The 117,952-nt window shown below is 40.5% G+C and overlaps 1 protein-coding gene across 2 annotated transcripts; it reads left to right on the top strand.

Annotated features, from left to right (window-relative positions):
• The first annotated feature begins 5,246 nt into the window (after positions 1–5,246).
• Positions 5,247–109,855, top strand: PRR12 (proline rich 12). Of its 2 annotated transcripts, XM_063435774.1 has the most exons (15): positions 5,247–5,698; positions 68,579–68,691; positions 76,841–76,909; positions 77,583–77,744; positions 78,394–82,034; positions 82,359–82,884; positions 84,298–84,647; positions 92,069–92,185; positions 93,039–93,172; positions 93,740–95,370; positions 96,733–96,858; positions 100,504–100,601; positions 103,874–104,002; positions 108,887–108,982; positions 109,628–109,855. In XM_063435774.1, exons 1-15 carry the CDS (start codon positions 5,613–5,615, stop codon positions 109,766–109,768), a joined length of 7,419 nt encoding a protein of 2,472 aa, XP_063291844.1. In that variant the 5' UTR covers positions 5,247–5,612; the 3' UTR covers positions 109,769–109,855. The 2 variants fall into 2 exon arrangements, with proteins under 2 accessions (XP_063291844.1, XP_063291845.1); XM_063435775.1 differs by lacking the exon at positions 76,841–76,909.
• Positions 109,856–117,952: the final 8,097 nt, after the last annotated feature.

Genomic DNA, 117,952 nt, shown 5'->3' with positions numbered 1-117,952 from the left:
TGTTCTGCGCCAATCAGCATCAATGCATCTCTATTGGGAACATTCAGCGCCTCCATGCAGAGGCTGAAACTAAGCGTGAGTGACTGCCACAAGAGGCGTCCCAAGACAGCAATGTAAACACGGTCTTTTCTCTGAAAAGGTAGTCTTTACATTAAAAATCCTGCAAGGACATGCTACAGATACCAGAACAACTACATTAAGTTGCAGTGGTTCTGATGACTATAGCGTCCCCTTAAGAATTGTGTTTTTCATGTTCAAAATGAAGCTTTCTTCGTTTAAAAAAGACTGGCTCCTAACTTTTTAGTTGACTCCTAGATTCCAAACAAATTTATAAAGCCATGCATTACAGTAACTTTTGTTAGAAAAATATAAAATAAAAAAAATATAAAATCACCTATAACATTCACGGAGCACATATATATGAAACCTGGAATCTGCAGTCTCTTAAATGAGCTTACATTATGGGACACATTGACTTTGTGACAAGCTGATGCAGATGATCGTATACTGTAGCTACTGTAGCTAAAACAATTATATTTTTAAAAACTTTTAAGCTTCTGGGTGAGTGTACTGGATTTTGTATAGTTTATAGCAGGGGTGCCCAAAAGGTAGATACCCAGATGTTGTAGAACTATGCAATTGTCTTTGTTTGTGCATTTGTTATTTATTTTGCACAGTTTGGTTTTTGCATTCGTTAATTAAATGACACTTGTTTAGAACATATTGCACTTTTGTTCCTTGTGTCTAAAGATTGTGTGGCTGGAGGCGGGGCAAGGGTGGGGCTTGCGGCAACGTGGGTGGGGCATGTAAGGGGGCCCTTGATTTATTTTGCCCGGGGGCCCTGAGGGTTCTCAGTCCGCCCCTGGTGTCCTCAGTCAGTGCTAGAGCTTCCTAGTAGACAACTATACATTGGTAGCTTCACCAAACAGTGACGAGGCCCTTACTTCCTCTCCCTTTCACTGATTTAAAAATCTCAATAAAGTTTTAATTGGAAAAAAATGCTCAAACAGGGCTCCCTCTGTCATCATACTGATGTTCTGTGAATTTAAGTCACTGTCCAAAATGTCACTTAGGGTGCCATGAATTGTGACTGGAGGTGGCTTATTGGTAGCTTAACCCAATGTTATTCTCATTCGACAGCCATTTTTGTCCATGTCTCTATGCTTACTGTCCAGACTCCCCCACAATCAATATGGTAACTAATAGAATGTCTCTTAACATGTGCTCAGCAGGGGTTAATTCATACTGAAACATAATAACAGCAATTAATAATAATCGAGTATAAGACGAGTTTTTCGGCAAATTTTTTGTGCTGAAAAAACCCCACTTGTCTTATACTCGAGTCACTGTCTGTGTTATGGCAACTTACATTGCCATAATACAGACCAGGACCGCCGGACTCATTACAAACCCGGCGGTCCTGTTGGGGGCTGGCAGCGAGCTGTTACTTACCTTTCCTGCAGCTCCTGTCAGCTCCCTTCTCCTCCGTGCCTTTCAGCTCCACTGTAAGTCTCGTGAGAGCTGCGGCGTCAGAGCGTTGTCATGGGTTACCATGGCAAAGCTCCGCGCGGCACGCAAATCGCAAGACTTACAGTTGAGCTGAACGGCACGGAGGAGAAGGTAGCTGAACGAAGCTGCAGGAAAGGTTAATAAAAGCTTGCTCCCAGCCACCCTCCTGCACAGTCCATCCACTGGACCACCAGGGAAAAATATAGCCCCTCCCCTGGCCATGTATCAAGCAGGGAGGGGGGCTAACAAAATTAAATAAAAATGTAAATAATAACATAATAAAATAAAAAAATTAATAATATTAAAAATAAAAATAAAATGTAATATTAAAATAATAATTAAAAAAATAAATATTTAAAATGCCCACCCCCCACCAAGGTTACACACTCTGCATCACATACACAAACACACTCTGCATCACATACAGACACACACACACACACACTGCATTTATTCACACACTGCATTCACACACACACACTCTGCATTATATACACACACACTGCATTATATACACACACACACTGCAAAAAATTAAATAAAATTAAATAAAAATGTAAATAATAACATAATAAAATAAAAAAATAATAATATTAAAAATAAAAATAAAATGTAATATTAAAATAATAATTACAAAAATAAATATTTAAAATGCCCACCAGCCACCAAGGTTACACACTCTGCATCACATACACAAACACACGCTGCATCACATACAGACACACACACACACACACTGCATTTATTCACACACTGCATTCATACACACACACTCTGCATTATATACACACACACTGCATTATATACACACACACACTGCAAAAAATGCAATAAAATTAAATAAAAATGTAAATAATAACATAATAAAATAAAAAAAATTAATAATATTAAAAATAAAAATAAAATGTAATATTAAAATAATAATTAAAAAAAAAATATATTTAAAATGCCCACCCCCCACCAAGGTTACACACTCTGCATCACATACACAAACACACTCTGCATCACATACAGACACACACTGCATTTATTCACACACTGCATTCATACACACACACTCTGCATTATATACACACACACTGCATTATATATACACACACACACTGCATTATATATACACACACACACTGCATTCATTATATACACACACTGTAAATAAATATTCAATTAATATAATTTTTTGGGGATCTAATTTTATTTAGAAATTTACCAGTAGCTGCTGCATTTCCCACCCTAGTCTTATACTCGAGTCAATAAGTTTTCCCAGTTTTTTGGGGTAAAATTAGGGGCCTCGACTTATATTCGGGTCGACTTATACTCGAGTATACACGGTAATAAGGCACAGAAACATAATAATAAAAACAAAGATAATAAAAAGGCCATGGTCTTTTATTTAGTTTACAAATTATACAAGCATAACTTAACCAAACATCTCCGGTCTTTATGCCCCCAGAGATTTAACACATAACTCACCAGAGTTCCGCCCTATTAGCCAGAACTTAAACCAAATGATAACGAAACTCAGCTAGTCCAACCCCCCTTTAATTTAGGCAGGTGACCTCAACCCCAATAAAAGACCACGACAATTGAATATAGGGAGGGAGGGCGGGGAAAAACAGCTCCACAGTTGATTACTTATTTTTTCTTGGCGCAAAATATCACCTCAGGGCGCTGGATCCCTGTATGGACAGTTCACGAGGGCATTGCAACAGCCGTTGCTGAATGCCCTCTCGACTAAGGCTATGCACGCCGCAACTATGACCCCTGAATAACCCCGCGACGCACATGTGTACCTAGTCGATTGACTAGGTACATTCTCTTTACATCCAAAATAGCACCTGTTTTGTCTTGCTAAATTCCAATTTTTGGTCTACATTTTGCATATTCCTTGTTAATTCTCTACAACTCTTGGTTCAGTGAATAAACCCTACATTCTCTAAGAAGGGACTTAACGTAATAGCGATAGTTTTCTGTGGGCTAGTTCCTTAAAGCTGGGGTTTAGTTCACATTCCCTCCCACCCTCCCCCCCTTTTCCCCAAAGATGAGTGTACTATAGAAATATATGCCATTTTAGCAGACCTCCTAACTGTCCCAATTTAGGCAGGACAGTCAATATTCTAGGGTCCTGTTCTGCCATCACCACACCAGGGAACTGTTCCCATACAAGCATAACGTGAGCTCCTATTACACAATGTGACCACGCACAGAATTCTGAAACAGCACTCTCTATCAGGCGGACCTGCATAGTCTGTGGGTGGACCTGTCCCCTTACTGGGCAGATCTGCCCCCTTTGTGCTGTACCAGTGACACAATTCATGTCAGTGGCCTTCACCATTTTACCACTCCACTCCCACTAATGTCTTGTTTTTTTGGGATGCCAATGATGGTGGTATGTTTTAATGATTCCTTAAAGGACCACTAGACAGCCATAAAGCACTTCAGTTTTCCTTGAGAAATACACACTTTTATAAAACAATAAAGTAACATCTCCCTGGCTGTCAATCAGCAGTGGTAGAGTGCGCCTGACACTGACTCCTCCAGTCATAGTGAACCTGCGAGGGCTCAATATACCTGATGCTCAGTATACCTTTGGTCCCTGAGTCACCGGCTGCTACAGTTCGTCTGTCTCGCTTCTGGCCTCCTCATCTGGCTCTCCTCAATCACCACGCACTGTGATGTCTGAGAATCAGAGGCTTCTCCATGAGCTAGGGAAATAAGGGGAGGGCTTGCAAAGGCCGTGGGCATAACATCTGCAGTTTTTTCAAGCTCTTTTTAGATACAACCCCAGGGACCCTTTAATATTAGGGCAGCACTAGGACATACATACCCTCGCCTACCTGAGAGTTACAATACCTGACAGCAGATTGTCAGCTATTGTCATCTGTCACTGTTATTTCAGCTCCTCTACCCATAATGATATGTTGGAAGAGGAACTGGGGAGACAGGATTTTGCTGTCTGTCTCCTCTACTATACTCCTGCAGTATTATTATAGAAGACGACTGAATTAAAATGGTGGAAGCTGTTGCCTAAAGCGTAACTCTTTATAATCCCGGGCAGATCGGAACATGTATGTCCTGGTATTAACCTGTTATTAGGGGGTTTGTGTGACGCATGGTATTAGTCAAACCTTGCTCAATAAAGAATATATGAATGACGGAATATTATATATATACACACATATATATATTTATTTATATATATATAATATATTTTTTATTTAAATTTTTTTTTAAAATTGGGGTTTTTATATTATTTTCTTCTTTTAAAAACATCCCCCATAAAAAAAGAAAAATAGCATAATTGGTACTTGTATTTTCTCAAAATATATTTTAAATAATGACAATACAATAAATAAAGATAATACTGGTAATAATTTGTTGCCAAGATCACTCACAAACAAACCTAATGACACATTATCATGCTAGAAATCCCTTGTATTGTGTCTGTAGTAATTCACACTGTATCTTTGTGTGTGTGTTTTTTTTAAGCTAGTATGTGCAATCTCTGGTGGATGTCTCCTCTCCCCAGTCTCTGTGTAGTTTCTAGTCTGTCTCTGTTTCCCAGTGAGAATGTATTTGGTGGTGGTGGTGAAGTAGTGTAATTTTAGCCTGTCTCAGCCCCCTCCCACCCTCCTCCTCCTCCTCCACCTCCTTCCCCCTGGCTCTGTGTGTGATGGCATAAGGGGAGTCTCAGCCTCTCTGTCTGCCTCTTTCTCTCTCTCTCTCCCTCCCTCCCCCTTTGTACAGTTCACTGAAATGAATGCTGGGAAGCTGAAATAGACACATAGAGAGACTGCAAAAATGGCTGTACCATGAGAAAAAAAACCAAAATACATTTGCGATCCAGACACAGAGAGGCTGCTAGCAGAGCCTTGTAAAGGAGGGCTCACCAGCTCCTCACTGGGGGGTCTGCAAGGGAGAGAAACCCCCCACCAGAACAATCTGATTATTTGATTTTATATATCTGCTGGATCAGAGGAGAGAGAAGGGGGAAGAGCACAGAAAGGAAGGAGAGGGAGAGAGCTCCTGCAGTAGAGGTTGGAAAAAAACAAACAAAAAACTGCAACAAAATAAAGAAGATCTACAGTGCAACAAAGTAATTAATGGATAGAAATTATCCAAGCGCTGGGTTTGGAGATCCCTTGGGTGCTGGCACAGGATGGAGCTACGAGAGAACAGCAAAGGCAAGGTAAGTGGACGTGATGAGAGTCTGTAGGTGGGCATTTATTGGAATAAAAAGAGATCCATGCCAGCATTGGGGGTGATGGGGGGCTGGGTGCATGGCTCAGGGCTGCATATTGTGTATTGTGTTGGCTGATGGGAAATGCATGGGTTGCATGCTTATTGCAAACTGCACAGATTTGGCCCTGGGTCTGCCAGAGAGGGACAGAGGGGAAGGGGGTGGGGGGTGAGAGGAGCAGCAAGCTCAATTCCTGCTCTTATACACCCCCACCCCCTTTTTATTTTCCTATCCCCCCCTTTTACTCTGGTCCTTATTGGGGTTCAGGTAGACTGTAACCTCTCCACCCCCCCACCCCCCCCTCTTCCAGACAATCCAAGCACAAACAAGAGGCGCCCTCCCGCATCAAATTCCTTGATGGTTGCAAAAGAGAGAAGAGGGAGGGAGGGGAAAAAAAAGAATGAATCCAGCCCTGTCTACTTAAGGCCTGCAGTCTGCAGCAGGGAGCACGTTGCAAGCAAAAGGGATTTCCTTCCATTTTGCTATTCTTTAGCTGCTGGGGAAGAAAGGGGGTGGGGGGCAAAATTGTGAAAGCGAAAAAATGGGGTTGGGGGCAGGAGATATTTAAATGTGTTTTCTTACAGTGGTGTTGCTACTAATAACCTTCTATTGTTATTTAACGCCTCTCCTAAAACTTGCATTTTGATTATTTTTTTGTTGTTGCAATTTCTATGTAATATTATTATTCGTGCTATTATTATTATTATTATTATTTTTATTATTATTGTGTAATGCATGGTATGGGGATCTCCAGAATTAACAATGCTGGGTGTGGGGGGATGATAAATGTTTTGTCTGTCAGTGATAGGGGGTCTTAAAATGCCTGGCTAGGGGTGGGGAGATTTGCAGGACACAGGTTTGTTTATTTTTGCATATTCAATCTAAAGGCCAGGTGTTGAGGAGGTGGATCCAGACTAGCCAGACTCCCCCCACTATTCATAACTTAAATATTAATTGCATGGCTATGGGTTTGCATGCTGCTGGTTTGCCCATCAAGATAGGGGATCTAAAAAGAGCAGGCTCTCTCCTCCCTGTCCATTGCTAAAACTGCCTGGTTGCTGATCTGCAAGAGGGAAAATAAAAGATGGAAGTCAATAGTGGAGGGAGATTGCAGTGAGGGATCTTGGCATCTAGAAGCTGTGTGGCTTTTGTTTTTTTTTTTTGCAGTGACAATAGGCAGATACTACAGAGTTGCAACATGCCTACTGCTAGAATTTCTACAAAACATGCTTAGTGAATAGGAAATGTTTTAGGTCTCTTTAACTGACCATAGATTTCCCCTCTCTTCCTCTTTATCTAGATGCAAGGCTTATTCTTGCAAAGTGAGGCCTTATCTAAATGCAAAGCAATCAAGGAACAGTACATTGAACTACAAAATATGCAGATTGTGTACAACTATTAGTGGAGTGATTATGTAGATTTTAGAATTATTAAATGATTGCACCAGGATTCTGTAACGTAATTACCCTTCGTGCAAAAACATTTTTCCAATCAACCTGGCTTCTGGTCTAATATTGCAGAATATATTTATTTTTGGAGACTGCAAAAAAATACTATATTTCTTTTTCTGTCTGTAGAAATATTTTTTTTCTGTCAGCTGAATTTTTGCATGGATTAGTGTCTTCCCTCTTTCTTTTCGATTTATTATCTACGTTACCGTGGATAATCTAGAGCTACGATTAATTTAATTGAAAGAAGGCTGTTTTTTTTTTTTTCTTTCTCATATTTGTAAATTTCAGTAACCACTCAAAGTTTTTTTTTTTTTTGGGCTGATAAACCACTTCGCTTCTGAAAGGAAGTAGCTCCTGCCTGTCTCTTCCTATATTTAAATTGTGTTGTTGAGATTTGATTAGGCAAGGCAACAATTCGAAGCATGCTGGGTGATTTTTAAAGGTCCTTACAGCTTTCAGAATTAAATAAAATATCGTGCTGGTTGACTTATCCGAGCCATTATGTCACGATTTGAAATGGCGTGCGTGTTTGTGAACCTTCCAGGATAACCAAAATCTATTTTCAGGATAATTAATTTATTGGAGTATTGCAGTATGTGTTTTTATGCCTTGTATCCTTCCACACATATTGCTATACACCAAAGGAATTTATTTTATTATATACCGAATTGCAAATTTGAGGACAAAATAGCTAGACATAAAATATTCTACTTTGACTACTACATTGACCTAAAAATTTGCAATTCCCTTGTCACGTCTGTACACAGTTCCAAATTTAATGAATACCAAATATTCCCCCTGCCCCCCTCCGGTAAGGAGAGGGGATGCATATGTAAAATATATAATGCCAGGCTAGGATTTTTTTTTAAAATCTATTTATTAATTTTTAATTGCAATTTTTTTTTAATTAATATCTTTTAGCAATAAGTACCTGCAATTTAAATAGACCACTGATCGGCTTGGCTATGGCAGTAGTGGTTTAACCCCTTAACCCCTTAAGGACCAAACTTCTGGAATAAAAAGGAATCAGTCGGTCCTCTCACACCTCGCCCCTCTGCCAGTCCTTACATTGGCTCCCTGTATCCTATAGGAGTCAATTCAAAGTGCTAACCCATACATTTAAAGCACTGAACAATTCCAGCCCCTCTTATATCTCTTCACTGATCCAGAGGTATGCCCCTCCTCGTACCCTCCGCTCTGCCCGCGACCACCTCCTGACCGCTGCTCGCACCCGTACGGCCAACTCACGCTTGCAGGACTTCTCACGGGCGGCTCCTCTCCTATGGAATAACTTGCCTACTGCCATCAGACTCTCCCCTAGTCTTCAATCATTTAAGAAGGGCCTTAAATCCCATCTCTTCAGGAAAGCGTATGGCCTCCCAGAGTAATCTCTCCCTTACATACCTGTCCCTATGGGATAGTGCTTTGCTCTCTCCTCCAGCTCTGCTTCACTCCTACTTGATATTTCCTATCCTAATGTTTCTAATACCCCACCTCCTATAGACTGTAAGCTCATTTGAGCAGGGTCCTCTTCAACCTATTATTCCTGTAAGTTTTCTTGTAATTGTCTTATTTATTGTTACATCCCCCCCTCTCAAAATATTGTAAAGCGCTACGGAATCTGTTGGCGCTATATAAATGGCAATAATAATAATAATAATAATAATGACGTGTCACACACGTCATGTGTCCTTAAGGGGTTAAGGACACATGCCATGTGTGACATGTCATGATTCCCTTTTATTCCAGAAGTTTGGTCCTTAAGGGGTTAATACTTGCAAACGCACACATATTTATACAGAGCAGAATTCAATTTTTTTGTAATTATTTTTAACATGGCAGCATACATTTTAACCATCCCTCCTAAAGTGTAAGGTGTTTTTTTTATTTCGTATTATTTGTATTATTGTTACTTGACTGTTTTTTTCCATTAATTAGGCCTACATTTGGATGCAAATTGCGCTGGTCCAATATTTCTAATTCAGTGTTCTGAGCTTCATTTTAGATGTGTTTTTTTAGTTTCCAGACACTCATTACTCAGTAAGTGCGTTCCCCATATCTTACAAAAACCTCAATCGCGCATACGTCTAACGCACAGAACAATGACTTATATAATTTCCATTAACATCACCTACAAAATGAGTATGTTTTAAGTATATGTAACTTTTTTTTTTCTTCTTATGTTCAGTATGTAGAGTAATCCTCACTGAAGACGTAAAATAGTTTTACATCATGTGGTATGACCAGGAAATGAACTTACAAACCATAAACTAAACTAGTATGTATTGTGTGAGCTTTTGCATACATGTAGTTATAGTCACATGGTTTTTCAGTAAGCTCAGCATTATAGCAAATTAAATCTTTTTTGGCAAAATTCTGGATAACCTGACAAAGCTGTGACAATAGCGGACTTGGATAATTGTTTTTCAAACCAGCTCTTTTAAAAAAAAAATATATGTATATATTTTTTTATTTTTGAAAGCACTTCAGCACGGATGCAATGAATAAAGATCAAAGAGCCATAGGAACCACACAATTTGAAAAACACATCAAAAGTAAGAGACACCAGATTTGGGTATATAAGTAGACCGCATATATAGGGGCCTAAACTTATGCTAGACTCAAAGAAGTAAAATGAAGTCACACAGTGTAATATGTCCAAAATAGAGACAAAAATTAAAGCGCTTATAAAAGTAACACACAACATATGCATGAAAAAGAGGAGGGGGATGACAATCTGCATAAACAAGTCAGAATGAAAGCCTATAGAGTCAGGCTAACTAAGTTCTAAATAGAGATAGTTTTTAATGCAGGTTGGAAGCTTTTTTTTGGAACAAAGGGTACAATGTCAACTTTCCACCAGTGACGGCACGGAATCCGTTGAGAGTTCCACATAACTGAGAAAGGTGGGAGCATCTACTCTAGAAGAAAGAAAGTAGGTTTTACCATTGTGGTTTACCGACAGTCCTTGTAGGAGATCTCCTTCTCCCGTAGTAAGCGACTGGAGGGACTGTCACCAAGTTATTGTTTGCCTAAAAAAAATATCTATAAAAGGTAAGCTGTGACCCTTTAAATAATAAAGTGGGAGAGCTCCTAGGGGTACCCATAAGTACTGCTATGCCTGGGTCTTTCAGGAATATGGATAATACGTCCATGGAAGCCTCTTATGTGTCTTTAGTGTCTTGGGAATCCTAAAATAACACTCCAGCGAAAGCAACTTAGCCTGATTTAATGGCAAAACCGTGCCAAGAAAAGGCAACAGAGATTGTGTGAAAGCTCCTCATTGGGGATGCACTCTGGCTCTCCCCAGACATAATGAGCACGAGCCCTATCTTCCAGTGTTCCTGCACGTGTAGTTAATGCTGCATAATTGTTCTGCAAGGTGTGTATTGCAGAATCCGTTGCTATTTGTGACTCCAAGACTTTTGAGAGTGGCCACCTCCTCTCTGTCTACTGCCAAATCAGTTTGGAACATGGCCTGTAAATCTTTCAGCAGAACTTTAATGTCAGCTTTAGTAGTGCGGACATTATCCCACAGGACTGGAGGGTTAGATGTGCTGCCCCATAAGGTACTTAAAGCTGGTAAGTCATCTTCCAGGATATAGTCCTCTGAAAAGGCTGAGGTGTAGGCAACATCAGGCGGAGTAGGACTTTGAGTTTGATAGAACAACACTTCTGTATTGCGGGACATGAGCAAGGATCCAGACTGTTTCTTAGATTTACTCCCCATTGTCTATATTCAACTACTGACCATATTGTAGGTAATGACAAAATGTAATGGTTGCTGTAGAAAGGCATAAAGCACGTAACATACACTCTGTTTTGGACAGGAGCTGGCTCCACTCTTTTTGGTCTAAGTGTTGACATTCCAATTTAATTTGCTAAAATTCTGTGTTTAGTAAATAACCCTATTAGTGATTAAAACATATAACTTATTATTTATTGCAGGAATATATCCTCATGATGCTTTGCTAGCAAACATTTCTCACACTGTTTTACTCATTGTTAGCCAAGCATCACAGGAGATGTAGTTTCATAGCTGCTGTAGAGCTACCGGGTGTCCACCCTTGATTTTGTGTATTGTACTTAAATTTTATTTTTTTTAATGTTTGGATAAAATAAAAAGAGGATGAATACGAAAGGGGGAAAAAAGGTCTTGAAGGGGAGCAGTCTTGTGGGTAACAGCTTTAGAGATACAAAAACACAAGTGTATATGTGGTTATGTAAGAAAAGAAAGGAAGATGCTGTCAGAGTTTTGTGGTAGTTACAATGCGTGTTTTTTGTAGGTGTAGCTTGAAGCATTAAATCATCAAAATATAATCTGTTGCTACAAGCCAAGGGTTCAAATAGTAGGTTTCTTGCTTGAAGTAACTTTTCCCCCTTAGGTGTTCTTCAAAAAAGCAAGATATATCACTTGATAAATGTAGCTACTTATGGGGTTGCGCTAAGCACAACAACCACTTCATCTCCGCAAACTGGTCCTTGCAGCCTTTCTACTGAGAAAAGAAAAACATTTAATTCCGGAGATAATTGCCTTTTGTTCTTGTGTGTGTGTAGGGCCTCCACCCTGGGCTGTCAATCAAACTGCTGGAATACTCTCTTCCTGGTTGGGAATATCAGTTTTTGATACTTTAGCCTATGGTGTCAGCACACACATCATGCTTTCCCAAGATGCCTTGGAAAGGCTACCCAAGGTGGTGGGTGGAATTACACACACACACAGGGCTATCCATTAAATTGAGAATTCAAAGTTAATTTCACATTTAAAGCCACAGTAGCCAAACTGAAAGCATAGCTGTCTTAGAGAATGTGTCCAGTTCGCCTATTTCACCTTGAAATTGAAATTCACTTTGAATGCTCTCTTTAGTGAATAACCCTATACGTGTCAAGGCTCCTGTTGCCCAGTTCTTAGGCTATTTAGAACCACCTCCCTGACAAAGAAAAAAATTTGAATCTATTCTAGTTTGGACCTTTGCCATTCCTAGATACAGAGGTCAGTGAGGAGAACACAAGCCACTCAGTTAGCAATCTATATTCCAACATATCGAGGGCAAAGAGTTGCTTGCCTTTAGTGGACTGCAACTCCATTCATGCTCAGTGCGATTTTTGCAGAGGCTGGTGGATGTTGAAATATATATCTGATATAATCAGTTAGTGGGGCAAACACTTGGTAAATGGATTTAGTGAAATATAATAACACCAATTAACCTCATACAGGGGTTGGCTGACACTTCTAGGAACTAAGTCCATCTTAGCTTTTTATAGCAAGTCACAATTTCAATAAACTCGTCAAAACTAATACTTACAAATGACACTTTACTAATGTACCCCTAAAGCATAGATTATTTTATATGTTGCCCTAAATCTCAATAAAACCACCCTATGAGAATCTTAGAGGTTTGCCTCTAAACTTCAGATACATCAAAACAGGTAAGGGAAATCAAAAGACAAGGTCAGGCAAGGAGAAGGTCTGCCCAAACAGCATAGATTCAGAATCCGGAAACAGAATAAAGGCCAATACATAGAATGAGCAAACTTGCAATAAATACTTGCAGCCGTTTCGGAGCTCACAAAACCTCTGAGCAGTGAGCCTTGGGTAGACAGGGTTTAAATGTAGAAATGGGAGGGGTGATATTTTAATAAGGAGGAATTTTTAGGCCCATATAATTAGTGAGGTAGCCTCCATTGATCTGCTTACATCTACGCCCTCTTTCTGGGCAATGGTACCATGCTGGACTCCAAGCCCCAATCACTGCTACTCCTGTTCACCCACTACTCCCCCCGATGTCTAGTGTGAGCCCCAGAGGGCTCCGACTAACAGGAGAGGACCAAGCAGGGCGTCATGGGGAATGCCGTGCATGACGCCGCAAAGGTCTCCACATGGAGCATCAGCTAGTGAGGCGTGCCCCTTACTCACAGGGCACAATGACATAGTTTCCCCTCTAAGGCTCAGACTCCGTAGGTGCCTAGGGACTGGTCTGTTGGAGTGAGATCTATGGAAAGCTCTTACTAAAACAGGAGCATGGATGTTAGCAGCAGGTTCCCATGAGCATTCCGCCGGACCATATCCCTTTCAATGTATACAATATTCCAGTCTAACCTCTTCTTATTCTAGAGTCTAGGATCTTCTGAACTTCATTTCATCTTGACCATCAATAGTGATAGGTGAAGGGGGTGATTTTGTTTTGTGAAAAGGGTCTGGTAATCATGGGTTTAGTAAAGAAACCAGAAATACAGGATGTATTTGGTATTATGAAGGTAATTGTAATTTAACTGCAACCGGTTTATGATGGAAATGATAGGGAATAGACCAATATATAAGGGACCGAGTTTCTTGCGTGGATAGAACGGACGTAAATGTTTAGTCAAAAGCCAGACCTTCTCACCTATCTGAAATGTTGGAGCATTTATTCTTTGATAATCGGCTTTTCTTTTATATGTGCTTTGGATCTGTTAGTCTTTGAAAAATCCTTGTTGTACATGGTTTATATGGTTCTGAAGATCAGGGGCAGGACTGTCGTAGGTAATCAGTCCTGGTTAACATGAGGGGTGATACCCATAAATGAGGGAAAAAATTAGTTTCTTGTGCAAATTAATTTTTCCGTGAGTTGATTGCAATTTCAGCTGCATGGAGTAACTCTGACCAGTCTTCTTGTAGATATGTTGTGTAACATCTGATGTATTGTTCTAGTACCAGATTCATTTGGTCAGTTTGCCCATTGGTCTTTGGGCGGAACGCAGAAGGAAGTTAAGTTAACTTAGATATGTAGAATATGGCAAAAACTCTAAAAAAAACCACAAGGTGAATTGTGCTCCTCTATCAGAGGTTATGGCTCGGTAATTCAGTGAAGACAAAATATCTTCTGGTAAAATAGGGCAGCTATTTGTTGGGCAGTTGGTAGACTCTTTCTATTCGAGAAGGGATGCGTCACAAAGCATCTGCTTTACTACTTTTAGACCCATGCCGATAGGTTACATGGAAATGAAAACATTTGAAGAAGAAGGCCCATCGAGCTTGTCAAAGGTGTAGTCGTTTGGCAATATGTAAGTACTCTTGATCAGTATAAATAGCAATTGGATGTAATGCACCTTCCAGTAGATGTCACCACTCCCGAAAAGCACGTTTTATGGCGAGCAGTTCTTTGTCCCTGATGTCGTAGTTGACCTCTGCTGACGAAAGTATTTCGAGTAAAAGGCCACAGAGTGTAATTGATCGTTGTTTCCCCTCTGAAAAGATACTTCTTCCTAAGCATCAACTTCCACATGTTTTTTGGAGATCAGGAAGTCATAAGAGCAGAAAGGAAAATTTGCTTTAAAACATTAAAGTCTTCCTGTGTCTTTTGATTTCAGTTGAATTTGTCATTCTTTCTGGTGAGAGCAGTAAGGGGAGATATTTGGATGGAGAAGTTGCATATAAATTTTCTCTAGAAATTAGCAAATCCAACAAATTGCACATCATTTTTGTTTTTGGAAGTAGGCCAAGAGACAATAGCTTAAACCTTGCTAGTGTCCATCTCTACTCAGCCTGCTGTTAAGATGAAACCCAGGAACTCTACACGTTAAATACACATTTTTCCAATTTAACATACAGATGATATTTTCTCCGGCATTCCAGTACTGTCTTTATATGTTGTTCATGTTCCTTGATTGATGAGGATAAGATTAGAATATCAGCTACACTACAATGTGTAGATCTCTGAAGATGTCGTTTACCAGATGTTGGAACATAGCAGGTGCGTTGCATAACCCATAGGGCATTACAAAGTATTTGAAGTTCCCATATCTTGTGTGGAAGGCAGTCTTCCACTTGCCGCCTTCCCGATTCCATACAAGGTTGTACACTCCTTTCAGGTCCAGTTTTGTGTAAATAGAAGCATCTTTCATTTTCTCCAATATTTCTGAAATAAGTGATAGCAGATATTTGTTTGTGATTGTTATTTGATTAAGCTCATGATTATTTACACAGTGGCGTAGAACGCCATCTTTTTTTGCCTACGATGTAGATGGACGTATAATCATTTTTTTGTAATTCTTCATATATATGCCTTAAGGACTTCAAGTTCTGGCCTGGACAAAGGGTATATGCTTCCAAATGGAATAGCTGCACCAGGGAGTAAATTAGTTGGACAGTCATAACTACGCCTGGGAGGAAGTTCCTCTGTTTTTTTTATTTTTATTAAACAAGTCCTTGTATGAGTCATAGACTGTTGGTAAAATGACTTCTTTGTTGTGTTGCATATTGATTTCAAGGATAGTAAAGTGCCTTTAGAATCTTTATTGTTCAGGCAAATGAAAAGGACACGGAGGCTGACCCCCATCTGATTACAGGGTCATGAAGATGGAGCTAGGCTAAACCACAGGAAATAAAGTGGAGGAAGCCAGGTTATGTAATATTTCAGTATGTTCTTTTCCAAAGGATACTGTTAAAGTGTCTCTTTGATAACAGTTCCAGATTTTAAAAGACTACCACCCGCCATTTAAATGTGTATAGGTTTAATTTTATTACGTATGGCTATGGACAGGGAAATGGCTAAGATAATATCAATAAAACATTTGCTAGCACCAGAGACCACCTTGGCTGACAGTTCAATCTTCTGTTCTTCCCACTGTAAGAGAAAGGTAGAGATAAGCAAAGTGTTTGAGTGAGGTAGTGATTAGTGAAGCCAGGATGGATTTATTTTGCTTAGTTGCTGGTTTTTCAGGACATTTATGCACCATATGATTAGGTTTTCCACAATAGAGACACAGGCTGTTGGATTTTGATCTATTGATTTCTATGGTGGGAAGGCATTCTCTAACAAGGCCTGGTTGTATTGGTTCATCTGTGTGAGTAGAATTGGAGGTTGATGGAAGGCCAACAGTAGATGAAGTGTGGTAATTAATATTGGTGGCAGCACGTTCTAGTCTTCGCTCACGCAGACGTCTATCAATTTGTATCGATAACTGCAAGAGTTATTCTATGGTATCGGGTACCCCAACACAGGCTAGTTCATCTTTCAGGGATTCAGATAACCGAAGTCAGAATTGGTAGGTTAGTGCCCCATCATTCTAGGCAGTATTGACTGGAACATGGTGAAAGTCTGTGATGTATTCCTTTGCTGGTCTTCTTCCTTGTTTAAGGGCCTGCATCGCGTAGTAGATCGTGCAGTAGTAGTGTTATTGGGATCTTCACAGAGTAACTCCATAATTTGAAGGGAGCTCTAATTACAAAGAAGATGGTGGGCCCATTTCTCAGGTTCTCTCAAAAGGAGAGAGATGGCATTGTGGCCTTTTACAAAGTCACTATGATAAGTAGAAGGCTTGCAGCACTTTGGAAGGTCACAAAACATCTGAGCAGTGAGCTTTGGGGAGACCGTGTTTACATAGGGGATTGGGGCACTCCATTGGGGAGGAGTTTGGAGGCTTATAAAAATAGGGAGGTAACATCCCCCGATTTGCATATGTCTATAGCCTGCATCGCAAGCTCCCAATGAAGGTCTGGGACGAGCCCCCAAGGGCTTGGATGCATGGAAGAAGACACAACAGAGCTCCGTGGGGGATGCCGCACGGGTCCCCATGTGGAGCTTTGACCACAGAGGAGGCTGTCTGTCCGGTAAGTAGTCACGTTGCAGATCTTGCTCCCGGTGCCCCGTGACATAGAGATTTCATCCTCAGCATTTGATTGGACAATATCCAGCACTAACAAGGAAGTACATGCTAAACAGAAAAGGCATGTATCGTCACTGCCTTGTCGGGTTCTGTAGCTAATCGAAGTTTTTTTTAGGAATTAGGAAATATTTGTAATTTTAGTAAATGCCAATTTTTTGCAATTGTAAAATTGTATATGCATTTATAAATCTTTATTATACATACTCCTATTTAACCTGTGACACAATTGTGGAAAATGAAAATTACAGATTTAAGACCAAACTAGCTATGTTTAAAAATAAACAAACCTGCTCTATTATCGTGTATTTCCCCATGCTAATTCTCCACAATTTAGTTAGTAACCGTGACAATAGTACCATGCATAATATGCACATGATTATTCACTAAATTGTGATTTGTCAAGGTAATTATACGTTTCGGCCAAAATTGATGAAACACTGTCCATCTCGTCTATTTTGTCCTACAAGGTGCTTTACCTTTGTGTTTTATTTTCTGTAGCACTTACACATTCAGCAGAATGGTATTAGATTGTTGTAACTGCAGCTATTTTGTCATACTCACTTTTACTGACGTTCAATTTCTAATTACCTATTCAAAATAAAGATTTCAGGGCTGTATATTGACCAGTCTGATCTTAAAGAATAGTCCACCCTTATTAAAATGTTGATACGGCAAACCTTACCTCTGAACGCCAGGGATATGTACCACCTCATTGCAAAGCAATGCTTTTATCTTCCCTCTAGACTTCAGACTTTCACAGGCCACAAACCATCATCTCTGAGTACGTGAATCAGTCATTTAGCCCACAATAAAGACAGAACATCCTAGCATGTGTACCCTTTTAGTATTTCTGAGGCTCTTATGGGTTTGTTTATTCAGCATGGAATTCATAACTGAGTTACAAGATTTAGACCATGAAATAGTGGATTTACAAAATCGGTTAGCAATTCGCCCCCAACTCTTTTTTACTTAATTGCACCGTTCCGTTGGCTACTTGCCACAATTTAGTGACTAAAGCCCTTTTCTCTGCCATGGTTATTCACACTATTGTGACTTGCCTAGGAATTCAACATGAATTTTAACTTTTAGGTCGAAATAACCAGAACATATTTGACTTGGAGAATTTTATCAGTTCAAGTTCTGGGGCATAAAACTGAAATTCATGTTGAATTCCAAATAAGTCCGTTCCCTCCCGCATCCTATGATTTTCAAGTCTTGGATGGCATGCTTTTCATACATGGCTCAACACTACAAGGACGACGTGTTGGGGTAAAATAAATGGGGGTGAATTCTGTGCCTCCTAATCACAGGCTACGGAACTTGTCAAACATTTTGTATTTTATGACCTTGAGCTAGAAGGATGCCTACCATTAAATGGTTATAGAAACATAGAATGTGACGGCAGATAAAAACCATTCGGCCCATTTAGTCTGCCCAATTTTCTAAATACTTTCATTAGTCCCTGGCCTTTTTGTATATCTGGGATGCCTTATGCCTATCCCACGCATTAAACTCCTTTACTGTGTTAACCTCTAGCACTTCAGCTGGAAGGCTATTCCATGCACCCACTACCCTCCATGCACCCACTACCCTTCCGGATATTATTTTTAAACCTTTGCTCCTCTAATTTAAGACTATGTCCTCTTGTTGTGGTAGTTTTTCTTTTTTTAAATATAGTCTCCTCCTTTACTGTGTTCCATCACTTTTATGTATTTAAATCTTTCTATCAATCCCCCCTGTCTCGTCTTTCCTCCAAGCTGGTTCATACTGGATATCCAACTCTCCAGCACAGAACATTATGCAGTATGTAGAATTCATATACTTCAAGGCAGTTCCTTTGGGATCTCTTTGATTGTTGCTTTTTTGCAGGGATGCCAAAATGGAAAATCCCCAGATGTTTTAAAACTACAGCATCCACAATGCTTTGTCTTTCTAAAGGCATACAAAGCATCATGGTAGTTGTAGTTTTACAATATCTGGAGATCTACATTTTGGGCACCCCCTGATGTAGAGTATACATGCTTTGTGGGAACCATTTTTAATGTACTGTTCAGAAGCATTATTAAGTCATTTGCGTTTTTACAATTTGGTTTGGAAGTGAATTTCCTATAAAACATGTATAGGCTAGTTTACTAAAGTGGGAATTGTTAGGAATTTAAAGTGAAATTTAAAGGGATCCTATAGTGCCAGGAAAACAAAGTAGTTTTCCTGGCACTATAGGGTTAATACGTCCCCCCCAACCCCCTCCCGCGGGGCTGAAAGGGTTAAAACCCCTTCAGCCACTTACCTGAATCCAGCGCCGATGTCAGTCAGACAGCCACAGAGGGCAGACTTAGAGCTGCAGTGTAAACATTGGAGTTACTAGGTGCAAAAAGGTCACAGCACCCAGACTACTTCAATTAGCTGAATTGGTCTGGGTGCCTACAGTGTCCTTTTAAATTTTAGGCCAAATTAGCCGCAACTGAAAATGCTGGCTCATTTCTTTTCAAAGTTCAGGTCAAAATAGCCGAATTGTAAAGATTCTCTAAATCGGCTATGGTTCCAGGTTGGTCAGCCAGTTTGGCCTTAGATATGAAATTCACTTTGAATAACTCTGACAGTTTGACAATCGATAACGAGCTCTATTTTTAGTTCCACAGATAGTGTTCCTTCTAATGTAAGAACCAGCACATATATCATTTAAAAATAAAAATAAATGTATGTTCCAATCAATCCTCATTGATTGTTGTGGGGCTGCTGTTGCCAGATCATTTATTTGGTTTTCGGAAAGCTTATGAAAAATGCCTTGTACAGCACTGCATTATTTACGTTTTAAGTTCTGAAGTGCATTATTATGGCCTACTCTAAATCAGCTGCTGATCTGGCAACCCTGAGGAGAACTTATGTTCCATTACGTCAGGAAGCATCGCGCCCTGTGTGGTGTGAGAAATAGACCTAATGTGTTTAGGAACACTTGAAGCACCAAAAGATCTACATCTAGCATGTCAAACTCAAAGTCTGGATAGAGCCACATAAACAAGGTTTAAGTTTATGTGGGCCGCAAAAAAAAAATACCGTAAATTTTCATAGAAACGTAGGTTTATTTTTAAAAGTGCAGTATAACCCCCCCCCCCCCAGCATCCCCCTCTACTAAACCACAGCACCCCCCTCTACTAAATACCAGCCTCCCCCTCTACTAAACCACAGCACCCCCCTCTAGCACCCTGTGCCAAATCTGATCCTCCCGCTGACACACACACACATATTCACTGACAGACACACACATACTCACTGACAGACACACACACACTGACAGACACACACATATTTGCTGACAGACACACACTCACTGACAGACAGACACATATACTCAGACACACACACATACTCACTGACAGACACACACACAAATACTCACTGACACACACATACTCATTGACAGAGACACACATACAGACAGACACACACACACACTCACTGACAGACACACACACTCACTGACAGACACACACACACTCACTGACAGACACACACACACTCACTGACAGACACACACACACATACTCACAGACAGACACATACATACAGACACACTGACAGACACATACATACAGACACACATACTCACAGACAGACACACACACATACTCACAGACACACACACATACTCACCGACAGACACATACATACAGACACACTGACAGACACATGCATACAGACACACATACTCACTGACAGACACACACACACATACTCACTGACAGACACACACATACAGACACACTGACAGACACACACACACACACACATACTCACTGACAGACACACACATACTCACTGACAGACACACACATACAGACACACTGACAGACACACACACACACACACACACACACACCCATTCTTGCACACGCATACTTTTCCTTATTGCTTCTCACTTTATGGAGCCAATGTGGGGCATCTCCCTGGGGTCCTTCCTGCTCCTCACTGCTCCCTCACGCGGTTTAGTGATGCCGGGTGCCGGAATATGACGTCATATTCCGACGCCCGGCTTCACTTCAGAGGGCGCACACGAGGGAGCAGTGAGGAGCAGGAACACTGTGCTTCCTTGCTGGCCGCCAGCATACTGCTTCCTCCCCAGCCGGGTAAATGAGCAGAGTAGGCACCTGCAATGAGGGGAGAGCAGGTGCCTACTCTGCTATAACACCATCATGTACTCGCGGCTCGGCGGGCTGCAAAGACAGTCCTTGAGGGCCACATGCGGCGAGTTTGACATGCTTGATTTACATCATAGTGAGGTGGTTTTAAAGTAGAGATTTTCAGGTTTTTCTGGAATGATATAAAACATTTCCGATTTCGCGAAATGCCAATGTTTACCTTTCACTTAAATCATGCCTCTAGTGGCGGTCAGACCAACAACCCCACTACAGATTCCACCTCCTTACATACTTCAAAGAACTTTATGTTTGGCGCCATCGCTCATAGCATGGCGATGGCGATTGTTGTTAATTGGTTAATGCTTTTCATGAAGTAGGCATGTAGAATTTGTCATTTTTCTTTCTTTTTTTTTTTTTTTTAAATCTACTTGTACAAGGGACACGTTGACTACACTACGAATTTTCACGAATTAAATCTGAGTGGAAAAGCTTAGACAAAAAATATATTTCAACTCAGTTATTCACAACTTTTTTTTTTCCTCTCGTTTTTCCATACGGATATAATTTTAAAGATTTCATGAATAATTTTGAGTGTTACACACTTTGTCCTCCTTATCCCCCATATAGTGTGTGTGTTAGTGAGTGTGTAGGCTGTCTGTAATGTGGAAGGTGGGCACCGGCTGGGTGTAATGTGCATGTTGTGCATACTTACTGTGTGAATGTATGTGGTGTGCACCACCTGTATGTAATTTGTGTGTGCTGGCTTTGTGTAGTGTGTGTATGATGTTTGCTGGCTGTGTGTGGTTTTTACTGGCAATATGTAATGTGTGTTGTTTGTATGGTGTGTAATGCGCATGATATGTGTGTGTGCCTGGCTCCATCCTCCGATATTGCATACTATTCTACATGAATGTGGTCAATGATTCCTGGTGGTCCTTTTTTTTTTTTTTTAAAAGCACACCTGATTTAAATAGGCAATATGGTCACATCACATCAATATTGCTCTTTGAGACCTTTTTGCCTAATGATCTCTGTAAACAATTTTAGGGCCTCAGAGAGGAGGATGGCTCAAACGGTTATCTGTGCTTTAAGTACATTAATTCCTGCCCATCATAGCTTTGTTATGTTTGTCCTTACTTAACTCAAAGCAGGGGAGGATTTTCCTAGTTCCACTTTGGCACCCTCGGGTGGAAAAAGTTTACTGTAATGTGTTCTCAAAACTATCAGGCTAATTAATGAAAACACTTCATATGCTAAACACATTGAAATTAAAGGTTTTCTGGAACAGAGCTGATAAAATCGATTCTATCAATAAGACACTGAATTTGTGCTTATATTCACCAAATCATAAATTGTTAGAAATTCTCCAGAGAATAAGACTAACAGGGTTGTTCGCGAGAATTTAAAGTTATTTCAAAAGAGATTTCAAATTTTAGGCCAAAATCTCCAAACTTGAAGCATAATTGATTTAAATTTTTTCCAATTTGACTATTTTGACCTTAAATTTTAAACTCACTTTGAATTCTCATTATAGGGAATAACCTTGTAAGACTAAAATATTGTTAAAGTGACCTTAAAGGGACACTGTAATCACCGGAACAACTCCGCACTGTAATCACCGGAACAACTCCGCACTGTAATCACCGGAACAACTTCGCACTGTAATCACCGGAATAACTCAGCACTATAATCACCGGAACAACTCCTCACTATACTCAGCGGAACAACGCTGCGTTATAATCAGCGGAACAACTCTGCGTTATAATAACTGGAACAACTCTGCGTTATAATCAGCGGAACAACTCTGCATTATAATCACTGGAACATCTCCTCACTATAATCACCAGAACAACTACGCACTGTAATCACCAAAACAACAACAGCTTACTGTGGTTGTTCTGGTGTCTATAGCCTGTCCCTCACTGTCCTATAGTGAAGTTTTAATGCATGTAAGGTTTTAACCCTTTTCATGCTACGAGGTCGGAGGAACCTATTATTTTGGGAACAGGGACACTATAGCGTTAGGAGAGATTCATTTAACAAAGGTCTACAGTAAAGCTAATTTAAAATTAAAGGTAAAATAGCCGAACTGGAAAAAGTCTATGCTTTTAACTTGACTACTCTGGCCTTAAATATGAAATTCATTGTGAATCCTCACTTTAGGAAATAACCCTGTGTTTAGGGACGTTTATCAACCATGTTAACGTCTCAGAATGACCGAAACACTTTGTTGTTATAGGCATAGACAGAATAATACACAATTGCTACATTGTGTTTGGCCATTGTGTGTATTGTAACTACAAATGCTTGCATACTAAAATCATCTGTGATGTAGTAGGTACTGGATAAACACACAGTATATGATAGACTATTGGATTCATTATGGGCAGAGTTAGCAGCTGTATGTTGGGATACGGAACTAGGTAAAGAGGTTCTTCAGCAGCTGGTACCTTTGCTTTCTGGGTAAGTGGCCTTACAAACACTCTCAGCTATGCTGTAGACTAAGTCTGCAAGGAATGATTGATTCCCCCCCCCTCCCCCCCCCCCCCACACCATTGTTGAACCAAATTCCCACCCACTAGATTGTAAGATTCTAAGTGGACAGTTTTGCTTTTAAGCCTTTGAGTAACTGGCTTTTACTAGTTCTAAATGGAAGCTATTTTCCTCGCAGATTATCAGGACTGGAGACATCATAGTTGTCAGACAGGGCACTCATCATATCCAATAGTTATTACTGGGTTTAGCTGATAATCATTTTATCTCTTGCTGGGATTTGAACACGACCTTCAAGTCAACCCGGGGGCAGCATTTGCTGTCACTGTCCTTCTGGAACCTTTTACTTTTCTATTTTGCCACAATGTATTGGAACTAAATGTTCATTCCAAGGCCCGACGGGTCATTTTGTTTGTGAGACCAATCTACACTTTCATATCCTCAATTTAAAGGTGAATCAATGAACAAAAAATAATTCATTGTCATTTTAAATCTGATATCCATTTATCCTGAGGTATTGACTGTATTTAGATGTGCCATATTGACTTCTGGGTTCCACATGCCAAGACATTTGGTAAGCCATGGGAACCTATTATCCATGAAAACCTGGCCAACTGTGTAAATGGACATGTCACCTTAAAGGGTTATCTGCTGGGCCGGACTGGTCCACTGGGATCCCAGGAAATTTCCCGGTGGGCCGCGACACTTGAGGGCTGCGCATGTAGGTGCCACCTGGTGGTCTGTCCGGTGGCACACTCTGAGGGGGCCGGCACACACACAGTGAGCTGTCAGCATAGGAGGACTGAAGGAAGGAGCATGTCTATCTATCATGCTTCCTCGCTTTTCCCACAATTCCCAGCAGCTGGGAATTTCGGGAACCGCGAGGGAGCATGATAGAGAGACATGCTTCCTCCTTTAGGCCACCTAGGCTGACAGCTCACTGCTGTCAGCATTAGTGAGTGTGCTGCCGGACCGGCTAGGCGGCCACACGGCCCGGCGGTACCAGCGTGGAACGCGGCCAGCCCCCTCTGACTTCTTTTGGTAAATGGGAGGAGGAAGAAAGAGACAGAAAGGGAATAGAGAGACACAAGGGAGTGGGGGAAAAAGATACAGGGGGAGGGTAAAAAGAGACAGAGGGGGGATAGAGAGACTGGGAAGGAGAGGGGAGACATGGACACAGAGGTGCAGTGAGGGGGAGAAAGAAACATACAGAGGGACTGGGGGGAGACAAAGAGGCACACAGAAGGGCTGGAGGTAGAGAAAGACACACAAAGGGGCTATATATATATATATATATATATATAAAATGACATGTTTATTAATGTGTGTATTAGTTATATATATAATTATGCGTATATTTACACATATCAATGTACATTTATATATGCATAATACACAGAGAAATGTCATTAATATGTACCATATGTAATGAGCAGATATTGGCCCAGTCTTGTTGCTAGGTGCATACTCCAGCACAATAAAACATATTTAAAGTGAAGAGTGCACCCACAGGACTTCAAAATAAACAAGATAACGTTATTTTTCACAGTTGTGCCCTACATTCATTAACCATTTCAGTCCCATTACCAAACTTTCCTTATTAATAATAATAATAATAATAATAATAATAATGTTGGACTGAAACATTGATTACATGCAAAGGCACATCTGCTTAAAATAAATCTGCACTTTTGTTTATTTTGAAGCCTGAGTGCTTTTTTTCACGTTGGAGTAATAATTTTTAATTTTAAGTTATGTTTTCTACTTCTATATCAGCACACTATGCTGGCGCGACGCATTATTGGGCTGATAAAGAATTTTTTTTCCTGGGCTGCTTTTAGTTCCCAGTCCGGCCCTTGGTTATCTGTAAAAAAAATAAATTAATGTATGCCGGACCCAAAACGCGATGGTGCAACTTTTTCTTTTTAAATGTTTTTTCAATACACACTAAAGAATTGTATATTGTTTGCCAAATGGCGTAAAGGGAAAAATTCACCACCTCTGCTGGATTCCTAATTTTATATATTGAATACTCCCCTCCCTAACTACTATTAAGGGTTAAACTACTAAAGTAATTCTAGATAATCGTTTATACACATGGTAAGAGAAGATAAGAATTATAAACAGACACATGAACTTTTCCCTGGCACACAAAATGCCTTTAGCATAACATTTCATGTTTACCTATCAATAGTTGACACCATTACATTTTAAGCCGTTTTAAACGCTATAGAAAGTAGTAAAAAAAATTTTTTTTCAAACTTTATAAATACTTAAATTTACTCCAAACACAATAACCACTACAGTGATTTGAAGTGGTCCTGGTGCCTGGAGTCTGTATGTGTAGCATTGCAGTACGAAATGCTGCACATACATAGCTTCATCAGTTTGGTTAGTGATTGGGGTGTCATTACCCAGCCCGGAACAAGCGTTCTGTGTTCGCCAATGTCAACTATGTACAAATTCTCATGCACAGTGTGCCATTCATTGATTAGAGATGTAATTTGACACTCTCAGTCAGTAAATGGTGACTGGATCGGTTTCTGTTCTTAGTAGAAGTCAGAAGTGTGTCACAAGGTGGGGAAGTAGCTTTGAAGCCCAGAGGGGGACCCAGGTAAGAGGGCAAACCGTTGCTAAAGTCTGTAGTGTTTATGGTTTGGAGTTACCTTTTGAATATCTCGATCAAAAGAAGATTAGAATATTAGCAAGGCTATTAAAATGAAGTGAAAATATAAGGGGAGTTCAAACTAAAAGCATAGATCACTTACACGATTGTTCAAAGTGAGAATTCAAAGAGAATTTCAAATTTAAAAGAACAAACGTGAATTCCTGACACTATAGTGTGTTAAAACACTATTTAGCTTATTGCCCGCCCCTCCCCCCCCCCCCCATGCCCCTCTTAAAAATTGTTAAATCTTACTTTTAGCACTGCGTGGGTCCTCTGCTTCTGGCTTTGCCCCCACTCCGCCTCCTTGACTGAGATTAACAAAATTGATGATCTCATCCAATCCAATCATTTTGCATAGGAAAGCATTGGGAGGCTATCGCGCATGTGCCAATCATCATCTCCTCATAGAGATGCATTGAATGAGGAACATTCTGTCAGGCAGTATTGACATTGAAAGGCCTGCAGGGGTAGGCTGTAGACACCAGAACCACTATGTTAAGCTGTACTTGTTCCGGTGATTATAGTGTCCCTTTTAAGGGAGAATGAACTGTGTGCGTAGCCATCCATTGGGTGGTAGCAAAATATGAGAAGGAAGAAGCAATTTTAGGGGTTACGAGTCACCAGCTGCCATGCATTCAATGTATAAAATGCTTGAAGGGGTAGTGTCACTTCCAGGATTTCTAATATATTGACGTTCCAATATATTTAACAGATATATTTTCATTTTGAACATCTCACAAATGTATATGTAGAAATCAGCACCTTTTTTCTGCCTCTGGGGGGCCTTCATTTTAGCTCCCTGTCAATCAATGTTCCAAGCTGACAGTCAATATAGAGAAAGCATACAGAGCAGAGGAGAACTGATACAATGTTTATATTTCTCCTCCTTATTTGCATTGTGTGCCCTGGCTGTGCCTGGACTGAACTGGATTGTGATAACATTTGTTAAATCTTTGATATCAAAACTGAACATCACAAAAAAAGACTTTTAACACAAGTTATAGGTGATTGTCAGTGTGATACTCAGTTGTGTAATTCACAGAGAAATTATGTTTACTTTCAATGCTATACCTTCTGAAAAGGTGACCTTGTCATTCACATGCTTTGTCACTGAGAGGTCCACTTTAAGTTCATGGAAAGTTTAGACTTATAGATTTGTGATTGTTACATGAAGATATTTCAAAATACATACATTGGAATGTTTCCCAACAATTGTTGCGTTCAAAGGTTTACTAAAGAGCAGAAATAAATGAAATAAAAGTGAGTTGTTTTACTGGAGGAATATAGAGCCCTGAGCAACAGTTATGGCTGTCTTTTTGACATTAACTAGACGCAGGTATAGGCAACCTTCGGCACTCCAGATGTTTTGGACTTCATCTCCCATAATGCTCTTACAGCCACAATGCTGGCAAAGCATCAAGGGAGACAGGGCCGGACTGGCCCACCGGGATACCGGGAAATTTCCCGGTGGGCCGTCGGCACCTGGGGCCGGGGTGACCTGCGGCCGCAGGGAGAAGTTTAATGGTGGCCGCAGGGGAAGCTCTTCTGGCAGCCGCTGGGGGAGCAGGCTGTTCTGTCTCTGCTCCCCCTCCCTCGCGCGCAGCTTAATGAGACCGGTGCCGGAATATGACGTCATATTCCGGCCCCGGTCTCTTTCTAGCGCACGAGGGAGGGGGAGCAGAGACAGAACAGCCTGCTCCCCCAGCGGCCGCCAGAAGAGCTTCCCCTGCGGCCGACATTATTACGAGGAGGAGACAGGGAGTGACATCCCCTCCTCTTTCTTCAGCATACTGTGTGCTCCCAGCACTAGGAGGAGCTGCTCGCAGGAGGAAACCCTGTGGGCAGGATTACTGCAGAGGCATGCTGCTCAGGGGCTGGTGGAGAGAAGAGACTCAAGTAATAGGTAAGTTAAAACAAATAAAAGTGGGGGCTTGAGAAGGAAGAGATTAATAAATGATTAATGGAGGCAGAGGTACAGCTGGGGGGGGGGGGGGGGTGTAGTGTAGTGAGAAAGTAAGTGGTGACAAAGACAGGTGTGGGGGATAAATACTCACAGATAGTACCACAGCAGCTCTCAGTTTCACATAGCCCAGTTCACTGTTTAGTGAACCAGGCTATGTTCAGTTTTAGGCAGAGCCACAGTCCAGGGCTCTCTCACCTGCTCCTAAGCCCACACTATTGCCACTTAGCATCCACTACAGCCCCTTACCCATCACTATTGCCACTACGCACCCACTACAGCCCCTAATCCCCTTTTATTGCCTATGATCCCCCACTACAAGTCCTGACCCCTGCACTACAGGTCCTGACCCTCATCACAGGTCCTGACCCCCTTACTACCCCTCACCTTTCACCACAGGTCCTGATCCCCCCCCTTTCCCCTCACCCTTCCTATTGATCCCCCTGCCCCCAATTTCAGCCTTTAAACCCACACTACAGGTCATGACCCCCCTACTACAGACCCAGACACACCGCACTACTGGCCCTAACCCCCCCCCACACTACAGTGAGCTTGTCTGTAAGTAAGCTTGTGTGTGTCTGTGAGTTTTTCTGTAGTGAGCATGTGTGTGTGTCTGTGAGTTTTTCTGTAGTGAGCATGTGTGTGTGTCAGTGAGTTTGTCTGTAGTGAACATGTGTGTCAGTGAGCGTTTCTGTAGTGAGCATGTATGTGTGTGTCAGTGAGCATGTATATGTGTGTTAGTGAGCTTTTCTGTAGTGAGCATGTGTGTCAGTGAGCTTGTCTATAATAAGCATGTGTATGTATGTCAGTGAGCTTGTCTGTAGTGAGCATGTGTGTGTCAGAGAGCATTTCTGTAGTGAGCATGTGTGACAGCGAGCTTTTCTGTAGTGAGCATGTCTGTAGTGAGCATTTGTGTGTGTGTGACAGTAGGCTTGTCTGTAGTAAGTTTGTGTTTGTATACCAATGAGTTTGTCTGTAGTAACCGTGTGAGTGTCAGAGTTTGTACTAAGTGTGTGTGTGTGTGTGTGTGTACCAGCAACCTTGTCTGTGTGTGTCAGTGAGATTGTCTGTCAGTGAGCCTATAAATGTGTATCAGTGAGCTTGTGTTTTTATGTCAATGAGCTTATATGTATCAATGAGATTGTCGGTCTGTGAAGCTGTGTATCAATGAGTCTGTGTGCTTGCGTCAGTGAGATTGTCTGTCTGCATGTGAGTATGCTTACTGTATAATTACATTTTTTACACTGACAGAACCAATGATTTGAATTAGAAAAATAAACATACCAATAATATCTATCAATCTATCAATATTATTTACATATATATATACACACACATATATTTATTTAAATATATATATATATATATATATATATGTATATATATATATATATGTATATCCATACACATACACATACACACACACAATACACTCACACTACATGTCACAATGACTTATGGGGCTGGCACACATTTTTTTCCAAGGCTGCTTTGTAACCCCAGTCCGGCCCTGAAGGGAGATATAGTCCACAACATCTGGGGTGCTGAAGATTGCCTATCTTTGCACTAAAGGGCGCCTCTCCTGTTCGTACCTAATCAGACTTGGTTCTCAATCAAATGCTGCTCATATAGAGCATTATATTGGCACAGTGTGGCAACTTGCTGCGCATGCACACTAGATTCACAATGAGGTCATCAAGACTGACGATTTTTGCCACTGAAGTTACCAGCAATGCGGAGACCTGCTTGAAAAGGGCTACAAGTTGATTAAATCTACTTTAGATTTAAAAAAAAAAAAAAAAAAAAAATTATTGGAAAGATGGTGGGGAGATGATACCTAAATAGTTAGTAGGTCACTATAGCATTAGGAATACAAACATATATTCCTAACACTGTAATGTGCCTTTAAGGGTATGTGATTAATAGTTAACTGGAAAGATAGCAGTGGTATTTTTGTGTGACATTATGCACAGTTGATCATGTGACACGCTCGACATATGATATGTATTGTCATTTATATTTTCCATACTCTTTCTTTTTTCTCTTTAATCTAGTCTTTTTTCATAGTCTCGCTTTCTCTCATCTCAATCACTACTAATATTTACACTTTAAAACGGGCGCACTTTTATCGCATTACCTTCTTTCCTTCAACCTCTATCACTTGCCTAAAACAAGTCTCTTTTCCTTGCTCTTATTTGGTAGGCCTTGTAGTAACATCAGTAATTGTTTTAGGCTTTTTAGCATTAACACTAATTTTACTTTGTTTATATCCTTTGTTTCCATGGCTAAGAGAGACACTGTATCTTTAAATGTCTTCATAGTTCTTAAGCTCGATCTTTGATGTCTGCTTTTGAGTATGACTAATGTCAATTTGTTCCAAATTACGTTTAGTCCTGTTAAACTGTTGGTTTTAAAACAGTCTATATATATATATTTTTTAATCATGAATTTGGGAAGGTGAAAAGTTCAGGCAGTGTGATAGGCCGAAGGGACAGATTTGTACCATAGCAATGCGATCCATGTGTTATAAAAAATGTTTGCAATCGAAAGCACTTCCTGATTCTCATAGGAAGAGGTATTCTCGCTTGTGTGAACAAGAGTTTCTAGCTCCAGGAAGTTTTAGCTGCGTGTAGATAAGTGGCCCGAAGTTTGTGGTCACTGTTTGCTGAAAATTCTGACAATACCCTGCCTGTCTATTTAGCACTGCAAGACGCACTGGGTTTTCAAAATGGAGGAAGAAAGGTAATAAAAGAAACAGTCTTTTTTTTATTTTTTTATTTTTAACTTTTTTTAAGTAAAACAAAAAATCATAATTAAAAGCTCTCTGTGCAAACACTTTTTAATTATCTTCTAGGTTCTGCGGAAAAGGCTATATTTGTTTTGTGGTACATAGACAGTTTGTAGAATTGAGATCTCTGTTTCATATCTTGCTTAGTAAATAAAGTATAAATATAAATAAAGTTCTGAAATGTATAGCTGACAAATTTGTGGAAGTTTGCAGACAGAGGCATTAAGTAGTTACTCCATAAGAGTTGGTTGGAATAACCCTTTCTGATATGGTCTCCTCCTCCCCTCCCCCCCTCAGTTTTTTTTTTTAAATAAAAAAATAAAAAAATAAAAACTCACCCCAAATCCATTGCAGAGTCCAAGTTCTCCCCGTAACCTGTACCAGTTTGAATGATGTCACTTCCCCATTGAGGAGTGGGAGAGAGGTCAGGTAGCATTAAGTATAGGACCGGAGCAGCAAAGGGACAGGTCCGTGCTCCGATTGGCTGTCTTGCGCCAGTATGCCAGTTTTGCATAGAATTGTTGTTTGTCAGCCTGGAACCTTGTTCTAAACTGGCTAATGATGCTACCAGAGGGGTTACATTCTGTATGTACAGCATTTCAAAGTGAAACGCAGCACATATAGACTCCAGGAACCATGACCACTTCAAATCAATGAAGTGGTAATGGTGGTTGGAGTAATCCTTTAAGGAACTAGGATTGAATAAATGCTTATAAACTTCTCAAGCAGTTACTGGTAGCTTTTGTTGCAATGTATGCTTAGTTCTGTGTGATGGGCCTAATAATATACACAGTGGGACACTTACAGATATGGTACCAGTGGTTTTTACTATACATCCAAGTCTTAGGCTCTGAATCCCCTTAGATGGTTTAATAATAGCAGCCGTCTCAGACTTCCCTTACACCATGAGAAGGCTCTGCTACTTTCAGTAGAGGTAATTCCAGGGATTTTAAGTGGTCATGGTGCCTGGAGTCTGTACGCGCAGCATTTTGCTATGAAAAGCTGCAGATACAGAGATTAAACCTTTTGCTGCCGGGAGTGTAACTCCAGCTCCGTCACCATCATTGGGATGTCATTAGCCAGCTCGGAACTCGAATTCCAGGAGGATCCATTTCAATTCTGTGTATAATAAAACTCTGACTTCAACCCGTACAGCCACCACCAGACAGCCACTAGAGGCGCTTCCTACAGCTTCACAAAGTTTGCTTTATGTTATAAGATGACTAAGAATGCAATCTTCAACAGAGGAGACAAGTTCAGGGATTGGCACAGAAACATAGTATAATGACTCAAAAAGTCTACTCTCCTCTTGGGATTGTATGAACAAGTCTAAAGCTCCCAAGAATGAGTCATTACTTTGTAAAGATCTGTGTTATTGTAGATGCCCCCTATGACCACATTTGGAATTGCAATAAACAAGAGCTATATTTTGAGTGAGGCTCACAAAAAGGCCGATTTCTGGAGTATTATGGGTTGTTATTTATTTATTTTTTAAATGCATTCCCCAACCAGCCACAACATTTATTTTTTGTTATTTTTTTACATTCTTTGTTTTTGCAGTGCTTTGTATAATAGACAGGTTTGCAGAGATATCCCATCAGAGTATACATGACAATAAGAGATTATATGGTAACATAAAATGTCAGGATTACGGTACTTTTTATAATTAATGTAAAGATGCACCAAATCCACAAAACAGAAAAAGAGATACTAAGGCTTTAACATAGAACTGTAGATAGATAGTTGCATGAGATGATACCACTGGGTGAGTAACATTAACCAATACCGATAATTCATTAGGATCCCCCAGTAGAGTGAGTATTAAGAACCTATAACCCAAACATGCATGACTTGCTCTTGCCCAGTACTGGCCCACAATGAGAAGAGATAGAAACAAATTAGAGAAAGTGCATAGGGCATTAACTACATAGGGAAATCTAACAAGATAAACACATGTGGAACTATGCTTGGGGAAACGGCTACACTGCCTTGATGTAGGCTGGAACTATGGTCCCTTCAGCCGACTCCGGTGGAGGGAGAGACTCTGCCACAGGAAGACTGCCAACTATCCACGTTGATGGGCCATCACCACCGACCCAAACTGCAAGATATGCCAGCAAAATGCTTCTCTGCGTCTAGCCGCGTCCGGCGGCTATAACTTGTGCTTGCAGACTCTCTGTGTTACTCACCCAGCGCCGCGAGATCCTTTGACTGGGTGTGCCGAGGTTGGGTATATGGTGCTTGGTACCTCGTAGCCTAGAGAAGCGGGACCTGGTGTGGAAATTATTTGCCAGCCGCCGACGTTTGCCTGTGTCTCCATCTCCGCTTATTCGCCAGCCGCGGCATTCGCCTGCGTCTCCGCGATGCCATATGGAGGCCCCATGAGGGAAAGTCCATTGGTCTTCAGCCCAGGCAGGCTAATGATCGTGAGACCTGACTCCTGAGCCCGTGATCGGGTATTGTAGCCCGCTGTGGAGCCAGGTTTGCGGTGTGCATGGGTCTTTCTCAGCACCCTTCGCCGCTTTTGTGCTGTAGGATTTGTGACGGGCTATAGCAGGCTGTGGGTCTGTCAAGCTATTGGAGATTTCAGCCTGTTCAGCCCACTGGCAGATCATGTGCTATAGATGTACAAATGCTTGGGCAATGTGTTCTTCACTAGAGGCCCCTGCTGTGTTTGGAGGCTTGGCTGTAGGCCTCCTCTCATAGGAACATGCGGAAGGATTACCGATCCGCGGGACCCTTCAGGACCAACAGCTGAGGATAGGTCAGTGCCCCTGTTGGGACTGGGATAACCCCCACTGTCCCACAGAGGGGAACAGGGGACGGATCTGCAGATACGATGCCGCAGGTGGTGCTCACCGTGTCGAGAGATCTGTCGAGAGATCTCTCCGGGAAGCGGAGAGATCGTCCGCTTCCCCCGGGTGCCGGGCACGCTAGGCTGCAGAGTCAGGTCCGGTTTAAAGCCATTATTTCTGCGACTGACCAGGCTTAGTATGATGCAGGTTTAGATAGAGGCTTAGAGCCGATGCAGTTAGATTACAAGATTGGTAATAAAGAGCTACAGGCAGACACGTCCGGCCATTTTAAGCGTCAGGCTCCGCCCCCAGCCAGAATCTTATTTAATGTGTTTATTGGTATTGAAAAGTTGAAAAGTTTCTTAAAAATATGTCACTGGAATTGGTTAGTTTTGTATTCTCTGTATGGGATTTGTACACATTTATGAAGCCGTTGTCTCTTACTTTCCCTTCTAAACAAATCAGCATAGTAAATGGTTATTTTAGTATATGTTTAAATTACCTTGAACTCTACAAGTGGAAATGTGTGGCTTTGTTAGTGTTTTGGGTTCTATTTGAAGCTAATCGCATTTAGCAGAATTCTGTGACATCTCAATGTACGGGTCATGTCCTCGTGTGTTCTCCTTCTGCTTCACAAGACTTGGGAATTGTAATGCAAAATGGGGAAGAATTGAATACACAGAGTTGAGGATCTGATTAGCAGCTCTTACCTTCGCCTGGTTTTGTATACAGACCTTCTTTAGCTGGATGCCCTCAAGCCAGCGATAAGAAATACACATAGCAAATATGCTGCACATGTCCTCCTTGAGAAACACTTAGTCCTGTACTGCTAATAATAACCAGCGTTACTAATGAAGCAGACACATGTAACAGTGTAACGTGACCTCAGAATACTCTCGGAGATGCACGGTAGAATTCTTTTCCCTTTGTTAATCCGTTCATTGATAGAAAAATAGCACTGCTTGAAAAAAAAAAAATACAAAGCTGATCTTTATCAAAATCCTTCTGAATTCTCAGCAGATAACCGCTGCAATGCATTCATCAGCACTTGCACTCGAAGGGTTAAAGAATGTAAAAACCATCTAATATCCCCCCTCCCCTTTCTCTTTTACCCCAATCTCTCAATTGGCTGTTGCACTGTCGTGGGTTATTTCACGAACTGCTACACCTACAAGACCACTTTTCCCCCCCCCCCTTTAATTCTTTATTTATAAGTGCAGAGTAAATTTGAAATCATACAGTATACATTAAGTTCAATTCGACAATAGATACATAGATATAGTTCTTTCCAGAAATACAATTTTCTGAATAGCCATGCTATTGTCCTCAAAACTGTCGTACATGCAGAGTAAAAAGTACAATGTAAAATTACGAAAAGAACGGGTTGGAATTTGGGGAAAGAGTTGGTATGAATATGGGATACCTAGGTGTACGGCAGGAAACAAAAGACTACTTTCTTATCTAAATCCTGGGATGTGAAAACATTTAATCACTGAACAGATCTTTGCTGTAGCGCTGTGTATGAGCCCTTCTGTCTCTGTTAAACCCTCCAGATAAAATTACGTAAGAGTGACCTATTTGATTAGTGTTCATGGACGGAAGGGTTCAAGGACTAAATTATCTATATGTTTAGTTAGAAGCGTCTAAAATGAATCAGAATTGCGTTTTTATTCGGCATAGAGTATTGCACTTTTTTTCCATGTTGAGATCACAAGTCGAAAGATGGGATTTACAACAGAAAATGTGTTATGTAATAGAAAACTGGATCGACCTGTGCAAAACACGTAGAACATATTTTCTTTGCTTTTATTTTTTAACTGCAAATCCATTAGGGATGACTCGTTTTATAGGGATAAGCAGAAAGGAAACAAAAATATGAATACTCACCAGCTGCTAAATACATACAGGATAACGTTTGCGCATGAAATTAAAAATGTAAATATGACATAGAATATGTGCTACTGGTGTTGTACAATCATGATATGTGTTACAATATCCTAGGTTAACGGGTTTCCTCACACTTACAGTAGCGCAGGATTCAGATGTTTATGTGCATGAAAACATGAAGAAAAAAAATTGTTGCATCCAGGTTACTGAAAGGAGAATTGTGCATGCTTTAAAAGGGAATTGTACATTTTAAGCTGAAATGTCTGAATTATGATTTTTTTTCTTAAAGGATCACTATAGGGTCAGGAACACAAACATGTATTCCTGACCCTATAGTGTTAAAACCACCATCTAGCCCCCCCCCCCCCCCCCCCCCCGGGACCCTCATGCCTCCATAAATATAGCAAAATCTTACTGTATTCAAGCCTGAAGCTGTAAATCTGCATGCTGTTTGCCTCGGAAAAACAAGCAGTCTGCTGACATCATCAGCAGTGGTGGCCTGATCCAATCACAATGCTTCCCCATAGGATTGGCTGAGACCGACAGGCAGAATAGGGGCAGAGCCAGCATGATTCAAACACAGCCCTGGCCAATCAGCATCTCCTCATAGAGATGAATTGAATCAATGAATCTCTATGAGGAAAGTTCAGTGTCTGCATGCAGAGGGTGGAGACACTGAATGTTTGGATGCATTTTAGGCAGCCATGACCCAGGAAGGATCTCAAACAGCCATCTAAAGAGTGGCCAGTGAAGTTATCACTAGGCTGTAATGTAAACACTGCATTTTTTCTGAAAAGATTGTGTTTACAGCAAAAAGCCTGAAGGTAATGATTCTACTCACCAGAACAAATTCAATAAGCTGTAGTTGTTCTGGTGACTATAGTGTCCCTTTAATATAATGGGCCACTACACTGCCCAAATAAAAATAAAAAATGTTTAGTAGATATACCTACAATGAAAACATGCGTGCATTTAATTATGCGTTTTTTTCCACTAGGGGTATATCTAAAACCCGTTTGCAAAAGCTTTTGTCTTCAGCCTTTGCAAGCCCTCCCCTTCTAACCCCGCCCACACTTTCTGTGGCTGTCCAATCACAGACTTTCCAATGCAGCTCAGTGAAAAGTATTTGCAAGGCAGGTGCTCTGGGCAATTGCTACATCTTGTGTTTAGTTCCACTGAGCTAACCAAGCCAGGAAGTAACAGGACCAGTTGTCTGATTGTAAGCTAGAGGGTGTGTGAAAAGAAATTTAGAAAAGTTACATTTTTTTTTATTGAAACCTACTTTTTTTTGTTACTAAATAAAGTAAATGGTCATCTTGTATTTTATGTAAATTTGCTGAACGGCCATCTGGAATTGTTTGTATATGTGATTAAGAATAGGAGATGGGATTTAAGGACCAAACCCACAATGTTGTACATGCATTCTCATACTGTGGACGTTAAAGGGACACTATAGTCACCAGAACAACTACAGCTTAATGTAGTTGTTATGGTGTCTATAGCCTGTCCTTTTAGTGTCTATAGGCTTTTCAGTGTAAACACTGCCTTTTCAGAGAAATTAGTACCAAAGGACACCTCGAGTGGCAGTTAATTCACCTTTTACACAGAAAAAGGGGCTGGGTACCTAAACAGTTTTTTTTAGAACTATAGTGTTTGCATTCCTGACACTATTGTGTTCCTTTGACTGCCAGACTATGCTCATACAAGCTACTTTTATAGATTGAAACTATATGTGTGTGTGTGTGTATGTATATATATATATAACTGTGCAGAACCCTCAAACTCCTAGGCCTCTGGTAGAAGGTCCAAGAATGAGGAATACACATACCACCCACGAGGGGTGAGAAAAAAAAAATATTTATATATATATATATATATATATATATATTTTTAATATATGTATATATTTATTGATACAAGGTATATAGAATATTAATTTGCATCCGATATGGCCGCTTTCTAATGAATGCTGGTGGTTAATAAAAAAAGTCCCTTACCCTAATATATTGATGGGAAAGATAATCTTACAAATACACACATTGTTAATCCTTTCTGTGGCATCCAGCCCCATTTTTGGCTTGTTGTGACATCACTTGTGCTGATATGGCCCATAGAACTCCTCTTACGCAGGTTTGCAATATCAAAGGTCCTATAAAAAGGAGCAGATTATAAACATTTGAAACGTGGAGTGTTTGCCATGGAAACCAATAGAATGTTTTTGCAATTGCAGCACTTTTAGGACTTTGCCCCCAATGACTTTGTTTAACTGCCAGTGTGTTAAACCGATACTTAATGCACTTTCATGATGAGTACATTTACTTTGTATGAGGCAGAGGAAGTAACATTTTGCTGGTTCCTCCCAGAGTCCATCTCTCATTGGTATAACTTGAATATAACATATTGTCTTTCACCTGATTGTTACATTTCCCTTCACGCCTCTCACAGCCAGGAAGGATTCACAGTTTCCATTGTACCCACAGTTGCTTAATGCCTATGTCACTGTTAATTGCTGAGGTATCCTGGCATACATCATTGTCGGGTCTGTCACCAATCACCGTTAGTTTATTTATGGCGACGGTACTATTAATCGTAGCTGAAAAACATTGCTCGCTTCAGGCAAAATGCTCAGCGAGTGCTCCTTTGTAAACCCCTGACATTACAATGCAGCATTGGTACAAAGTAAGACAAGATAAAAATTAATATGTTCTCAGATTTTTATTACTTTAGCAGAAACTTTACATTGGAGTATTTTCCTATACGGAAATGACAGAAAGAAACCTAACTTTGTAGTTAGTTAAGAACTGAGCTGACCTTTAAGTTGTGAAAAAGGAGATATATAGTTATAGATAGTTATACTTCTATATAGAGGCTGTAGTTAGTTGACTAATAGAAAAGTTAAAGGAACTGTATGGGCACCATAACAACTTAATTGACATTAAGTTTTTATGGTGCTTTGAGTTGCCTGGCGCTTTCTTACATGAGCGTTGCTCTCCAGAGCCGGATCCCCTGTCCCCGGTGCCATCCAGTTTCTCCAGTTTAGTTGAAGAAGCACGGAGTGCCGCCAGACAGATGCGCCGCTGATTGACTTACAGCGGCCAACTGACGCTCCAAGCCAATCAGTAGTTAATAAACAGTTTGTGAACGGTTTAACCCCTTCGGGCAAGGAGGCACCAGCAACATCATGGCACCATAACAACTTAATTTTGATGAAATTGTTATAGTGTCCGGAGGGCTCTTTTGAAGGACAACTCCAAGCACCATATCCACTACAATATGCTATAGTATTGTTACCTGGTGGGAGGAGCTTACTTTAGTATTGCGGACTATCTCCTGAGCTCTGTAAATTGCCCTGCCCTCTCCTTCCCTTTCATTTACTGTTTATTTCTTGTTATTAATATTATTTGTTCATTGTGGTCACAGCTGCAGGATAGTGTTCTGGCTGGTGCCGATTGGAATGTAAATAAAGTAAAAGGGGCATTCTAGGCTGGAGTTGACAAATCCTTTTATTAATGCATTTAATGTGGCCCTGTCAGCTTCTGAAACCTTTGCATACTTTGTAAACACACCCAGCGGTGTCATTGTCATTTTGGGACGGGGTGTTATTATGGAGCTTCCTCATTTTTCATGATGCTCACATCCTTTTTAATGGCTATTAGCTTGCATTCATGGGAGTGAAGCCCCCTCTTTTTCCTGCCTCTTTTTGGGAAATATACACATTTATTAGCAATTTTGCTAGCACAATGTATATAGTACATTTTAAAAGGACTACACTACAGGTTAGTAAAATGGGGGCATGTCTCGCAGGTTCAAATCCCGGCAGGGTTGACTCAGCCCTTCATCCTTCCGAAGTAGATAAAATGAGTACCATTAAATTGGGTAACTGTAACATCCCCTGGATGTTGGGCAAAAGTAACATCCCTAGGACATACTTGGAAACCAGAGTAATCTGCATGTACGTTTCCTGGTACATAATAATAATAATAATCACATTCCCTTTAAAATTAGCATGAGTTGTAGATACCATGACATATACCCTTTAAAAAGCAGAGTCTGGAAAAGATTCAGATTATCTAAGATGTTAACCCGTTGTGTCAGGTACGTACATATATTTCCTTTTAGATTGTAAGCTCATCTGAACAGGGCCCTTGTCCCTTCTTGTTTAATCGTTTGCACTCCCCCATTGTACAGCAATACAGTATTTGCTTGTTAAAGTAAAACTACCTCACATTGGGCACTCAAAAATATTTCCACAAAGGGGAAACTTTCGTTTTCAGAGCAGCGATGCCAACTGGCGTCGCACAGAAGTGGCACTCCATCTGTTGTCAGTTTATTTACGGGAGTGCATTATATGCTAGAGAGCTTTTGTGCGTGCTGGCCCCCACCGTTTCAGTCCTGGCTCACATGTTAACCTTCTGATGTGGTGAACTTTCAGGATATGTGAGGCTGCGCTCCACAAAGGTTCGAAGAACAGGAGGGGTTGGGGGAGGTGAGGAATGAAAGAAAAAAAAGTCTGACTCACTGGGTGAGGAGGTCTGTGGCTTGTTGCTGTATTAAAAATAAATAAATACACTTGCCATTATGCAACCGAAAAGGGGGGAGGTATATTCATTATGGTTTAATATGAATCCTTATTGTAGATGTGGATTCACGTAACACTTTCTAATCAGACATGGCCTGCAGATTTAATAATTTATTATTAAAAAACAGTTTATATCTAGTCTAAACGTACTGTTCTTTGAATAAATAAAACATTATTTCTGTGCACGAGAACCTAGTAAATAAAAATGCTTACATTTGAAAAAGTACTGGGCGCCACCGTATGTACATTTGTATTGCCTTTATAATAAAATAACGTACCCACTGTATTCTTGCACCCTCAATAATGTTATACGTGGGACCGAAAGAACTGCTAATAATTTTAATGGAATTATTCTTAAGTAGCTGACACCTCTATAAAATTTGCAAAGCCTATTGGCTAATTAAATGTAATTAATGAATTAATTAAATAGCATGTTCAGTTACAGGCCGTTCTGGCGTAGCCGCATAGCGCTGTGTGCTTGACGCTATCCGGGCACATGAGCATGTACAGCTCTGTAATCGGAATGCCTAGGTGTGTATATTCTGTATAGCATTTTCCAAGCAGATGTCTGAAGCTCGTATGAGCATATCCAGAACATTATGGACTGCTGACATTGCTTGAAAATGGCATGATTTATACTTGCCTTCATAAGCACTCTTCACCTCATTAAGTATAATGGCATGTACTGAGGTGAGTGAAGAACTGTCACTTTAAGAGAAGTCTCAGTTACTCTTCAATCTGCTGGTGGAATGTTAAGACCATGCAGTGTTCTTTAAGTTACTCCATGCTTTCTACCAATGTCAAACCCCCTTAACACCTTAAGGACCAAACTTCTGGAATAAAAGGGAATCATGACATGTCACACATGTCATGTGTCCTTAAGGGGTTAATGTCAGCATGTGTTTTTGTCTCACTGCTCCTTCAGTGAGATCCTGCCATCTTCCAAATTTGTACAGAACAGCGAACAATCTACAGGGTTATTTAATTAAGTGAGAATTCAGAGTCAATTTCAAATTTAAGGCCAGATTAGCTGAACTGCAAGTAATTTGATCCTTAACCCCTTAAGGACCAAACTTCTGGAATAAAAGGGAATCATGACATGTCACACATGTCATGTGTCCTTAAGGGGTTAAAGGGACACTGTAGTCACCAGAACAACTACAGCTTAATGTAATTGTTCTGGTGTGTATAGTCAGTCCCTAAAGGAATGGCGCAGAGTGGTGTTTTGCCGTGCATGCACGATATCCTCCCAATGGTTTACTATGGGAAAGCATTGGATTGGCTGAAATGAGCAATTCTGATGATTTCAGCCAAGGGGTTGGGGCAAGGGCGGAGCCAGTGCCAGCAGACCTGCACAGCGCTGGAATAAAGGTAACTATATTTAACTCTATTTAAGGGAGCAAGTAGGGTCCGGCCACCTTACATCTGTTTTTAACACTATAGGGTCAGGAATACATGTTTGTATTCCTGACCCTATAGGGTTCCTTTAAATTTGAAAATTACTTTGAATTCTTACTTTAGTGATTAACCCTGCTAGTCAGATAGCAGACCATGCTTGGGAATGGTGATTGGGAGTCTGCGAGTGTAGCATACATATAGTGACCCATAGTTTACGGCCCTTTGGAAAGACAAATTGCTTTGATTGTAATGACACTCTTAGCACCAACACAACTTTGTCTTAATGAAGTTGTTTTTGTGTGTAGATTATGACATTAAATTTAGGGGCTTTGACAGAGCCTTCTAGGCAACTAACCACAGCTGCTTGCAGTATTGGATATGTTGCTAATAGTGCCCCCTTTAAAGGGGTACTAACAACATTTTTTACAAACTGATGATACCATCTCTATAGCCTAACTGGTACAGGAATATCACATCGGAGATATCAACTAATTTATCTCACTTTTGGAAAAACTTACTTAAGTTAGTGGAGAATTTAATAATGTACTCATACATAGGTATCCGGGAGGTGCAGAAAACCCGTTTACTGTCTATTCACCGTCATTTGAGATCGCATTTCATCTTTTTCCCTTTAATGCTTTTGTGGGAATAAATGCTCAAACCGAACTAAAATCTACTCCCTCTCAAAATCATCCTTTTGCTGTACTGGGTTTTTTTGTCTATTTTTTAAATACATAAAAATGGTAACGAGCTGTTTCAACCTAACCCAATTTCTAGTATTTATTTCCTTGTAGTCCTGTAGTCCTGTGCAAATTCTCAGTGTGTGGGAATTGATCCAAAGAAGCTAGGTGAATGTTCATTATCCATGACTTTTGCTACACCCGTCTGGCTATTCATCCTATCAGTACAGTATGCGTTCATGTTTTTCCAGCAAAGGGCTGACTGCGCGATATCACGTTCTCTTTCCAGCCGAAAGTAGAACTGAAGCCTACAGTTCAAGCATTATCGTCTCCTTTGTTCCGTCAGTTATCACATTCCGAGACAGGCCTTAGAACATGTCTAGTAAGCCATAAACCTGTTTATTATAGATGTTTCCACCCTAATCATTGATAAAATGCTCTCTGATCTCCTTAGTGGAGACACTAAAGGTATTCTGTCTCTGAATAGGCTGTCCCCACTATAGTACTTCACAGGGACATTTTTATTTTACAATAAAGAAGACTCCAAAAAAAAAAATTAGGTATGACTACTTTATAAAACTGGTTGACACATTTTAAAAGCCAATGGGATCTATTTAGGAGATATTCTGATTTTTATTAAAAACAAAAAAAATGTTTTGTTACTAATTATTTTAATACGTTTGTAAATAATTAATATTTTTTTGTTTTGTTTTTGTTTTTCTGTGAATCCGCTTCCTCGGACGTAGAATTAATTGCCCTGACAATATTTCTCAGATTTGCTACATTTACCTGGCTGGGTGCTGTTTTGTGGCACATAAAAAAATAGCTGCCAAGCAATTTGATTAATTTAGCTTAAAATTAGAAATTTACTTTAATCCCCCAACTATGATTACCTTCTTGATTTGTTGGTTCTGTTTTATTGCATATATGTATGTATGTATGTGTGTGTGTGTCTGTCGGTGGGGACAAGGGGGGGAAGACGGAGGGGAGGGGCCCCATGGATTGTGTGTACGCCACTGCCTGTATTAATTAATATGTGGGTGGGGGGGGGGGAGGGGGGAGAGGGGGGCTGAAAAGCAGGATTTTTTTATAGTAATAGTCCACAGGCTATATTATAGTCTTTTGGGTGTCTGCTCACAACTGCTTAGGACCCAGGAGTAGGCAACCTTCGGCAGTCTAGATGTTTTGGACTAAATCACCCATAATGCTCTTGCATCCATTATGGTGGCAAGTCAGAGGGCATGTAGTCCACAATATCTGGAATAGTGAAAGCTGCCTACCCCTGGTACTAGGCCAATGAAAACTCACACTCAGACTCATTTGTTTTTGTGTTTTTGGCTTTTTTTGTGTGCAGACTGTATCCCTCATTTGTCAGTTTGCTATGTGAATTAATAACCAATACCTTTAAATGATGCTGTATTTTACATATATATCAGTAAACTGTAAAGGACATCAAAATTAGACTTTTATAATAGGTAATTTTATTTTATGGCACAGAAAGCCATAGAAGGCTATATACTTCTTGGAATTTTTAAAATCCTGGAAAGCCAACGGTGAACATTAACTCGCAATTGCTTTATTTTTGTTGAGAAAGAATTGATCAGAGGCTTTCACCAGAAAATCGAGACCGTCTAGCTCAGATCTACCAACAAATTGACGAAAGAAACCAGACCTACATGATTCAGAAAACAAAAGTAACCATTTCTCATTTTGTGGGTTTCTGGCAGATGACAAACATTAGTACACTCTGGGCACCAACACAACCTCCGCGCATTTGATAGTTTTATATTGCTTTATATGTTTCGGGCCGAATTTTCATGCTGTGTTTTCTTACTTGTTCAAATCTCTTTAATATTGAAAGCAATATTTAAAAAAAAAACACATTTTTTTAAAATAATGAATATTTCTGTCGCATAACCCTGCTTGACTGTGGATGCGCTTGGTAAGTTATCAAAAGTTATCAAATGGCTTGGCTATTTGCCCTGGGAGGGCACCAGGACACTCATGGCACCATAACCACTGCAGCAAGATATAGTGGTTATAGTGCTTGGAGTTTTTCTTTAAGAACTGTAAACCTAGCAAATGCTTTTTAATTTTTATTATTTTGCATATTATCTACATAATAAATTAAATCATCCAGCTTTGAGTGCCCGCCACCCTTCAGATCCGAATCTCATACGATTTTCTGATATTTTTGTGTATCTCCCTGTTTGTGGGAGGATCAATAAGGATTTTTTTTTTTTTTTACTGTCATAGTTTTGTTGTTGATGTGCTCCTTGGAGCCTTGCAGTCCCTTTAAATATACCATAGCATCAATCACACTGTTTTGCAATGTACACTAGTGCTCTTTAGCCTCGGAGGAATTCAAGCCAAATGACATTTTAGGAATAATCAATCAAACAGCATAATATTTGCTCTTCTCTTGAATATATGATTTGCTGTTTGTTCTGAAAACATGGCCCGCTTCGTGCAACACATGCAAAATAACAAGAGGTCTGACCAGTGGCAATATTTCTAAATGGCAAATGTTTCTCAAATTCTAAAAATGTCAGGGGGTCGTGTAGCATTGTGTGCAGCTATTTTATTCTTTTATTTTTTTTTTGCTATTGCTATTAACACACTTACGTATTATTTATGTGATCGAAGAAATGCACGTCTCTTTTTTTGATTGTAAACAATCACAATGATTCTGAAGAATGGGATGGGCAAATATCTTTACTTATGACTTGATTCCTGAATCTTTTGCGTGGGAGTGATTTAATATGAATCGCAGACATTACCGTGAGTCTTTTTTATTCATTTTCTAGTTACACAATCTTGTACACTGTGTGTGCATATTATTTTCTTAACAAATCGCTTGTTTTGTTTAGTATTTTTTTCCTTTATTATGACTACAGCAGTTGTATTCTTAAAAAAAAAAAAAAAAAAAAATATATATATATATATATATATATATATATATATATATATATATATATATATATATATATATATATATATATATATATATATATACATGGTATAGGCCTGGTGAGTCATTCGTCTACTGAGTTGGGAAACGCAGTCCAGTCAGTGGTACAATACCTGTGTTTTGTATACTGTTGCCTGGGGTTATTTAAAAAACACGGGGATACATTTGTTTTGGATCCCAGCCAGAGTTTAAGGACACATGTTAATACTTTAAGGAAACATAGATAAGGCAATAAAGGATACCCAACCACTAAAATTACAAAAAACATCAAACCTACTAAATAGTGTGCCCTCTAAAACACCAATACAATCGTACAACAAAAAGAAATAAGTAGGAATGCAGAGCAGGAGAGATAAACACTTCTAAGGTGTAAATAAAAAAATATATATACAACCTTATAATAGCGTGGTGGACGATATCTACAGAAAAATATATAAATCGCACATAGTGTACTAAAAATATGGATATAAAGACACGCAGGATGACTATATAAAACTCACAAAATATCAGTGAATATCAGGCCCATCATCCTTAGTCAGAAGGGGTCTTCAGAGTAGATAGGCAGAATCTTCTTTCACACTTGTAAGGTAAAGAAACCAAATGATAGTGCAGATAGAAATAAAACTTCAAAGAATTTATTATATAATGCATTTACAAAAAGGTCCAGGTAAAACAGCATATGATCCACTACAAGGTGGTATAAAAAGCATCAATAGCAAGTCCTCCAATGGTATCATCCAACGCGTTTCGTCCGCAGGACTTCTTCAGGGATTATGGTTTCACTATTTCAGGAGTCTTCATTTAAATATGCCGCCAGAAGAACGGAATATGATCCACCTGTGTTGAAATTCCGTCGTGTGCGTGTCAAGCTGGAACGCAATAATGACGTCCGACGTCACTTCCGGTTCCGGTTTGGCAGTAAAAATATTCTATGCGTTCCAAAAATATATATATAAAAAATATATATATAAACCCCAATCATCATGGGACACCTCTTCCACAGATGTTACATATGTAACATCTGTGGAAGAGGTGTCCCATGATGATTTTTAATATATATTTTTATTTTCATTTTTAGATTTATATTTATTTGTATTTTTATTTTTATATTTACATTTTTTATTATTCTTTTCATTTTTTCAGTTCTATGTATATATATATATTTATTACTATAGATTTCTTATACATATATATTTGTTTATATTTTTTCCATATTTAATCTACATTGTTGGATAGTAGTTTTATGCCCCTTTACTATGGGACATCTCGATGTAATTCTGTAGTGGTCTGGATTTTGTTCGGGAGCCTCTTTTGCTTTTGCGTTCCAGTATGGAACGCATAGAATATTTTTACTGCCGAACCGGAAGTGACGTTGGACGTCCGTATTGCGTTCCAGCTTGACACGCACACGATGGAATTTCAACACAGGTGGATCATATTCCGTTCTTCTGGCGGCATATTTAAATGAAGACTCCTGAAATAGTGAAACCATAATCCCTGAAAAAGTCCTGCGGACGAAACGCGTTGGATGATACCATTGGAGGACTTGCTATTGATGCTTTTTATACCACCTTGTAGTGGATCATATGCTGTTTTACCTGGACCTTTTTGTAAGTGCATTATATAATAAATTCTTTGAAGTTTTATTTCTATCTGCACTATCATTTGGTTTCTTTACCTTACAAGTGTGAAAGAAGATTCTGCCTATCTACTCTGAAGACCCCTTCTGACTAAGGATGATGGGCCTGATATTCACTGATATTTTGTGAGTTTTATATAGTCATCCTGCGTGTCTTTATATTCAGATTTTTAGTACACTATGTGTGATTTATATATTTTTCTGTAGATATCGTCCACCACGCTATTATAAGGTTGTATATATATTTTTTTATTTACACCTTAGAAGTGTTTATCTCTCCTGCTCTGCATTCCTACTTATTTCTTTTTGTTGTATTTAAGGAAACATGTTGACTGCATTGTTAAAATTAGAATTCAGGTTGTAGTAAAATATCTTAATGATGATGATTTAACAAAAAGAAAAAGCATTTAAAGGGTTACTCCATCCATCGCAACCACTGCCGCCCTGGCGCCGATCCCCGATAATGGGACAAACTATTTTACAATGGTTTGCTCTCTTACCTTGCCCTGCCGGGCAAAGAGAGTCCCAAGATGGCGGCTGAACCGTATCTGATCCTGCCACCCATTTGATGGCTGAGAGAGTCAGCTGATCGCTCTCAGCCAATGAATAACATGCGCTGGGGTTGCTATGTGTGGAGAGCACACCAAGGCATTGACTGACAGCTAGGAGAAAATCCTATTTTTTTTATTATTATTTTTTTTTTTTTACATCTTTATTTTTGCAGGGTATGAAACAACAATTATGCTGATGTGGCCAATTAAGCATATACAAATACAATGTTTTCCAAGAATAGCTGGTGGCCTAAACTTGGCATGTGATGAGATTGCACTTTTTAAAAAAAATTATAAACAAGAACAACAATAGCTTGTCAGTAAGCGAAAACAAATTAATTTCACAAGCACAAACATTTCACTGAGCATAAAGTGCGGACTGTAGTTCGGAACTTTGCAGTGGGGAAGGAGGCCTGTATGGCATGAGTGTGTCCAGGGAATCAGCAGAAACCTGTGTTGCACAGGCATGCTAGTGTTCTATCAAAATCCCCTAACTTGTGAAAATCCCCTACCCTCGTCCCTTCCGGTGAGGGGAATCAACTGGAGTCTGTGCTGCACATGTGTGCTAGCACTCCTGCTACTCCTCCACAGCAAGGTCCTGGAAGGTCCGGGTTACACAGAGATCATGTGCCATGCGGGTTAAATAAGCTGTACACAAAGAGGAGAGATGCCCCTAACCAAGGCGGGAAGGGAGGGTTAGATTAGTAGCGCACCAGTGCGTGCCAACTACTGGGACGTCTAAAGCGTTGACTAAAGTGTGTGAGTTGCGTCCCCATTGTATCATATGTTGTTTTTTGTCTAAATAACCTGGTACTAGGTAGCTTAAGAACTATAAAACATGAGTATATAACAAAACTTCAATAAAATTAAAAGTAAACTAGGTTTTTGTTTCGTGGGCAGGTAAAGTATTGCCTTCATTCCAGGTCCCGGAAGACCTAGGCAGGATGAAGGTTATGGTAGTCAGGTCATGTGAGTGATCGAAGTGCCAGCTCTCAGTGTAAACATCTCTACAGTGGCTGGATCCCAGGTTACTCCATGGGCTTGAGCAGGTTGCATTGGGGCAGATGTTGTGAGTCCATAGTGGTCAGCAGGGCAGGTGCTTCGTCTTTGGTTCAAAGTGTATGGACAGTCCCGTTCCATGTCACTTGTAGGATGCCTGAGGGTCCCCAGCAGTAAGAGATTCCTGCGGTTCGTAGTTCAAGTGTCATCTTCTTGGCTATTGCATGTGGTAAAATAGAGGCCAGCAGCCTTCGGGTGTAGTGAGGCAGTTCGTCCGAGGTGATCGTCGTGGGTATGCTGCGGATTTTTACATGATTACGGCGGTGGCGGTCTTCCAGTGTAGTTAATTGCATGAGTATGGAGTGCTGGGTAGCTTGAAGCTGAAGGGCCGAGTCGCCAGTCATGGAAACCTCAGTCTGCACATTCAGGGCGGTACTTTCTGTGGCCTGTACTCGGTCTGTGACCGCCTGGGTTTCTTTCTGAGCGAGAGCTCGGTCTGCAGCCATCATTTTGTGGAGGTCAGTGAGCAGGACTGTTGTAAGGTCATCTTTCGTTGCCGGTGCGACCCCCCGTGAGCTCCTGGGGAGGCTGTCTACCCACTTTTTTCCAAAAATCTAAATTTAATCACCCTATGTTTGTCCTGGTTGATTTAGATTTTGAAAGAAATGGCGAGGCTGAAAATGTGTATTTGTGTTATTTTAATTATTTATTAGTAAAAAAAATAATAAAAAATGCTTTAACATATGTAAGCTCAATCGAAGGCGTTAAAGGCATATTTTTTTTTAACTGCAAAAAATTAAAAATAAATATATAAATATGCTACTTTTCCATTGATGTACAGCAGGGCTAGGCAACCCTCCTGCACTGCAGATGTTGTGGACTACATCTCCCATAATGCTCTTTCAGCTATAATGCTGGCAATGCCTCAGTGCAAATCTAGTCGAGAACATCTGGCGAGCTGCATATCCCAGATGTATAGCATACGATTTTTCATATATTAATGATATTAAAAACATCTCTTAGCAATATTGGTTTGGCATCAATCAGTCCTCGCTAAAAGGTGCAAAAGGATGATGGGAGTTCTAGTCTTGTAATAGAGATCTGCAGTTATCAGTTACAGTATTTTTTCCATCTCATTCGTTACCTCTGCTGATTACCTCTGTGTTATCCCATCCAAGACCCCTTCCGCACTTAACCCAGCCTCCCGGAGCAATGCTGAACTGGCTATCGGCCTGAACAAGACAAAACCCCTTTGACAAGGAAAGGAATGTGATCCCTGGATAATTCTGGGAGGGCGGGCAGGGATTCCTCTACACTTTTCTGATGGGAATGGGAGGGGGATGAGCATGGAATAAGAATGTCTCTCCCTGACATCAACATGTGACTTGTGCAGCTCCTCAACTCAAGAGATGGCTTTGCTGCCATAGTTTTAGGAATTCGTTTTTGTATCAATTTGATGTTGTTTGAGTGGGGCCTTTTATCAACAGGCGTGCTGCTGGGACAAATTCCTTTTTTTCAAGGGCACTCCTATTTCTGGTCTTGCTAAAAAAGCCATTAAATCAGATTTGTAGGAAGAAAGAAGGCAGGTAACGGCCGAGGGTTCATAGGTAGTTAAACCATTGTCCATTAGCAAATCATTAATAAAATTGCAATAGCAAAAATAATTATTGAATATTAAGCAAATTTAGCAAGCTAAGCCCTATTAGGGGTTGGCCTAAAGCTATATCTCATATTGTACAGTATTTAAAGCAGTTCTGTCACCTTCTGGTGTTGTTGCAAGAATCCCCAAAGGTAAGAACCATGTGTGTAAGTGTGGTGGCCTCACGTGCAGCTGAAGGAAGTTCTACTTAACTGGAGCTCTCCCACGGTGGGTGATGCCATCTTCTTTCTTTAATTAATGGACCTTCATGTCCCAGGGTTCTGCGTCACTGCTGCACTCTTGCACACGCACAATAGTGCAACAGTGAGGTTACTGGAGGATCCTGCATAGAACAACTCTCGCGGTGTGTAAAAAGATGACCACAAGTGACAGCTGTGGGAACTGACAAAAATTGACAGTGTAAGTTCTGAATTGTGTCAACTTTTTGTCATTTTAGACTTTGCACATAAGACAGAGTAGCCCGTATTTTGTCCTATTTTGACATCTTTTGATTTGTGAGAATTTCATTGAAATTCCAATGCTGTTAACACATGAACATTTGTTTATTAAACACTGGAATAGTAACATAAAGTGGCAGAACCACTTAAACCATCATTATGTCCCATTTAGGTACCTCCTTCCATTTTGCCTTGTGCGTCAAAGACATTGTATTGAAGGGGGTGCAAAGGCTTGCTGTACAAGGGATGGTAAAGTAAACAAAAAATATTCAGAAGAACTTATGGCTACAACAGTATGGTGAAATGTCTGAGACACATATAGGACATGTCACATGTGGTGGAATGTTCCATATATTCACATTAAAGGGACTCTCCAGTGCCAGGAAAACAAACCGTTTTCCTGGCACTGCAGGTCTCATCTCCCTGCCACGGGGATCCCAAGTTGCTGAAAGGGTTAAAACCCCTTCAGTGACTTACCTGTATCCGGCGCCGATGTCCCTCGTTGCTGGTTCAGGGAACGCCCACACTCCTTCCCCGCTGATGTCATCCGACGGGGGAGACCTATTGAGCATGTGCGGCTGCCGGTGGGGAAGACCTAATGCGCATGCGCGGCAATGCTGCGCAAGCGCATTGGACCTCCCCATAGGGAAGCATTGAAAAATGCTTTCAATGCTTTCCTATTGGGATTTCAGCGACGCTGGAGGTCCTCACATAGCGTGAGGACGTCCAGCGTCGTTTACAAACACTTTTCGTGTGCTATAATGACGGAAGTGCCCTCTAGTTGCTGTCTAGTAGACAGCCACTAGAGGAGGAGTTAACCCTGCAAGGTAAATATTGCAGTTTATGAAAACTGCAATAATTACACTTGCAGGGTTAAAGGACCACTCTAGTGCCAGGAAAACATACTCGTTTTCCTGGCACTAGAGTGCCCTGAGGGTGCCCCCACCCTCAGGGACCCCCTCCCGCCCGGCTCTGGAAAGGGGAAAGGGGTTAAATTTTACCTTTTTCCAGCGCTGGGCGGAGAGCTCTCCTCCTGCTCTCCTCCTCCGATCCGCCTCTTCTCCTCCCCGTCGGCTGAATGCGCACGCGCGGCAAGAGCTGCGCGCGCATTCAGCCGGTCACATAGGAAAGCATTCATAATGCTTTCCTATGGACGCTGGCGTTCTCTCACTGTGAAAATCACAGTGAGAAGCACGCAAGCGCCTCTAGCGGCTGTCAATGAGACAGCCACTAGAGGACATAGGGGGAAGGCTTAACCCATTCATAAACATAGCAGTTTCTCTGAAACTGCTATGTTTATGAAAAAATGGGTTAACCCTAGAAGGACCTGGCACCCAGACCACTTCATTAAGCTGAAGTGGTCTGGGTGCCTAGAGTGGTCCTTTAACCCCTTAAGGACCAAACTTCTGGAATAAAAGGGAATCATGACATGTCAGACATGTCATGTGTCCTTAAGGGGTTAAGGATAGTAGGAGTTGGCACCCAGACCACTCCAATGGGCAGAAGTGGTCTGGGTGCCTGGAGTGTCCCTTTAAGAAATATACTCCTGATTTATTTTAACTTTTTTTTTTCTTAGATATTTTGTATTGCATTCATTTGTTTAGTTAATCAAAAAATGTTATCATGTAGCTTCAGGGATCTCCTTATTTAAGGACATTTTTACAGAATTTGGAAGTATGTGTTCTTTGCAAATATGTTTCCTGGTACTTTAACATATTTTAATTGCTCCTGTATTTATTCAGTAAAAGTCACTGCAAATATTATGTAATTAGTCAATTTAATATGAAGACAAATAAACTATGCTGTCTTACATAGCGCATATTTTCAAAGTACAGGTAATTTAGCAATTTGACAAGTTTGCCAAGTTAAGAGTAATGATCTAGCCTGTGCCTATAGCACAACAATATTTGGCACTCTAGATGTTACGGACTTCATCTCCCATAATGCAGTGCAGGCAAAGCATCAAGGGATATGTAGTCTACGACATCAGGAGTGCTGAAGATTGCCTACCCCTTAACTATAAGTTAACGTGTATCATCAATTTTCATGAGATGTTAAACTGTCCGTCTTTTCAGTGTCCATTTAGATTTTTACATTAAAAATGATGAACACAAGATCTCAGCTTAACCTGGGCTTGGTGGTTTGTGTTTGAGAACTGCGATGGGATTTCAAATGGCTGACTCCACTGTAAGAAAACAAAAAAAAACAAAAAAATGAAGCTGGTTATTCCAGTGAGATTTACTATACTTTTTTTTTTAATGTGAAAATATATGTAATCTGTGGAGACTTATGTTTCAAATCGATTTACGGTATGTACGTAGTGGTGGTGAATGGGTTAAGCCAAATGCTTGCGCATTTTGAGGTAAAAAAATATTTTGAATACTTTGCTTCAGGGGCTGCTATTTTTGGAGGGGAAATGCCATTAGGAAACTTGTTGGATTATAGTAAAAAAAAAAATATGTTTAAAACTCTAAAAGACATATTTTTAAGTAAATCAAGTCGCAATCTGTCTCTAGGAGGGATGGGAACGCCAATATACGTGATTTTATGGACTAAATCTTATTCTTCGAACGTGTCTGCAAGGACATGAAGCCACACAACATGAGATAATTACCTGCAAGTGCTCTAGGGCTTCTGTAAAAATGACAGAAACACTCCTTACCTGTGCTAAAGCAGGGATATCATGAAAATGTTGCCTATTATTGGGTTGTGTGGTTCCGGTTTTGACTCAGCGATTTAAAATGCCTACAAACTAAACCGTAATAAAAGTATGTCATAACATGAATCAATGTTATTTACTGAAGTGACAATGGAAGTAAAAGTTGTTGAGCGAAATAGCCAGAGTGGGATTCATTTTCTAGCTTATCTTTATTTTTTATTTATTTTTTCTCAGCTTGATTATTTTAACTTTAAATTATAATTTTCTTGCCAGTCATCAAGTATTCCCTGTTAGTGAATAGACCTGATAATGGTGTCTTATGGTAGTGTATCTCACAGGCCATAAAATTTTATTTCCCAGACACCACTAAATACTGTAGGTTCAAATGTAAGGAATTCCCTAGAGTGTTCATAAAGTGTCTATAATACTTTTTTGCTTATCTGAAATTATTCAGATTTATTGGTGAAAACGCCCACATAACAAGTGATTTTTTTTCCCACTGTTTTTCACAAATATGCAAACCTTTGAAGTATGTTTTCTGTTACTGTAGAATATTGTCATACACGTTCTATACCAATTAGAAAATGCCACAAATATCAAGGGTAAAGTTCAAGGTTGGGGGGAGTAGTCACAAATCAAGCTTTGCCGGGTTTATACAATGAGACTACTTAACTTGAGCACTTGGTTCAATAAAGTTCTAAAGGGTGTATGTTAAATATAGAGGGGGGTACTGTGGTTTAGAACCCAAGTTTTTATTTGAGTCAAATTGCCCATTGCTTGTACATTTCAGACTTTTACTAACCAGAATGAAATATTGTATCCCTCATTTTACTTCATCTGTCTTGAACCCAATGGGGTCACCAAACCACTTTACATTCAATGGCATCATAATATTGTTGTAGCTCAATATTTGGTAAAGTCCTAGGTCGGTGGCCAGAACTGAATTTGAACCGGTGTTAAACACAGACCCCTTCAGCAGATACACTTACATACAAGTTAGCAATGGACCCTTTTCATACGCTCGGCGCCGCGGATTAAAATGTTTTTTCGAAGCAACAGGTTCCTCTTTATACAATACTCATTAACCGATATAGCTGTACTTTTGGACCAAAAATCTGGCACTGGTTTAATTTTGGCATCAAGAGTGACTGTCTTTGCAAGGGGAATCCATTTATTAATCGTTCCTGAAAATGAACAGTAAACACAGAGAGACAGAACGTGTTATTGATCATTCTTTTTTAATTATAGGTGAGAATTCTGAATTGAGTTCCTATTCTTGGTTTGGATGTGAGTGATAACTGATTTACGGGATGTAAAATTTAGGGCCATATTTGCTAAAAAAAACAAAAACGTGATAACATTTTAGGATAAAATAGCAGGAATATACAGCATATTGTGTCATCATTAACTTACTTAAAATATTTTATGTATGCATTCAAGTCTCACTTGTTTTATTTATGGTAAACTCTGCTTGCATCCATTGCTCATTATTAGATTAGTAATTCTGAGGTCAATAAATAAATTGAATTCAATGTCTACAGGAAGCGACCTATTTGCATGGTAGTGTAAGATAATAAGTGTGCAAACAATTCAGCTACCTCGATACCCTTCTGTTCTGATCTGTCATAGAACAAATGCACAGGCCGCACACTGCTGTTGATCTAGCAAGCTGCTAGTTCTTGTTTTGCCACTAGGAGGCACAATGTATAGACGTATGAGTCAAACCATTTTCAACAATACCATTTTGTTACTGTAAACAATGGGTTCGTGTATATTATTGCCCGGTAAGCTCTTGTGTCATGACCGTATTTTCTCTGCATCCCCAATATGGTGTATACTAAAAGCCTTTTTCTTGTATGTAGTTTAAAAAAAAAAAAAAAAAAAGTAATAATACAACACAACTTATTTTATAAACATAAAGGGGTGGTGTTGTGTCCATTACAAACAAAATACAAAAAATATAATATATAAACTTGTCCTCAATTTTAGACAATTAAATCAACATGGTATATTCAGTGCAAAAGGGGAACATTTACTAAATAATAAATTTCTTTCAGTGTAAGTAAAGTCACTTCTCTCTTTTAGTTTTTATGCGTTCCTGTAAGGAGTGTTTGTACAAATGGATTGTATATCTGTGTTTCCGCTTTTAATACTGCTTTATAAGGCTTGTAATTCTTTATGGGTCACTTTTATTTTCTTTATATCAACACTGTTCCACTTGTTTAAAAAAAAAAAATGTTGATAGTAAAAATAATAACGTGAAATTCTTCTCATCCCTTCTTGATATCAGTGTTCGAATTTTTTGTTGACTTCATCCATTGTGTAAATTAATTGGTACGCGTGTTAGCTTTATTTTGCAATAATGCATAACCGTGCATCTAGCGCCACGCAATTAAAAAGCTGTTCCTTAGTTGCCTGGGCCATCCCTCCAAAAAAGAAAGTACCGTATATAACTTCTTTTCCTGTGGATTGCTACAATAACTACATTTCTCAGAAGAGATTGTGTGCAGTAATTGCTACTTTATAGCACGTTCTGTTATTTACTGGGCAATGAGAATAAAGACAATCCCAGCTGCCGTATTCCCCGTATCAGATAGCTCGCTGCTGAATTATGAAAAAGCCTTGCAGCGATGTGAAAGGCCAGCACAGCTTCACAGTCGTTTATGTAAACATTGTATTTTAATGTAGTTATTTTTTTTTTTTTTTTTTTTTTTTTTTTTAAATTCTTTATTTTTGAGTGCAGTGTTAAATGTACATTTCAACATTATCACATGGCTTTATAGAAAGAGTAACAACATGGCGGTTCGCATCATCATGGTATGCTGCACTTTTTTTTGTTTTTTTGAACACAAGTAATAGCAAATTATAAACAGGCGTATTAACAAACAAAACAATCAAAATAATCACGTCCAGTCTGAGCTGGGGTTGCGTGTCTAACTGTATAGACTTGCTAGGCATGTGATGAAATTGAAGGTGTAGCTTAGACTATATATGCACAAGCTTTGCGTTTGTAATTCAGTTTGAGTGAGTAGCGAGATGTTAGTGAGTAGCGTGCTGGTTTTCTGTTGATTTAGATATCCATATATTGTGTGATGGATAGAGCTATGCTGGGGTTTGGATAAGTTGAGTGCAGAAGGGTTGTGTGTCTTCTAGTAGGCGGTTAAGTGTGTCTGTTTAGTGTCAGTCATGTGGTTAACCCCTGAGCTGCCTAAGTGTGTGGAGTGTAGTCACCTGAACGCCTGCGTTCAGAAAAATGGACATTAATTGCTTATGTGCAAAAGCTACCTCTGCTTTGTTTAAGATGGGGACATCACGTTTCTTTGGCAGCATATCTAGCCTATAGAGGTGTGTGAGTGTCTGTGCTTGATATATGTTGTGGGTTATGTATACTATTGCGTAGGGTGGTGTATCGCCTCAGTCCCGGGAGATGACTCGAGCGAGTCTGTGTTTAGAGTGTCCGTCTGGGGATGCTCAGCCAATGCCTGTTAGCGGATGGCCAGTAGGTTTAAATGGCATAAGTCCACATTGGGATATGGGTTGGTTGGATAGGCCGGCCTCTGCTGCCCTCTGTGTCATGCTGGCGCTGGTGCTGGACCCGCCGTTAGGCGTTGTGAAGGCTGTAGGTGGTCTTGATCTTTGGGCGATGAACCGGTCTTTTTCAGTCGCTGGTGCTTTTTGGCGGTGGGTGTAGGAAAGTCCCTTGTGGTTCTCTGGGGCTGGGGGGTTGCGGGGCCTCCCGGTGCAGCGCTGTCTCTCCGATGGGGCAGGATGCTTGAGGGGGGAGTATTGCAGGGGTAGCCTCTGGATGAGTCCCTTTGGAGGGTTTCTGCGACTCACCCGTGGTCGAGCGTGGAAGTGTCGTAGCTTGTTTCGGGCATCCCGCCTCCTTCTCTCTGCTGCCCAGGTCCCTCTCGGGTTTCGTTTTGGCGTTGTGTGCATCTGTTTGGGGTCTCTTGGGGCTGATGCCGCTGGCACTTCCTCCGGAGTGACCCCGCGGCTCGTGATCTTGGCCCAGAAGCTTGCGAATAGTCGGTTTAGCCTTTCCGACAGTGGGAGCAGGCAGGTCTCGGATGTTGAGGCCCGCATGGCTGCCGCCATGTTGATTGTTGCTGGCTCTGCGGCGTTGGTAAGCCGAGGTTGGTGCCTTCGTCTAGAGTTACATGCTTTGGTTGCCGGGATATCCCTCACCGGCGGGGGGGGGAAGCGGTGTTCCAGGGAAACCTCCAGCAATGTGGGCTGCAGTTGGCTGGGGGATCGGCCGTCTCCCCTGTGCCTTCTGAGTAGGCCGCCATTAGGCCTCAGGTCTCTCTCCCGGTCACGGTTGCCTGTTTTGCACAGCGTCTTTTTTATCTTCGTCTCCATGTTGTACCCGTGTTGCTTAGGCTGAGTAGCAGTCTGTGTGGAGCTTTGTAGGGTTTTTTTTTGTTTTATTAACAGGTTTTGGGCCATTTTGCCAGGAGCTCATCCACAGTGCGGCCGCTCTGATCGGCTTTCAGGCTCCGCCCCCCTTTAATGTAGTTATCACAGAATGTGGCGAACTGCAAATCAACTAAAAAAAAAAAATACAGATGAGAAGTGGGAAGCAAAGAATAACTGTGTGATATTCTCTGCTTCTTTGTGTAAGCGGAATTCTAAAAATATATATCAGAACATGATGTGTGGGAAAGAGTTTGTAATTGATCTGATGCTCAGCAATGTGTACAAAAAAAATTTATTTTTTTCAAGGTGCAAGGATGTAGAGTAATAGTACACAATAATAGGACACAAATAAGGCCTTTAGCACCGTATGGCCTACAAACTCCATTCTCCAGCCTGGGGTTTAAAGGGACACTAACTTAAATTTTAGCTTTATTTACACACAGACACACTCGCAAATATTTATATAATTATTTTTATTTACTTTTTTCATGCTTGATTTTGCACATTTCCAATTTTACGTCAAATTAGCCAAATTGAAAGCATGGCCTAAAAACTTAAAAATTCACTTTAAATGTACTCCCATTATTCAATAGGCATATCTAAATGACCATCAAACTATCGCCATATACACACTTGGAGTGTGTATATGTATGTATATATATATATATATATATATATATATATATATATATATATAAAACGTCTGTGAATTAGTGCATTAACCAATAGGTAATTTCCAGCTTGGAGAGACCAATCGCCTTTTATCATGACTGTCCCGAGTTGCAACGAGCCCTTTTAGGATTTTTGATTCATTATAATAGTTTAGATCATAATTCGTATTAGTAAAGCAAAATTTTGCCTCTTGAAAGTTTTGCCTACTATTTTCCTGTGCGTTTAGTAGCATATGTCATATATTTATTTATTCACATGCTCTGATTTTATTCCATTCGTCCTTGCTGCCAGGATATTCGTCCTAGCTGCCAGGATATATCAATTTCCGTCAAATGAGTAGAGGAAATGAATGGTGATAAATAATCAATCAACTCCAGTCACAATGAAAGATCCCACAGGGATAGGCACGTGACCAGCTCCATTCCAATGAAACTGCAGAGTGAATTTACCAGCAGTTTTTGAAAGAGATGAAACAAATGCAAAAAACAGAAAAATTCAGTAGATTTTGATCACGGTTGTGAAATTTGTTTTGTTCTTCCTCGGCACTGAATGCCATTTTAGAACATGTTTTTTTGTGGGTTGTTGTTCACCATTTCTTAAAGGAAGTCCAGAATGTTGAGGATTTACACGAAGATATGATTCCATTAAATAAAAATCCACATTCAATACCAAATAGAAGATAATCCACTAGGTTGTTCATACATTCTACTTGTTTTTATTTGTATGTGACGCATGCTGTTACTTCCCCTTTAAATAGTAGTTTTTTGCCTTTTTGAAACTAATATCCAATATAATGATTACTCAAGAATGTTATTATTTTAAACTGTCTTTGGGGGGAGGCATATAATGCTTATCCGTTTAAATAACCTACTGGCACAATGTGGGATTGGATGATTAAATGGAGATTTAAGAAACTGTCAAACTAAACACCCCCATGTGCCCACCTTGCACACTAGGATCTTATTGAGCCAGAGGGTACTGATACCTTACGAGGCCCAGCTACAGTTTCACTTGTCATGTCCGTAAACAAAGTATTTGTGGACCGCAATTAAAACCACTTGTGAAGTATTATTGTGCCTTTTGAGGGTCCGAGTTCAATGTTAGAAATTACCCTCAACACACAATGTCAGTCCTCACTCGTCCTCTTAAAAATATAGTAGGGTGTTATTCAATAAACTGCAAATTGTGGAGAACTGACAAGGAATTCTCAATGTTGTAAATCAAATCAGCTGAGCTGGACAAATCGTTGAGTAGGATATTATTTTCTGATTCAACTTTTATGGCCTACAATCTACAACTCCATTGTAACACTTCAAAGCTATTCCATCCACAGTATCGGAAACGTCAGTGGGAAAGGTTAAAGGGTGTGGGCCAAAGGGGTGGAATTCAGCCTGGAGTCATTGTATGCTAAGCTGTCTGTCCATCATTCAGGCCGGCTTGCTGAGAGCAGACCCCGCAGTGCTCTAGGCAGGGACCTAGTGCCCTGAACATAGTGTTTTGGCGTGTCAGGATTCACGTGTGCTGTGCTTGTTAGGGACACCAGGGAACCAAGTCGGGATGGCGGGACAGGATACGACAATTGTGACGATTTGGAGGCCTTCATTGTTAGTTCTCCATAAGTTCCATTTTTATTATTTTTTCATATATATATATATATATATATATATTTGTTTAATTAAAACCTTGTGTTTTAGCCGTCTAAAATTTTATTACTGTACCATAACATTGAACAGTGGATGACTGTGTGTGGTTTTGTTACTGGCAAGACTTCTGACTGGTGTGACCTTGCTACACAGATATCTTCTAACTTAGTAGCATTTTCATTTATTTTGTGACAATTTAACAGTCAGAAAAACAAAGCATGATCCACATTCTTTTTATCCAGGTTTATCACAACATCAGAACCCCGCTGTGCCCTTTCTGTCCTTTTCCCTGTACATACATTATTAGCACAGCTTAGATATAAAGGTGACATTTTCTAATAATATGCAACTCAGGGCTGTTCCAATATTAATAATGGCAAGTCCTGCAGTCTTAGCAAACCATGCACATTATAAGACACTACTAAAATTAGAAAAGTGGAGATAAACATTTGGTGAACTTGATCGTAGCGCCATTGGAGATTTGGAGTCAACTTGTATCGGAGTGGCAAAACTAGGGCTAAAATAGCCCAGATGGCACTATAGCTAAGATGGAGAATATTGTCTTAGTGTGTCCCTTTCACTCACAGTTTACCAGTTAGGAATGAAAAATAAAGCATTACTAGTTGGATTTCTTGCAAAATTAAAAAGTAAATAAAATAAAAACATTTACAAAAAAAAAATAAAGTGTTGTATGTTCTGGAGGCACGGAACTAAAGTATGCTTTACATCCTTATTTTACTCTCCATTCTATTTCTCTAAGATGTAGTGTCTACAACCATTTACAAGCTCTACAGTACCAATGGTAGATCTCCATTGCTTTAATGCCCTCCTTCTCAGAATTCCGAGTAACAGTAATTTGTTAGTTAATGAATGCTATGCGGTATATTTCATTTCTTAATATAACAATACTTCTTCTTTAAAAATGTCAAGGGTGTTTCTTCTTAAACAGTAGAGACCCCCCATGGAGATTGCTTTTGTTCCTCAACTGTAATATATGAGTCAGGGGGGAGTGCTTTTATGACATAGTACCATATTAAACCCCATGTAGATTGCTGGCTTTGAGAAATTTCCGCGGCTGACGACGGCACCATAGGGGTAGTTTAGAACCGTCATAATAGATTTTATGAACATTTACCAAGAGACAATGTAATGGGGTGATTTATCAAGAAGCGTAATGCTATGTTTAAAGTGAACCTGTCACCTTAACTGTATTTTGATGAAATGCGTGTAGCATAAATAAAACATTTTCGATTCATTGTACGAGCAGAAATCCTAGCATACCTATAATAATCGAAAGAGTTTAAAATATGATAAATCCTTCACAGTGCATTTATTTCCCTTGGCTCATTATCCTATTATGGACCAATAATATTTTACGCCGTCATTACAATCTGACCTGAAATGGACCTGTGCTAGGATGGAATATGCTACTTATTTAAAAAGTGCAGTTCTAGAAAGCCATTCTTTTTAAAGGTTTAGTGTCACCTCTCAGAACATTTTAATATTATGTGTTCTTATTCTCTATTTTTTAACAAATACGTGTTTGTGAGATCAGAAAAATGCAATTTAAATATAGAAATTCACCCTGCTGTATTTGGCTCTATCCAGGCTCTCTGTCTGTTACTGATATAAATTAGGTCCTTTGCTTCATGTCCGTCTGCATGGTAAGAGGAGGGGTAACGGAAAAAAATATTTCTTCTTCTCCTTTAAAGCAATGGCTGTTCCCAGACTGGCCTGGATTTTGTCATGAATTGCCAAGTCTTTAATATAAATTTAGGGAAAACAATGTGTCACGTGAAAAATGTCAACACGACATGTGATGGAAGTTCTAGAGAAGTGATGATTCCCCTTTAAATGAGTAGGACATTTCGTTTTGTTGTAGAATCTTTAAATCATTGATTGATATAATGGAATTATTTCATCATTGGTTCGTAAGTGATTAAAGTGGCCAATCTATCCTCCCCTAAAGAAGAGAGGCATTCGCTGGGAATGCATTGGAATACATAGTATGTCCCATCGAAATTTCACTACAGTAGGGCAGTTTGGGTTATTTCATTTATAATTCTTTATGAAGCGGCAGCAAAGTCTGTAACACTGCACTTGGTGAGTATAAGTTTTATCTAATGTGCCACAGTGAAGCTCTGTTATACCCCAAAAATCAGCAGTGTTGCCACAACTAAACTAAAAAGTATTTTCCAAATAAACGTGTATTTCTGACCCTCCATTGCCCCCCCCTTGCAAAAGGTATAAAAAGTACTTTTATTCCTGCGCCAGGTGGCACTGGTTCCGCCCCTGCTCTGCGTCCTTGGCTGAGATCATCAGAATTGACGACCTCAACCAATCCAATGCTTTCCCATGGGAAAGCATTGGGAGGCTATTGCTCATGCGCGGCAAAATGCGGCACAGTGCCGCAATCACCATCTCCTTATAGAGATGCATTGAATCAGCACCTCCATGCGCAGCACTGACCCAGGAAGCACCTCTAGTGGCCATCGAGTGACTATCACTGGAGGTGTTCCTATGCAGTAATGTAAACACTGCCTGTTTAAAGAAACACACAGTTTTTCCATTAAAATGCCTGAAGGTACAGGCAGTAGACACAGATCACCTACATCAAACTGTAGTTGTTCTGGTGACTATAGTGTCTCTTTAAGAGAAAGACACTTTGTGTGTATGATCATGATTACCTTGTTTCCAGATATTGGCTACATCACGCAGCAAATTATTTTCATGTATTGAGTTAATAAGATCGTTGTGGGTGAATTTGTCTATATGGTGCTTGAAAGTGTGTTTGAGTAATGAATCAAGTATTTATTGAACCTATTACTATTGGTATTTGGTAATGGAGTTATATTACTCATTAATATACCTGGGGACTTATCTATTCCTTACATCAATGTTTCGAATTCCTGGGTTATATATAAAGAGCCATAAACAGGAACAGTTCACCGGTTTCCATGGTAATTACAACTCTTTAAAATGTGGTCGCACTGATTGCTGTGTGTGCGTAACACCCAAACCTTGTGGTTGTTTTATTTAGTTGTTGTTTTCTTTATATCTTGAAGCTACATCAGATTTAGGTATAATTTCTGCTTCTTTACAAGTCTTGATCGTAGAAGTGCTTTTCACATTATATTAATGTACAGAAATTGTGTTCCTAGATAGCACTCGTCGTCCCAAAATTATCTGGATCAAACAGACGTGAAAGCTGCATCTATCCTCGTTCTCAGAGCACTTATGTTTAGTGGTGTCTCTTTAATTAAAGGTGTTACTAAATCCTCTTTGGAATTATTAATTGGTTAATTATCAGAGAAATTAGCTGTGCAACACATATTCACCTGTTTGGCTTGTGTGGCTGCCTGTTTGTTGTGTTTATGAATAAAAAATAAAAATCTGTTTTTGCAGAACTTAAATGTTTTGGCGTTCTGCACTAATGTTAAAAATGTTAGAGGATGCAATGTGTCCTTTATTGATGCTTCTTTTGGGTGTTTGTTCAACCTAAACATTAAAGGGACACCATAGTCAGCAGAACAACTACAAATCATTGTAGTTGTTCTGGTGTCTTTAGTCTATCTCTGCAGGCTTTTTAATGTAAGCACTGCCTTTTCAGACTTTTCAGTCACTCAGACGGCCACAACAGGTGCTTCCTGGGACTCCGCTGCACAACATGCAGCACTGACATTCAGTGTCTCCACACTCTGCATGGAGTAGATGAACTTTCCCCATAGAGATGCATTAATTCAATGCATGTCTATGAGGAGATACTGATTGGCCAGGGTGGCGATGGCTCTGCCCCCAGGCCTGCCTCCTGGGCTGAGATCATCAGAATTGACAATCTCCATTCTGATGATGTCAGCCAAGGAGGAAGTTTGGGGGCCGAGTCAGCCCCAGTAGACCTTTGCTGCTCTGGAAATAAGGTGAGTTTTTACTATATTTAAGGGTGGCGAGGGGGATTAAATAGTGTTTTTAGCACTATAGGGTCAGGAATACACTTTTGTGTATAAATAATATTGCATATAAAGAGGTATAATTCATTCTTTTAATAGCAAGAACACTTTTAAGGTGCACTGTAAGTAGTTAGTACAGCTCATTGTAGTGGTTATGGTGCTATGAGTCTCTAGGCAGCATTAGGGAGCGATTTGATAAAAAAAAAAACAAGGCTCTCCTCAGTACACATAGTCTACCCCAACACGTTTACTCATAATTTGGAAAAAAAAACTACACTTCAAAACTGTTGAACAGGGAAAAGGTAGCGCCCATACATGCGTAGCACCATAACAACAGCAATTACCTGAAGTGGTTGGGTACAGTCCTTAGAGTGCTTCAATCTGCATCTTTCTAAAAATGGACTTTTGTGATTATCAAACAATTCTCTGTGTTTATTTCTAAAAACTGTGCACTTTACGTAGCCCAAACTAAACCTACTGCTTAAAGGGACGCTATAGTCACCAGAACAACTACAGCTTATTGAATTGGTTCTGGTGAGTAGAATCATTATAACTTCACTGGCCACTCCTTAGATGGCTGTTAGAGAACCTTCCTGGGTCATGGCTGCCTAAAATGCATCCAAACATTCAGTGTCTCCTCCCTCTGCATGCAGACACTGAACTTTCCTCGTAGAGATTCATTGATTCAATTCATCTCTATGAGGAGAGGCTGATTAGCCAGGGCTGTGTTTGAATTGTGCTGGCTCTGCCCCTGATCTGCCTCCTTGTCAGTCTCAGCCAATCCTACGGGGAAGCATTGTGATTGGATCAGGCTACTACTTCTGAGGATGTCAGCAGACTGCTTGTTTTTCTGAGACAAACAGCATGCAGACTTACAGCTTCAGGCTTGAATACAGTAAGGTTTTGCTATATTTATGGAGGCATGAGGGGTCCAGGGGGGGCTAGATGGTAGTTCTAACAGTATAGGGTCAAGAATACATGCTTGTGTTCTTGACCCTATAGTGATCCTTTAAAGCTACAGGTGTTGTGTTTGTCCACAAAGGGCCCCAGTGTGCTGTGTCTGTGGTCTGTTGTGTCAGAATATCAGAAGTTGTTCTGTTTATTTTGGAGTTGTGCGCTCTGTGTGCCTGCACTGTTACAAGGATAATCAGAGAGATTCAGAAGTGCTGAGTGCAGGGTTGCAGTGTCAGACTGTGCTGTAAACATAATAAGGTGATAATCTGATTACAGATATTTAATGTGACAGCCCCGTGACTTCATTTTACCTTTACTGGTAAGTGAACTATGGAAGGTCACACAGCATTTCAAAACTTGTACATCAGGGAAAACAAAATGTGCATGCAAGTAATAGATTTGGATTTTCTATCACATTAAAGGAACACTATTTATTATTAAAAAATAAAGTTTGCACGTGTTGCAGCCGATTTGTGCGTTATACATACATACGTAAGGTGGAGCTTCTAAATAACTGTTTAGTAGATATCCTGATCCTGATTTGTTCGTTGTTTTTTCTTCATATTCTGGCTTAACCTTACTCCATGGGGGTAGCCGTCTTTAAATTCTCTTTTTATTCAGAAGCCAAGCTCATTGCAGCTTAAACCAGGAAGGCTGAACTTGATGGACGCAAGTCTCTTTTCAGCTATCTAACTATGTAACTATGTAACCAAAGCCCATGCAGGGCACCAAGAGCCAGCGCTCATACCCAAATCCCGATTTCGTGACCAAGTGATGGGCTTCTCAAAAATGTGCTCTATTCCTGCATGATTTACACAATACTATACAGACAGACATAACAAATGTAATCTTTATTTTTAATAGTAATAAAACAAATTAAAAAAAAATTAGGACAGTCTTCTTTTGAATAACTCCGCTCTTAGTATAGGTTTTCCCTGATGTTGGTCAGTTTTCAATTTAAAAAAAAAATTTTTTTAAACGGTTCTTCACTTCTCTGGGAAATACACCATGCAATAAAACATTGAAAATCGCCTGTAACTTGAGTTAACCTTTTTAATGAGGTGCTCTGTATTTTTTTTAAATTTATAGTAAAGATTTAGCAAATGATAACGTAATCCAGTGCATTCCAGTAAAAGCTGGGGGGAAACATTGCACATGAACAGCAGAAACAGGAATATTGTTTAATTTCTCTAAAATGGAGGCGCCCAGTTACAGGGTTAAGAGAGGTGTGGATTTCTGCAATTAATTTTTCATTTCGCACCTCACAAATACATATCTGTTAAATATAGGGGTATAAGTAAATGTAATATTTAAAAATCCTGGAAAGTGACACTTCCGCTTAAAACATGAATTGGTTCTTTAAATGCGATGGGGTTTGGAATAGTACAAGATTTTTGAGAATATGCAAGATTTTAGAGACAGTGTGTGCTATTTACTTATAACGAGGCAGGTTCCGTAGTGCCACTCTTATATAGAATTATAGAATTGCTCTTAATTACAATTGTCTGCTGGTTATTCATACTATATTACAGTCTGTCTACATTAATCTGGGCAAAATGCCAACTGCTATTACGCTACTAACATTCCAGATTTTTTACCAAACTCATTGATGTGTCTTGCATAATGTGGCTTCCTATTGAAGGAGCAGAACTGTCCTGTAGAAAGACTTAACACATTGTCTGCTTTATTTTCTTTGCTTTTGAAGAGCATGTGTACCTTGACTTGGGTTGTGACATTGGCCATTTAACAATGGATGCACTATGGTCAACATATGACAAACCCTTGCTTGTAATGCAAATAATGTTTGTCACTTTTAAAACTGTTCACAATTCTGCAATTAGAGATTAGCAACAAGAGCCTAATTAACAGCTCCAATAAGTAAATTTTAAGGTTCAATCTAATATGATCTATTGAATTGGCAGAGCTTGGTAGGATACCACACATAGCAATCAGAATGTTTTCTGTAGCTAGCATTCTTGCACAGGAGAAGGAAGCTCTGCAGTTATCCTTCTTACACCAAGGGACGAGGAAGCTCTGTAGCTATGCTTCTTATAACAAGGAATGAGGATGCTCTGTAGCTATCCTTCTTACACCAAGGAATGAGTAAGCTCTATAGCTAGCTATCTTACATTAAGGGACAAGGAAGCTCTATAGCTTGCCTTCTTACACCAAGAAATGAGGAAGCTCTATAGCTTGCCTTCTTACACCAAGGGACGAGGAAGCTCTATAGCTAGTCTTCTTACACCAAGGGACGAGGAAGCTCTGTAGCTAGTCTTCTTACAGCAAGGGACGAGACTGCTCTATAGCTAGCCCTCTTACACCAAGGGACGAGGAAGCTCTATAGCTTGCCTTCTTACACCAAGGGACGCGGAAGCTCTGTAGCTAGTCTTCTAACACCAAGGGACGAGAGAGCTCTATAGCTTGCCTTCTTACACCAAGGGACGCAGAAGCTCTGTAGCTAGTCTTCTAACACCAAGGGACAAGAGAGCTCTATAGTTTGACTTCTTACACCAAGGGACAAGGAAGCTCTGTATCTAGTCTTCTTACACCAAGGGGCGAGAGAGCTCTATAGCTTGCCTACTTACACCAAGGGACGGGGAATCTCTATAGCTAGTCTTCTTACACCAAGGGACGAGAGAGCTCTATAGCTAGCTTTCCTACAGCAAGGGACGAGGAAGCTCTGAAGCTAGTCTTCTTACACCAAGGGACAATACAACTCTGTAGCAAGTATTCTTTCATCAGGGGACTAGGTAGCTTTATAGCTTGTCTTCCTACACCAAGGGACGAGAAAGCTCTGTAGCTAGTCTAATTACACCAAGGGAAGAAAGAGCTCTGTAGCTTGTCTTCTTACACTAAGGGACGAGGAAGCTCTATAGTTTGCCTTCTTACACCAAGGGACGACGAAGCTCTATAGCGAGTCTTTGTAAAACAAAGAAGCTGGGATCTCTGTAGTAATTCTTCTTACCCAAAAGATGCCGTGGGTTTTCTGTACCCACCATTCCTGCACAGATATGTATATGTACCTATCCTCCCCACTGTAAGGGAGTGGAAGCTCTCTGCAGTCAGCTTCCATCTGTAGAAGAAGCAGGAAGCTCTGTAGCTAGTATTCTTACACCAGTAATGCAGCAAGCTCTGTAGACACCCTCCCTGCACAATAAATATTGTCCTCTGAAGCTTCACTCAATACTCGCAGGAAGTAGGAAGCTCTCTGAAGACAATTTCCCATCATAGAGACTTTGTTAGCCAGTCTCTTCCTGGAGGAAGTAGGAAGCTCTGTAGTTAGTTAGCCTTTGTGCACCATTATGCCCAACTTAAATAAGTATATTTTATATATTAATATGTATATACAATATATCATAATATATATATATATATATATATATATATACAAAAATATTGTGATGGAATGAGACATGTAAAGCCTTTTTGATAATTAAAATGATTTGACCAAAAAACTACTTAATGTGCAACTTTTACGGTCCTTTAAATATGCCTGGTTCATGATCTGAAATCTATATTTCACCATGCTTCAAAGAATGATTCTTGCACACAATTAAAAGCATTGTCCCTAGTGTTCATCAAAAGAAATGTTTGTCTGCTATTAAACTTAGCAAACACAAACTTAAATTCTGTAAGCCCAATTAAAAAAGGTATTTTACATGTGCATCACTGGACTAATACGGCTACAATCTCAACTTTATATATAAATATATCTGTACACTGGATCATAATGTGTCATTTTTAATGCTGTGAAGTGTTGAGATTAACATTTTTCCTTTTTGTTTCTTTTGTCAGTTTGGTCTATGGAAGCTCAAGAGGTTCCCACCCAGAGACCGATATATTGCACAGACAGGCATATGCAACACCGCACCCCCTACAGGGATATGCCACCAATCACCACCCCGCAGGTAAGACTCTCATGCGTTTTCCATACTGGTTAAACTTTCTTTATTTTTTAAATTCTCACTATTCCTGATACACCTACAAAATAGATTTTTGTATATATCATGCAAGTTTTTATTTTGCATGTGTGCAAGAATGCTGAAATGTGTTATTTTGGCTAGAACATGTGAATGGGTCAGATGTTAACTGGACCCATGTCCTGTATTCCTTATATGCTGAACTACCGCATGCTGAAGTGGCCCATGCACTTAGGGCCACCTAAAGAGGCATGTGTCCTCAGGGACCTGGTCTTGGCTGTGGCCCTTTTTACTACGCGGCCGGGCCCTTCTCATATAGGCTGCCTAGGAGGAAGTGAGAGCTAGTCACTTCCTCCCAGCTAACAGACTGAGCCATGCGGGAGGAGAAGTCAAGGCAGAGAGGAGGGCGTGCGGTGCGGGAGAACCTCTGACTCCCAGCCTAAGCCAGCAAACTAGACCCCATTGTAGCCATCCCCCTGCACGCAAAAAGTAGAAAAAAGGAGGGTGGCTAAAAATGTGTACATATTGTATGTGTGTCTATCTGTGTCCACATATCTATCTGTATGACTGTGTATATATCTGTGTGTCTGTCTGTTTGTGTATCTGTGTGTCTGCATGTGTGTCACTGTGTCTTTGATCTTTGTGTTCTGTATGCTTATCTTGTGTATGTGTATCTATCTGTGTGTCTATATATATATGTGTATCTTTTGTCTGTGTATCTTTCTGTGAGTCAGTGTTTTTTTTTGTATGTGTATTTGTTTATCTGCATGTGTTAAAGTCTGTGCAACTGTGTGTATGTATGTGTGTTAGAGTATGTGTCAGTGTGTGCACTTGTGTGTCTGTGTATCTGCATGTCTGTACCTGTGTATCTGTATGTGTGTCAGTGTTTGTATCTGCATGCGTGTCTGTTTATGTATATCTGTATATCCGGATTTGTGTCAGTGCGTATCTGTATGTGTGTGTTTTTGTATATGTATATATGCTTACATCTCAGCAGTGAAACTCCAACCTTACACACAAGTACACTCAAACGTCAATACTACATACAGACACACACCTACAATTAAAAGAAAACACTAAACACCGGTAACCCACTGGTTTCAAATGGTAACGGTACATAAAAACATACAACGCTACACACTAATACACCCCTACATTCACACACATTCACTTTACAAAAACATGCATAAATTCCAACACACAAACACTGCTCAGTGCTAAATACAACCCTGCAAGGATGGGCAAATATTAGATCCCCAGCTGGCAAAGCATTGTGGAAGTTGTACAACCGATGGGGATCTAACTTTTGGCCAGCCATGTTATGGGGTGGGAGGGGGCCCCTACTTTAATTTTGCCATTGGCTGTGTGTAAGTATGGTGTGCAGAACACATCAATGCAACATGTGTACTAAAACAGTAGATTGAACAGAATCTAGTTATGGGGGTTTAAAGGGACACTATAGTCACCCAGACCACTTCAGCTCAATGAAGTGGTCTGGGTGCCAGGTCCCTCAGGTTTTAACCCTTTAGATGCAAACATAGCAGTTTCAGAGAAACTGCTATGTTTACATTTGGGGTTAATCCGACCTCTAGTGACTGTCTTCCGGACTGCCACTAGAGGCGCATCTGCGACGCTGGAGGCAAATTTTGCCTCCATCGCGCAGAGCGTCCATAGGAAAGCATTGAGAAATGCTTTCCTATGGACACTTTGAATGCGCGCGCGGCACTTGCTGCGCATGCGGATTCGGCTCCAGTGACATTGGATGGGGTAGCTGACAACGGACGGGGAGGAGAGGTCACCAGCGCCGAGGGAGCCCGGCGCTGGAATAAGGTAAGTGACTGAAGGGGTTTTAACCCCTTCAGCACCACAGGAGGGGGACCCTGAGGGTGGGGGCACCCTCAGGGCACTATAGTGTCAGGAAAACTGCTTTGTTTTCCTGACACTATAGTGATCCTTTAATAGTAAAATACCATTTACCAAAATGATCATGTAAAATCCATTTATACCGCATTACGCACATTCAACATGCAGAAGACGATAATTTAATCACTTATAGCTCATTGGAGGCTGTGACTGCCTGTCAGTCAGACTTCTTTGAAGAGCGAAGCATAGTATTACATACTCAACACTTGGGATATGAAAGCTAAGGAAAAGCACATTTTGTTTGTTGCTTTTTTGCAATTTTAAACTGCCCATTTCGCTGTATGAATGCTGCTCTATGGGAAGCCAGGATCTCCATTTACAGTAAGAAGTTTTGAAACTCTGTTCCTACTTCAAATATAGTAATGGTTCCGACTGTACTAGAGCCTCGTCTTCCATTTTCGGGAGGTATGTAATTGGGATGAGAGGGAGGAGGGCAGAGCGAGGGCATATTGATGATCCAATATTTATCGCTAACATGCCCACCCTAAAGATGGTGTGTAATTCTGCCCTCATATGCCCTGGTTTACTGGAAGCTATCCTGGCTAGTCTACCCAATGCTGTCCATGCATTGAGTGCAGCTGATGCTCTGGTTTACCTCTGTGCAGAGAGAGTGCGTTTAAGGACAAGCTGGGGACTTGAAGGCTAAACCATGAACAACTTAAAGGGACACTGCAGACTACTATAGCACTTTAACTTACTGAAGTAATTTCACGTGGGAAGACTGTGTCCTCTTTTTGCTGTTTTGTAAATGAACCTTCATACCCCTCCCCTCCCCCCAGCCACTTAAAGTCTTGGCTGGTTTAGAAGGGGTGAGGCTTGCAAAAGCTGCACGTGTTTTTTTTTTAGATATAGCCCCAGTGGAACAATGCATAATTAAATGCATGCTTGTTATGTTGGTATACATACTTAGTGATTTTTAAATTATTATTTTTAAATTATTTGTGCAGTGTTGCTTTAAGAAGAAATTATTATGGGTGTGTTAACAGACTCCTTGAATGAATGGAGGGAGCTCAGAATTCTGAGATTGGCCATTCTGTTGCTTGCATTTCAGCTATTGTTGACCTTAAATGGACACTTTAGTTACAAAAACAACTTTAGCATAATGAATCAGTTTTGCTCTTGAGGTATAGATCATAACCCTGCAGTCTCACTGCTAAATTATCTGCCATTTACAAGTTAAATTACTTTGTTTATACAGCCCTAGTTACACCTCTCTGCTTGAACTGAGCACAGCCTTCCTAAACTCTTCCTGTAAAGTGAGATCTAATGTTTACACTTCCTTTATATTAGTCTGTTTAAACTAGAATTTCTTAACTCCTGCACAGATAATAGCTTGCTAGATCTTGCAGTAGCACACTGTGTGTGATTAAAGTACAATTTACAGAACACAAGATAAAAAAACTTCTAAATTAAGTTAACATCTGATTTTTTTGTCCATGTAGGATGTGTGCGTCGCACTTTGCACCTACTATTTGTTGGTGCCTGCAGTCCTCATTTGCCATCACATTTTAGTGCCAAGAGATTCAGGGTATTTAAACCTGTCTATTAATGAAGTTCTGTCACTAGAGATCTCTTTGTATCCAATCAAGGGATCTCTTGCTCAAACGTGTATTCCTGACCCTATAGTGATAAAAACCCACGTTAGTCCCCTTGCCCCCTTTAACTTTAGTATAAAACATACCTTTTTTCAAGCGTCACGTGGGTACGCCCTGGCGCTGTCTCTGCCCTGCCTCCTTAGCTAAGATTATCAAAACTGATGGAACAAAATTGACTGAGATTGTCAGTCTTAAAATTTCTTTTTTTGCGGTGCATGGAAATTATGTGTTCTGCTTTTTGGTGGCCTGACCTCTTCCAATCGTGCGAGAGTAGTCCCTACTTTTCATTAAGTATAACTTTAAAAATATAATAACACAATAATTTTTTTGGGACATCGGAGGGAAGATTTGTGACGTACTTATATAAAAGAAAAAGAAAAAAAAGTGACAGATCCCCTTTTAAATGCGGTTAAGTTCCAAGAGATGTAAATGATTTAAACCCATCCCTAATTCCTAGTAAACTCACAAAGTAAATTTCTCCCTATAAAGCTTATCAGCATTTGAAAGTATTTCAAACGTTTATGGTGTTTACCATTTCACGTTACTAGTCTTGCTTTGAAGCACATTGTACACACAGTAGCTTTGCTCCATAACTGCAAGGTTAAATTTGGCCTATGTGACCTCTCTGTGTAGGGCACACAGTTTACAACCGCTGTTACGTAATGGCTTATGTTTAGTTGCACTACTCTTAGTGTTTCTAAACATTACACGAAGAATATTTATTTGCCTGTGTCTGCCAGCATCCTTCAACCTCCTGGCAAAGGCGTCTAATTCGAGATTTCTGTAATTCCAAGTACTCTGGTCTGCCTATTGAGCAATGGTTGGGAGAACTGTGTACAGGGCTGGTGCAAGGATTTTTGCCGCCCTAGGCAAAAATTATTTTGCCGCCCAATTCGCTTTTGTAAAATTGTATTTATCTTTTCACACTAATTTTATGGGGGGTGGGGATGGGTGGGGGGATTAAATCTATATAGAGACAGAAGCACTATAGTTTTTGGAATATAGGTTTATATTCCTAACACTATAATGTTTCTTTCAAAGTATTGTTAAGCTTTTTTGTTTTTTTTTTTATTAAAAATGTCCTTTGTGCACAAATGCAATCATTGACACATACATAGATACAATCAGTGATCCATGCACAGATAAAGTCACTGACCGATGCAAACTGACAACCACACTGATCCACGTAGTCACACAAACACACTGATCCATGCAGGCACACACACACACACACACACACACACACACACACTCACACACTGACCCATGCACACACACACACACACACACTGACCCATGTAGACATACTGACCCATGCAGACACACACACACTGACCCATGCAGACATACTGATCCATGCAGACACACACACACTGATCCATGCAGTCACACACACGCACACACTCACTGACACATGCAGGTAGACACACACTGACCAATTCATTTTATATATCAGTTGCATGTTTACACACTTCTGGCATCGTGAGTGCGCCTGGCATCTTGTCACACCCTGCATCCGCCTCACTTTCTTCTGTGCTCCCACCCACTTGTCACCAAGCAAAGGGCAGGGAGCGGGAGCGAGTGAGAAGTGCACCCAGTGAAAGGCCTACTGGGACACTCTCTGCTGCCCGCCCTGCCCCACTTTTAAATCCCTCCCTCGTATGTACCCATGCACAGTGGAAGAGGCAGAAGTGCACGAACGCTGCGCCCGCGTGCTACCTCACGGGATAAAGTGCAGCCAGGCGCCGGCCAGGAGGTTATTCATCATCTTGCAGTAACGGCCGCTGGCGTTTGGCTGCAATAGCCAGATTTACAACTCGTTGCAGGGTCTATCTGGGCGGTCCAGTCTCCTGGACAGACCCAGACACCATTAGCTGGGGGTTTTACCCAGGGCCCCCAGGGAACTGGCGCTCTAGGCCACCGCCTAAGTGGCCTAATGGAAGCGCCCTGACTGTGTATGCATTTGCATCGTGGTTTACTTTTTCTAAATTGTTTATACACAGTGTATCAGCAACAACAAATGTTTTGTTTGTGTGTAATCTCAAAATTCATATTTATTAATAGAACCAGACCATGTTTACCTAAAACGAGATCAGATCAGATTTCAAAGACACAAATCCTAAACAGCAACCATTCAAATAAATTAAAAAAAGAATAACTATCACCTGTCTAGAATTTCATGAAATCTTATAGGTGCACCTGGAAAGTACGTGCAATTTGTCAGTAAATTGCTTTTTATTGATTTTCACTGGGGCTGTCTGAGCAACATAACGTCTTCAGCTAATTGAGTCTATGATTAGCCTAGCATTTTCAGCCTGTTTTTGCCATCCATGTGATAGCCACAATGAGTGAAGTTTAAACATTAGCATGGTGGCTGAAAAAGCCAGTGGCCTCCAGGTGCAACCGAGAGCCCTGCTTTTTGACATACCTCTCCAAAATAAGAAAGTAAACTAGGGTTGCGTCTATAGACTGTGGACTGAATGCCCTATGTTCATTGGACTGAATTCCCTGAGTTCAGTTTGCACAGTGCAAGGGCACCCAAAGATATGTACCCACTCTACTTTTTAGGGGGGTTCTCAGGTGTCCCTAGAAGTGGTATACCAAAAATCAAACATGCGATCATTGGACAGGGTTCAACATTCAGGACTATCTCTTAAAGTCTTGGACTGTTGGGAGCTATATTAATATGCAGGTGTCATCAAAAGTATATGAAGTACACTGAACAAAATTATAAACGCAACACTTTTGGTTTTGAACCCATTTTTCATGAGCTGAACTCAAAGAGTTCACAAATCTGTCTAAATCTGTGTTAGAGAGCACTTCTCCTTTGCCAAGATAATTCATCCACGTCACAGGTGTGGCATATCAAGATGCTGATTAGACCGCATGATTATTGCACAGGTGTGCCTTAGGCTGGCCACAATAAAAGGCCACTCTAAAATGTGCAGTTTTATCACACAGCACAATGCCACAGATGTCGCAAGTTTTGAGGGAGCGTGCAATTGGCATGCTGACTGCAGGAATGTCCACCAGAGCTGTTGCCCCTGAATTGAATGTTGATTTCTCTACCATAAGCCATCTCCAAAGGCGTTTCAGAGAATCTGGCAGTACATCCAACCGGCCTCACAACCGCAGACCACGTGTAACCACACCAGCCCAGGACCTCCACATCCAGCATCTTCACCTCCAAGATCGTCTTGAGACCAGCCACCCGGACAGCTGCTGCAACAGTCGGTTTGCATAACCAAATAATTTCTGCACAAACTGTCAGGGAAGCTCATCTGCATCCTCGATGTCTTCATCGGGGTCTCAACCTGACTGCAGTTCGTCATCGTAACCGATTTGAGTGGGCAAATGCTCACATTCGATGGCGTCTGGCACTTTGGAGAGTTGTTCTCTTCACGGATGAATCCCAATCTTCACTGTATAGGGCAGATGGCAGACAGCGTGTATGGCGTTGTGTGGGTGAGCGGTTTGCTGATGTCAATGTTGTGGATCGAGTGGCCCATGGTGGTGGTGGGGTTATGGTATGGGCAGGCGTATGTTATGGATAACGAACACAGGTGCATTCTATTGATGGCATTTTGAATGCACAGAAATACCATGATGAGATCTTGAGGCCCATTGTTGTGCCATTCATCCAGGACCATCACCTCATGTTGCAGCATGATAATTCTTTCCCCATGTTGCAAGGATCTGTATACAATTCCTGGAAGCTGAAAACATCTCAGTTCTTGCATGGCCAGCATATTTACCAGACATGTCACCCATTGAACATGTTTGGAAAGCTCTGGATTGGCGTATACGACAGCACGTTCCAGGTCCTGCCAATATCCAGAAACTTCGCACAGGCATTGAAGAGGAGTGGACCAACAGTCCACAGGCCACAATCAACTCTATGCGAAGGAGATGTGTTGCACTGCGTGAGGCAAATGGTGGTCACACCAGATACTGACTGTGTTGCCAGCCTAAGGCATACCTTTGCAATAATCATGCTGTCTAATCAGCATCTTGATATGCCACACCTGTGAGGTGGATGGATTATCTCGGCAAAGGAGAAGTGCTCACTAACACAGATTTAGACAGATTTGTGAACAATATTTGAGAGTAATAGGCCTTTTGTGTATGTAGAAAAAGTCTAAGATCTTTGAGGTCAGCTCATGAAAAATGGGGGCTAAATCTAAAGTATTGCATTTATAATTTTGTTCAGTGTATGTCGATGAGATAGCTCACTGGGCCTCCATCTGCATGACAGAGTGACAGGTTTGGTCCACTGTGGAGTCAACTCCGTCTTTCATCCATCTAGTGGATAAAATGAGCATCATTAAGTTTGGTAATAACATCTAGACACTATAACCAGAAGTAAGCTTACTCTGCTTTTCCTGGTTCAATACTTTAACAACATTATTATTAATATTATTTAATTTGTCTTAATGTTAATAAATGTGAGAAAGTATTAATGGATGTAACTAGGAATTGCTGGGCCCCAGGGGAAAGAATCAAATAGTGCCCTTCTTGCTTCCCCCTTGTGTGGGGTTTTGTGTGTGCATGTAATAGTAATAACATTAAAAAAGTTATTTTTTTTTTCTTTACTCCCTCTCCTGCTTACCTTTCTATAGGGACGGGGAATAATCCCTGGTGGTGCTCTGACTCATTCTCTGAGCGCCGGGACCTCAAGGAAGTGCTTGGTAGGCAATGTATTATTTATGCCAATGTATTAAATAACGATTTTGCAAGGGGGAGGGGGGTGGGACATTAGAAGCCTGGCCCCCTCCCCCCTTGACAAGCAGAATTTCAAGGTCAAGTCACAAAAGCGACCATTGCAACCTTGATAATTCCGCCAGTTCAAATTACTACAGAGTCTCAAAAGATCACTTAGAAAAAACTTACAATAAATGTCAAAGGTGCACTCACTATCTTATCCACTGCTTCCCAACCCAATCCTACAGTCCAGTGTTCAGGCATTTCCCAGTTCTGTTCCTAATAGAATACTTAGAAAACCTTGACTGGGTTGGGACCCAATGATCTAATGTATGATTTTGGAATTTTAAGCTCCTGTAGGCTGGAAAGCTCCTACAAGGAAATAAATGAAGTTCAGGATGTCCACAGATGGGGATGAGGCAGAAGGAGGCAGTGCTTCCTTCAGATAAGAATGTTTCCATGGTGGGAATGGGCAAATGTACTCCCTCTTTCCCTAAACAAGGCAGGAAATCTAGGAACTGCTGGTGAAATCCATCAAGTTCACAAACATATCTTGTTATCTTGCAGTCACTAATATTATTCATTTTGATTGTTTTAAGGGTTTTAAACTCATTCTATAGTTAGTACATGCTGCTTTTTTTTTTTTTTTTATCTTGCCAGGATTGTCCGGGTTATTTGAGACTGGTCTCCACCATGCCAGCAGTGCCACTCCAGATGCCTCGGTTATGAACCTCATCTCTGCCCTGGAATCTCGAGCTCCTCAACCAGGCCCCTCCGCCTCCTCTTTGCTCTCCCAGTTTCGAACGCCATCATGGCAGACAGGTATTACTCATTTGTACGAGGAATTCCAGAATTGGAAAGTAGTTATATTACTGACAGAAAAGTGACATCTGGTCATGGGGACAGAATGACCAGCAAGATAATCGGAATGGAGATTTTTTTTTTGTTTGCGAGAGCATCTCATAGTTCCTACTGTGTGGCTCTTCCGCATCTTCGTTTGTGGGATACCTGCCCACATGGGAAGAAACTAATTTTAGATCCGTTAAACTAAAAAAAACATTTGCAATAAAATTATCTCATCCTGTGCTAACAGAATGTAGATGTGTTTTTTTTAAAACAAAATTATTCTTACATGCCGTGTCGTGTCATGCTTTTACAACAGATGTCTTTTGAATGTATTGTGCAGTTTTTACTACTTTTAACTTGGCTGCTGGCTGACCCCCGCCATCAGTCAAGTTAGAAGGCAAAGGCAACAATTAAACATGTTGTTAGTATAGCCAGGAAGCCAACCTGGTGATTTTTAATAATAATATTCCCAACACCTTTAATTAAACAAACACAAAATACAGAATTAGAATTTTAGAAATAAGGGTCTGTTCTGCATCGATGCCTTAGAAATGTGTAGTTTGGAGCTAATAAAATAATGTCTGAATGTATAAATTAATAACTTTATGCTCTTTTTGTTTTTTAGCCATGCACACCCCTGCCCCAGCAGAACTGTTTATTTCTGGTGCCATTCCTGGATCTGGTACCTTTCCATCATCTTCTGCCCTTTCTGCTTATCAACACCCAGCATCTTTTAGTAGTAGAAGTTTTCCTGTAACCTCTTCCTTGACACTTCAAGATGCCACTTTCAGCCCCACTTCAAATGGACTTCTTTCTCCTCATGATCCTCTTCTCCATATAAAGTCATCACAGTCTTCAGTCCCATCTTCTCTGAGTTTTGATCGTCTTGGCAGCACTGTTTTGGGCACTGGATTACCATCCCAGAGTTCAGCCTACCGCAGCGCCCAAGAGTCAGCTTCACGTCACCTACCTTCACAGTTCAACCTGCTCTCCTCTTCCCTTGGTCCCTCAGAACAAACATCCCAACTTTATAATGCCTCTGTGTTCTCAAGCTCTCCCGCATCTTCGATTGAGAGGACCATGCCTCGACAAGACAGCGTCATTAAGCACTACCAACGTCCTTCTAGTGCCCAGTCACAACTTCCTTCGGCTGCAGCTGCAGCACATTCACTGCAGCACTATCTCAGTTGTGGAGGGAGCTACCAACAGATGCAACATCGTTCCACTTTGTCCTGTAGCCCGTTGGGAGACCAGTCACCTGTTAGCAGTGAGGGTTCTCAACAGAAAAACTCCCAAACCCGTCAAGAGCAGTCTCAGAGCTACAGACCAATAATTCAGTCTCCGGGGTATTCCACCTCTTCATCTTCCAATAAGTCCAAAAGCTACTCTGCTTCTAGGCAGACTCCCAGATCTACTGCCACTCCAAAGTGCCAAAGCATTTCTACCACTGGACAGACACATAATTACTCCTCATCCACTCCAAAGCCTAGCTCAGTTATTGCCAGCCAGTCTCAAGCTTACTCTCCTGGACAACCCCAAAATCTCCTCTCTATGTCCCAGTCTCAAAATTATGCGGTTACTCAGTCCCAGAATCACTCTGCTGTCACTCAGTCACAAGGCTTTACATCCAGCCAGGCTCAAGATCTGACTAGCGGGAGCAAGTCTCAGAGCTATACATCTAGCCAATCACAAAGCTTGCAGACTTGCGTAAGCCAGAATCAGACCTACTCCCCAGAGCAATTGCAAGGGTTGTCATCAGTGGGTCAAATCCCAAGTTACAGTGTCCAAACTGAATCTCATGTGTCAGTAAGTCAGGCTCCAAGTTATGTTCCCGCACATTCACAAGGTTTACCAACCGCTAGCCCTTCCCTCAGCTATAGTACTGGTCATTCCCCAGCAATGTCTAGTCATGGTCAGTCCATTGGTTATTCGTCAGTCAGCCATGGCCAAAATTTATCAGATCGTAGTCCATCTCAGATAATTCGACCACTGCAGTCTCCTACGTCAAGCCGATCTCAAAGTGTAGCTTCCCCTGGACAGTCTCAGAAGTATTTGACATCAGTGCTTTCACCATCTTTCATGCAGCAGTCTCATTCACAAAGTTACCAGAACTCTCAGTCCAGCTTAGAAAGAACATCTTCTTACAACAAACCAAAATCGGACTCTGATCTTCTTTCCACTGAAAGAACAGATGATGAAGACTTTCTAATCCAACACCTATTGCAGTCACAAAGTCCCCCTCGTGTCTCCTCCGAGAGCCTAGTGGAATGTGAGGAAAGATCCAGTAAAAGTATGGGCTATGAGATGAGTAAAACAGAGGAGCGATATCACCTACAAAGTGTTATAAGAACGAATTCAAACTTAGACAACCAAGGATTGGAGTTATCTCTTCAGAGCTTAAAGGACAAGAAAAAAAGTGACCGTCATAAGGAATATGGTAATACAAGGTCAACACCTGAATCTTTGGGAACATCTGTTGTACATTACAGTCATCAGGGGGGTCCAATGGATTCCTTTGCTCAGGACATAAAAAAATCAGTGGACCATTTACCACATATGGATAACTCTAATAAAGACTTAAATTCAGCTCATTCGTATCTACAGAAGACTCCAGAACATGCATCACAAGCTCATAGAATGGTGGAGAGCCAGTCGATGGATGCTCACAGCATGCTCCAAAGCCAGCAAGGCACTCCAATTATGATGGATACCTCTCCTGATATGCCACTGTCTCTAACTCACCAGCCCACCACCCAGCAATCTCAGCTTCTGCAGTCTGTACTCACCCACACACAGAGTCAGCTTCAGGCACATCAGAGAAAAGTACAGACACCTATGGACGTACATCTTATGGAACCACAGAGGATTCAAGCTGAAGCACAATCTCCACAGCTGCAGATGCAACTGCAGTCGCAAGCTCTGGAGGCCCATTTGCAGTCACAGCAAATGCAAGCTCATGTCCGCTCACAGTCAATGGAGGTACATTCTCGTTCCCAGTCAATAGAGGCACAGTTGATGGATTCCCACCAAATGCAAGCAGACCAGCAGTCTCCTCAACTCCAGGCACAAATGCAGTCAGAGCGCATGCAAGCAGAAATGCAGCCAGAGAGAATGCAAGCAGCCCTTCAGTCTGAAGGGATGGAAGTACACCCCCAAAATGATGCCATGCAAGGTTTATCACGACCGCAAGAAATCCAGGACTTCCTTGAGCCTGATCTCAACTTAGAATCTCATCTGGGCCAGAGTGGGTCTGTGCAGTCTCAACAACACCTCATGAATGATGCGGGTGAAGCCTTGCACTTGGATGCTGAGTCGTCTCAGCAGGTACCGCAGGCTCAGATGGAGTCTAAAGACCAGTTTGATAGCCCGAGTCCTCAAGGTTCAAAGCAGCGATTTGTTCCCTTGACTTCCATCTGCTTTCCTGATTCTCTTCTACAAGACGAGGAGAGGAGCTTTTTTCCTGGAATGGAAGATATGTTCTGCCCACCTCCCTGTGGTAATGATGAGTTTCCCAAGTCAAGTTGTGGTGATGATGGATCTCAGAACATAGATAGAAATGAGGCCATGAAGAACAGTTATGAAATGATGCAGACTAATCAAAGCTATTCTGGTTACTGCACCTCTGAAAGTAATGACAATCAGCAGAATGTCCACTTAGGTCTTGATTCTGTATCTGTTAAGCATGAACTGCCATCAACCGTCAACACGGAACAGTTGGGACTTATTCAATCTAGTCATGGTCAGCAATCATCCGAGGTGAAGCCTGGCTTAACCTCACCCATATTCTGCTCTTCTAAACCCAAGAAACTTCTCAAGACATCTTCGTTTCATCTGCTTAAAAAGAGGGAACCCTCTTTTCAGCCTCCTAAGAAAAATTATGCCCAAGAATATGAGTTTGAAGATGACGAAGACAAGGAAGATGTTCCTGCAGATATCAGATTAAATAGTCGCAGACTGCCTGACCTTCTCCCAGATCTCATCTCCAGTTGCCGTACACGACCTAACATAAGTCCAATGGGGGATATTGATTTTTGTCCTCCAAATAACATGGATGGTCCAAAAAAAAGAGGCAGGAAACCAACTAAACCAAAAAGGGAGGGTCCCCCAAGGCCAAGGGGAAGACCAAGGATCAGACCATTGGTAGAACCCCATGTGTTGGGACATGATGGCATTAGAAAGCCACGTGGACGAGGAAGAGGGAGAGGCAGGAGAATGACAGACGGAGGAAGGGAAAGTATGGTGATGGAGCCTCTGAAACCACTAAAGGTATATCCAGCATAGTCATATATCTTTAAGAGGCTTTTAAAAGCTAAAACTCGTTTTTTTTATTTTACTTTTTTATTTTATTTTTAATTAAATTGTTGATAAATTTTAGCAGTAGACCAATTATTAACCATCTTACCAGAAAGAAAAGATTTTATTTTACTTTTTGTTTTTTTCCCCTCATCAACCAGTAGCGTAAAAAATTCAAATTATAGCGTTTTTGGTTGCTTTTCTTTCATTAGCTCAGTAGCAGTTGGTTTAAGAAGTGGATGTTCTGTATACAGGGTTGTGCCCTCTGACTGTTTGATTTCCTATCTCTTCGGTCAGATCAAACTGCAGGTGCCAAAAGGAAATGATACTTTGCAGATGGACCAAGCAGAGATGCTCCCTCCTCCTCAAGAGAATGCTCTGGATAACAGCCAGACGAGGGAGAAGATCAAGCAGAAGATCAAGGAAGTAGAGGAAAAACAACCAGAAATTAAATCAGGCTTCATGGCTTCTTTCTTGGATTTCCTAAAATCGGGCAAGAGGCAGCAGCTGCCCACTGCCAACACCAGTCCCTCAAAGACTCGACCACCTATGGCCCAACAGACTTCGCAGGGTTCTTTTGGCATGGCCTCTCAAATGCTTTCTGGCTCTCTGGACTCTGCGGAAAGTGATAGTCTGGTGATGAGTTGCACCAGCCCTTGCAAACGTTTAGATGATGAGTTTAAGAGGAACCTGGAGACACTTCCTTCTTTTTCTTCAGATGAAGAGGACTCGGTCAGCAAAAACCAAGATCTGCAAAAGAGCATCTCTTCAGCTATCTCTGCTCTCTATGACCCTACTGACCGCAAGGAGGTAGAAAACACAGGTCAGTGAATTATATGTCATATCATATATCATATGTTGACTTCAAAGTCACAGAGGTGCCCAAAAGGTGGATCCCACTGAAGTCATTACTGTGTTTTTTTCTGGCAACCTTAACACTGATAGAACATCTGGGGATCTAACTTTTGGGATACCCCAATAATAAATTTAAAAAATCTAAAGATGTGGGTGTACATATAATTTTTGCATTGTTTCTATATGATGCATTTGCCAATTAGGCTGTCCTGTTTTATTTTTCCTACCACCTTTGCTCTAAAATATATATTTTTGGTTATCATTTTGCACTTAGTCTTCAAACTTTATCCTAAAGTGTCTCTGTCGCCTTTCTTTACTTTAATCAATTTAAAGCAAGCTTCCTAGTTAAAAAACCCACATTGTTTGCCAAGCTATAGCAAAGACATCTTTTTGTCCAACTTTAGGTATGACCATTCCTCAATGTGAAGTTGGCCATCTTGGAATTGCATTGGGAAAAAATCAAAACCAAAACAGATGATTCTGATTTTACAATTGGCATCATGCTTTCTAACAATTGTCTTTCTAGTTTATAAATTTCCATGACTCTACTTTGATTAAGAAATACAGTTTTTGAACCGTCTAATCATCCTTAATTACCATAACGTCCACATGATTTTTATAATGGAATGACCACCAACAAAGTTGGAATGATAATGCACTCTTTTTACATGCAGTGAAATATAATATGTACATAGTGCTAGCCTATTATATTAGAATATTCTTAACAGGAGTTCAGTTTCTCTCTTGTAAAATTTGTGTGTTCACTGCCCCATGTACATTTAATGCATGCGGCTGTGAACACAAATCTCTCACTCGATTATAGTATTGCTGACCATGAATGGTTGGTGAGAATATACACTCCACTGATTTCACTGATATATTTGCAGTTCACCAACTGGATTCTGTGGCCTGCCATAAAACACTGTACTTTTGCAAGTAACTTGGCAAGCAAAATGTTTATGATGTAAAAACCGATTGTGTTCAAAGTATAAACTTGCTGCTTTTCCTCAATACGGTTGATGTTAGAGGCAGAAGAGGCAGTCCAAGCTTCATAACTACTACAACTCCCTGTCGTGGTTATGGTGCAGTAGTAGAAGTTATCCCACAGTAAGGAAACAAACCAATTGTACATGGTTTGACACATACCTTGCTCCTCCAGGTGACTGCCAATCTTGATATGATAGTCAGTGATATTACTAAAGTCAAAGTTCCGATTCTCATTCCACTTTAGTAATATCGGTTTTGTCCCTGTGTGGACTTCATTCATTGGTTGAGTGTATCAGCTGGCCGATTATTAAACCATTTCTTATTGGATTTACATGTGGTGAAGATGGCAGTTAGAAATCTTGGCAGAAAGACTGATTGTTCGTTTTATGTTAAGGACCCCCTGTGGTGGAAGAGAAAGTGGCCAGTCCTATACCATCAGAACCCTCATCGCAGCCCGAACCACCAGTTCCAGTCTCTCCTCCGTCTCCAGAGGAAGCTCCAGCTCCCCTACCTCCACCACCACCACCACCTCTTCCTCCTCCTCCACCAGAGGAACAACCTGCCCAGTCGTCCCCAGAACAGGAAGAACCTGAAGACTGCAGGCCTCTTCACCTTGCCAAGAAGCAGGAGACAGCAGCTATTTGTGGGGACACCGATGAGGAGGATGTAGAGAGTGGCGGAGAAGGAATCTTCCGTGAGAGAGATGAGTTTGTTATCCGAGTGGAGGATATTCAGGCTTTAAAGGTATAGCTCACTGCAGACACATTCTAGTTGTTGTGCTACGAACACATATAATGACTTAAATGAAGGACTAAGTAATTATGGGACAGCTTCAAAGCAATAAATAACATGACTGATACAGGAGCCCTACTATTGAAGGCAGAAGTAACAAATACAGTATTTGTCTCCTTACTTTGTTTTTATTTTCTAGAAATGGCTTTTGCTTCCCACGTTTTCTATCCCTAAAATCTTCTGTGTTCTGTCAGTACCCAAGTCAATGGTTCTTAGCCATTTATGAAAGGGACCCAAACTATTCACATGGGTTTAGCTCAAAGGTCCCTTTTTATTGTAATTAGTAGTCGATTGACATATTCTTCAATTGTAATATTACTTTAATTTTATTATATGATCTAAAATAAAGTTTACAAAATGCCTTTATTTGAATCTGCTCTACGTGTTAATGTCAGAATGTTCATTGGGGACCAACAGGAATAGTATGAAGACTATGTATTTGTGTTCCTACTAACTGGTTAAGAACCACTGCCCTTATGCATTACTGACTGCTTGCATGATGACGTATGTTCATAACGAGACAAAAAGGAAGGGCGGATATTTTTACAAATAAACATACACAGGGTTATTTACTGAAGTGAGAATTTCAAAATTAAGTTCGAAATAGTTAAGTTGGAGAATTCTGGAATAAAATTTTAAAACCACTTTGAATTCCCACTTCAGTAAATAACCGTAACAGAGTATCAGAAGCCATGTTATTTACTTATGTTCCTGTCAAAATGGAGGATAATTTAGCACCAAAAAGTCACTGTTCTGTGCACACTCATCTGATCGTAACAAATGCTCACTGGTACATTTTTTTATGCACTTATTTCAATGGATTTAAGGGTAATAAAAGAAAAAAAATATTCACAAGCACATACGCAAACTTGACCATAGGTGTATCATATAAAATGTTTGTACGGCCAGATTCTACAGTCAGAGATGCGTTTAACTCAGTTGATTAAAAAGCAGTTACTGACGTTTATGGTAATTAGTAACTGAAGATAAGTTTTTAGCACTGGTTGTACGGTCAAGCCCCTAGACTGTGACAAAGTGTGATTTGGGTAAGCTAGATGTGTTATTGCAATATGAAAGCTTTTGTGTAAGATAATGAATGCATCACGGATTACTTTGCATGTTAATGTGATGAGCGTGACATTTAATTGAAATATTATGATCACCTTGTTGTGGATGATATTTAGATATTTTCCTCTTGTCTCTCGATCAGTGATAAATCTCTCCCTGGTGTCCTCTTTATAGAAGCTTAGGAATGCAGGTGACCTAGAGCTCCACAACAATAAACCCCCACAGTAACATGTGGTATATATGGGTGTGTTATAGTGCTCCACAGCAATAAAACCTGAAGTCTGTATAATGCTTCTCCGTAGCAATATAACCCACAGTGATGTGCTTTGTATTTGAGCTTCATGGCAGTACCACACTCATCACATATTACTGACATGGAGCTCTGGGATACAACAACCACGCAATCTATTCTGAATCCAAAAACACACAGTAATAAACGTATAGTAACGTGCTGTGTGAGTGTATCTTAGCGCGACAACAACATTAATAAACTGCACGGTAATAAATGTTATTGTAATGTGTAATGTGTATTGTGTGTGAGCTCTCAGTAATGTGCAGTGTGTATGAATCTATCACAGAGTTCCATAGCAATAAAACTCTCAGTAATGTGCAGTGTGTATAAATATATCACAGAGTTCCACAGCAATAAAACTCTCAGTAATGTGCAGTGTGTGTGACTCTTTTACAGAGCTCCACAGCAATAATCTCAGTAATGTGCCGTGTGTATGAATCTATCACAGAGCTCCACAGCAGTAATCTCTGTAATGTGCAGTGTGCATGAATCTATCACAGAGCTCCACAGCAATACAACTCTCAGTAATGTGCAGTGTGTATGAATCTATCACAGAGTTCCACAGCATTAAAACTCTCAGTAATGTGCAGTGTGTATGACTCTTTTACAGAGCTCCACAGCAATAATCTATGTAATGTGCAGTGTGTATGAATCTTTCACAGAGCTCCACAGAACTAAAACTCTTAGTAATGTGCTGTGTGTATAAATATATCACAGAGTTCCACAGCAATAAAACTCTCAGTAATGTGATGTATTGTGTGTATGAATAAATCACAGAGCTCCACAGTAGTGATGTCCCGAACAGTTCGCAGGGAACCGTTCGCCAGCTAACATAGCTTGTTCATGGCGAATGTGGCGGGCGAACATATGCGATGGTCGGTCCGCCCCCTATTCATCATCATTGAGTAAACTTTGACCCTGTACCTCAGTCAGCAGACACATTCCAGCCAATCAGCAGCAGACCCTCCCTCCCAGACCCTCCCACCTCCATGAGGAATAGGGGGCGGACCGAACATCGCATATGTTCGCCCGCCGCGTTCGCCACGAACAAGCTATGTTCGCCGGCGAACTGTTCGGGACATCACTACTCCACAGCAATAAAACTCTCAGTAATGTGATGTATTGTGTGCATGAATATATCAGAGAGCTCCAAAGTACCGTATATACTCGAGTATAAGCCGAGTTTTTCAGCACATTTTTTGTGCTGAAAAACCCCAACTCGGCTTATACTCGAGTCAGTGTCTGTATTATGGCAATTTGCATTGCCATAATACAGACAGGGGGCTGTGGGGGCTGCAGAGATCTTACTTACCTCTCCTGCAGCTCCTGTTGGCTCCCTTCTCCTCCGCGGCGGTCCGTTCAGCACCTCGGTCAGCTCCCAGTGTAAATCTCGCGAGAGCCGCGGGGTCATAGTGCGGCTCTCGCGAGACTTACAGTGTGAGCTGACAGAGGGAGCTGCACGGACCGGCGCGGAGGAGAAGGGAGCTGACAGGAGCTGCAAGAGAGGTAAGTGCTCCCTGCCAGCCCCCCTTCTCCCCTCACTGAACTACCAATGCCGCTGGACCACCAGGGAGTGAGAGCCCCCCTCCCTGGCCAGCTAGCAAGCAGGGAGGGGGGACGAAAAAAAATTTAATATAAATAATAAAATATTAATAATTAAAATAATAATAATAGTACAAATAAAATAATACAAAATAATAATAAAAACATATTAAAATAATTAAAAAAATAATAATTAAATAAAATAAAATAATAAAAAAATTAAAATAATTAAAAAAATAAAATAAAATTGCCCACCCCCCACCAAGGCTCTGCAACACACACACACACACACACACACACAGCACACATTCTCATACACACACTGCACACACACACTGCATTCATACACACTGCACTCCTATACACACACTGCACTTATACACACACTGCACACATACACACACACACACTGCACTCATACACACGCGCTGCACTCATACACACGCGCTGCACTCATACACACGCGCTGCACTCACACACACTGCACTCATACACACACACTGCATTCATACACACACACTGCATTCATACACACACACACTGCAAATAAATATTCACTTAATATAATTTTTTTAGGATCTAATTTTATTTAGAAATTTACCAGTAGCTGCTGCATTTCCCACCCTAGTCTTATACTCGAGTCAATAAGTTTTCCCAGTTTTTTGGGGTAAAATTAGGGGCCTCGGCTTATATTCGGGTCGGCTTATACTCGAGTATATACGGTAATTAAACTCTCAGTAATGTATGGAGTTTATGGATCTATCAGAGAGCTCCAGAGCAATAAAACTTTCAGTAATGTATGTTACATGTAAATCCATACCACACATTCCTGCAAGTTTATTTTGTGGAGCTTGGTATCATACAAGAAAACATTCTAAAAAGAGACACCTGCTACAAAGAGAGACTGGTCCTCAAAGATGGACACTAGGTGGCGTATCTCTGCTTTCATCTAATCTTTCAGGGTTGTTGTAGTGTGTGTAGTGGATGCAGAGTGTGTGTATTTGATGCAGGGTGTAGGTAAAAAAATGTTTTTTTTCTAAATTTAAAAAATAAATAAATGAAATGTTCTGCCCCCCGCCTCTTACTTGTGGCTTTGTGCAGGCAGCTAGGAGTCTTCATATTGAAGAGGGGGCCCAGTACATGCTATCTTTAGTTCTGACACCTCCAACTCTTCTGGCAAGCGTTGCAATGGTAACCCGCGGCAACGCTTTGGCGACCGGAGGTTTGCAAGAGTTAAAAAGGGGAGGTGCTGGAAACTGAAGATAGTGTGTGCTATTTTATTGGTAAATACTGAATTTTTTATTGGTAAATACTGATTTTTTTTTTCTCAAACTCCAATATAGTCTTATCTACGTTCTTTTTTCCTAAATTTTGGTATTCAACTTACTACGTTCCACTGCCTTTTTGGACCAGTCCAGATTCATTAGTCCCTGGCCTTATCTTATAGCTAGGATAGCCTTATGCCCAGGGCTGGACTGGGAAGAAAATTTGGCCTGGGCATTTTTTTATTACAGCAGCCTACTAAAAAGGGGCTTGCCGGATAGGGTGTGTTGTCATCACCAATGACAAGCATGCCCCATCACAAAGTGAGCATGTTGGTTCAATGTTCTTCCAGTGTAGACCATGCGCATTACTATAGAGCTCAAGCATGAGAAAAAGACTGTGTATTTGTTCTGCACAGTGCAAGAAAATGTAATAACATGCATGCACTGTGTTTGCTTGAAATTTGTCTCTGGTGACTCCATAGATGGGATACCAGGAGACAAAAATGCTAGGAAAGTGTTTTGTGCTGTGTGTTTGCGTGAGGGTGCTAAGTGGGTTAGGGTGCTGTGTGTTTGATGGGTGCAGTGGGTGTGTGCCATGTGTGAGTGATGGGTGCTGTGTTTGCGTGAGGGTGCTATGTGTGTGTGAGGATGCTGTGTGTGTGAGGGTGCTGTGAGTGTCAGGGGTGCAGTGTGTGTGTGTGAGAGTGAGGGTGCTGTGAGTGTCAGGGGTGCAGTGTGTGTGTGTGTGTGTAGGTGCTGTGAGTGTCAGGGGTGCAGTGTGTGTGTGTGTGTGAGGGTTCTGTAATTCAGGGGTGCAGTGTGTGTGTGTGTGTGAGGGGATGCAATGAGTGTCGGGTGCAGTGTGTGTGTGTGTGTGTGTGTGTGTGTGGGTGGGTGCTATGAGTGTCAGGGGTGCAGTGTGTGTGTGAGTGAGGGTGCTGCGAGTGTCAGGGGTGCAGTGTGTGTGTGTGTGTGTGTGTGTGTAAGGGTGCTGTGAGTGTCAGGGGTGCAGTGTGTGTGTGTGAGAGTGAGGGTGCTGTGAGTGTCAGGGGTGCAGTGTGTGTGTGTGTGTGTGTGAAGGTGCTGTGAGTGTCAGGGGTGCAGTGTGTGTGTTTGAGGGTGCTGTGAGTGTCAGGGGTGCAGTGTGTGTGTGTGTGTGAGGGTACTGTAATTCAGGGGTGCAGTGTGTGTGTGTGTGAGGGGATGCAATGAGTGTCGGGTGCAGTGTGTGTGTGTGTGTGTGTGTGTGGGTGCTATGAGTGTCAGGGGTGCAGTGTGTGTGTGAGTGAGGGTGCTGCGAGTGTCAGGGGTGCAGTGTGTGTGTGTGTGTGTGTGTGTAAGGGTGCTGTGAGTGTCAGGGGTGCAGTGTGAGTGAGGGTGCTGTGATTGTCAGTGGTGCAGTGTGTGTGTGTGTGTTTGTGTGTGTGTGAGTGAGTGCTGCCTGTGAGTGTTAGGGGTGCAGTGTGTGTGTGTGTGAGAGTGAGGGTGCTGTGATTGTCAGGGGTGTAGTGTGTGTGTGTGTGTGTGGGTGGGTGGGTGCTGCCTGTGAGTGTTAGGGGTGCAGTGTGAGTGAGTAAGTGAGGCTGCTGTGACTTGAGTGATTATATCCCCCCTCCCTTCTTACCTTTAGCTTGGGAGGGGGGAACTTGCTGCTGATGCTGCAATCCCTGGTGGTCCTAGTGGTGAGTGAACTCTAGCCTCTGGGGACCCCGGCGAAGCCGGCGAAGCTGCAAGTTAGAGCTCCTCTGGGTTCCTCTCCTGTCTCCCCCGCCGGCAGCCGCATCACACAGCATGTGGGTCAGTGAGGGAGATCATTGACCTCCCCACTGGCCCGTCGTGGACTACTGCAGGGTCGGCGCTCGGATAATGCCAGCCCTGCATAGACCGGCAGTGGAGATCCTGTGATCTCCCCTGCCAGCCTCGGCCCATGGCCACCGCGGCCCACCGGGCATTTGTCCGGTGTGCTCGATGGCCAGTCCGGGCCTGCTTATCCCTATCCCATGCATGCTTAAACTCCTTTACTTAACATAAACCACTTTAACTGGAAGGCTATTCCATGCATTCACTACCCTCTCTGTAAAGTATTATTTTTTAACCTTTGCCCCTCTAATGTAAGACTATGTCCTCTTGTTGTTTTTCTTCTTTTAAATAGAGTCTCCTCCTTTACTGTGTTGATTCCCTTTATGTATTTAAATGTTTCTGTCATATCCCCCCTGTCTCGTCTTTCCTCCAAGCTATACATGTTAAGATCATTTAACCTTTCCTGGTAAGTTTTATCCTGCAATCCATGAACCAGTTTAGTAGCCCTTCTCTGAACTCTCTCCAAAGTATCAATATCCTTCGGATATACGGTCTCCAGTACTGCGTACAATACTCCTAGTGAGGTCTCACCAGTGTTCTGTACAATGGCATGAGCACTTCCCTCTTTCTACTGTTATGCCTCTCCCTATACAACCAAGCATTCTGCTAGCATTTCCTGCTGCTCTATTACACTGCCTACATTTAAGTCATCTGAAATAATCACCCCTAAATCCCTTTCCTCAGATGTTGAGGTTAGGTCTCTATCAAATATTCTGTACTCTGCAAATCTTTGTATCATGGAGGTAGTTTTTAAAACACAACTTGTTGAACTCTAGACAGACTCACTAACCTACTGGCCGTAGGGGTTTACTTTGCTTGTCTGCCTCAAGTGAATAAGCTTTACATTCTACTTCAGTGATACCTCTCACAAAAATAACTCATCCTTGAGTAAGTATCCGTGTGCCTATTTTGTTTTAGACACCCCTCTCCCGACACTGCCTTTGGTAAATACATACTATGCTAAATCTTTACCATTAACTAGAAGGTGCGGGGTAAAGAGGTCTGTGGATTCAGAGGCACAGTTTTCCTGACCCTGTGCTAGACTGTTGAGGAGTTCCTGGATTCTGCATGCAAGGTCTGGTCTTAACCTTGTGTAAATAGGAGTGTGTGTGACAGACAGAAAGGTAAGATGCAGAGGAAGAAAACCAAAGAACTGTTGTTAGCCAATGAGAGAGGAATTGTATGTCTTTCTTGTCTCCCATTGGCTACACTCAGTGTTCCACTATAGAACACTGGTATGCAGGGACAGACTCTTCATCCATAATGTCCCTTTTTTACTAGGTACTTAACCTGAACATGTGTTATGCATTATACATGTATTGATAACTATCCCATCTGTTTTCCAGCTTGCCCTACACACAGGACGAGAGCCACCTCCTATCTGGAGAGTTCAAAAAGCTTTATTGCAGAAATTCACCCCTGAGATCAAAGACGGACAACGTCAGTTTTGTGCCACCAGCAATGTAAGCAGACATGTTTCAAAGATGAAAAGAGTGCATTTATTTTTATGTACTTATCATGACACCTTAATATTTCTAAAACACGTTTCCGGTTGTGTTGAGTTTTCTATATATTTACTCATAACGTTTGTCATAAAACGTCGTCAGGGAGGTTTCTATTTCAGGACCTAAGGTAAATCATGCAAAAAGAAGATATATATTTTTTTTGTATTGCCAAATTATTATTTATTTTTTGCAAAAATAATGCCTAAACTACTTGTAACTATAAGATTTTTTCCACTCCCAAATGGAAGTGGAGAGAGAGACCTAAATAAAATAACATATATAGCAATGCTATGAGAGAGCCGCAATTAAACCTTTCATAGTTAAAAAGTGGAAGCAGTGGGATTGGCTGAAAGATCAAATCCATTTCCCGGTCTCTGCGGAAGGGATAACCAATGGTGAAGCTAATAATTACAGGTTTAAATGTATTTTTACATATATGATGGTGCACACGGAATATATTTTGTAACATATTTGGCCACATTTGGGGTCAAGCAGAATAACACTAAGCACCATAACCAGGCCCAGACTGATCATCTGGCAAGTGTCTGTGGGTTGCAGTGACCATGGTCCAAAGCCAACTGGGGAGATTAAAGGGATGTCAAAGAACTGTCATTGCTGCCCAAAGTCGGGTGTAAATGTAGAGACTCTTAATGTTAAAGGCCTTTTTCCCTATGAAATTACAGATCAGATGTAGCTTGTTAACAACCAGGAAGTGAAGCAAACACATTTTGGGGGAAAAAAACCGTTGCCATTAAGATACCGTTGCCTGCGCTCTGAACCAAATATTTATTTTGTCTCCCCCTCTGTTTAGTATTTGGGATATTTTGGTGACGCTAAGAACAGGTACCAGCGTCTGTATGTGAAATTCCTTGAGAATATCAACAAAAAAGACTACGTGAGGGTGTGCTCTAAGAAACCATGGCATCGTCCCCTCCAAACCATGAGGTGAGGTGTTGCTTGTTATTTATTTATTTTTATTACCATTTTTTGTATCTCCCCCTACCACCCCTATTCTGTTCTGTTTGATGACAGTACTTAAAATCAAGAGCAGGGTTTTGTTGTATGTATGTGTTGCTTTGACCTCAGTTGAAAATGATCAATTCTCTTACTCCAAACACCATGACCACTTCTGCTTTTAAAAGTGGCCGTGGTGTTGGGACTCTGCATGTGCAGCCTTTTCTACTTAAAAAGCTGCACATACAGAGATATGTACACTTGTGTTCTGTGGACTAGTTACATCCCGGGACCAGAAATCTGTTCCTGGCTACCTAATGTTAATTCTGTGCAAAAAAACAGGTTCGTCATTCTTAGTCCACGAGTAGCATGCTCTTGGATTTATAGTAAAATGCTGGACCACACAGAGTGGTGGTATCATTTTGTTTGTTATTGTTATTTTGGTTTTCTTTACTAAGCTGACACATTGTCATTAAAAAAATTGCATGTATGTAGAAGTTTTATATTTATAATTTTCTAATTTGAGACTTAAAAACCTGTTATTTGTTTTGGAAACAGGAGGCAAAGTCAGACAAAAGCCCCAGGTAGTAAAAGTCCAGTGGTGGTTTCAAAGACTGAAAAATGCGAGAAACTTGAACGTTCTCTGAGGATGGACTCTCTGGGCCGACCTGAAAAGCTTGATGTTGTAGAAAAGAACGAAAAGGTAGAACGAACTGAACGACTTGATAAAACTGGAGATGAGGAGACAGTTGAGAAAACTGAAACTGTGTTGAAACCAGAAGGCTGCAATGCAGAGGAAATCCAAGAACAGCAGGGGGTTGTAACCAACGTATTAAAGGAGCTGCCTCTAGAAGATCTTGAAAAAGTTGAGCCAGTTTCCAAGGTGGAAAAGATTGAGCCAGTTTCCAAGGTAGAAAAGCCAGAGCAAATTCAGAGGAATGAAAAAGTAGAGCCAGTTAGTAGGACAGAAAATAATGAACCATTCATAAAGAAAGAAAAGACAGGACAACCAGTTAAACGAGATAAGGTTGAGCCATTGGTCAAGCCAGAGACGAAGATACCAACTCCAAAACCAGAAAAGACAGAAGCAGTAGTTAAAGCAGAGAAAACTGAACCGATTAATAAGTCATCAAATTTAGAAGTTGCTATAAAGCCTGAAAAGAGTTCTTCTGGAAAGAATCAGAAAGCTGTGGAGACTGAAAAGAGTTCTCCTGGAAAACAAGAAAAGTCAGAACCTGTTCTTAAGCCTGAGAAAGCATCACCTGTTGCAAAGGTGGACAAACCAGACCCACCCATAAAGGCAGAAAAGAGCTCTTCAGGTGGAAGGCGCGAGAAGCCAGAGCCCAATGCAAAGGCAGATAAAGTGGAGGCAATCAAGAAAATGCAAAAGTCTGAGAGCATCCTAAAGTCATCACTGCCGGTGGAAAAGCCAGTAAAGGAAGAGGCAATGGAAATTCAAGAAAAGGATGGATCTTTAGAAAAGACAGATAAGCTAGAGTCACGCAAGAAACAGGAACATGCAGAGACAACAAAAAAAACAGAAAAGCCTGAGTCAGTAGAACAGCCAGAGAAAACTGAGCCTGTAAAAAGATCTGAAAAAGAAGAACACCGAGACAAGGGAGGTCGGACTGATAAAGTGGAAAAACAGTCAAAAGCTGATCGAATGGAAAAGACTCCTAAGGTGGACCGTGCTGAAAAAACGTCAAAAGCAGAACGTACAGAGAAACCAACTAGGACAGATAGGACAGAACGGTCAGCCAGAGTAGAAAAAGCAGAAAAAGCAGAAAAAGCAAGCAGGGTAGAGAAGCCAGAAAAAGCCACTAGGTCAGAGAGATCATCAAAGGCAAACAGGGCAGAAAGACCTACAAAAACAGACAAGTGTGAAAGACCTGAAAAGATAGCCAAGCTAGAACGGATAGAAAGGACAACAAAGGTTGAAAAAGTATCCAAGAATGACAAATTAGAAAAGACAGAGAAAGAAAAAACACCAAGAGCAGAGAAAATGGAACGACATGTCAGGGTGGAAAAAGCGGAGAAGGTGGAAACACCACAAAAGGTTGCGCTTAAACCTAAGCAGAAACAGACGAAGGTGAAGGCCGAGCCACCACCCAAAAAGAGGAAAATATGGTTAAAAGAAGTGGCGTCGTCCTCGGATTCAGACTCTTCCCCAGACCAGCAGAGTGAAGAAGGTAAGAAAGAGCCACTTATTGAATGGCACAGTTGTACTTTATCCATAAGCCAGAAATGAAGGCTGACCACTAATAATAAGATTTCATTATTTTTTAGGTTTTGATTCCAAGAGGAATGGGGTACTGCCCCCTGATTTGAAAACAATGTCTTTACTTGGCTCCCTCTTCAGCCAACTTGATAATGTGGAATTTACGCTTCCACTTTATCAATATCAAATTGTCCAGCTTGGATGGTAGTGATAGATAGAAAGTGCTTGGGGCAACTACTAGTTATATAGGCGTATGTTGTGTAAAACCCTTACATTTGGGTCCAGTAGCGTGTTTTATTTAGGGTGCATAATTTTTACCTGCAAACATGTTTTTTTGAGTACTTGTTCTGTTGATAGTTTTATTTAAAAAACATTTTTATTGGTATTTATTTTTGGAGAAGCTATGGCCCAGCACTGCAGCCTGACACGATTAAGTAAGGTTTTCTTTAAATTAGTTTTTAATCTAGCTGACAGATAACGAGAGAATGTTTGTGTATTTGTCCTTACAATCTCTTTTCCAACAGGGATGATGGGTAACAGTGTTTTTGTAGAAATCTGTACATGACAGGTGCCCTTTAACATGCTCAGTTTGCGGATTTAGAATAAATACTCTTATAGTGAAAACCTAAAATGTTCGTTTTATTTATGAGACAGTGGGGATACATTCATTGTCATCTAAAATAAAGATTTGTCCATTTATTGTAATTGGTTTTCCCCTGTTTTTTCTTTTTCTTTAGTAATGCAATTTTATTGAAATGCACATTTTTAATAAACAGCAACATTTAACTAAAGAACTCTTGTGCTAAGTAACATTGCATCACTTCTGTTACCGGACATACTGTCATGCAGCTCAGACGAAGTTGTGGCTGATTTTTATTTCAGCACTATACACTTTTCTTGTTCTACAAAACAGAATGTAGACATCATAGGTGTGGTGGTATGAGGGGTATATGGCAAAACTAGTAATCTCATTGAATTGGTTATAGTGTCTGAAGTTCTTTGGCACTGTCCCTCCATTCAGTGTTAAACCATTTTACGAGCAGTTTAACATAAAAATAGGGTTCCTGGCCACATATAGCCTGGCCCCTACTGGATGTAAGGCTAAGGCAGAGAGTACACACTTCCACCTAGCCATACCAATTCATACCTGAAATGGGTGCTCTAATAGGCTGCAAGAAATCAGCTGATAGCCCACCATTGCTTCAGTGAGAGGAAGCAATTACAGTGCATACCATTTCACTTTAAAGGAAAATACAGCTATGCAGCCGGAACTATGATGTATTCAGTATAAATGTCAAACCTATTCTTACTGTGTTTGTGGCATCTTTTCCAGAACGAGTGCCAGTGGGCCGTGTATTGAACACGAGGGCCATGAAGGAGATGTTTCGGAGTTACATTGAGATGCTGGTTAGCACAGCTCTGGACCCAGACATGATACAGGCGTTGGAAGACACCAGCGGTATGTATTATATCAGTGAAATAGTGGCAGGCTCTATGTATAAATCCTAAATTTAGGTGCCAGTGCTAAATGGTATGGTCCCTGTTCACCTGGACCCCAGCAGAAAAAATACCAAATACAGATCTTTAGCTGTATGTTCAGGTGGTTTATTAAGCCATAAAAGCCTTTCGGTTTGTATTCAGATCATCATATCCTTCTGTTCTATTGGGAAAATACGCGCTGATATTAATCTGAGAACATTGGAAAGAGGTAGCTTCATTTTAGCTGATGATCTACCTTGAAAGCTGGTGTTTTGAGAGACACTCCCTGATATGTCTGCTTAAAATTGTGGTTTCAAAATTCAGACCCAACCCAGTTAAAGAAGTTCATCAGCGACGTGTATCAGTGAATCTGAAGTGAATTTAAAATTTTTGGTCAGAAATTAGAGCACCTTCTCTTTTCATTTTTAACATCTCTAAATGAACATCTTCTGTCAGTCCCTACATTGGCTTCCTATAAAATATAGAGCTCAATTTAAAATTCTGGTTCTTGCTTTGAAATCTCTACATAATGCTGCTCCCACCTATCTATCCTCCCTTATACACAAGTATGTCCCGTCTAGGCCATTACGATCTGCTGAAGACTTACGTCTATCTTCTGTCCGTACTCCCACCTCTGATGCTCGCCTTCAAGATTTATCGAGGGCTGCACCATTCCTGTGGAACTCGCTTCCCTCCTCTGTTAGATGTTCACCCAGTCTCCACTCCTTCAAAAAATCGTTAAAAACCCACTTCTTCATAAAAGCGTATCAATTAAACTGTTAAGAGTTCCCGACTGATTCCTCTTCTGCAACTGTCACTAGTCTAATACTATCCTTACCTTTTTGTGTCATTTTACCCCACTCCCTCTAGCATGTAAGCTCATTGAGCAAGGCCCTCAACCCCTCTGTTCCTGTTTGTCCAACTTGTCTAGTTACAACATGTCTGTTCGTCCACCCATTGTAAAGCGCTGCGGAATTTGATGGCGCTATATAAATATAATAATAATAATAATAATGAAACTAAGAGCACTGACCACATCACTGGTAATATTATTGGCATGCTATGTTTTCACTTTCACCGCCACTGTAGAGCCAAACAACAACGCAGAACAAAACAAATAAACAGCAAAACAGAGCTGGCATTGATCACGTTTTATACAGCTGCTTATCTGTCTGTTTTTAATACTTGTCTTTGTTCAAATCCTCTGTTATTCTTACTGTTGTCATATGTTTACCCATGTTCTCTTTAATATAAGTTTATACCATCTTCACGACATGTTCATATACCATCACCGGTTACCGGTACGACGGCAAAGTTATTTTCCAATTATCTATGATCTTACTATACATTCAGTAAGTTTTTTTGTAATTTGATCTTTAAATATGATCATAATATATATTTACTTAATACGAAATAGGACTTACACTCACCAAATATTGTACATTATAATTGTTGTTGCACGGCATACTTCAATTTACTAAACAGGCAACTAGTCCATAGCCAATATCTGGTTGATCGCATCAACCAATGGACTATTACCAGGAAAGTCCTGTCCTGATTTGTTCTCACTAGTTTGAATTGAACCAATGAGCACGATCCCCTTCCCTTTTTAAACCGGAGACTCAAAATGGTCCGGTTGCCCTCTGATGAGCTGGAGAGGCAAAACACGCGTTTGGGGTACTGTTGGATACACTGTCCAGTTACTGTACTGAGTGACTTCTACCACGTCTCCATAGTAGGACTGAGTTGGCATCTAGCACTCATCTCCTACTCTGCGTTATCAGACATCTATCTTGTAGAACCTAATGGGGAGGGTTTGTGTTGCGGTTGCCGGCTCGTCGCGTGGCAAAGCTGTGCCCGACCGGCACAGTCTAGCCGACGGCACAAGCTTACCTGCTCACTGGCGAGCCGACAGCCGCTTCTCCGCATCCTCCGACCGTCGCGCCCGGATCCAAAATGGCGCTGACCGCGTGGTCGCGCCTAAACTCAGCTCTGCCCCCGAAGTTTATACGGACGTGCGCGTGACGTCACAATGTGACGACCAATCAGACCTTTGAGAGGGATATTTAAATCCCTAGCTCACTCCAGTACCTTGCCCTGTCGTGGTTTCCTGTTCCTTGTTTCCTGAGAGTGCTTTATATTTGTGAATCTGATTTCCTGGTATCCTGATCTTGGCTTTTCCCTGGTTATTCTGAATTCTGGTTTCCCTGACTTGGCTTGTGTAAACGGTATTGTGTATTTTCTGGCTTCCTTGACCTCGGCTTTCCCTTTGACCATTCTCTGTCTCTAGCGTATTAGTCCGGCCATTCTATGGTCCGGTTTACGTTCTGTCCTTTTATTTTCCTTTTCTTGTCTATGTATATGTTTACATAGTTTATGCGTGCTGGACCACACTAGTAGTCGTGACAGTTTGTTACTAAGTAGAGCAGAGTAGGCTTTGGCTGAGGGGTGCCTACGAAGGCACAGCGTTACAGACAGACCATTAGCTTTCGGCTATTTCCCCTATGTAATATATTAGTCTATTAGTGCACTATTTTATTTTAAATTCTTTATTTTTTCTTCTGTTAGATATGTACATATTGTAGAACACCTTTTGATGTGTAGGGTGGGGGTATCGTATACTTACATATATATTTTATCTACATTTGCATTAAAAGTTAAGTTTTATTTTTATACAAGCCAATTTCTAGTTCCATTCAATAGGGACACCAGTTACGCATTATCCCTTCCCTCCTGTCTTTGTCTTCTTTGTTGTGTAGAATTGTTGGTCACAACAAACAGATTGGAACAAATTATCTAGGTTTTTCAAATCTTTGTTTTGTCCTAAAATGTTACATTTGATTTCAATTTAATGTTTGCATGTAAGTATAACTGACAAATATGCCAATTGCAGTGAACGTGCATGCATCTGCCAACCCTGACCCAAAAAATTGTGGAATATGGAAACGTTTAAACCGTAATCATCTTTTATTAGCATTTGAAATAAAAAAATGCAAACATTTTGTATTATTCTGTGATGCATACATATAAATAACTACCACTATTTGGGGTATATCCTGACTCATTGGGATCATCTTTAAGTCATCTTTGGTCAGATGCACCACTTACCTGACCAAAGAACAAGCAGGTAATCGAGAGCTAGTGTGTATTCATGAATCCTAACATCATGCACATATGCCAGGCTTCTCCAAAATGTATTTTAAACATGTTTTACCTGGCCTTTACTTGCGTGGCCTTTGGTTGAATATGGTGCTTCTGACCAAATGATGACTTATAGATGGCTGCTCCCATGGTGCACGGTAATTCACAAATAGGACATATTAAATGTATATTTTATTTTCAGTAGCAACAAAATATAATGACAGTTTTTCTTAATACAAGTACTCTTGTCATGAGAGCCATTCGATTTGACAGGTTGAAGGTGCCATTCTATGTTTTACTGTCTCTGCTTACAATGAAATGTATCCAGTTGTCCAAAGTCCGCGCACTTCTGCAGAAGTGAACTCGTTACAGTGTGACCCCACTGAGTTGTGATCCATTCTAATGTATCGAACACAGTCTGAAGGACAACGTCTAATTAACATTGTATTGTGTTTACCTTTCTTTCACTTCCCTGTGAGAGCAGACGAACTTTACCTTCCGCCCATGAGAAAAATCGATGCCATGGTAAATGAGCACAAGAAGAAAGTGCTTAAAAAGATCTCTCTGAGTTCATCCATACAGGTAGGAATCCAATCAAGATCCCTCCCTAGTCTGCTTGTAACGTTTGTCCCTGCAGATTTATTTTTAAAGTTTTTTAAAGGAATTCTGTTTCAGCTTTGACGGCAGAAGAGGTAAGACATGTACACACTTTTGCTGCTTTCCTTTGGACATCATAAAAAAAATGAAAGGCTTTGGTTAGTGTTAATGCTAGAGATAGTATTAAAGCTGTGGTCAGTGTCATGGATCCTTTAATGTTGAGGCAGCACAATCTGCCTGAGAATACTGAGAGTTATAGTCCCAGGTGGCAGCTACGACCTTTAAGTTTGCTCAAGTGAAGGCTGATAATGAGCAGCTGTGTTCTGCGAGAACTGCTCTCACTAATCTCAGACAGACTCGCATATGTGTGTGCCTTATACCATTGCATTTCCCCATTCAAATTGAGTTTTCAGCCCTTACTGCATGGTGGGTGATGTAAAGTGAGGAGCCCAGAATAACATACCTGGACATGCACTCCCTTGCCTGCCTGAGCATGGTGTGAGTTACATTCCTGGACATTAATTCAGCTCCATCTGCCGCAGATAGAGATGGTACGATTCTCTCTCTCCAGCTCCTCTTCCAGCATATCAGGATTGGAATAGAAGCTGAATTAAGGAGAGCACAGCATGTAAATCTACTGATAAGTAGTGTAATTCCCATCGATCTCAGACAGGCTGGGACTTGCATGTCCCAGTGCTGCCCAAATGTCAAAGAAACCCTAGTGCTAAATTTACAAAGTCATGTAAAATTGGGGTGCTGGAGAAATCTGGTTAATTATGATGTCTCCAGAATCCATTATTGGTATTATTTTCCCATATACACCCTACACTGTTATGAATCCTACATCTGTCTGTCTGTATTTCTAATTATGTTAATTGTATTCTTAATGAAGTAACAGGTGAATTTAGAGGCTACATTACAGTACAGGGAAGAATGTCGCCACCTAGAGGATCATAAAAAACAGAGCATAAACACAACAGTCTTAATATATTTTTAAAAGGCTTGGCACTTGTGAGAAATGGTTACCTGAACCTCTTTGCTTAGATATTGTGCTAAGTTGTATTTTGTGGGTTTTTATTATTGATTTAACTAATGGGACAAGGGCACCCCATTTATAAATTGTCTTGGTGGTGGCAACGTTAAAATAGTAATAGTTTTATTATTATGTTTAAGTGTGGGTGGTGTTAAAAGGGGGATTTTGTCATTATTTCCAGTCTAGTGCAGGCAATTAGTGAACTTTAACCCTTTCACCACCACAACTAAGTCACGCACACTCTTGAAGTAGGGTGCGTTCGTGACAAACCTCTCTCATACAATACTTGAGGAGAGCACTCAGCTCATCAGTTCCCCTGGACCTTCACCAACATCAGTTGCACTACAGGTGGCATTTCGCCTTCCCTCTTTCAGCACAGAGGGGGAATACAGAGGCAACCATAAGGACCCCGATGGACGTAAGTGATGGCTGCAACAAGACTGCTTATGTCGTTACCCCTCAATACCCTAACCGTACACCACTGTAAATCTCAGAATCGAAAAAACTACAATTCATAAAGAACATAACCTTATAATATTACTAGACAACCGTAAACGATATAAGGTGCATAACCTAGACCGGAAGTCTGTGTGTTTTCCCTTTTGTTGCACTACTTCCTGGCTCCATCCTTCCCCTTCCATCTACCCTGCACCTCCTATGACTTTTTCAGTACAAGAACTTACAAGGCTCTGCAACTACAACCATAACTGCACTACCGGTGGTTGACATTGGAACATCAATCCAAACCCCACAAGTGATCTAATTCCGCTCCCTTCAGCTCTTACATTTCCTAACACACCTACCTGACCTGCCGACATCCATACGTCCTCAAACCCACTTTGAATGCCTGTGCACACAGACGACATCCTTCTTCCCTCAACCCCCCTCCACATCATCTCACTTCTTTATGCTAACCTGATCTCCCCTCCAAAACATGCACCTCTGTTCTACACTAAATATTGGGAAAGGAACCTGAAGCATTCCTTTTCCCCGGAAGAATGGTACGAGCTATTTACACTGACACACAAATCATCTATCAACACTAGATTCCAAGAATCCGGATACAAGATGCTCACACATTGGTACAGTAAGATAGTCCTGTACTCAACTGATCAAGATCCTGAATGTTGGAGATGTGTGAGAGAACTCGGAACATTGTTTCACATGTGGTGGAAATGCCCTCAGATCTGTCTTTTCTGGCAACAAGTACACACCATCATCTCAGACATTGTAGATGAGTCCATATCACTTTCACCAGAGCTGTATCTATTACATTACTCCCAAATGCTAATCAGAAATTACCATAAAACTGTACTCCCATACCTAGTCAATGCAGCTCATATTCTTATCCCGGGCTCTGGAGACAGAGTACCATGCGTGCGATTGACAATTGGATTACTAGAGTGGAGTTAATCTGCTCAATAGAAGAGCTGCGTGTGAGAGCAACCTACAGAAATACAACACTGTTTGGTTCCACTGGACACACTGGCTGTCCTCAAAGGTGGGCCACGCATAAGGAAAATCGCACTCACACTCCATGAATTCAAGCGGGCCTGACTATGGTAACCACTCCCCTCTATCATCCAACATCCTTCCTACCCACATCCTACTCCTACTAGCCACCAAAACTAGAGTTTTCTCTTATGTTGTACTTGAATACAAATCCTGGTATAGTTTATACTCCTATTTTCTATTTTTATGATGTACAATTTCATAATTAATCTTTTCTTAAATGTTTTATTCCCAGGTAATAATATTTCTCCGGTTTCTCCTGACCTTTTCTTCTTTATTAGCCACACATTTCTTCTCTGTTTAAAATCATAACAAACATCTCCCTCTTGTGCTTGATGTATTATATTGGGCTTGTCCAAAAGACAGTTCCCCCGAGTCAGTTGATAAATATCCTAATATTGTTTTTAATTTTTTTAATCTAAGCTGTCATGTCATATCATAGGCAACAGAAAGCACTCACTAAACTTGTGAGTGTGCCAAGTATTTTTAAAACTAAAATTTTCATAGCAACAAAGTTTCAAGACACATAAAAGTAAAACCAAGAAAATTAAAATATGTAATTTCTTTATATATAATTTTTTTCCATTTGGTTTGTACTTTGTGATTAACCCCCTGAAATCCGCTGTAGTTGAACCTAATGTTACATTGTACTTTAAATATGTCAAATAAATTTGTTTTCATACTTTTTTTTCCCCCTTACGCTTTCCCCCAGGAGGCACTTCATACGTTCCCACAACTTCACAGTGATCAAGGAGACTCTATCTCCAGGATGAAACCTGGAGGGGAGCCTTACAACCGAAAAACACTTAACAAGTTAAAAAAGAATGTAGCAAAACCACAGGTAATGCTCTTTACTTTCACCTAAGGCTAGTTCCTCTGTAAATTGTCTGAAATGTAACAAATGTTGTAATTTATCCCAAAACAAGGGTACGTTTTAACTGTGAAAACCATTATGGTTATTTTGGGAGGGTCCTTGGATAGTTTTACAGAATTTGAGACCCTGACTGCCATCTATGCCTTCCCCTTCCATCAAACCATCGGTTATTGACTTAACATGTTGGGAAACCTTTCGTCTTAATGTCTTGACCACCACCAACTCTCTGCTCACTGTGCCAGAAATATCTGTGGCCTTGATTTAATATTTTTAGATACGGTTTTAAAATGATTTAATATTTTGAAAATTATTTTACTATTTTGATATTGTATTGTACAAGCCTAGTCTCTTCCCTCTGTAGTTAGTTGCCCATCCCCCTATAGTTAATAGCCTATCTTCCTCCTTTCCCTCCATAGTTAGTACCCAATCCCCCATAGAATTAACACTCACTTCCTCTCTCCCATAGATAGTACTACATTCTCCTCCTAGACCTCGATTTTTCTCCTCACCCCCATTCTCCCCCCCATAGATAGTATACCATCTCCTCCCCAGTCCACCTCCCCATAGATAGCACCCAAGTCCCATTCCCCCATAGAGAGTACCCCAACCCCTCCCCCATAGATTGTACCCCAATCCATCTCACTATAGTACACCAATCCCTCAACTCATAGTTAGTACCCCAACCCCCCAACGTAGATAGCACCCTAATCCCCATCCTCATGGATTGTACCCCAACCCCCTATCATAATTAGTACCCCAACCCCCCTATCATAGTAGGTACCCCAACCCCCCTCCTCATAGATAGAACCCCAATTCCCCTCCTCATAGATAGTATCCCAATCCATCTCACCATAGTACCCCAATCCCCTATCATAGATAGCACCCTAATCCCCCTCCTCATAGATAGTACCCCAATCCCCTACTAATAGTCAGTACCCCACTCTTCTCTAAACTCATTCCTTTAGAGAGGTACAGATTATTCTGATTTCCCCCACTCCAGCCCTGTCCCAGCCATTGATAATGAGGACCTCCCCTGTACCTGATGTAGAGCCTCATGAACTTGGTGTGCTGCCTGTACTGCTTATCATGGCGGCATCACGGCTTGTGCTGCCCTTTCACTCATGACGTCACTTCACCCGGAACAAGCCGCTCTGATCAGTACATGGGTGCAAGTCCGTGCAGTTGCGTTCTATCCCCCGACAGAGGCTCTGCTCATAGCGCTTCTGTCGGCTTTATTACAGGCAAGGGCCAGCGGCCGCCAGCACGGGTGCCCCAGCGGCCGCCAGCAGACCCAGATGTCTGCCCAGCCCCAGGTGCCGACGGCCCACCGGGAAATTTCCCGGTATCCCGGTGAGCCAGTCCGGCCCTGGGCAAGACCCATTTTGCACTGGGGATCTGCGAGCTGTGACGGCCGCTCTCGGTGCACTGTGTGCCTGCACAGCTCGCCTCACACAACCCTAAGGCTGGCATTTATTTAATATACTCGTTAACCAAATCCTTCTCCATGCTGCCTCCACTGATAAGAGTATTGCTTATCGTTTCTTGTGTATCTCTTAGATCCCCCCTCAACAAACTGTGTAAATGGTGAACTGTAGACTGTGTGGTTGGATTTTGAACCTTGTTAAAATTGCTAGTAAAGTTTGAATTGTTCAAAAAAATATTGAGTCCATGTTAACTTCAAGGACCTTTTGTATAAACGCTTTTATTGCTGGAAAAAAAAAAGATAGCATTATCCAAATGGCAACAAAATGCTGAAACACAGAATCCTTTTTAGATAAGAGTCAAAATAAAAACAAACATAGAAGAACATAGAAAGAGCAGTCTGGGTTGCCAAACTCTTTGAAAAGCATTTCATGAATGCCTGTTAAGTGGAATTGTCACTTGTCTAGGTTTTGTGTGTACAAATAGGTAAGTACAAGTTATGTATGGAATGTGTGTGGTTTTTTTGTTTTTTTTTATTCTTTCTTTTCTGTTGTGCATGGTATAACAGTAGGCTTGTTCAGCCACAATAGCAGTCACAAGCGGTATAATAACAGACATATTAAACATAACGTGGCAGATAGGCAGCACATTTTTGTTTTTGTGGAGAGGAGATATAGACAGTGGGTAGACAGTGATAGAGTGTAAGCTTTTCTGACTGTCTGTGATAGTTGTGCAAGATAACGTTTTATATTATATTACGTGCTAGACAAGTTCATCTACAGTGCTTCATCGACGTGTGTGCAAGCTGAGACATAGTGTGTTGCATGCAGGATCATATCTTAGTGTGGTTTAATGCTAGTGTTCAAACGTACTTACAGGTCGTTGCGCAAAAATTAAACAGCTTTAAACCAAAGAAAGTCGCCCTAAGTGTGCTTAGGTACAGTTGCTTAATCGTGCTAAGTTTACATGTACTAAAATAGGTGAAAAGCGTGGTACAGGGAGATTGTCAGACATCTTAAGAGTGGTCGTAAGGTTAAATATACATGCTTAAGTGACCGAGGGGGGGTGAGGGGGTTAATACCGCCAATTCTTAATCACCATTTGTGATACAGCATACCATAACCAAAAATAATACAATTATAACGGTGATCATTGCCTGCCCATGAGGTACCCACTAGGGGTCTGTTGGCTTATGGCCTCTCAGGGTTCCACACGGTCCTTACTGTAGATTAAGCTGGTGCCGGGAGATTAATTGCACTATGGGCTCAGACAGTAAGGGTTTAACTACTATTACATGTGTAAAGCAGTGCATCTCGTGGTTCCATATACTGCGCAACATGGAGCTCACGATTACTGTAGGTAAGTCCTGGTTATTCATCCGATGCCCGAAACGTGGAGGGCATTGCTGGCACGGTGGCCTTTATGCAGGTCTCCGGTGATGTCTCTCTGCCAGACCTCTCTCTCGCTGGACCTCCATGGGCCAGGTGCTGTGGCGCGGCTGCGGAGTGTTGCGGGCTCCTGGGGTCCCCTTGCGTGCCATAGTCTTTTGGGTTGCTTAGTGACCGTTGGGCCGGTCTGGGTGCCTGGAGGAGGTACCTTCTGGGTGGGCCGGTGTTTTACGGTATGGAGGCTGTTCGTAGAATTAGGTTCGTGGCGGCGAGGTTTAGGTCTCTGCCGGATCACCTGTAGTCTCCTCCCCACGATTCGGGCTGCTTCATGGCTCCATCCAGGGGCGACTGCATGCCGTGCTGTTACTTGTGTGAGCTTTGCAGGCGGCTTCGCCTCGGAAGTGCTCCTACGGAGGGGGAGATTAAAGCCCAGACATCCTGAAGTAGGCCGTCAATCCTCTCCGCTAGTGGGGGCAGTATGGTGCTGGGCCATGTTTTTCTCCGTTTGTTCAGCTGTGCAGTTGGGGCCTGGTCGGCTCCCTGGTGCTGGGTCATCGCTTGTGTTTTCCGGGATATTCCCCACCGGCATGGGCGTGGGAGGTAAGGTCCTCCGGGAAGACCTTGATCCGAGAAGGCTATCGAGGGATCGTCCGCCTCCCTCGCGTTGCCTGCTCAGGCCCTCCATTGGCCTTGGGTCTATCCCCGGTAAGATACTGTTGCTGGCAGTTGGGACTTCTGAATTGTGTTGCCGCTTTAGTGAACCCCTTGAGCTGGGACTGCTTTGCAAGCAAATTTGATGGCTTGTTCTCGCTCATTTCAGTTTCTTTTAAATTTTTGCCTCGGAGCCCATGTTGTATGCGACTGCTCGGCATGGCTGCCAGGCTCCGCCCCTTTTTTTAACATTTAAAAATATATATATTTATTAAAAATGTATTTATCCGGTATACCTGGCTGTCCTGGCACCACCAGGGCATAAAATGTAAATTTATTTAACTTCCAATGTCCCACGGACTCATGTAAGAATAATGTCACCCACACCTGGAAGTATCACAGAGATATGTTTACCATCTCTGTACTTCTCGCTACAGTAAATTCTTCACATGTCCGTGTCCTTGTTTTCTTTAACCCCTTAAGGACACATGACATGTCTGACATGTCATGATTCCCTTTTATTCCAGAAGTTTGGTCCTTAAGGGGTTAATAAGGTGCTCTATTATTGAACTGATGGAATATTTGGCTGTTTCCCTATAGAGGCTACTGGTACTGGAGAAAGTGAATTTATTTTACATTCCACAAATCTTTTCACAGCTTGTCAAACAGCAGAAAATCTCTTCACAGACTTTTTTTTTTTCAAGACTTTACATTTTCTTACAATTCACTTCACATTTCATGGTGAACTTTCAAACTTAAAAAGTTATGACACCAGCGAAAACAGTGTTGTTTTGGGTACAGGCACGGAGTAAGGCAGGAGAGTGAGAAGAATATAATCTACTGGTCTCATTTCATGCCAAATCAGCTGTTACATGGACATACTAATCAACGAAATGTACAACAGTAGGACTGCCTGACATATATCAAAGTATTTAAAGAACTCGTAACTTGTGCGTGGTGGAAATGTCCACTGGTCCAGTGCCCATGTCCAAAAATGTCCCCGTATGTGCTTATGGGCTTGAATATATATTGGCTGGCAGAGATTTATGGGATGTGTAGTCAGATAGCTGGTGGTTGAGTCAAGACTGGACACCTTCCTTTTATACAGTGACGAATACGTCTCTCGTTATTTTCCCAAAAACTGATTCTTGGTCCACAGTGATTTCAACAGTCAACAAATATGACAAGTAGATAGACCTTCCTCTAACAAGGTCAAGGCTAGGAGGGAAATAGGTGGAAGTACAAACCTTTCATGCTGGGGTTTAACCTTTCACCAAGATTTCACAGTGGCTCGAGGTACAACCCAGCAAGTACCTCTGTGCACATATTTCTAGAGGTGTCAAGATGTACCATTACTATGGTATTCTCACAATGTTTCTTTGCTTTCTAGGAATTCAAAGTGGATGGAGAAAAGTCTCATTTTTACACTCTGTACCATTCCTTGCATCACTACAAGTATCACATATTTTTACGCTGCAAGCAAGAGGTGAGTAGGGTCAGCATATCCTCCAGGTACAGGCCTGGATTTATACGTAAACTCATTTGAGGTGGGCCATTGACCCCTCTTACCTGGTCTTTAACACGGGGATGGTAAAAAAAAAATATGCACCAGCAGGGTCCAAGCTTGCCCTCTGTGAGGTTTTTCCATTCTAAAAAGTATAGTATTTTAGTTAAACTCCTCTTTTGCATTAATTGCTTGCCTTAGTTCTCCAAATGTTTGTGGACTTCAATTCCCATGATGCAATGGTTTTTTTTATCCATTCTATTGTTTGTGTGAAATAAGAGAATGTCTAAAATGTGGCCTTGTAGATATCTCATTAGTAACAATGGACTTGGATCTAATTTGTTGACAACACCATAGATGTTTAGATGATGCCACAATTCCAAATGATTTTAATTTTACATGATTGTAACATATGACTATAAAAGAAAGCCGCACGCCTTCTCTGTTTTTCAGAAGGAGAGCGAGAAGGAACTTAATCTTTAGGCTTCATTAGGCGACAGTACAGGAATTGGAATACACAAATGTATACTATTTATATCTGTAGTGTAGTGTATACTATTTAACGCCTTTAGTAAGTGTATTGCCATGTCGGAATCTGTTAACGATTTGCTCTCTGTTCCTCGGCAGACCAACGCAATAGAACAGCAGAACGATGACCTGGGGCAGGAAGAAGTTGTCCAGCAATGCATGAGGAATCAGCCATGGCTTGAAAAACTCTTCGACTCGTTCACTGACCTACTCACTCAAGCGCAGAGCAAGTGCGCGTGACCTAACAGATGACCGTTATCCACTATAACAAACACACAAAAACGAGATAACAGGAAGTCAAATCCTATATATATATATATAGATATATATATATATTAAAAAACAAAAAAAACACCATGAAGAAACAAAAAAAACTTAACTGACTCAAAAGATGAGAGAGATAGAGAGTAGGAGAACGATGTGCCAGGAAGAGAATGCAAAGCCTTTTATCCCGGACTTACTTTGTTGCCTCGGCAACGGGCTGAGGCAGTGAGCTCTGGGGATTGGATTATGTAAGTCTTGCTGGCCTCAACTTACATGACTTTTAGGCCTTTGAATAGCGAAACGTCTTTGTATCAAGATGGGTCTCTCTTTCTCTTGACTTCTGTCTTCTTCTTCCTCTGTTCTTTATCCTTTCTCCACCAGGAGAAGGTTTAGCTAACTGTAAGTTTTAATGTTTTATTGTTTTATTTTTACTTTCTCCACTCCCCTTGCCATCCCGTCATGAGCAATTTAACTTTATTTTTTTTGGCTCTGTCTTCTGCTCAGATCCGCTTCCAGTGACTGACATAGTCTGACAGGAGCAGGCAGGGTGAAAAATGCGAATTCTTATATATATTTTTTTTTTGCCCCTCATTATTTATTGGGAAGCATGTGTGTATGTGTTGTGAGTGTGGAAGAACCAGAGTCTCTGTTAATTGGGGAGGGGTGGAGGGCATTTAGATTTTGGATTAACAAATCTTCTTTTTTTTTTTTTTTGCTTAAAACTTTGGAATATAAATTGCTCCCCACTCCGAATATTTATTATAGCACGCCCATATTCCACTGATCTTATTTGTGATCCTTTTTCACAGCACTGTACGTTTGCTTTTTAAATTGAAAAGGTTTACATGTCTCTGAGATACTTAGCTCTTAACCAAATAGCTGCTAGAGAATTAGCTCAAATACAAAAGGCACTCCTTCTACCCCACTAAAATAGAAAATATATATTTAAAAAAATAAAATTCAAAAAATCAGTACTTTGTTTAGCAACGTCAGACCATGGACACTAACTGACATGACCACAAAATGACTTGTCCGTAGGGATCTGAGCTAAAACAATGTTTAGTGTGATTGCAAGCTCATCGTTTCTTACCCTGTTCCTGCATATGAATATTAGCAACATCAAAAGGGGCAGTGGTGCTGTACCATCTATAAAGATCTTTTAGATTGGGTGCATTTATGATCCGTAGCAGGTACAGTTTTTGTGCTGGGTTGTAATTTAAAACCGCACCTTCATCTTTAAGGCTGGCTGGAAAGGATGAGTATTTTAGTTTTGCCTGCAAGCAGCAAAATAAAGGTTTGTTAATCCAACATCAAAGAGGTGGGGTTTTGGTTGTTGTTTTTTTCAATATTTTTTTTTCTGGAGTCCACTGACTGTTTGCTATATATTCAGTATTCTTCTTGTTTCTGAGTTTTTTTCTTAATTTTTTTTTTGTTACATCCCATGATATAAATATAGTATTATATACCACGATAAATGTCTGATTGTTGGAATTTGGCACAGAGTGGCATTTGCTGGTTATTCAATTCCCTATTACTAATGGATGATTGGGAAAGACAATATTGCATTGTACATTGCTTTTTGACTTTTCTGGTGATGCCTTGCCAGCTGCTAAATGTTTATTGGCACATCCACTAGTACCAAGGGTAATGAGGTATTGCATTCTCTTGTCATCTGTTTATGCTCAAAAATATGCCCTGTCCTTACAGTACCTTGTCATATTTTATTTTACTTTGTTACCTATAGAATGTTGGCAAAGATTCATCTTTCTACCGTAGAGTCAATTTTTTTTTTTTCCATGTGTAATTTCATCTTGTTATGGGTAGATGGGAGTTGGGGTGAGGGGATCACTCCCTGAAAATTAGAAGGAAAAAAAATGTAAAAAAACAAACAAAACAAAAACAAAAAAAAAATAGATATTTTTTTAAAGTCATCATTCTAACCTTATTTAAACATTACTGCATAGTAAGTGTATACCCCATGCCCTTCCTTTTTTTAATTCTTGTTCTTAGATGAAATTTTAAAATCATATTTTCCCAGTATGTTAAAAGGAAGAATTTATCGGGGAAAACGAAAAACTTGTGTGTGTGTTTTTATTATTTTTTTTTAATTCTGTATATATTGTATAGGAAAAAAAAAATCTATGTACAATACTGTATTTGACTATATCTAATTGATAACAATGATAATGTTGCATAGGTGTGAAGTGTTCAGTATAACTGAACTTGAATTAGTATTTTGATCAGAAAAAAACCCCCCTTAGAACAGAGAAAAAAAAAAAGATGAAAAAAATTCTGAGGTATCGTTAAGTGAAATATTCTCCCTTCTTTTCTGCATTTGTCACATCTGATTTTTTTTTTCATCTGAAAATGTTTAAAAAAAAACACAAAACAAAAAAAAAAAGGAAAGCCAAGCTAAAAAAAAATTTACAGGATAACTTCCTCCTATTTGTACATGGTTAAACTTATTATCTTTGTTGTCACATAGGCTGTTTGTGTTTCAGAATTCTTTTTATTGCTAGCGTCTATGGCAGTTGATGTTGTTTCAATGCTCTTTGATCTTTGACATGCTTGTGCTTGTCAGATAAAAGGTGAGGAATTGTATAAAACCAAAAAACCCACTTCATGTGTTCCCTCTACGACAAAAATTTACCTTGTTTTGCTTACAGCCACGTTTTGCATAGTAAAATAAATAGCCAGATAGTTTTTAGCTCTTAAATTCAACATCAACTGTCACAGTCTGATTATTTTTTTTTTGCTTAATTACAACTTGCTCTGAATATCTGCAACATCCTCTGCTAGTTGAACAAGAGATATGACCTTTGTTTAGTCCATAAAATATTTTTTCTTTTTCTTTTTCCTTTTTTTTTGTTGGGATTTTGGTGCTAAATTTATATAATACATGGAACCGGTTAATATGTTTTGATATGAGAGGATCAGGATGTATAAACTTGGCCCTCTGCTTTCAACTCCACAAGAAACAAATCCCATCGAACGCAAACACAAGCAATGTGATTTTGAAATAGATGTATGTATTTTTTGCTTCTCTAATGCAGAAACTTGAAATAAAGCGCTCAGTACTTTGTGCAATGTCCTAAAACCTGCCAATCTCCAATGACTGTTATAACGGTGTTCATAATTATAAAAAACAAAAAACAAATAGCAAGTGTGGCGATCTCCATTGACATAAAATCTTTATTATCTGAGTACATAAAAATATGGGCTATAAAACTACAGTGAAGGTTCATTCAGCGCGTTTCATGCACCAAATGCATAAATGTAACAATAGGAAAACGCATTTCACAGTGTAGATCCATGTGCAGGTAATCTGTAATTACTCTTCTTCTGTTTGTGCTTTTTTTTTTATTATTATTCAGATTTTTATGTTATATAATTCAGAGTTTACTTATGCCTCGTTTCCACTGAGCGGTATGGTTCGAGTCAGTATGGTTTGGAAGGGTTAGAATGGTCCAGCCTATTCAGGTGAGCGTTTCCACTGCAAGTCGGACCGCCAGGGGGCTGTGGGGTTTAGACCAAATGCCTAGCGTGTCATTTGTCATGAGCATTGCCGTTTTCCAGTCCGCCAATCAATGGATTGTATAGTGTGATGCCAGTAGCTCCACCCTAACCGTACTGTGCCATTTCCTATGGACCTACATCTGAAGGGGGACCAGGAATGGTGCGGTTTGGTTCGGTTGTATGGGCCACTTTCATAATGGAAACACTCAAAATAGCGTACCAGACCGTACCGACCCGAACCACTCAGTGGAAACGGGACATTATTTGCTGCCTAAGAAAGACTAAGCCCCTTATGTAGTCAAAGACTCAATTAAAGGTGTGAACATGAATATTTGGCGAAAAAGAAATCTCACATCAGTCAGGAATCTATTGGATACAATTTTAATGTTATAGGACATATGAACCTAATATATTAATTAAGGTGGAGAGATTATCGGGAAACCATGGAAACCAAATTGAGTTAGAAGATACGTAAAATCAGAAAATCTCAACATAAAAGGTCATTTTTGGTTTAAAGACCTAAGAATAATAAATGACAGATGACAGATTATTATCACAGGTTATATATATATATATATATATATATATTTTTTTTTTCATGTGTATTTGGTATGATGTAATTTTTGCCGTGGCTTAAACTATGTTTTAGAAGAATACCAAAAAAAATACTAAATAAAACTGCGATGATTAAGATCCATGTTTGATAAATACTACGATATCATAGATGTTGTAGATCTACGGATAAATCTCAAGTTGTGCAATATCACACAGGGGATTTTGAAGACTGACCAATATTCGACATTTTAATAATTCTAGCACGTTTTATCATTTTAGTCCATTTCCCCCTGATTTTGGAATTAGGACTGAAATATTAATTCCCTTAAGTTTAATAAAAAACACAATAGTTATATGGAAAGTCTGCTGAATTCTCTGCCTGTCACATTTTTAATATATATATATATATATATTGCCAATTGCAGAGGTGCAAGGGTTATATGAAAGCGTAACGTAAACCATTTAATTGCGTACTACTCTATATATGTTTTATTCCTTAATTCCACATGCATAGCATTTTGCGAATATTGTGAATGGAACGGTCTTTCAGAGCTGCAGCGTATGGGGCGATTTTTTGCCTTTTTGTTTTGTATCAAAGTTTTTGATATCTAGAATGTAACATTGTTGTTGTTTTTTTTTCTTCAGCATTTGTACTAGAAGAGTTAGCTGATGCGCAAGAAACCACATATGACATAATTTTGATATCACCAGCTCTCCTCCAAAACCATCCCATAAAATCATTGGTTTATCCCATTCAGTAGTTTTAATGCTTACGTTTAAAATGTATGCCCTGACAGCTGCAGGGGATTGGCTTTATCTCTGGGGGATCTTATGTGTGTATACAACAATGCTGTAGTTTATTATATCTTACAAAATATCAAGAATTGAATATATATATATATATATATATATATATATATATATATATATACACACACCAAGTAAGTTGTGGTGGGGAAAAAGTGTGGATGAAAACTCCTTCCACCTGAAATAAGTGGATAGTTAATGCAATGTTAAACACAAATACACACACCAGACGAGCAATAAGACGTGTTTTTACCACAGAGATCTCACTTTAACAGTGCTCTCACTACGGCAAGGGATTCTGGGTAGGCATATGCAAATGAGCTCAACAAAGAACCACATTTTTGCCTCATAATTCCACTTTATACATGGATTACTTGGTTCAAAGCTGTTGTATACAGCAGACACATACTGCAAGGAATCCATGTATAAAGTGGAATTATGTGGCAAAAATGTGGTTCTTTGTTGAGCTCATTTGCGTATGCCTACTCAGAATCCCTTGCAGTAGTGAGAGCACTGTTAGTGAGATTTCTGTGGGAAAAGCAAGTTTTATGGCTTGACTGGTGTGTGTATTTGTGTTTAACATTGTATTATATATATATATATATATATATATATATATATAGTTAAAGGGACACTATAGTCACCAGAACAACTACAGCGTATTGAATTTGTTCTGGTGAGTAGAATCATTACCTTCAGGCTTTTTGCTGTAAACACGGTCTTTTCAGAGAGAATGCAGTGTTTACATTACAGCCTAGTGATAACTTCACTGGCCACTCCTCAGATAGCTGTTAGAGATCCTTCCTGGGTCATGGCTGCCTAAAATGCATCCAAACATTCAGTATCTCCTCCCTCTGCATGCAGACACTGAACTTTCCTCATAGAGATTCATTGATTCAATTCATCTCTATGAGGAGGTGCTGATTGGCCAGGGTTGTGTTTGAATTGTGCTGGCTCTGCCCCTGATCTGCCTCTTTGTCAGTCTCAGCCAATCCTAAGGGAAAGCACTGTGATTGGATCAGGCTACCACTTCTGATGAGGTCAACAGACTGCTTGTTTTCTTTTAGGCAAACAGCATGCAGAGTTACAGCTTCTGGCTTGAATACAGTAAGATTTTGCTTTATTTATGAAGGCATGAGGGTCCCAGGGGAGCTAGATGGTGGTTTTAACACTATAGGGTCAGAAATACATGTTTGTGTTCCTGACCCTATAGTGATCCTTTAAGGATGTTAGAGGTGAGCACAGAGCAGTGCATTTCAACCACTAGATGGCACTGTACGTTCCTTACTTTGCTGGATGTCGTCAGAGTATGTTAGGAGATCTAGGCATTAAAAGGACAACTAATACACTTCACAACTGTACATTTCTTTTTTCTTTTTTTTTTTTTTTTAATATATGTCAAATGATACACAATAGGGGTCTGTCTGCTAAACCAATTAAGACCAAATGTAGACAGAAATATAAAACCTAAACACTTCAGCAGAATTAAAGAATATTTTTCAGCTGGGCATGAAGTAACCAATCACAAGTGGTAAGAATGAAAGCTATGTGAAAAGAGCCAAAAATAAAATATGCATAACCTTTACTTTGGGCACTGGCATCAAATAAAATCGCTATAGAGAATAACAGCAAAAACAGATGTAAAATATAACTTTTACAAAATAGCCTGTTAAAAAAACAAAAATAGTTCTAATATTTCAGCAGTTATAAAATGGATTAACAATGTGCGATTTGTTTTTTAAACTACTATTGGTGCCAAAGGCAAAAAGTAGTATTTTTAATGTCCTGGTTTTGGGGGGGGGGGGGGGTGTTGTTTCCCATTTCCCATAATTTTTTTTTTTTTTTTTTTTTATATTTCCAGTTTAGGGTATAACTCCCAAAATTTAAATTTGGAAAGAACTCTACAGTATGGGGGACATATGTTATAAACCTACCCCCCTTATAAGATCATTAAGAGCAGCCTGATAATTTTTTCTTTCTCACTGTTAACTTTTTTCATTACCGATGTATCAATCATTCTGCCATTGTTACAGAGCAGAACAGCTTCCTTACAAAGACTTCTCATTGAGCTGCATTGGGAAGTCTGTAATTGGACAGCCACAGAAAGTGTGGGCGGGGTTAGAAGGGGAGGGCTTGCAAAGGCTGCAGACAAGAGAACTGCAACTTTTTCAACTGTTTTTAAAAATAGCCCCAATAATAAATGCCTGCATGTTTTCATTGGTGGTATATTTACTAAATCGTGATTTTGAAAACTTTTTTTTTTTTTGTATTTAAGCCGTGGAGTGTCCCTTTAGCACTTGGTTGTTATAGGAGATCTTTCATTGTGAATTTATTGATCACTTCATTTTAGGTGATGTTCCTTACAGCATGACACTCTGTTACTAGGAAGACTGGTTTTCTGTTTTATGTGGTTCAGTAGCTAAGCTTTCATTATGAAATTTGGTGACAATTCTACCATTAAAGCACGTTTTAGAGTCACACAAGGAAAAGGGAGGCAGACTGACTGTAATAGGTGTACGATTATAGGAATGTGTCGACTACATTGGGTCAGTCAAGGTCATCTTTTGATTGTGTTAAACATGGTGCACATGCCAGACCTCACAGAAACCCTATTTAGTTACGGTTGTAATTATTCCCAGCCACCACTGTTCAAGCAGGCACTTATTCTAAGTCAAACTATGTTAAAACAGCACCAAAAAGGGTCTCAGTCAGGACAGGATTAAAAGCATCAAACTAGCTCACACTTGTACTCTGCAATCGTGGTAGAAAAACAGCTGTAGCATATAGTAATTATTTTTTTTATTTCCCAATTTAAATTCTCCATTTGTTTCGCTTTACTTTTACTGCAGATTAAAACAGCCCCAGTTACTTTGGCTTCAATTAAATAACTAGCGCAATCATTTATTGCTTCTTTTTCCATATTTTCTATAAAAAGATGTCCTATATTGAAATCATTATTAGATCTACAGTGGCAAGGAATTCCAAAAATGTCTAGTAAAACCAGCTTTATCTTTTCACATTTACCTTTAATACAATAAATGCAGTATGCATAGGAATTATCCAAGAAGATAAAAATGCAGAATATGTCCCTTTCGGTGTTACTTTCTTACTGAGAAAGTTTCACGTTAGCCCAGAAATAAAAGGCGTTCATACAAAGCCACATCTCTCAAATCCACTTTAGAAATTACAGCTCATGTACTCCAAGTTATTCATGACTTTATATGGTTATAAACAGTGATCCTTTGCGTTTGGCTCACCCTCAAATCGAATGCTACAACAATA

This window comes from Pelobates fuscus, chromosome 11 (genome assembly GCF_036172605.1).
Source record: "Pelobates fuscus isolate aPelFus1 chromosome 11, aPelFus1.pri, whole genome shotgun sequence".
Lineage (NCBI taxonomy): Eukaryota > Metazoa > Chordata > Amphibia > Anura > Pelobatidae > Pelobates > Pelobates fuscus.
Note: the sequence above shows the minus strand (reverse complement) of the source record. Positions and strands in the feature narration are given on the sequence as shown.

Bases quoted from the DNA above. Each gene is read 5' to 3' on its own strand.
- PRR12 (XM_063435774.1), top strand. From the start codon at position 5,613: ATGGATAGAAATTATCCAAGCGCTGGGTTTGGAGATCCCTTGGGTGCT. The intron at 5,699-68,578 runs GTAAGTGGACGT...TTCTTTTGTCAG, and splicing joins GAGAGAACAGCAAAGGCAAG to TTTGGTCTATGGAAGCTCAA. The intron at 77,745-78,393 runs GTATTACTCATT...TTTGTTTTTTAG, and splicing joins AACGCCATCATGGCAGACAG to CCATGCACACCCCTGCCCCA.